At 47.7% G+C, this 142,680-nt stretch overlaps 3 protein-coding genes and 2 long non-coding RNA genes across 5 annotated transcripts in view; 1 reads left to right on the top strand and 4 right to left on the bottom strand.

The window, feature by feature from the left end:
- Positions 1-29,258: 29,258 nt before the first annotated feature.
- LOC116999752 lies at positions 29,259-69,239 on the bottom strand. The gene is made up of 8 exons (XR_004418600.1): positions 68,646-69,239; positions 65,227-67,527; positions 50,812-50,944; positions 45,742-46,344; positions 44,217-44,294; positions 43,449-43,546; positions 36,385-36,468; positions 29,259-29,804 (listed from the first exon to the last, which is right to left on the bottom strand). It is a non-coding gene; the product is annotated as an uncharacterized LOC116999752 (long non-coding RNA).
- A 2,696-nt stretch (positions 69,240-71,935) lies between these two features.
- On the bottom strand, positions 71,936-106,031 carry LOC116999754. The gene is made up of 5 exons (XR_004418601.1): positions 105,963-106,031; positions 88,889-89,017; positions 87,605-87,739; positions 72,123-72,581; positions 71,936-72,024 (listed from the first exon to the last, which is right to left on the bottom strand). It is a non-coding gene; the product is annotated as an uncharacterized LOC116999754 (long non-coding RNA).
- On the top strand, positions 103,950-108,211 carry PCBD1 (pterin-4 alpha-carbinolamine dehydratase 1). Its single transcript, XM_033066719.1, has 4 exons — positions 103,950-104,047; positions 106,895-107,026; positions 107,183-107,263; positions 107,764-108,211. Exons 1-4 carry the CDS (start codon positions 104,045-104,047, stop codon positions 107,860-107,862), a joined length of 315 nt encoding a protein of 104 aa, XP_032922610.1. The 5' UTR covers positions 103,950-104,044; the 3' UTR covers positions 107,863-108,211.
- A 1,048-nt stretch (positions 108,212-109,259) lies between these two features.
- On the bottom strand, positions 109,260-138,135 carry SGPL1 (sphingosine-1-phosphate lyase 1). Its single transcript, XM_033065992.1, has 14 exons — positions 138,038-138,135; positions 130,288-130,453; positions 128,411-128,478; positions 126,751-126,898; positions 125,383-125,462; positions 123,990-124,118; positions 117,698-117,786; positions 116,924-117,029; positions 116,405-116,503; positions 115,519-115,668; positions 114,303-114,541; positions 113,654-113,800; positions 112,649-112,769; positions 109,260-112,569 (listed from the first exon to the last, which is right to left on the bottom strand). Exons 1-14 carry the CDS (start codon positions 138,038-138,040, stop codon positions 112,429-112,431), a joined length of 1,686 nt encoding a protein of 561 aa, XP_032921883.1. The 5' UTR covers positions 138,041-138,135; the 3' UTR covers positions 109,260-112,428.
- A 4,302-nt stretch (positions 138,136-142,437) lies between these two features.
- Positions 142,438-142,680, bottom strand: part of LOC116999582 (killer cell lectin-like receptor subfamily F member 2) — a 1,921-nt gene continuing 1,678 nt past the window's right edge. The window contains exon 6 of the mRNA XM_033066419.1: positions 142,438-142,680. This exon is cut by the window's right edge and continues 22 nt beyond it. Coding sequence (XP_032922310.1) covers positions 142,576-142,680 — 105 coding nt within the window. The 3' untranslated portion in view covers positions 142,438-142,575.

Here is a 142,680-nt window from a genome sequence, read left to right as displayed (position 1 = left end):
TTTTGTTTGTTTCCTTTTTTTATCCTTTGCTCAAGTTTGACTGTTGCTGAGAATTTGCAAATAAATAAAGGAGCGAACAGCCCCATAAAAGCTGATTGTTTCCTCCTCCTGCAAAGATTGTCTTTGTGAAGAAGATTAAAAATCCTTCCGTGCTGCCGAAGATAAAGGTATCCCTGGGCGAGAATAAGACATAAAAGAGGTTACTACACACATCTCTGGGCTGTGTGGACTGCTAATTCTCACTGTTGTCGTCCCTGCTCGTCCACCTTTACTCTTTCTTCCCTTTTTCCACAATCCATAAAGGAAACACAGCTGCTCACAGCTGGACTGGGAGGCAGCAGGGGAGCTGCACGCTCTCTGCTCACTCCATGGCATAGGTTGGTGGCAGAACAGCTTGCACCTGAGCTGGAAATTCTTTGTCACAATGAACTCACCACTTGGTCTCCAAGAGGAGGTGCAACATGGACAGAGATCCCGAGCCTGAAGCTTTCAGGGATAATCCCATGGCAGCATCTTCACCTGGCTCCGACTGCCAAACCAGCAACCCATGGAGGCTGACCTTGGAAAGGCTCACTGAAACCTCAGAAGACCTGCTCTGGGAGTTCAGGAGGTTCCTCCTAAAGCCATGCAGGAAGGAGCAGGGCCACCTCCTCCCAGCCCCCATGGCTGGAGTTAAATCAGGTCCAAGAAGAAGGGAGCTGCCTCGTGCAGTCATTCCATGCCAAAGCGCTCCTAGAACCCACCAGGGTTTCACCCAGGGGTCCCTCCTCGGCTCACACAAAGGAAGGCCACACCACAGAGCAAACTCCACCAAGCCAGTGGTTTTTTCTTTCCCTCCCATCCCGAAGTGCTTTGTCAGGATTCATTAGAAGCACAGCAGGTTTTACTGGTACCTGCGTTATCAGCAGAGCGGCTGCTTTTCTTCTTTGCTGACAGCCTACATTCAGTGGAACAGATTGAAAAGGCCTCCAGATTCAAAGCCTTGTAATGACTCTCCTCTTCCTTCCTTTCTCCTTCCCTCTTTCTCTTTAATGGCTTTCACTAAAGGCAAGAGGTGATTTTTCCCCCCTTGCATGTTGAGCAAAGCGTGGAAGAGATTTTGTGTTCTCATTTTCTCTATTCTTCAAACCCTCCCTGCACCAGCTCCCTGTTGCATCTTATTTCTTCTTCCCCAATATCCAGGGCTACCACCACGAAGAGGCCACCAGAGATGAGGATCATCTGCTTAAATAGATTTCAGTAGATGGGAGCTTGATGGACTTCCTAGGGCTGGGAAAAATTGACCCATTTAGACACAATCAGATCCTCAGCTCTTCCTTTTCAGAGCCAAGATGAAGAGCTTTTTTAGGCTGGCCCCAGGAAAACGTTTATTTCTCTCTTTTGAGCCCTGATGAGTTGAAGTAGATGGACAATGCTTTTGTTTAAAAGATGCCAAGCAGGTTAAAATCCAGCCTGGCACACATTTCTTGCTGTTAAGCAGTTGAGCTCATAGTCTGACTTTAACACAATTTCCCTATTTTTCTGAATGATGGGATTGCTTTATTAATTGCCAACCTACAAATGTGATCTTCTTGAGTAGTTTTGGAGTGTAACAGGGAAGGGGAGGAGAGCTGGAGCTGCAGTCCTCCAGAGACCCCGGGTAAGGCTGATTGATCGAAATCACTTGAATTTCCCCTATTATTAAATACAAGAGTGCTCCTGGTTTGTCTCAGAGATGCAGGGAAAGAAAGAATTGGAAAGGAAAGAGTAGCTCAGAGCAGTGTCCAAGGAAGTGCTCATATGGATATTTCCCTTTTCTGTTCTCACCTGCAACCATTTGTAATGGTTTTTGCATAAAACTCCTTTTTGACAAGCACCGGATCAGTTCTTTATCCTTGCCTTGTATTTGTGCAACACACTTCAGATCAAGGGGACCCCAGTGAGTGATGGAAGGGTCTCTTCCTTGAGCTGAGCACGCTGAAGGTGCTTCCCACAGGAATTGTGCAGGAAATGAGATGTGCTGGCTCCTTATCCCTGCAGGTGTGGGGGGCACAGAGACCAGCCAAGGCTGGGTGTGGTGAAGAAGAGCATTTTAAAAATCTCTGTAGTTCAGGACAGGAGGCTGACATGAAGGAACATGGGAATGATGGAAAAAAATAAGAAAGAAATGCATTGCTTCCCATTTCTGAATGTCTAAACATGTGTTCAAGTCCAGAGTCCAAGAAAGACCTAAATGTCCCCAGAATTACCCTTATCTGACTATATCAATATCCTGTGCTGGGAATGAGAACTAGCCAGGAAACAAGAACTGTGTGAATTGTGAAATCTGGGGATTTCTCTTCCAAGAACTTTTAATTTAATGTTTGATTCTTTTGAGAGGGAGAGGGAACTTAGGCCAGGGTAAGAAATGTAATACGTGGGTTACGAACATTCCCTAAGAAGATGGAGGATTTTCATGTTTGCTCTGCTGATTCCCTCTCTGGCCCTGTGCATATTTAATTAATACCAGCTCTCTCTCCAGCAGAGGTTCTGAGCATGATCTGCTCTATCCTGGATGGATGCCCTTGGAGGAAGCATTTCCTACCTGAAAAAGCTCTGTAAAATGTGTTTGGTCAAGCTCCCTTCCTCCTTTCCTTCACTACAGGTCATCTTGGAATACCAGTGACAGACTAAAGCCCCAGGACAGATGAAAGACCTATCCAAATCCTCTTGCTGGAGCCCTCTGGGCATTCAAAGGCTTTCCCAAACCATTCCTTTGATGAATGGACACGGAAAATGAAGGCAACCATACTCCTTGCTGCCTCTATTCTCCAGCACCCAAAAAGCTGGCATGCCTTTGCCTAAATCCCCATCTTGGGTAAGGTCTCCCCTTCATCCTTCTCTGCCACAAGCACAAACCCATTAGTTCCATTCCCATCATCCTGGAGATGCCCCCTCCACTCCCACAACCCAGATCCAGCACTGAAACCCTTCTAGAAAATTCATCCAAATCTTGCCTCACTCTGAAGAAAAAACCCACAGAGCTGGTGCAAAACCTCACACAGGTCAGCCACAGTTGTTGAAGCCTCTGATTATGTCCTTTCTGGTTACTAAGCCTGGTTTGATTTAAGCAGCTCCCTGGCTCACACTCTGAGATCATTCACACTCTGAATCATCCCTGCCCCATCTGCTCCTGCCTTTGCCCTTCCCCTCACAGGTAGGACAACACACCAAGCTAAATATTTCATGGGAGTGCTAATGGCTTCCTTGAGGGAAGCTGGGGACAGGGGAGGAGCTTTTCCTTGGCTTAGCATGGCTGAGCTGGGTCTGTGCTGGTTTTGTCCTGGATGGGAACACCACGGCCACGGGCAGATGGTGCCAGGCTTGTCCCCAGCACTGAGTCACCGCTGAGCACAGCCTGCAGCAGAGCAGAGTGGAAGGAAGAGCTGTTGGGTGGCTCTTTTCAGGTGGAGGGATGAGGAAAATCCTTCTTGGAACTCTCAACCCAGTCAAGGCAACTGAGCCTGCAGCAAACCCATCCTTGGAGTGCGTGAGCGATCGGGGTTGGAGCAGCAGCTCCGTGGAGCTGTGCCAAAACTTCTCCTTTTCACCTCGCTAGGATTTTCCCAACAGTTTTCAAATCCCAAACTGAAGGCAGATAAAAACACCCACCAGCATTTCCAGGGCCAGATGGTAGTTTGTGTTTATGAAAACTGCGATTTGTTTTCATGGAAACTAGTAAAAGCATAGCGGGCAAACCTGGAAAAACACGGCTCACCCTTTGGGAAAGAGGATATTTTATGGACAGCTTTGGTCCCCACCTCTGTTCTACAGCTGATGGAGCCTGGGAGAGGGGAGATCATCAAAGCTCTGCCCAGCCCTAGAGAGCAGCTGGGAGATGCAGAGGCTGAAATTCAGCCTGAATTAGTGGAAGAGGTACTTCACATGATGTGCCAACTTTCCAGCTCGCCAGGAGGGAGTTCATTGCTGAAGCTTGGTTACCAGAGGATGAAGTCATGGGCTTGCTCCTCAAGAACCACCAGGGCCCATGCAGTGACTGAGACAACAAATAAATACTCGCTATCAGCTTTGTGTCCTGCAGGGATGTAACTGGCTTCACTCTCTGCATCTTTCACCAAGTAACAGGCAAAAATGGACCCTCAGGTGGAGCTTCTCATGCACTGGCCTTCTCCTGGCTGATCGCTCTCTGCAGCTCTGCCCAACAAGTGTCCCTGTGGCACAGTGCTGGTTTAGGCTGGATTAATCCCCGTCTGATCCCCTGGGAGCAGGGCCTGGGGCACAGGCAGCGTAAATCCCATTGGCCCCAGGCCAGGAGTGACATCAGTTCCTAGAGAAGACTCATAAATTCCATCTGAGTTTCCTTCTGCTGAGCTTTCCTTTTGCTTGCAGGGATCTGGAGTACTTCATCTGTCACAGAGGCTCCCAGGGACTTGTGTTCTGATGTCATAAATTTGTCATCACCACGACATCACTGACAGACCAAGGAGGAGGAGGAAGGGCTCCAGGGCTAAGCAAAGGACCTTCCCTCTAACAAATGGCAGTGATTCACACCAAAATGCCCCTGGGAAGCACTCCAAAACAGGATTCACACTCTGCTGCCCAGATTTATCTCTTCTATTTGTTGAGACCTGACCAGTGGGTTTGCACGCACTGCTTCCAAGAGCAGGTGTGTGTCTCCTGATTCTGGAGTTTCCTGACCTCCTGGGTTTATTTTGTTCCCAAGAACTCCCATTCCTTCACCTGACAGCTGAGCAGTTTTATGGGTGAAGAGAGATTTTGGAAGGACCTCCTTTGAGCTTGCTGTGGTGCTGCCCTTCAGCCTGGTGATAACCCCATGGCACAGAGGAAAAGGGAAATGCTCAAAAAACTAAATCCCAGCATTTCTGGGGGCAAGAACCCTGTTATTTGAAGAGGGTGAAGTCAGCCTTGTTGAATTCTTGGAGATCTTCCTCCTTACACCCACTTGGAAATTTTTATTTTGTTCTTTTTGCATCCTTCCATTGCTGCTCTCCCAGCACCAGCAGCAGCTTTGGGGCCAGGTAAATATTTGCTGGCACCATGGAGTGCCATCATCTGGAAGGAAAGCAGGGTGGATTTGGGACTGGTTGAGGATCCATCTAAGAATAGTTCTCCTTGCCATGCATCCCCTGCCCTTGAACAACCTCTTCCATGAATATCCCAACACCTGGGCAGTCCAGCCTGGCACCACACATCCTGCAGACCATCCTGCTGCCTGCCTTATTTCAGTGCTGTCGCTCCAGGATTTCTTGGCAGGCTGTCTAGAAACCAGCAAACAGCCCCACAAGAGAGTAGATCTCAGGACAGGGGAACTAAAAAGAGTTCTACAGCACAGCCTGTGATTTTCTGAGGGATATTTGGCTGCTCTCTCGTGCTGCTGCGTGGAGGAAAGGGCAGGGAGAGGACATAATTCTGCTCCAGCTTGCTACATCATCAGTTTTCATTAAAATATTCTTCTGCCACATCTTTGTAATTTTTCATTTCGGAGGCAAATTTATTAAAGGTGTACTTCAGCCTGATTAAATTAAATAAGTGGCAGTAGCAAATAAAGGGGTTTTTTTTATCTTGGCACACCACAAAAAAAAATAAAGGAGGGGGAGAGAGGGAGAAATTGCTGTGATACAAGCAGCTATTTAATACTATAACTGAAGAGGGGGGAGAAATTCCATTCTTCATAAGCTTCCATTTGTTATCTTCACTCAGCCCCACCAGCACAAACCACTCTGGAGCCTTGCAGCAAAAATACCCCAAATGTAAAGCAATATAATATCCTGTGTTTTCCAAGATAGGTAATAATACATTTTGCACACAAACAAACCTTCCTAGCACTCTACAGCTCCTTTCCTAAGTCTCCCTGTGTGGCTGTTAACTTCTCACACTCATTTCAGGGCTATTTCCTGGTCAGAGATGGCTTTGAAAATGAGCCTGAAAAAGGTTTCTGAGCGTATTTCTGTTTTGATTTCTGCTAGGCAGCAAGAAAGGGCAGGAACTGTGCTCTGAAATTCAGGACTTGCCTTTGCTACCTTGCTTTAATAGGGCCACTTTGCCTGTGGTTTTCCCCTCACAGTCTCTCCCCAAATGCATCTTAGCTAGTTTTAGGTGGAAAAACAGAGTGTTTGGCTGATCTCTTCCCCCTTAGCCCTGCTACAGCGTTTGGGTAATTCTAGGGCTGTGAGCATTTTTTAAGTCGTGTGTCAAACACGGCTCTCCCCTTCCAGGAGCTTTAAAACCAACTGTCCTAGCGGGATGCTCTGGTGAAACCAGGGCTGGGAAAAGGAAAAAGGGTTTCCAGAGGCATCCAGGTTTTCTCTTCCCTTTCCTGGCACAAAGGGGCAGCTTTTGCTTCCCCCCAAACCCAGCCAGCAGCAGCTGTGGTGGTGCCTGGCCTTGGGGCTGAGAGGTCTCCAGGCCTCTGCTGCCAAGAGGAGGCAACACATCCATGAGAAACAGGGAAAACTTGGGGAGTGTATTGGATTGAGAGCTTCCCATCTGTTTCTGCCACTGTCAGCCCTCCACTGCCAGTAGCTGGAGATGATCAAGGAGGAAGCAGACACATCCAGCACCCCTCACCCACCAAGGAAAACCTCTGTGGGCTTCTCCCAGTGGGAAACACAGTCAGAAATGTGTTGTACTCTCCCTTCTCCGTTCAGCTCTAACTTGGTGGAAAACTGCTGAGCCCAAGTCATCCATCCCTCCCAGAGCTTCATTCCCTTGGGCACACAGAGGCAGCAGGTGTCCCCTTCAAATGCCTGTCACCCCCCAAAATTCTCTCTGTTAGGTCTATATTGGGTCTGCATTTCCCCACAAGAAGCAAAACCAGGCTGGGGGGGACACAGCCATCACGGACATGGATTGAGAGCATCCAAAGGGAACTTGGTGCTGAGTCAAAATCAGCCTCAGCAGCTCTGCCAGCCCAGCCCAACACCTTCTCTGCCCAGCAGCAGCAGCAGAGGCAGGGCTGAGGGGGTTGGGATGCCTTGGGAAGCACTAAGCTGGCCTTTGGGGGGTCAGGCACCTCCGCGTTCCTTACGCGGCTTTTCCCAGCTCGAAAAGCTGAACGGGCTTTTGAACAGCACTAATGATCAGCCATCAGCTCCTTGGAAGATTTCCATTGCAGCATTTGACTACTGGATAGCGATCAAGTCACTGAAGCCTTGCCAAGTTCTGGGCACTTGGTTGGCAGAAAAAATGTTTAGTGCTTCAGGGAGGACTCGGCGCAGCTTTTGATCCCTTCTAGTCCCAACATATTTAAACAAAAATAACCCTTTTCTCCCCTCTCCTCCCAGCCACCACTTCCCCACACTGAGCAGCAGAGGAGGAGGCCACACATGTGGGTTTGGCACATTTCAGCAGCACTATTTTTAATGGAGTTAGTCCCCAAATGTCACAAGGCTATTGTTTTCCCTGTTGGTCACACGCCTGCCTGAATTTTAGACTCTTCCCTAAATGTCACAATTGCTCTGCTTCCTGCAGCTCTATGCTGTTACTGGTTATTGTCTTCCTGAGAGATGATTTTTTGTCCCACTTCTCTCCAAAATGTTTAATTTTCTCTCACTTTGGTACCCCCTGAAACAAATGTTCCGTGAGCCTTTGGTGACACTGAGTAGGGGGGAGAAATAATTCAGAAAATAAAATATGTTTTTTTGCTGCCCAGATATTTTCTTTTACCTTCCCCTCCCAACCTCCACTGCCAGAGATCTACTGCAAGAGTCCTGGTGAATTTTGTAATTAAAGCCACAGAATGCTCAGCTATCAGAGCTGATTTTTTTTGCCACTTTGGTCACCTTTGCCAAAATCTCACACGGGGGTTGGACACGTGCCTGGTTGAACCAGCTTCTTTTGGCCCCTGTTTTGTCTCCAGTTTCTTCACACTGATGGGATGGATGCACAGTCTCTCACTTCTTGCCCTGAGCATCCTTTGCTGGCTCCCTCCCTATCCTGCAGTCTGTGGTGCAGGAGGAAGCAGAGCCTGGACCAAAGCTGAGTCTGTCCATCTGGAAGGCACCAGAGGGGCCAGCAGCAGCTCCTGCCTTTTCCTTGGAAAGACTCAGGATCCAGGGCAGAAATATGGAAGAAAGGAAACCTGCCAACAGCAAGAAGACAAGAACTTCAGGAGTGGTGAAAAGCCCTGCTGAGGTCAGTGTCAGGGAGAGAAGGAAGCCAGTGGAGATCTTGGAGCAGCAAGCAATCTCTAGGAACCTTTCCACTGTGGGATCAGGACACTGGATGACTGAAGGCAAAGGAGATGTGACTCATCAGAAGTCACAGGACTGTCCAGGGATGCAGACAAGGAGAGCTGGGGGATGTTTGGATGCTCTGGTAGCAGAGGGTTCACTCAGCTCCAAGGACAGCTCCCCACTGCCAGGGAGCAGGTCCAGCATCTCCCAGCATCCTCCCATCCTGACCTGCCTCTGCCACGACAGCTCTGCCAGCTCTTCCCCAGAGGAGAGAAGTGTTAATTTAAACACCCTCATGTGTTCTTGAGCTCTTCTACACCCTTTGAGACATGAGCTGGTTCTTTGTTCTCACTTCAGGTGCTGGTCAAAGGTCTGAGATTTGTCCCTGTTGGATTATTTCATCTTTTTCCAGCAAGATCTCAGTCCAGAAACACCTGTGCCAGCCTTTTAATGAGATTTGGGCTCTGCAGGGAGAAACAGCTCCCCACCAGCCAGAGTCCTGGAGGAAGACCCCTGCTGCAGCAGGATGAGTGTGGGACAGGAAAAACCCAGGATTGGTACAGCTCTGTGGGAAAATGCTCTAATGCTGCCCCCTCCCCAGCAGGCTGAGCTGTAAGCAGGGCATAAACACCCCTCAGGTGTTGGCAGCATCAGATGTGTCACACGCACCTCTGGGGTGCTTTATTCCCCCGTTGGGAAAACAAAATACTTTTTAGAGCAGTACAAAACTGATTAGATTGAGGCAAGGGAAAGAGTGATGGAAAACAGTGAACAATAAAAACCTGGGAGCGGGCAAGAGTTTCTTGGAGGAAAATAAGAGAAAATAAAGCTGATGCTTTCAAGATTAATGACTAATGACAAATAATTGTGGCTGTGGAACAGCAGTGAGAAGGCAGAATGGGAACAAGAACCAGACAGGAGAACTAGGCATTAGGTCTGATGGTGAATTTAAGGCCATTAATTCATAATTGCAGCCATTACAGCCAGGAGTTTCAAGTGAGTCCAGCAATACTAAGGGCTGGCTGTTATTTGGGGTTCTAAGTGAGGGCTGAAGTGCTGTGAGAAAAGCTGATCCTAATCTCACATTACGGGTGTTCATAGGAATCTCTGCCCCGAAGAAGGAAGGAATGAGGAATGAGAAGATGCCTGCCCTCCACCCTCCTTCTCCAGGCACAAAATAATCCACTTTGCCCACATTTATGAGCTCCTGGGCTTTTCTTTCCCCCCACAAGAGGAGCAGATTCTGTGTCGTTGCTGAGCAAAGAAAGCAAGCAAAGCCCAGCCCCAGCAGCTGAATGTGCCTGGCTTCACTTTTTCAAAGGGGAAATCAAAGTATTTCATGACATCCAAAGGTCTGCTCCCAACAGCATGGGATAAAAGGCAGGGCACGGGGTGAAGGAGGGTGGTTTTGTTGTGGTTTGAACAGTGCCCATCCTTCTGAAGAGGGGGTGAATGTGCTGCCCCCACCACATCCCTGTGAATCACATCTATTTAATTTAATGAGAAAACTGACAGTTGGCTGCGGCCAGCAAAGCCTGTCCTGCTCCGTGCCACCCAGGAGTTACAAAACAGCCAGTTTTGCTCTAATCCTGGAATATTTACAGCTGGAAAGGACAGAAACAGAAAGAACACAGTTAAATCTCAAGCAAGGCGAGTTCCTCTCAGATCTCGTACTCACAATAGACAGAGGCACTCAAACCAGCCTGACAGGGTACACAAGACACTTGGCAGCCTGGCAGAGCTTTGTTCCTCACAGAGATCAATCAAAGCAAGGCAGAGACTTGTCAGGGAAGCCTGGGATCGGCTGTTTTCTCCTCGTCTAGCTGTGGTCTTCTCCTCTCTGCTTGATTCACTTCATCTTTTTGCTGTTTCCCTGGTGGGAAATCCCACCTGAGGTTCTGCAAAGCATTTTAACTTGACATTCTGGCTGGTTTGAAACCAGGAGGTTCTGCCAGAAGTGTCTCCATGGTATGGGAGCCATCCCTTTCTCGATTCCAATAGATGGATGACCAACACCAAAGCCTTTGGCTTCTCCTCCAAACCCTTTCCCTCCCCCTTTAATTGACATCAGACCCCGTTATTTTCCCACATTTAAACCCACAGCTATTAAACTGTATTTGATGCACAGAGAAAACCACTTTGAGTGCAACCTGAGAACCTCTGATGTTGCAGTGAGGAAGAAGAGGAGGGGGATTAAGGCAGGATGATGTCGGTTCTACCCTCACTTTTTTTTTTTTTTTATTTTTGCTGATAATCCTATTTTTACACGTGCCTAGCAGATGTTCCCCATATCACACTCGGTACAGCCAGATGGTTTCAGAATCCCTTCCCCACCGTGTATCGTCAGCTCCTGATCATCTCTGATGTGTAATGGCCCCGTCAGAGGGGAACGAGCTGCTCGGGGTAATTGTCTGCATGTTCCCAAACATCTGTGCACACGTCCCTGCTTCCAGAGCCCGCAATTCCTGGCGGGAGAGGAGCTCTCCCGTTAAACACCCGGTAATTACTGCAGGAGATAAGCAGCCTGTGCCACTAAAACTCAATTGCCACCACGCCCAGAGGTCACCAGGCTCAGCTTTGCACAGCCAGGCTTTAACAGAGTTAGATCCTGCCACAGGGTAAAGGAGGGAGGGAGAAAGGGGATGGAGGGAGAAAGGGGATGGAGGGAGAAAGGGGATGGAGGGAGAAAGGGGATGGAGGGAGAAAGGGGATGACCAAGATGCTTCACGCCCCAGAGTCATTCAATGTTCAGAAAAGAACTGGGACAAGACATTTCAGGCTATGACCAGAATTTGGGAATGCCTGTGCAGGGTCAGACTCCTGTCACCTTGTCCAGCACATCCAGCACCTCCAGGGTGTGATTTGGTGCAGATTTGATTCTCACTGCAGCCTGATCTCACAGCAAAAAGAGCAGCACTTAACAAAAAACTGTAAGAAAGCAAAATTAGGAAGGACTTTAATGAATGGCAAGGGCCAGCGAGTTTAGGACAGGTTTTTGATGCCCCAACAACATGAGGAAGCAGTTTTTGGAAATGCAGCACAGCCCTGAGTGCTGCTGGTGCAGGAGTGGGAGAGGAGGCAATTTTAGGAAGCAAATCCAATAGAAATAGCAAGCAGATCCAAAGGGATTCTCACTGATAGGCAAGTGACAGTATTACGGGCTGGCAGCTCCTCTGGTGTCCCAGTTCCTGAGCCAGCCTCAGAGGAGAACTGACAGGTAGAGCAGCATCCAGAAGCACAAAACAAGGGAAGGGAAGGCTCCTCTCTGCAAACCTCCCCATCCTATTCCTGTCCAGCCCGAATCCAAAGCTCTGCCCCACTCCATTTCCCTCCTGCTCCCTCTGCCAGTGGCAGGGCAGGCCTGGGAGGGCACAAAGCCCCGGTTCAAGTGGAGGTCAGGGATGAGAGGGGACAAATCCTCCAGCCACCACCAGGATCTGGGACAGCTGGGCCCCTCTGGCAGCTCCTCCAGAGGGCTCTGAGCAGGGCCAGGAGCTTTGCCCATGGAGAGAGGGGAGCAAGGGGAGAGGGCAAAGGGTGTCCATTGATATAATTGACTGCTCGACTAATTAAAATTCCTGGGCTGCTAATTGGGGCTGGGATCTGCCTGCTGGATGCTCCTCTCAGCAGCTCAGCCCAGAGAGAGGGCAGCCTGCATGGAAAAGGGGGCAGAAAGGTTTGGAGGCAGCCGGGCCCCTCGTCGGGGCTGGCAGAGCCCAGAGCTGTTTTTGTCTGACCGATAATAAGTGGCCAAATTACTTTTGACAAGTGAAGGGGATTGGAAATAATGGGGGTCTGTGAAAAGCCCAGGGCACAGACGGGGGGAATCCATGAGATAATGAGGAGGCAAAGCCCTGGCATGGCTGGGGGCTTCCCCCCTCCCATCAGGGCAGCAGGATTGGGGTGGGAAGGGACAGGGAGGAGGCTGTCAGGGACATCTGTGCCACACTCCAGTCAGTATTTGGGCTGCAAAGGCTCTGCCTGAGGCACAAAGAAAGCAGGGAATACCTGGAAAGGGTCAGCCTGGAGCTCCCAGCAGCACTTGGCACCCCTGCTCTGCCTCAGCTCCGGGTTTTTGGAGCAGTCTTCAAGAACCTCACGGACAGCAGCAAAGTCTCCATCGCTTTTCCATCTCCCACCCTGGGCTGGGTATTTTCCATGCACTGCCCAGATGTGCCAGCAGCAGCCACAACACCCCAGCTGCTCACCTGCTCCACACAGACCCCACATCCCTGCAGGATCCAGGTGCTCCGGCTGCAGCAGAGTGGGAAATCAGCAATCAGACTGCGATAATTAACGGGTTCATTTCCATACCAATGCCCCAGACATTCTCCACCTCACATCCCTTTCACAATGATGCAGTATCCAAATCTGGAGCGCGTCTGAGTGCACACAGCCAATTTCTTTCTACTCAGAGAAAGAAAATAGCCAATTTTTTTTCATGTCAACATGCTCTGTGTAATACCCAGTGGGTAATTTTAGTGCCTAATGCAGCATCCACAGAATCCTGGGAAATCAGATGGGTGCCCTCTTCGCCTTGATTTGGAGAATAAAAGTCGTTCTGATACTCAGGAGGCATCCAGGAGATGAAAGTTGATTCTTGGGAGCATGAATATTGGGATGCATTTGATCAAAACTGGAAAGAGGAGCCAGGACGAATCATTTTTAAGAGGATCACCAAGCTGACAAAAACGCCATGGAAAGAGAAAAGACACTGGAACCGACGTCAGGTTTCTCACTCCTCCATGGGATTTCACATCTCTTCCATAACCCTGGCTTTCAGGCTGTTTCCTCCAGATAAAAATGCCCAACCAGCACAGGCCTGGCCTTCCTCATGCCCAGATGCAGAGCTGCTGAGCCTTCTCCCCACTCCTTCATTTTCCTTGGGGTAGAGCTCCCAGAAAGGACAGCTGCAGATTCCAGTGGTGCTGCACCCCACAACTTCCCAGGGAACCTGATTCCTCACTCTCCTCCTCCCCAGAGATTCTGCACCAGCAGAGACCAGCACACAGGAGCAAATATGCCCATTTTTCATCATTTCAGTGGGGTTTTTTTGAAAGAGGAAACCATTACTTTAACCCCTGAGTGGCTGCAGGCCAGGGAGCTGTTGGATGCCACAGACATTTCCCAGCCTTTTTTCCAGCTCCATCCAGTTGGTTTCAAAGCAGTTCTCGTGTTTCAGCAGCACAGTGGGGACCTCAGGAGGTGCTGACACACCAGTTTTTTTCCACCTCAAGTAATACAAAAGGATAAAAACTCGTGTTTTAGTGGAGTTTTTTCCCCCCTTTTTCTTCTCTAAACTTGGATTATGGAAGCTCCAGCTGAGCTCTCAAACAGGCACTGTGCAAGTCACATTCTCAGCTTCAAAGTGATGAAGCAGTTCATGGCAGTTCATTTGCTGCCCGGGTATTTTTTAAGCCAGAGATTCCCAAAGGAAAACAGAACCTGACTCCCTCTGCTTCCAGCCCTCCTCTCTCCTGAAGGCCACCCTTCACAGTGCAGTCATAACCCCCAAAATAGCAAAAACATAGCAAAGCTGCTATTTGCATCTATTTCCCCGACAAAACACCACCAATTCAAGTTGGGTGAAGCTCTCCTGGAGCTAATTCTCAGGTCAGCCCCTGATTTTTTTTTTTTTTTTCCTTTTTGGGAGCAAAATTACCAAAATGCTTTGGAAAGGAAGCTTCCTGTAATTGCAATGGCAATGCTTCTTTCCTGGAAAGCCCTAAAAATGATTCTGTATGTCTCAAGGCCTTCACCCCCTCTGCTTTTTGTACAGCAAATCTTCAAAGCCCTGATGGGTAAGCAGAGCTGAGACCTGTAGTGTTCCTGCAAAGGAGGAGAGAGGGCACAGAGGGGCAAGAGGATGGGGCTGAGGGATTGTCTGCATTTTTCCTTAACAGTTTGGGGTCAAGCCTGATCCCTGGTGGGGTCAGCTCTCTTACAGGCTAACACGCTGAAGTCAAAGGAGACTGAGCTCCCCCGTGGGAGCCCTGGCTCTGCAGCTCCCTCAGGAGCACCAGGGTCGGAGGGGGATGCAGAAAAATGTGGGGAGGCCATGGTGGGGGACAGAAAATCCCCAGGGCTGATGCACAGGGCCTGTCCCCTGCCCCATCCCTGGGCACCCCTCAGCACCAAAATCCCTTCCCGTGGAGCACCAGGATGCATCCAGCAGCACGGGATCAGTGGGACACGACTGGTGTAGGAGGGATGTCAGGATTCACAATAATCACCCAATAAATCCCCTTTCATCAGCTACAGGATGCTCCTCAGCAGCAAAACAACCCCGGAAAATTGGAGTCACGGTGACTACAGCACTCTGAAGAGTGTTGACACCTCTGATAAGAAGGAAGGGAAGGAAATGAGGAAATCTGTGCAGCTGGACAATACCTAAACACGCCACGCACCAGAAAGAGACCTGGGCAAAACAGCAGCTGAAAGGGAGATGGAGAGAAAGGGGAGCTGCCCGTGCTGCCTGGCTCACATGGATGGAGCAGGATGCTCGTGCAGCCAAAGGGAAAGAAGAGATAAAATAGGAAGATGTCAAAGTTATTTTTTTTCCGGAATGTAAGCTCCATTACACAAGGCGAAAGGTGCGCATTAAGCGCAATAAAAAAAGAAGCTTTTATAGAGATGAATTCGTCTGCCCCGTCCTCCTTAAACCAGAGGTTATAAATTGTGACAGATCATGTATGTTTTGGGGAAGCAAAGGCAGGAAAGACAAAAGGGAATTGGGGAATAGATCAAAATTCTCTGGGAGGCACATTTACATCAGGCTTTTTCTTCTCATCTCAGAGCTGGTGCCGTTCTGATCCACAGGAGAAGGAAACTTCTCACCCCTGATTCCTCCAGCTCCTTGGATCCATGGACTGCTCACAGACCCACAGAGGCGATGAGCTTGAAGCCTGTTGTTTGTGGACTTCAGATGGTGAGAGTGGGACAAATTATAAGAAGGCAGCTGCTGGAATGTGTTATCTGCTCCCATGCATCCACAAACATCCCAGCGCCCCAATTCCACCAGCAAAGGAATAGCAGAGCCCCGAGCAGCAAGTTGGAACAAAAGAGAATCAATTTTTTTTATCTCTCCTCTTTCAAGTTTCTGCAACAAAAAGCCTGTTCCTGTCTGGCCCGGGAACAGATCCGCCCGCCCCAGCCAATCTTCAAATATTCCTGATTGACCTCAGCGTGTGAAATAGGCACCATTAAAGTGTTCTAAGAATAATTCCCAGAAATCATGAGTCACTGTCTGATTTCGGCAGAAAGGGCTAAAACGATTCAATTATTCACCATGAATTATTCACTGATAATTACGCTGTAGTTAGCGATCTCCACGTAGACAGTTCATTACCGAGCAAACCACTGGTGTGCAGTTAATATTTCACCAAAAAAGCCCCACTTTTGTTATTGCATGTCATATATAATGAAGCAGAAATATTGGTGGCCATCAGAGGAAATCAGAGAGAGATTAAATGCGGAAGGAAAACGCTGCTATTTCTAATTCTCAGACAGCCTTGCCAAGTGCAGCACCAGGACGAGCATCCCTGTCTCTGGTTTCAGAGCCAGCCAGGATTGCATTCCTTGGAGAAACACACAGCTAGGAGAGGAGAAACTGAGAAGGCACCCACGGAGAAAATTCACCTTTTGCACTTCTTTTGCTGATGCCTGCTGGAAATCTCTCTAAATCCAGGCTCTCCAGGACTGCAGACAGTTCAGTTTTGCCTGCTGCTCACACAGAGCTGTTTTGGCAACTGCATTGCCATTTACCTGCCATTGCACTGGCAGGGCTGGCACAAAACCAGGCAGAGAGGAGAGAGCCACCCTGAGAGCTTCTCACCTGCCAGAGAAGTGGGGGAAGAGCTCATTTCTCCCACACTTCCAAGCAGGGATTTTGGGTTTTGTTACAAGGAGCCAGCACCATCCTTCTGCAGAATAACCAAAGCAGCCCTAAAAGCTAGCAGGGGCCCCACCCCAGGACATTGTGCTCCTAGCTCAGAAATATCCCATTTTTTTCTAGCTGTGCTGTTTTCCTATCCTAAACACAGTTAAGAAATCACCAGATTTGGCTTGCATGACATCAGAGAGCTACCCAGGTTGCCCAGTTTCCCCAGTCCTTGCCATGTCTGGGAAGGTTCTTGGGGTGCATTTTCCTGGTGGCAGCCAGATGAAAATAACACCTTTCAAGCACCCCCCAGCTTGGGAAAAAGAGAGCAGAAAGGTCTGTGAGAAGTGTTCCTGTGAGACATTTTGACGTGGGATGAACTGGGAAACACTGGGGTCATTCCCTTGTCTCTGTGGGATTTTAGCACACGGGGCAGGAGGCTCCAAAAACCTCTCCTTTTAAAACATTCTGTGCAAGAACCACTTCCATACCTTCATCATCCTTCTTGCATCTCCCCAAACCTTTCCCCACCCTTCCCTCTCCTGCCAGAGGCAGGCCACGGATGTACCCTCAGTCACAGCAAGATGCAGTTTACTGTTTTGTTTCTCATTTTCCTAGTAATTCCTATCACTTTAGTCACTGCCTCTGACTGGCACTGAGAGCAGAGTTGGTATTTTCATCCAGCCATCCATTATAACCACCAGATCTCATTGGTGAGCAGTAACAGCCAGTACAGAGCCCATTACAGCCTGTATAAAATTAGGAATGTTTCCTCCCAGGTGAAAGCAGCACAGGAAAACAGACTCCCTGCTCAAAAATCACACAGCTGTTGTCCCCATCCTCATCCTGAAATCCTCAATTCTGCCCTTTCAGAAAGGTTCAATAATTTCCATACTTTTTTCACTTAGTTTGGCTTTTTTTTTTTCCTGGCTGAAACTCCTCACATTTCTGGCTCTTTACCTTGAGGAAGTTAAGGGAAAGGGCTTTCAAGGATGGGGTCGTGGATAGTGTTACCTCAGCGCTGTGTTTTAAGGCATTTCTTGAGCTTTTAGGCTCATCCTCACCCTTTTTCCACACCAGCATTGATTACAGAGGGTAATTGTTTTCTAATTGGCCCACAGCTGCCTATCTATCTTGGATAATTAAAGTGAAGAAGAAGTAGAAATAAGGAAAGAAAAGGGAACTTTACTCTTAAGTAGCTGCCTATTGACTGTCTGGATCGATGGGGAGGTCACTTTGGGCACACAGGCAAGTGGGACACGTCCTTGACTGAAGAATCTGACGGACCCAGGGAGGCAATTCCAGCCTCATCCCACCTTTATTCCTTCTGACACCACCCTCTTACACTCTGCAGCCCCACGCCACCACCTTCGAGGACACCACAAACCATCTGTGCTCAAGAGTGACACAAGGAAAGTGCCACAGGCTGATTTATCTGGGCTGGCACAAACTCGGTATCTCCAAGATCTCTCCTCCGTTGTCAAGTTGGATTAAAACCAGACAAGGAAAGTATTGACTGCTCAACCAGGGGCCTAGAAAATCACTGGGAAGGGTGGGGTCAGGTCACAGCATGATGCACACAGAGACCACAGCTCCCCTGCCCAGGCCCTTGGCATCCAAACCTGCTGGATTCCACCCCCAAAACCATCCAGCTGCATTTAACAGCAAGGCACTCCAGCTTCTCACTTGTGCTGGCAGCAGCCACAGCTCTGGCTTCCATGCTGGAAAGTCCAAGGAAATCTCCCAAGAAGTGCAAGAGCTCAGAATCTGGCTCAGCTTTGCAGGAGTTGAAATGAAGTTCCTTGCTAAGCTGAGCAAGGGGTCATGCAGAGGCTTTGAAAGGCAGCTCAAAGCAGCTGGACAGAGATGGCAGCTGGTGTTAGGCCTGACCCAGTGTCTTAGGTTGCAATACAAATTATGACCAAAATATTGACCAAATTATGTATGCTATCACCATTTGCTGAAACCAGGTGCAGCAGTGATCTTGACTTCCAGAGGGGAATATCTTCTGCTAATGGGGCATCTGTTAAAACCAGGTGGGGCAGTGTTCTTTATCTCTTCTACATCCCATTGTTCCTCCAGGAAGATCTCTTCTGTTAATGGCCATTGAGTCCCACTGCATGACTGATAAAATCACATCATCCCACTGGGAGATGCTCTAGCCAGGGTGGGGAGCCAAACATTTCCTATCTAGATAAAATCTGAGATTTGGAACATCAGAGCAGCCTTTTTCCACTGGATTGCAGAGAAAAGCCAGACCTTTCCACATCATCACTGGACATTTGGAGGAAAACTGCACCTTGTACAGGAGCACTGCTCCAACTGAATCACATCTGTCACTGCAGGAGGATGCAGCCACCATTTAATGGACTGCTGCCAACACCCTGACTGATGGGGTGTCAGGTTGTACTCTGACTTTGTCAGTGTTTTGTGTTTGTTCCATTGTAGTACTGTATTTCTATTTTAATTTTCCTAGTAAAGAACTGTTATTCCTAATTCCCATATCTTTGCCTGAGAGCCCCTTGATTTCAAAATTATAATAATTCAGAGAGAGGGGGTTTACATTCTCCATTTCAAGAGAGGCTCCTGCCTTTCTCAGCAGACACCTGTCTTTCAAACCAAGACACCCAGTCTGAGCAGCCAGCACACACCTACACACCTCAGGTGACAGAAGAACAGCACGAGACAAATCCCCATGAAAGGCAGCTCCCACCAACTCAGCAAAACAGTGCAGGTAACTCATGACCAGAGCTGGGGAGAGAAGCTGACAAGGGGCTGTAGATGAACCTGTTACCACAATTTGAATTTTGGTGCAAGTTGTTAAGAGCTTGTTCTTCGAAGAGCAGAAATGCTGATTACCTTCCACCACCCACCTCTCACAGATTCCAGTCTCTGTGTGCATCACCTGAGACCTCAGGGCAGCCACACTGAGATGCCACACACACACAGGCCAGGTGAGAGGTGACTTCCAGAGTGCCACTTCCAAAAATCTCCTGGTAAACTAAGGAGATCTCCCTAAAAATCGCCTGTTCAACCAGCTACTCAGAACCCCCATGGCACATTCTCTTAGCACAAAAATTCAGAACAAATTTCACCAAAAGTGCTTTTTAACTAAACTCTACGGTTTTATTTGCTCTCCCCCCCTGCCACCACCTCCTCTGCAAATCATACTGGAAATGCTCCAAGCAGGAACCTTCTTTGTGTCTGTGCATGTAAAACTTCCAAGTACATGCTAATTCAGTTTAATTACGGATTTACTTCGCTGGCTGCATTGCTAATGCCAGAAACAGCCAATATTTGCAGCCAAGGAAATGAGGAAAAAGGAAAGCAAGGTGTTCCATGCTCGTGTCCCTCTCAAGCCCCATCCCCGCGTCCCCATCCTTTCAGAACTTGGTGTGCAGGAACACTGCAAAGATAACCTGCTCTTTATTTGTACAATTTATTAGATAATCTCCTTCTAATCGAGAACTAATTAAAGGAAGTGAATGCTTGGTTGGAAACGGGGATTAAAACGTGGATAATTATCATAAACGCTACATTTGTTGTTCCAGCCTGCTCTGTTCTCCTCCTCCCCTGTCCCTTTCCCCCCAGTGCCTCTCCCAGGCTGCTCCTGATAATGCTCAGACTGTCTCAGAGGGGGTTTGCTTTCACAATCAATTATTTTCCTTTTTGTCTCCCTGGCTAATGTTTCGTTTGTGTGAGAACATTAACGAGAAGTATTTTCTTTTCCTTGTAAATTCATTTAGACGACAGTGACAGAAGGTGGGGAGGTGGCAGCTGTAAGGAAAAAAAAAGAGGAAACAGGAACATTAAACTGAAGCTTATAAATTATTTCATCTTCTCCAGACAATCCAGATCTGTCACTGCTCTGTGTGCAAGGGGAATTTTTTTTAATTTTTTTTTTTTTTTTGTCCAAGAGTTCCTCACAGGCACGAGACATTGATGTATGTGGGAGGCTGATGAGAGAGTCTCAGCACAGCTTTTTTCTGCCTGCCAGAGCTGCTGCTCCACTCACAAGGACCATGGCCACTGAGGTCTCCTCAGACAGAGTATCTAGGTCACAGCCAGCAAGCAAAGATTTAGTTTAACTAGTCCTTTTGAGCTAAAGCACATTTTTAAGCCTGTGTCTTAGCAGAGCCTATTGCTTTGCTGTAGTGTCCATGCAGGAGCACCTTTTCTCAGGCAAAGATTCTGAGGAGCAGAGGCTCAGGTCAAGCCCCACCATGTTCAAGTGAGGATTTTTAGCCCCTTGCACTGGCTGATGGGAGGCTCCATTCCCACAGTGATGTCCTGCAAGCCCGGGGCTGATGATGGCAAGGACGGATTCTGCAGGATGCAGAGCAGCTCCTCTCTCCCTGGATCAGATGTTAACCATGAGAACATAAATAATTACTCCTTTAAAAGTGCCCTAGCAGGATAAAAGGTGAAAATGAGAGCAGGTCCCTCAACAGCTGGGCACCAGAACAAGACAGGGATGTCAGAACCATGGCCAAGATCAAAATGTGCCGGACAATTTTTGTGCCTGGACTGTTTATTGCTTAACTCCCAACAAAAGTGCTAAAAGCACAGAAGTGACAGGCAGATTTTACTGTACTTCTAAGGAGGAGAAAGGCTTCTCCTGCCTAACCTGTACCTGGCATGTCACAGTCCACCCTGATGGCATTTCACCTTCAGTCAGTCCCGTGAATTTTAATGGGATGGGTGCCTAAGGGATGAGACAGCCCCCAGCTGGAAAACACACAGTCCTTTGAAACACTGGCATTCAGTCAGCTTAAGTGATTTTGCTTTGGGTAATTTTACTGCTTTTCCACCCATCCAAAGGGCTGGGTGAGCACCACAAAGGGCATGGAGGGGTTTCCTGCTCAAGGCCAGCATCTCTCACACCACTGCTGCCACCAGAGATTGTCCCCACTAAATGGGGACAGTAAAACAACCCCTTACAAAGAACACAGGTTTTGATGGCTTTGGAAAAACACCTCTGACTTAAAGCTAGGCTCAGCTTTGGCACAATTCAAGCCAGACCCAGCAGAGATTTTCCCCCATGGATCAGGGAACTCCCGATTTCCACCCAGCCCGGAGAGAAGCACTGCGCACAAACGCGCAGGGCGTTCACAAGTTGTTAGCTCTGAAAAATTGGAACTACTCCATTTCAAAGAGATATGTAATGCATAAGCGTCTGGGCTCATCTATCTTTCTCATCATCCCTCCTGCCTTGAAGTAAGGTCTTGCTCTCTAAGAATCTAGACAAGAAAAACACTCCAACAAAATGAAAAGCAACCTGCCTGGTGATATATATAAAAGATGACATCTCTAGAAATCCCAAATTTCAAAGGGGCAGCTTTCAGCTCATGACTATCCAGCCCTCAAGGCCAGTGTCATAATTCTACAGCCAGGGGAATCATTTGATCTCTGCAAAAGGCAGTCCAGTGGTCTGGCACACTTCTGGATGTCAAAGAAGTCTGCGCTGCCACCAGCAATATTCTGCAGGGATTGGTCTCTGAAAGAACAGATTGAGGTGGAACAATCCAAAGAGTCAGTGGCAGGAGGAGGAGGGAGGGGAAAAGGACTGTCCTTTGAAGGGCAGTCACAGGCTGAGGGACTTTGCAGCCTGGTTTGTGCGGGGTTGATGGCACAGGGGCACATCAGAGGTTCCTGGGGGGTGCTGGCCACTCCAGCGTGGTGAACCCACATTCCCCATCTCACACCACATCCCGTGGCTCATGTCTGCAGGATTAGGGAGAGCACACGGGACTGCTCACAGGAACACAGGTCTTGTCCTTGTGACCCCAGCAGCACAGGGAAATCTCCATCCTCCTCCTCTGGACCACGCTGCAGGTCCCAGCCCTCCCTCACCACACTCAGGCAGTGGCTGAAGGCAAGAGGACACAAGAAGCTGCCAAGATAAGTAATTGGCTGCCTGCTGGTGAGAACTCTTAATTAGAGGCTTTTCAGCAAGGAAATGTTTATATGGAGCTAATGTATTTACTTTGATGCACACACACTGTAATAAACAGGCACCCTTCCTATGCTCTGGCAATTAAAGGAGTGTATTGCAAACAAACAGAGCTCCCACGGATGGGATGGGCTCCCACTGTCCCTTTCCCCATGGCCCAGAGCATCCCTGAGAGATGGGATGGCCCCAGCTTTCCCAGGGCAATGCTGTGCTGCTGGAGCAGGGTCCTTTAGTCCACGTGGGGGAGAAGCTTTCCCCCCATCCAGCCTAGAAAACAATAAATTGAGCCTAGTTTCCATACTGCAGGCTGGGGAAAAGAGCTCCTTCAGAGCAGGGCACTGGATTGTGCACTGGCTGCAGTTTCTGAACAGATTGGAGAAGCTGCGCTGCTGCAGTTTAATAGAGTCAGTGTTTATTCCTGTGTGGGAGAAACACTCCATTATCTGGCTTATTAATTGTTAGTTAAGTAATGGGAAGGTGCCCAGAGCAGGAGATGAGCCCTCATCACTTGTTATTAGCTCAGAAACCAGCAGAAATAAAATAACTGGAGATAAATTATCCCAAGTGCTGCCCCAAGTACCGCAGACTGACAGATCTGCTCAGAGGGGAATTCGCAGAGAGCTCTCGGGGGGGAGTGGGGAAGAGATTGCAACAGGCAGCCCAACTGGAGATTTCTTCCTTTAATGAAAGGATTTCATCATCCTTGGTTCTGAACACCACTTTTCATGGCTGGGATCACATGGATGTTCATGGATGAGAAGGTACCCCTGTAGGAAAACTCAATTTATTAGTCTACCACTGACAGCGAGACAGGTTTTGCATTGGTGGCTTAATGCCGCACAAGAGGGGTCCTTTTTTTATTAGAAAAGCAACATGCAGCTGCAAACAGTCTGGCCTGGTCACTGCAGGGCTGTGATAACCTCAAAAATCACAGGCAACCCCATTATCCACAGTGGAGTCTGGAGCAGGGGTGGGAATCTCCACAAAATGAGTGTAACAAGGACAAGCAGACAAGAAACCAGCAATGAAAAGATGCAAGACTCATCCATGAATCCCAGGCAGGTGAAAACATCCAGCTTTGTCCAACATTATAATAGCTCCCACATCTAAACAAGTCAAAGTCACACATTTCCACATTAATTTCCCCCAAATCCATCCTCCAGTGGTGGCCACAGAGTCATAATTTGCTGGTCCTGGTGCAGGGGATCAGCAGAAGTTACCATTCATTCATCAGACCCACAGTTCCACAGGAAAGCAGAACACCACAACCTGCAGCTTGAAGAAATTTAGCTGAACTAATGCATTTTGTGACATAATTCAGGAGAAGCAGAGATAAAAAGGAAAGAGAGATCCGCTCTTCCTTGCAGTCATTTACCTAGAAAACGCCCCAGCAGCCTTTCTGCAGCACATGGAGTATTTTTACTGCAGTTCTGGAGGAAGATACAGGGGGAAGGGACAGGCCAGGAGCCTGAGCCAGCATCAGCAGCACATTAAGAAACCCTTGGAAAGCAGTGACAACCAAAGCTTGGGTCTAGCCTTGCCCTTGGAGCTGAAACTGAACCAAGGCCATGCCCTGCTTTAGGAGAGCACAGAAGCACCTGGGGCAGCTCTCCACGCTCTGCTCCCCAAGCAGGCAGCCCCTAGCCCCAGAACAGACATTTATGGATACTCCACACTGAGGGTCCAGCCCTAGCACTTCATAGCAGTTAAAAAATTAATCACAAACACAGAAGGGCTTGGCCTGTAAGGTGAATCTCATCCACCCCCTGCCATGGGCAGGGACACCTTCCACTAGAGCAGGTTGCTCCAACCTGGCATTTCAAGTTTTTTTCATGACTGCACTGGATGACCAAACACCAGTGTCCCTGAGACAGCAAATTGTTCTCATTCCAGTCTCCATCTGTGGAGTTTTCCCCCCAGCCAACACTCAGCAGCCTGAAGTCACCCCCTCAGCCCAGAAAAAGCCCTTTCTTTAAAGAAGTTTTCCAAGCCTTGTGCTGCTTTGGGGCCTTATCTCTTCAGATCAGCATCCCTTACTCCATGTTTCGTTTCATCCCTTCTGGAATTACAGTAACAAGCACCGTTTCATCTGCATCCTGCCACAGAGCACCCCAGATCCAAGCTCATTCCCTAAAGCATTTGCTTGTGAGAGAAAAGACTGCCAGCTCCTAGCCCTGGAGAACTCCAAACACATTGCATCTGGCTCAGCCTCTTCACTTGCTTCTGTGTCTCAAGTCAAAACAGCAGAATTCCTTAAGAGCAGCAGCCCCTCTGAGAAACTAATTACCTCCAATCTGCTCACCTCCAAACACTGCCTACCTGCCATCCCAGGTTCTCAAGTTTCCTCCAACTTCAGCTTCCAGAATAAAGCAGAAAACTTGAGGAGTGCCTGGCTCCTGCTTTTATAAGCTCTTGCAGCCACAAAGCTGTTCACAGGTGGGCTAAGCAAGGCAGCCCAATTAGGCCTCCCTAACAAGAGCCTTTCATTTAAGTGGATCCAGGTGTATTTTCCCTTTGCTGAAGGTGCTTCCCTTGCTGCATCTTTCCAGAGAGAGTACTCCACCTCCCAATTGCTTATCACTTGAAGAATGCTTTGCAAATGCTGTGTTTTCCTGCCCCAGTCTCAGAGCTCTGAGGGTCTGTGACTCGTTTGAAAGTGCTGGGGTTTGAAAAGGAGCTCTCTGTTGGTGGGGGTGCCCTGATAACACAGGGGTAGATGAGCTGCAGGTGAGGTGAAAGGAGACAGGCAAGGCATAGAGAATTCTTCCTCCTGCCATCTCTGCATATTGATAATCTGGGCTGTTGCTGCATCACAGAGATAAATTGTGAGGTGGTTTGTATGTGAAAATACAGCACCTGCCATCAATATAAGCATTGCCCAAAAAGGGCTTTTCACCAGAGCATGGAAGGGTAGGATTTAGGACAAATATTAGGAAAAATTCTTCCTGCAAGGGTGGTGAGGCCCTGGCACAGGTGCCCAGAGAAGCTGTGGCTGCCCCATCCCTGGAAGCAGAGCTGGGAGAAGCCTGGTTGAGAGGAAGGTGTCCCTGCCCATGCAGGGAATGGGAACAAGGTGACTTTTCAAGGCCCCTTCCAACTCAGTCTGTTCTGGGATTCTATGATTTTTTTTCCTGGATGTAGGCTGTTCATGAATGCTCTGATCTCAGATGGGAACATCTCCCTGGATGCACATTCACGCCTTGCCTGTGGAAGGTGAATCCATCTCTCCAACTTCTCCCTTCTCAGCCTCTGAACTTCAGACTACTTGTGCTTAATAAAAAGGGTTTTCCATCATTCACAGACATTTAGTGGTGTTCCTGCAGGTTCAGCTGTGTCCCTCTGTAATTCCATCCCTTTGCAAGTCCCTTCTCCACTGTGCTGGCGATGAGAAGAGCTGCACTGCAGCGAGTTTGTGCTGAAACTTTTGCAAGGATGGCTTAATTGGCTGACAGGTAGAGCTGGAGAGCACTAAGGACATGGGGAGGACTTTAGCATTGGAGGTAGAGCAGGATGGATGGCAGGAAAAAAGCTCCACGTCGACAGGAGCTGTCCCAGCTCTTCCTCTCGCTGCCCCAGTCAGTTTTGTCTTGGAGGAACTCTCACGAGCACAGTGATTTTTGTGAGAGGCAGGGACCAGAAAGGTAGGCAGGAGTGAGAATCAATTAAGATTTGTCAAATACACGGGAGAACTCGTTTTTATGAGCTAAGTGCCTTCAGAGGCAGCGTTGGTAGACACCTACCACATGTTCAGCCCGCTTAGTGGCAAAGTGTGCGCCATTAATCACTGTCACTCCAAGGACCTGCTTCCCACTGAGCCATCTCCCAAGTCTCCCCCTCTTCCAGCCATCCTCTGCCCTCCCAGGAAGATGAGCTGCATCCACAGACCTGTGAGCCTGCAAATCAGGCTGATGCTCTTGGCAGCTGCAGTGCCAACCCCTCATTTATTTGGTGCTGAGCCGCCCACTGCGCTCCAGTCCCCTGGATGGACGCTCATTTTATTCAGGATAATCAGCAGTGGGCCAAAACTGTGTTGGAGTGCTGCATCCCAAAAACCTGGGGTTTTCAAGTTTTCTGACCCCCTGGAGAACACTGCTTTTGACCTGAGGCCTTGGAGAAGGCTCCAAATTTGAGTGATGAAGTTAAAAACATGGGTGTGCATTTAAATAGAAGTGTGTGATCCCACATGGTGAAGGGTTTTAAATTTGGGGTTTTTATAGTACAGTAATAGTATGGGACAAGTTGGAAGATTTTGAGTGGTGTCTCAGTGTTCATCTTCCTTTTTCTTCATGGGTTTCAGGCAGTAGTTTGTGGTTAGTCAGTCAGTGTCCCACTGAGGGTCATGGGAATCTAGTTATTGGGTTAAAAGGATAAATAATATAGGTGTTATTTCTTTATGGGACTGTTTGGCTTTAAGAGACTTTGTAACTAGCTAGGTTCACCTCCATTTTGCTCACTTCTAGCAGGTGGCTAGAAGTGCTGCTGAACTTTCTATACTTTTGATAAGATTTAATGAACAACCATGCCCAAACACAGGAAAATTCATTTCCTTCACGTATTTTTTAATCCTGGCTCTGAGTAAAGGCAGAATAGACTAAGACAAGCCACGAATTAACTGATGCAAAACTCCCACCACTGTTACACTGGAGGAGCAGCTGCCTCTGAGCAGGTGAAGTCCATGTGCTGCAGTGGGACCTTGCCCTTGGAAGCAGGGATATTCATGTCCTAAGGGATATTCACAATGGACTCCTCTTTTTCCATGTGTCAACCCATTTCCAGGCTGAGATTTTTATTTTTTTTTTTAGGTTGTACAGCAAATCTTATTCCCACATTTTAATAGCCTGAATGAAGGGTCTCAGCTCTTATTTTCAAGGTATGGCCCCGGGCAGTCACGTTGATAACACCTGCTGGGTTAAATATTGCACCTGGGGAGTGGGGAAAACTGGTTTGTGGCAAGAGCTGTGAAGAGCCCGTGGATTGCAGGAAAAGGAGAGAAAGAAATGGCTTGGAAGGCATAAAAAGATCCTATTTTCAGGTCTTAAGCCAGTTGCCATCTTTAGGGATTAGCTCCATGGAGGGAGCAAATTGCCCTAAGCCCTCCTGCCATGGAGCTCTGCTCTGCACCCCTGAGCTGTCACTGATTAGGGGGAGACAGGACCATGGAGCAATCCCTGCCCCCTTCTCTCCAGGGGCCTGGAGAGGGTACCACAATGCTGGGAATACTTTTATTTTCCATGTAACCCTTGTGTCTCTGTGACAGTTCTGCACCCAACACGAGGGGCAACTGCCAAGGCTGGGGGGTGTTCGAGGCTCTGGGGACTCTGATGCAGGTTATAATTTGGAAAAGGGGGTCCCAGCCAGACTCAGAAATCCCAAGGAGTCTCTGGATCTCCTCTAGAGGAGGGAGGGATTCAGCCTCCAATACACGGATCCCTGTGGCAGCGACTGCTGGTGGCACACACCACAAATGTGAGGGAAATTGGGGTGAGATCCTCTAGACCAGGAAAAGGAAAACTACAAAAATGAGGCCAAGCAAAAACCCTGCTCCATCCCTGCCTCACCCTTTCAGGGCTGTTTCTCAAAGGAATCTGCAGTCACAAGAATCTGAGCTATTTGGGTTTTAAAGGACTCATGTTCCCACACCAGGGATGGCACCCAGCTTTCCAGAAACCCCAGAGTGAGGGCAAGCCAAAATTATATTCAACAGCTTCTAGCAGAGCTTAATTTTATGGGGCTGCTGTCAGCAGATGAATAAAAGCTCATAGCATGACTCCATGCAAGTCCAGGGCACCAAAAATCCCCCCAGAAGATGGATTCTGAGGTTATTGAACAAGGAAAGAAGGAAGCAGGAGAGAAATTAATAAAAAAAAAGGCTGCCAATGCCCCAGACTGCTTTTCTCTCATCCTGAAAAGCACAAGGATTCTGAAAATTGAGTGGCGATAACCAGCATTAAACAAGTCATAGTTTTTAACTTGGGTTTGTCTTTCCTTCTCGATTCCTACAGAACTGAGAAAGCAAAAAGCTTTGAATGCTATATATACAAACATTTTTTATAGCTTCTTGTTTTCCCTTTTGCTTAGCACTGAATGTAGGTTTGACTCCCACATCAAACCCTCCAGAGCCCAGCCAGTGAATCCCCAGCCAAGGTTATCTCATGGCTTATGGACTATGGAAGAAATGGATTGTGGTAGAAATCACAAAGCCTCACTCATTTCTGGGTGCAGGAGTTTCAAGGGGCTGCCTGGAGCTGTGGTGTCTCCTGGCTCTCTGTGGCTCCAGAGAGGCACAAACCAGGATGAGCTGAGCTCTGGTTATCACCCACAGGCACAGGAATATTTCACCTCCCAGCCTGGCTTACTTCCCTCCATCAGAATTTGGTGACCCCCAGCCAGAGCTGGCAAAAGAGAGGGTGAGAACACTCCCAAATGTGTTAAAGCCAAACCACATTGTTAAACCCCAGCAGCTTCTCCCCAGCCCTTCTGCTCAGATTTCAAAAAAGAAAAACCTCAAATCTTTGGATACAAGTATTTATTTGCAGGTGCTAAATGATTTCTTGATTAATTCTGCAACCTGCTGCTCACTCTCTGTTTGGTGTTTCACTGAGAAAGCATTTTAGCTCGACAAAGAACTTCCAGGCTGGAATGTGCCTGGTTGTAGGCAGCAGGGCAGTAATTGGCTTGAAAAACAAAACAGTGAGGAAGAACATGAAACTAATGTGAAACCCTTTAAGCCAGATAAAGGCTTTGCTTTACCATGGGCACATGTCTAAACTTTTCCAAGCCTAATAAAGCAGCATTATCACTGCAGCAGATGTTAAACATGAGCCTTGCTTCAAGGGGAGGAGGGTAAAGAGGAAAGAAATGACCTGCCTATAAATACAGACACCAGAGCTGCCTCTCCAATCCCAGACTTTCACATCCCTCTGCTTTACAGTGGAATACCATCAAAATTGCAATGACAATACGAAGGGAGCCCACCAGAAAGAGGGAGGGAGCCTATTTGCAAGTGACAGGAGAAAGGGGAATGATTTTTGGCTGAAGGAGGGCATGTTAGATGGGATATTAAGAAAAGATTTTTCACTGTGGGGGTGGGCAGGCCCTGGCACAGGGTGCCCAGAGGAGCTGTGGCTGTTCCTGCATCCTTGGAAGTGTCCAAGGCCAGGCTGGACAGGGCTTGGAGCAGCCTGGGATAGTGGAAGGTGTCCCTGACGTGGCAGGGGTGGAATGAGGTGATCTTTAAGGTCCCTTCCTTGCCACCCTATGAATACAGGAAAGGAATGGCTGTCCCAGCCTTATCCTAGCAGCCCAAACAGGAGCTGAACACCAAAAGCCAAAGGAGGCAGCAGATGCAGCATTTCTGGAAACAATACACAGTGTAACCCACAACATCTGCTGGCCAGAGAGAAGCCTGGACATGGGAATTGGTGACATTCTGAAATCCTGGAGTGCTTTTCAGTTTATTCATTAATTACTGCATGCTACAGGATCCCCCTTTCCAGCCTAGGAGAAGCCTTACTCAGAAAAAGAGACCTGTGCAATTTATTACCACTTCCCATCGAAATAAGGCAGTAAAAAGAAGATAATCATGTCTGTGACCATTTAATTATCACCCTCCTAAGGCAGCTGCCCCACCCTGACCCTTTAGGGGAGCCCATGGTGTGCTAAACCCCAGGAACTGGCCAAGACCTGCTGGGGAGTCAGGAGCAAAACATCTCCATCCTCTGGAGACAGCATCCTCTTTCTGAGCATTGCCTTCTTAGTGTGGAATTTGAATTCCAGGCCAGGAATCCAGATAAATACACTAAAAAAAAAAAAAATAATAACAGCATTAAAATTTTTGCAGCGCCCTGCCAGTGATCCATACTTAGAGAAACACATCAAGGATGTGCCTGAGGAATTCCCCCTTTTTGTTCTATCGGGGATGCCAGAGCAGCTCGAAGTACAACTCACAGGTAGCAGGAGTGATGTGTTTTCTAGAAAGGAAGGGGCAGGGAGACTCCTCTGGCAACATAAGTCAGTTCAGATGGTGCTGGCTTACAGGCCTCTTCCTTTAAATTGATTAATAATGACACATTTAAATGGACAACATAAATTAATTTCTGAATTGCACCATTAGTAAGTAATTAATTTCTTTGCTCTGTGAAACTAAGATATCACTGTTATCTAAATCTATAAAGAGAAGAAATGCTGAACGAGGACTCCATTAATGTAAAAATTGATTTTTCCATTTACCCTCTTCTGAGGTTTTTTTTTCCCTCTCCCTCCCTCCAATGCATTTATTTTTCAAGTGGCTGGGGATGGGGAGAGTAACCTAATTTATATTTCCAGTGGTAATCAAAAGATCATGCATGCTCATTTCAACCAAATGATGTCATTATGAAGGCTGTTAAAGCTGGGGTTGCCTTGGAAACACAAAATACTGATGGTTGAGGTTGGACTTTGGACTTCTGGGTAGGCAGCAATGACCTGGGACTTGGGACTTGGCAGCAGCCTCACAAACCAAGACATGTCTGTCCCCTCCTACAGCCCAGGATCCATCAGGCAAGGACACTTTGAGCAATTTTAAAATCAACCAGAAAGGGAGCTGACTTTCTATCCATATTGCTCCAAGAAGAAAAAGCCTTAATTTTTTTCCATGCAGGGAAGAAATTTCCTTGGACCTTGTGCTGAGATGGTTTGAGGTGTTGTTTGCACGGGGGTGCCAAGAAACAGTGCCAGGGGTCGGGCAGCAGGTTTTGGATGAACAACAAAAGGATGAAGACTGATGCTGCAGCTTTGACACAGCTCCTGGGCCCCTTCAGCCAGTTCTGCTCTCCCCAGTTCCAGGTACTGGGAGAGGAAGCTTGGGAATTTGAACTGGAGATGCTTTGGTGCAGCTGATGGAAGGAGCCACTTGGGTCCCTCATCTGTGCCAGGCCGTGATTTCACAGCTCCTTTTTTCCTACCCTCTCCCCAGAAGAACACGATGTCACCTCTGATCACATCATGCTTTAAAGTACACTTCAGAGAGAGGGGGGCACAGCCTGAACCCCATCTCCAAATACCCTCTGCCCTAATCCAGGGAACAGAGCCAGTGGAATTATTTACAGAGAGTATTTTGGCAGCTGCCTCCCCTCCTTCCCCCCCTGCTTTTATTAAAGAGGGCAAAACAAAACATGCATACAAACAAGTCAATGGGATGAAACATTTATTGTCTGTGCAAGGAGTGTTAAATGAACTCATTTCAGCTTCTCAATTAATATCTGGATGTCCCCAGCCACCAGTGGGATTTTTTCCCTTTGGTGAGTCGCTAATGGCATTAATAGCACCATGTGATTCTTCTCTTCCTGAGTCACCTTCCCCTTCCACTCAGGAGCTCCTTTGCAGGTTCATCCATTGAAATCCTTTGAATGCAGCGAGAAAAATAACAAAAAGAACGTTTCCTAACATGGGCAGGAGCGTTTCAGGCACGAGCACTTTGAATATTTATTCGCCCTTTGTGGGAGCGATCTCAGCAAGGAAAAGTCAGCGGGAATAAAAGGAATTGCAAATACCAGCGAAGGAGCTCCGTAGTTTTCATTCATGAGAATGTTTGCACAGGCTCCTGGGAGAATTATCAGCCAAGGTAATACAAAATCCCTTGTAGCATCAACACTTTGGATACTCCATAGTCCTGCTTGTCCAATGGAAAACATCTTTTCCTGAGAGCTGGGGGCCTAAGCTGGTTTGTTGGGGGGTTTTGTTCCTGGGTGGGAAGGCTAGAGAAGGATTGGAAAAGCTTGGAGAGTTATCTTTGCCCCATTTCTGGTCTATATAGAACCTAATATTCCCTCTGCCTCTCCTCTCCCATCCACTCCCTCTCCCTCGAGCTGGAATGAATAAGCTGAGCTTCCTTCAGAAATAAAAAAAAAAAAAACAAGGCGGGGTGAAAGATCTGGCCAAGCAGCCAGAACTGATGGAGCCATGGAAAAGCAGGGGACTCACAGGGAAAAGCCACTCGAGGAGCAATTCATGGCAGAACTTTATACCACAGATCTGGAATAGACAAAATTCCATGTGGGATCAAAATGAGGATGAATCACTGAGGAGCAGAGCCAAAACATCCTTCTGCCTAGGAGAGAAGCAGCAGGACAGTAGCATCCACTGCATTTTGGGGTGTCAGCAATAAAAGCACCGAGGTCTATTTACTCACAGTTAGCCTTTCTGGGCAAAAAAAAAATCCCATGGAAGCTCATTCTTGCCATAGAATTTTATAGGGTGGTTCAGAAACTTATCAGAAGGATATTACCTTGCCCAGGTTTTTAGAGCACTTCTCTAGAACCCTGTTGGTTTCAGCCCTGTTAAATTCAATAACTTCCCTAAGGGAGTGCTTTAAGTGTCAGGCTTGATTCAGTTATATAAAGGGATAAGGGAATAATCGTTAGACAGCACACAGGGATGGGAGAAGTGGTTTTGTGTGGCACCAGTCCTATTTAAGAACAGTCTGAATTTATAGATGAGGCTGATGAGGAAGTTGGAAGCAGCTAACGTAAGTGTAAAAGACAAAAGCCAGGCAGTGCTTTTAGAGAGGGCTGGGATACCACAGAGACATGGGGATGCTTTCAGATGAGGATTCTGAGTGGTTTTAGCTGTGTGCCTTGGTTTCATCAAGATGATGTCCTGTGTATTGTTCTTGCTATTCATAGTGTGGGCACTGGGGCCGCTATCCCAGCCTGTGTTTTTGACTTTGCAGTTAACACATCCTGCAATTACAAGCAATCCAAAACACTGAAGGCTCTAATATTTCTTCTTACTTCTAATACAGAATATTTGACTTCTAAAATACTGTTGTCATTGCACCTTAAATCACTATGACAGTGTGAACCACGACTAATCCTTCTGAGTGCTGAGCAGAGAAGGAAACCCAAATCAGCACCTCTCTGTCCAAATACTCACCCTCATCCTCTCCAGAAAGGGGGGAGGTGGGTGACCATGGCCTTCAGGAGACAGAGGATATGAAAAAGGGTGAATGGCTCCATCTGAGACCTGCTCTGGTCAGCCGATAGCCACCATTTGAAGAGGAGGAAGGGTGTGAGGTCGGCTTTCAGTGTTGAGCTGCAGAGGAGAGGCCATTCCCTGCTACCAGGTTTCTAGGGGTACATGTGAACTGAATGATGGCTTTTCACTTCAAAGATATCAAAAAACCCAACTCAATCAGGCAGGTCCAACTCCATTTCCTTCACTGACAGAACCAAATAACATGGATTTCCCAGGCAGTGGCTAAAACAGCTGAAGCTTTCTGCTGCTAACCAAGGATTTTCACCAGCACTTCTGCTTCATAAACAGGTCACCTGCAACTTCCTCAGCCACACCTGAAACCCTCCAGGAAGAGGCACCTGATGACCTCAGCCTAATCCAAACATGTTCCTGGCATCCTTCTGGCACCACACTGCGTGGTGCTTTCCCAAATCTGCATCCAATAATGTTCATCGTTGAGCAGCACCACCACCACAAGCTCCTGCTTTTCTAAAGGAAAGGACAACTGCAGGAACTCTTCCCAACCACCCAAACACCTCATTTATCTCCAGAGTTACTCAGCTTTTCCCAGTTTGGTGGAGATTTCCTGGTCTGTCATTCCACACCCTTTTTACGGCTTCTTTGGGTCCATCCCTGCCCTGAACGCTCCATTTGTTTTGGCAAGAACGTCCCTGAGATTTATCCCTGTAATTATCCAGGTAACCTTTCCGACAGGGGATTTTAAAATGGCCAATGCTAAAGCAAACTACACATTAAGTGTGATTAATAAGAGACCAAATGAGTGCCAGGCTGCACCTCCCTGCTTGTTAAGCGTGTCAGCCGGAGCATCCCTGACTGATCCCACCACTGTGAGACACCCAAATGTGGCCATTCCCCTTGGATATATCCTCTCCTCCCTGGCAGTGCCCATGGCAGGGTTAGGGTGTGAACAGCCACAGAGGGTGACATCCATCCCCTGAAGGACTGAGACTTCCTCTTGGGTCCTTGCTCATATCTTCTCATGTCTTGGCAGGTTGCACAGTGCTATCCATTACAGCCTGCATGGAGCTGAGGTTTTCCAGAGCTTGCATTTTGCTGCTGGGTTGCCCAAAGACAGTAAAAATCAGTCACAGTCACAGCCTGCATTGACCTCCAGTCAGCAGCTCCAGCACACCGGAATTGCAGGAGAAACGCTGATCGCTGCTTCCCCATTCTCCGGGCAAAGTTATTGCATATAAATTGTGTATTGATTAGAGGCAGAAATTGTAAAGAAGCCTCTCTGGGAAAACTGGAGGGTGGGAAGAAATTCAGGGGCTGACAAAAGAGCTGCTTTAATTAGGAAGGGAAGCAAAGCAGTGGGATGAGAAAACAAACACAGCCTCCCCTCAAGAGCCTCCCACTCCAGAGCTGAAAATCCAAGCAGGAATTGTCTCTCTTATAGGAAAGAATGGGATTATGGAGCTGGGAAATGGCAGCAGGGAAAAGAGCTGGCTTTCCCCCTCCACCCAGCACTGAGGAAGACAGGGAAAAGAGCAGCTACACTTTCTGCAGCTCCCAGATTTCGCCTGTGGAGCAAGGAAAGCGATGGATCACCTAACGAGTGTGCAACAGCCATGCCTAACTCTGCCTTCTAGCTCCAAGTGCTCCGGGGTAATTACACATCTTGGACTTATTAGCTGTAATTACTAGGTTCTGTAATCTGCACATGTCATTACAGCATGGGCAACCTCCAGCGGTCTAAATAGGATCAGGGAAGTTTCTTGTTCATCCTCCAACTTTTCCTGCCTCAGTGTTGGGTGATGTGCTGCATCCCCCAGGACCCCTGCAGCCACCACAGCCCGTGGTCCCTGACCTGGGACACGTGTGGGAACACACACAGCCCTGGCCTGCAGGTCATTAAAGGCTACAGGAGCCTTTTAAAAAGTTTGGCTCTCCCTCACACAGCCAGAATGTGGCGTTGACAGTCCCAGCACTCCTTTGGATAAGCACCATTACACCAGGAGAGGCTGGATCAGCTGCAGGCTTCCAGCCCCTGCCTCATGTCCCTCTGCTGCTGAGCACTGCCAGGACTCTGCCTTCAGCAGCAAAGCTTCTGAACCACACAGCTACCAGCAAGCAGAAAAGAGAGGATTTAATGTCACTTTGCACCTACATGAGCAGCCTGCCAGCTCATCACAGATGGGACTGGCCAGAGCCAGAGCAGGTTCCTGAGAACATCACAGTGTACAGAACTGAACAGGTTTAGGACTTTCCTGCCATCCAGACAGGTTTCTCCCCTCCCCAAATTCTGTGTGAGTCGCTTCTCCTTTCACCCTGACTAATCTCCTGGCTGTGTTTCTCTCCAGCCTGCCCTGATTTTTGGGACACAGACTGGTCCCCCACCTCCAGGTGGTTGCTCCATCCACCCCTGCATGGAGCAGTTCCCCCTGGCAGGTGCCTCACAGCCCAGATCCTACTTTTGCCCCAGAAGTAAACAGAACCTCTCAATTAATGTCCATCTCTGTTTCCAGATGAAAGCAAGCTGGCAGCTTGGCCAGAGCAGTGGGAAAGCCTGGGATTCCCACACCTTGGACAATCAGCTTCTGGGTACAGCAGTTCCCAGGGCAGCTTAGCTTTGTTAGCACAGCTTTTTTTCCCAAAATCCCTTTAATTTCACCCCAGTGCACAAAAGGGAAAAGCCATTCTGCCCATCCATCCCTGCTCAGATGCCTCTCAGATCCAGGCCTTCCTAAAACCCAGGAGGTTGTAGCAAAGGACAAAGCCTAAGGATAAAGACTGCTTCAGAAAATTTGGTGTGATGCTTCCAAAAGAGGTATTCCACCAAATGGGTACAAATCAGACAGTGCCACCAAGCCCAGACTGGCCTGAACAAACTGCATCTGCTGTGCCCAGGTTGTGCCTGACCCATCCTTGAGAGATTTTTCTTTTTCCACAACACAGGTCTTCACAAAAGCTTTGCAATCCATCTTTACGTGAGATAGAGATTTTACTTCCTTTTGGGTCCTGCTTATTGTTTGGGCCAAATAAAATGAAACAAAAAAGCAGAAAAAAATAAATCAAAACCAAAAGGGAGTGTGAGATATCCTGGACTGAAACGTACCCTTCCTTCCATCCAGATTCAAGAAGGAATGTCATGGCAGCAGTATCCTCATCCCTAATGCTCATGCAAGTGCCCCAGAAAGCCAGGCAGGGAGAAGGGGGCATCAGGCTCCCCAGAGGGGTAGGGACTACCTGGGATAATCATTTTTTTCCAGAGGCAGCCTCACTAACAGAGCTAATGCATCTCTCCAGGACAACAAAATGTAACCGAGCACAACATGAGCAGAAATTTCCATGGCAATTTTTGCTGTGAATTATTTGTGACTCCTTTTTAGGAGCCTCTCACACCCCCTGAAAGCAGCACTCACCTGTGGGAGGCCCGTGGCCACCTTGCACTGGGCCAGCCAGGGGAGCTGTGGTGGTTAAAACCAGAATATTGTCCTTGTAACCACCTAGGGAGAGAGAGAAGGATAATAAGGTGTGGCCGTCATTTCCTTTTTGTTTCCTTGGGAACCAGCATCTGTCCCTGATGCAAACAATGGGCTCCCCAAATTGACAAATTTTGGTTTCTCCTCCCTCTGGGGAAGCCTCTGCTGAAGCCAGCAGAGCTCACTGGGGGTTGCAGAGATAGAAGAGAGAGGTGTATGGACCAAAAGCAGTGCCAGAGGTGCCTGTCATGGTAGCTCCAGATTTCTGGAGGTGAGATGGTCAGGTTAACCAAAAGCATCACTTATCTTTTTTGCCTGCTCAGGATTTTGCTCCAAGGAGTGGAGATGAGAGCAGATACAGTGCCAATCATCAGAGGAGCAATCACTTATCTCACAGGAGCTCTGAGAGCCTCAATCAGCTCACATCCGTGAACCACGACGAGCTGAAGGATGCAGCCCATCCAAGGGGAAGGACTGCTCACCACAAAGCCCAAGGCAAGGCTGAGCTCCCCTCCAAGCCTGGCCACTCCTGGAGCACTGAAAGACACCCAAGGGAGCGCTCCCTGCTGCGTGCCAGCCCTCGGAAGGCAGCGGGAATGCGACACTAATGACATCCTTCACAAGTGTAATTAGCCTGCCTTCGTGGCGAGGTGCATTAGGGAGAGCTCAGAGTGGGCTCCAGTGGGTGAGAGCCAAGGCTTGTGCTTTGAAAGCTGCATTAGGGAAATAGAAAAGAAAATGTTCTAATATTACTTAATTACCCCAAGACATCCTGAGATGTAATTGAGCTCGGAGGGCTAAATGAAGGCTGCGCGTGTGAGACCGGCGGAGGTTGATGCATTTATAATGAGACCACTTTGCAAGGCAAACAAGGTCCCCACGGGGGAGAGGGGGGCGAAGAGGAAGGACAAGAAGGGGGCTGGGCAGGTACTGAGGAGCCTCAAGTCCTGCTGGTCTCTACCAGCTCCGTGCAAAGTCCCTTTCCCCTCTGCTCGGGGCTGCAGGTCAGGCTGGACGGAGGCAGGATGGGAAGTGCAGGGTGTGGATGCAGGTACAGCAAACCATGGAATCAACTTGCTCAGAGTTTGGATGCTGAAAACCCCTCAAAAAGCCCTTAGCACCCAATAAAACTGGCTGTCAGAGACATCCCTCCAGCCAGATCCAAACCTGAGGAATCTCGCCAGCATTCCCCTGGGGAAGGCTCCAGGCAGGGAGAGGGATGAGACAGAGAAAAATCCATCCTCAGGGCAGGGCCGGCTGAAGATGGGAGGGAAACCTGCCCCAGAGCAGCCAGTGCTCATCCCCACTGCTGCCATGAACTGCAGTGGAAAGCATTCCAGATGCCAGTCCTGGAAAACATTCCTTCCATCCACAGCACCACAGGCCTGCTGCATGTGCACAAGCCCGTTCCAGCCCTGATTTACATACTGTACAGAAGGAGACATTAAAATCCAAGCGGTTTATGGTAATTAACACTCATTTAAATATTATACTGGTAACCATCACTTCCAATTCTTCTCAGAATGTGTGCATGTTCATATGAACAGGGAGATTTTAAAGGGATACTCCTCTCCTGATCACTGCCTTCCCAGGAAAGGGATATTTAATGACCATTAATTGTTTGATTTGGAGAAAGTGCTGTGGAAAGCCACCACGGGAGAGAGGATTTTTTTTATGATGATTATTATTTTTGGAAAGAAAGGGATAATGGGGAGCCCTGCCTATGGCAGGGATGTATTAGCTGAGCATGGCTCTGTGGCTCTGTGCTGTTAAAGCCCTGTGCTGCTTGTCACCAGAGGAATGAAGACTGTGGACATCAAACAACCTCTGAGTGAGAACAAATGCATTATTTATCACAAATTAATCCTTCTCTCTCCTTTTTCACCCAAGCAGCAAGACTGGGTCACACAGGAGGCCAAGGGATCCTGTCGAGCACCTTTGATTGGCCTTGCACTGATATCAAAATCACCCTTTGTGATATCAAAAATCAATGGGGAGTAAACAGGTGAGGGACAAATCCATAGGATGTGGTACAAAATAACCTTGTGAGAAGCTACAGGTGTTCCAGCCCTGTTTCCAAGAGCTGCTCCAGCAAGGAGTCAGGCAGGGCCCTGCAATCCAGGGAAAGCTGGACCACAGCATCCCTGGAGGCTGAGGAAGAGGAGAAGATGCCCACTGCTGCCTCCTCCAGGCTGCAGTGCAGGCACTGGCAGCTCTGTCTCTTCCCATCACCTGGGGAGTTTCCTCAGGATGCAGCAAGTTTTCCTTGGAGGGATATCAAACAACATCCACTCCAGCATCTCCCGGGTGTCCGGACAACCAGTCCCACTGAGCCATAGAGATGCCAGCTCCATCCTGGGAATGACTCTGGCACAGGAACAGGCTGCTGGGGTTGCTGTGCCCCATATTCACCCCTTTCCCTTCCACAGCTCCCCTCACAGCCCAGAGCAGCACTCCCAGCAAGGGCAAGTGATCCATGTCCACACACCTTAGCAGAAGAAAAACTAGCCAGGATATTTGACAGCTTCCTACTCCAAACCATTGCTGCTCACCCTCCCATCCATGGGAAAGCCTGGGAAGTGGCAGCAGAGCCCAGGAGCTGTTGCAATGCCCCTATTATACTAATGATGTTTTCTGCCCAAACCATCCCAGGTGTGGCTCCTCATAGCCAGGAGAGTCTCCCTGATCCCTTCAGGCTTGGACCTGTCCCTTGAACCACAAATCCCATGAGAAATACTCAGGATTCTCTTGCAGGGGGACCACCAAGTGATGCTGAGAGAACATAAGCGAGAGCCTGAGCCCGTTGCAATCACTTGACAAGGTCTTGCAAGATCCATGTTTGCATTAAAAAGAAATTAAAAGCTTTTCCACTCCACTAGCTTGCCCAAAGCCTGCATACTAAATAGTAAATGCTACCTAAGAGGTTGAATAAAATCTTCATTAGAAAAAAAAATAAAAAGCCAGCAGTCACTGAATACATCATGAACAATGACATTGGGGAGGCATTGTTCTTCTTCTGCCTGATGGACCATGCTGAAACACCTGTTTCTTATCGTGGAACTGTTAATAACTGTCACCACCAAAATCAGGGCTGAAAAAGTGTCATTAAGTCAAGTTAACCCAACCTCCACCTAACTACGAGGGGAAAATTTAAGGAAAAAAAAATCCAGCAAAGAGGAAGAGAGGCAAAGCTATGCTTGAGATAAATGTCAAAGCATAATTGTTCATGTATCCCCCAAAAAACACCAAACAAATCCATCTTAGATGGCTGTTGCTGACATAAAAGACACAGCTGGGTAGCCATAGGCAGTTTTAACTGATTAACCACAGACATTGACCCTTTCAATTAATTCACTGCAGATTTGTTTCATTCTAATCATCTCCTGAAGCTGCAGCCACCCCATAAAGCCAACAGAAAAGCAATTCCTGGTCCTTCCTCTTGCACCAGCTGTTGCAGGGGTAGGAGGGATGGTTACCCAGGGGTGTTTAAGGTAATCCTGGCTCAGGGAGGAATGAACTTTTGGAGAACACAGCTCCTTAGGAACTGCAAGTGCTTTATCTTCTCAAAGAGACCTGGAGAAATGCAAAACTCAAATCCCCTACTTTGCACAGTTCAGGAATGGAAATAGACCTGAGTTTATCAGTGGAGGGGAAAAAAATCTTTCCTTGCCATTTGCTGTGCTGCTCACCAGCTGTATCCACTTGATCTTGCATCACTGTTGAAAGCTTTATGTCACTTTGCTGTAACAAAAATGGTCATTCCTCCCCAAAATCACAACCAATCTGAGCTTTCCCTGTTCCATCCAAGCACCAAGACTGGGTGAGGCCCCTAAGATCACTGACCAGCAGCACCACCATGTTCTCAAGTGCCCTAAACACACTTTTTTCCAACACTTCTAAGGATAGAGACTCCACCACTTCCCTGGGCAGTCTGTTCAAATGCCTGACCACCCTTTGTGTGAAGAAATCTTTACAATCTAAACCTCCCCTGGTGCAACTTTTCCTGGTTTGGTCCCATTTTGGGCAGCCTCTGCCCAGTGGAACCCAGTTGCCACCCAAAGCACAGGAGCTGACATCCACAAGGAGTCATGAGAACTCCCTGCAATGGGTTGACCACCAGAAAAAAAAAAGGAAAAAAAAAGTAAATTGCCCTGATATTTTCTGTCAAAATGAAAAATTAAGTGGAAATTCTGGCAGGAGCAACTCTTTGCCCTCAGCTTGGGAATCCACACAGTGACAGCCTGAAAGCTTCACCCTCCTCGTACCACACAGAGTGTCTCTTTATTTATATTTTCTTGAAACATCAGAGCTCATATCCCCCCACTTCCCCCTTGATCCACAGCCTGGAAGAATTTTAAAAGGATCCACACTTCTCCAGCAGTGCAAGCGCATTCAACAAAAAGATGCACCTGAGATGACCTTGAGACAAGCCCAAATTAATCTCTCCAGCGGGGAGACAAAGCATTCCTTGAGCCGCGGTCGGGGCTTTGGGAAGCGGGATCCAGAGAATGGCATCCTTTATCTTCCTCTCCCTGACAGCCTGAGAAAGGCTGGTTCAGAGGAGCAAAACAAAACACTCACCTGCATGACAGAATAGTTAACTTAATCCCCCAAAGGCAAATCCTGTTAGCATGTAGAACTAGGAGTGATAATTGTAACCAGTTTTCAACCTTTACTGTAGTGGAAATAATCACTTCAGTGCCACAGCCTCGCTTCCCAGAGACTCCTTTCTCTGCAGATTATTTTAAGCTAATCTAGCAAGGGGGAGCAGGAGGGAAGGAGGGTGTAAAACTAAAGATGAGGGAATATTTAAGACTGGGGCGGGAGGGCAGTCACAGGTTGGTCTGAGCAGCAGAAGCAACTCCAAAGCAAAAATTTAAGAAAATGGGTAAAACCAGGAGGATTTCACCCAGATGGATTCAGTCAGGCGAGCCTGGTAAATATATTTTTCTGGGAGATAACAGCTTTTTTTTTTTTTTTTTTCCCAAAACAAAAGCCAATCTTTGTCTTTTGTGAGAGAGCTTGACCATCTGGACTTCAGAAAAGCATCTGATATTGTGCCACATGGGCAAATGATTAGTTAAACTGTAGGAGGAGAACATTACAATAAGAATTATGAATCAAAGAAATGCTTTGCCTTAAAAAAATAAAATATTATAATAGATAATACCAAAAAAGGAGGCAGCCTGGAGAGATTTTGCTGAGCAGGCTGTTCAGTCACCACTCACATTCAACACTTCCTTAACAACAGGGGAACAACACTCATCAAACTCACCACTCTGGAGGCAAAACAAGGCACAACAAGGAGTTTTGGCATTGTTTGGGAGGAAATGATGCCTTTGAAAACCAGACTGACGGATGTGGAATGACATTCAGTGGGACCAAATCCCAGGCCAGGTTTAGAAGGTCAGTGGCAAGGGTGGACAGTCAGTGGAGAAGCCCCACCTGTGTGCCTGAGCTTGTCCTACAACAGGTCAGGGGGCCCTGATGGCAAAAAGGCATCTACAACTCAAAATATTTCCAGGAGAGAGGGAAAAAAACCTATTAACTGCTGCCTCAGAAACCCAAAAAGCTGAGGAACAGCTGGAATATAAATTGGCTTTACTGGGCAGCACAGGAGGTCTCCCAAGGCAGCATCTCCAAACCCAGGTCTTCTCCAACCCTCTTCCAACGTGAGATTGTCTCTGTTGGAACACAGACCCAAGGATTTCCCACCCTCTGACAGCCCTCAAGGCCCTTGGAAAGCAGGGAGGGATGAAGTAAAGGGATTTCAACAGAAATTAAACTGAATTGACTCCGGTGAATTTTCACGACCAAATACTTTGGGCAAACATGATTAAGCCTCCTTAGGTAATGTAATTAGAAGTTCAGCCCCCTTTATCTAAATATTGCACACAGAAAAATATCCATCATCTCATAAAGTGAGAAAAATGGCTTTTCCTTCTATTTTTTGTTAATAAAGGTTTTTTTTCCTTTTAAAGCCTTCTTTAAGCAGGTGAATGTTTCACAAGGAATCCTGGGCTTGTTGTAAGTACATTTGGATCTCTCCTGAGTAAACCAGGAGACAGATTCAGGTTCCACATCAAAATATGTGGCAATAATCCTCTTCAGGTGGCTGCTTGAGGGGAGAGAAGACAGCAGCAAAGGCCTCTGAACAGAGAATTACTCAGCTTTACCCAGCAACTTCTGTCTTTATGGGCGAAACCCACTCACTGTGAGCAGGAATGGCCAGAAATTGAGACAAAATGGTTTTTAGTCAGAGGATGTCAACTTGCCAAGCCCAAGATCTCACACAGAGGGGAGAAAAAAGCCATTTCAAATGACACATTTATTTACCCAGGCCAGAGATTTTTCAGCGTCATCACGGAGTTTAAAAAAAAAAAAACAAAAAAACCCAACAAAATAAAAGGCAGAAAGAAGAAAATAAGAGAAATAAAGCTTCACAGAGCACGAATAACCTGCTAGGTTGGACACTGGCCAGGGATGCAGATGGCTCAGATTCAAGCCCTTCAAAGCATGGATTTGTACCTCTCTCTCTCCAACATTCCCAGTGAGGCCCAAGCCATAATCCTGGGAGTTTCACTCTCACCTTCTGGTTAAAAAAAAAATATATATATATATATATATCTTGGTTTTATCTTGCTGTAGGAAAAGTCCTCCTTCTGAAACCTCAGGGAGGACTGTGGGATGAGAAAGGTCCCTTCCCTCCCTGGTTTTGATTACAGCTTATTAGCATCATTGTTTGGTTTAAGATTTCCCATAAAAATTCCATTCCCAGCAAAGACCTCGGCTAAATAGTGAGCAAGCATTAATAGGAGCTGTCTCTCATTAAGAGCAGTTTCCTAAGAAACAGGAGCTCCTGGGTGTGTGTGTGACCATCTCAGTCAAGCCACCACTTAATAACTTTCACCCAGTTTCGACAAAGGGTAGAAATCACCAACTCTTAGGTTTCTGAATGCTTAAGGGGAAAAGAAAAAATTGCTGGAGAAAGGAGAAGGACCAACCTCACTGCCAGCCACCAGAGGAAACTCATAGGAGCCACGCTGAGGAAAATCATAGGAGATGAAACTCTGCCTTGCCCAGCCAGCAGCAGCACTTGGCTCTTAAAAAAAAAAAGGATAAATTACTGTCAGTGGTGGCCCAGACTGAGAGGCAGGGAGGGAGAAAAGAGAGTTTTGAGTAGAGCTTGTCCTTTTCCCAGGTTGAGGGCTTTGCCACCGCCGGCTCCGAGCAGATGGTGCGGACACGCCTGAGCTGGAGAAACCTTTTGTAATGAAACGCCTCTCCCAGAAATTAACTTTAATTAAGGCCTTAATATCTGTATTTGAGATATTAAGCCTTCAGCAAAGACCGTTCCCAGCCTCTCCTCTCTCACTTTCCCCGGCATCTCCTCCTGTCCCAGCCCCATCCCCTCCTGAGGAAGGTGCCCCAGCTGCTAATTTGCAGGGAAACGTCACGTCTTGGAGCTCTCCATCCCTCCTGGAAAATTTGACAGGGGGTTCAAAACTTGTTAAGAGGAGGCTGGTGGGAGGAAAGGCACTGACAGACAGTACAATCACATAAGCTGCTTTTTCCTCGGGAAACCAGGCTAAAAATAATACCCTGCAATTTGACAGCCTCAACCCAGGAGAGCCACCAGCGTGCCAGTGAGGAAGAGGAGCAGAGCCTGGATGGGGGCTGCTCGAGGAAGGGACAAACCACACCCTCAACCCACAGGGGCACCCACCATGGCCACTCCTGACACCCAGGTCCATCCAAGCAGGCACAGGTACCTGGAATTTCGTGAGCAAAAGGGCTCCTGGGAGATCCCCCACAGCTTGCACAGTCTCACCACACTGCTGATGAATTGTCTATGAAAGAAAAAAAAAAAAAAGCTGTTTTATGGCCCAAAACCACCAATGCAAGTGGGAAATCTTGCTGTCACAGCCACAATTCCACATCCTGCTCCGGTGATGGAGGAGTGAACCCTTTGGTAGTAATTGCTATGCACGGGCAGGGGGAAGAGATTCTGATAGCTTTTATTATCAGGGTATCCAGACGTACAACGAATGCCTGCAATATTTATCCATGTCATCACTTAGAGTAAGTAGGCTGATTTGTCACACGGAGACAGGATTCAGGGATGTCAATTAGGGGGAGATGAAGGGCGAGGCAGGGGAGAAGCAGTGCCCAGGATTCATCAGGGCTGCAGGTGCTCTATCCCAAATGTCAGATCCAAAACCACAAAGCGGTTTTCGGCGGTGAGACGCGGGCAGAAACCCAAAACAAGAGGGTGAGGGCAAGGCAAAGGGTCCTGCTTGGAGGTCAGCCCTGTGGCCCGGGGTGGGTGCAGGGGCTGGCTGGCAGCCTGCAGAGCCTGGGCAGCAGGAGCACCAGGAAGGTTTCCTTTGAGTGCCCTCTAATGCCAGGCAGAGGGAAGAAGGGATGGGTGCTGCAGGACACGGCAGGAACCTGCTGTTAGCAAGGCAGCAGGACCTGGCAGCAATCCTCACAGAGAGGTGAGAAGTGCTGTCCTAAACCTCATGGAGCCCCAGAACACACCAGGCACCAAATTGCTTTTCTGGAGCAAACACTGCACTGTGAGCTGACTGCTCCATGCACCCTCACGGGGTGTTTTAGACCACTGGCAGCCATAAAAATTCCCCTTTTTCCTCAGAAATCATTAGCCCTCTATAGAAATTATGAACAAAAATGTTGCTGAAGGCTGGGGTGGGTGGACCCTCCATCCCAGCTGTTGGAAGCTTGGCCAGGCAAACTCTCCCCGATGTAAGCCAAGACTTCCCAGCAGCAGGACTACAAATGCTGAGGAGTGTAAGAGTTTGGTTAAAAGTTAGCAAGTCCCAACCTCCAAAAACCCCCTAAATATTAACTGTCAGCCTTAAAACCAGCCTCCAGTAATGCCCATCACCAGTGGCACCAGGCAGGAGAAAGTCCCTGATGGAGCAAAGCAGTGGAGGGTGACACTCCACCCTTGAGATCACAGCTCTGGGGAGAACTTTTGGCAAAACTCCCCAGATGTTGACACCCCTGGATTTTTGCAGCCAAGCCTTGCTTCTTCCCCCAGCGTGGCAATAGGTGACAGCAACAACCTGGGAAGCGATGTCACTTCTCAGAAAACATCCAGCACCTTCCAAGATTCCCAAGAATGTCACCCTGTGCCAAAGTCACCACGAGAAGCCCCACGGGGGAAGGAGCAAAGCCCTAAACAAAGCCAAAAGGGAAATGCTGATGCCGGGATTTGTCTTGCTTAACCTAATAACTGCGGACACCAACATGTGAGCTGCTGGTTGCACACACCTGTCTGTGGGTAATGAAGAGAAATAGGCACTACTGGGACACAAATCGATCGTAGGCGTGCGGCACAGCGGATCAAACCCGAGCTGGAAGCGCTTGTGCCGGGAAGTCACCGCCATCAAAGCGTCCGTGGAGCAAATCCCTCCCCAGAACAGTTTGGGGGACAGCAGAGGAAGTGGCCTGGCAGCAAGATGAGTCTTCAAGAGAAGAGAGCTGATATCTGGAGACAGCTGAGGCTGACAACACCCTCTTTTCTCTCCATCAGACACGGAGTGCCCGCCTCCCACCTCTGGGGGCTGGCCAGGAGGGAACAGGGATGACAGACACATTAGCAACTTCTTCTTTTTCTTTTGACAGCTTGTTTTTGTCCCAGCTTTCTATCCTCCATTAATTATCTCCTTTTGATTTGGAGACTTCAGCTGAACCAAGGTGTCCATGGCCTCCAGCTCCTGCCTTGCGGATGAAGAGGAAAAAGTTTCAGAGGATTTGGAGCAGGGAGAGCTCTTGTCTTTGCATCAGGACAGCAGAAGTTTCCCTTTAGAAACATTTGGTGCATGAAGGCGGTGAAAGCAGAGCTCTCCCACAGAGGCAGTGGATGTTCCATCCCTGGGAATATTCAAGATTAGACTGGGTGAGTCTTTAAGCAACCCTGTCTGTAGCAGGGGATTGGACGAGGTGGCCTTTAAAGGTCACTTCCAACCCAAACAATTTTACGATTCTATGAAATTTTCAGGCCAGAGTTATAGAACACTACAGTGGGATTTGGGGCTGCTCAGGGACACCAGAAAGGGTTGAGGTCCCACAGCAAGGAGCACAGAGCCACAAGGTGGATAGCACCTAGAGTTACTCTAAAAGGAGTTTGTTTTCCAACCTGGAAGGCCACTCTACCTGCCTGCGCATGGAGCATAAATCTCTCCTTTAAATTAATCCATGGGAAGAGACTCATGAAGCGGCAGAAGGTCAGCGAGGGTGATGCAGACCAGTGGCTTGGAGAATTCTTATTCTGGCTGATCACCGAAGATTAGAAAGGAAAAGGGCACACAGTCACAGGAGAAGTGAGGAAGGCTGAACACAGCCACAGCCCCTGCAGGCTGTAAAACATTCCTCTGCACCATTCCAGCCCTGCCAGCAGCATTCCTTGAAGCTTTGGGGCACCACAAGCAAGTGGCTTTAAACAAGATTGTCTTAGGTTGCATACAGGATGCGACCAAAAGTATCTATTCTGTCACTATCTATTGAGACCAGGTGGGGCAGTGATCCTTATCCCCATGGGAGATATTCTGCTAATGGGCCATCCATTGAAACCAGGCAGGGCATTGTTCTTTATCTTTTCCACAACCCATCCTTCCTCCATGGAGATATCTTCTGTTAATGGCCATTGAGTCCCACTGTGGGACTGATAAAATTACTGCATCCCATTGGGAGATGCTCCAGCCAGGGGGAAGAGCCGGGCCTTTCCTACACAGGTAAAATCTGAGATTTGGAACATCAGAGCAGCCTTTTTCCACTGGATCCCAGAGGAAAACTGGACCTTTCCATGTCATCACTGGACCTTTAGAGGGAAACTGCACCTTGTACAAGAGCACTACTCCAACTGAATCACATCTGTCACTGCAGGAGGATGCAGCCATCATTTAATGGGACTGCTACCAACACCCTGACAGGGTGTCAGGTTGTATTTTGACTCTGTCAGTGTTCTGGGTTTGTTCTTTGTAATGCTCTATTTTAATTGTTCCTAGTAAGGAAATTATTCCTATTCCCATCTCTTTGCCTGAGAGCCCCTTAATTTCGAAATTACAATAATTTGGAGAGAAGGGGTTTACATTCTCCATTTCAAAGAGCGTCTTAGCAGACACCTGTCTTTCAAACCAAGACAAAGACCAACACCCTGCCCGTTCCCAGACCATCACAGCACACACAAGGCAGCAAGAAAGCATCCCAGGGACACACCAGCATCCCAATGTCCCCGTCCCACGGGACATGAGCCAGGCTGAAAGGCCCCTCTGCTCTGCAGCCTCCCAGCCAGCAGAGCTGCAGTGCCCCAAGGGACCAACTCGGAGTTTTTTCAAGCCCATACATTTGTACTAAACGGTCTGTTAGAGATTTGCTGGTGGTTTTCAGGCTCTGACAGCCCTGTTTTTATTTCAGTTGCCTTTAAGCCACCTCGCTGAATTTTCATATATAAATATGGAAATATGCAAAACCCCGCAGATTTATAGGATCTGACACTGCTGTTTAAATGAATCCCCCATGATCTCCTCTTCTGCTGGGCCCCCTCCCACAGCACCCTTCCCTCTGGTCTGCAGCATGGCCACTCCATAAGAGATAATCCTCCCCAGGCAGCTCTGGCAGCACATCCACAACATCCACACTCTCCTCTGCCTCCCAGCCTACCAATCTCCCATCCTCAGCCCTGCTGCTGCTCCTCTCCCATCCCTGGAAATGCTCAAGGCCAGGTTGGAAGGGGCTCTGAGGAATCTGGTCTAGTGGAAGGTGTCCCCACTCACAGAACAGGGGTTGGAATGAGATTTTCTTTAAAGTCACTTCCAAACCGTTTCATGGTTCTGTTTGGATTTTATGATCCAGTTTTGAGCTGGATGGGGCAAGACAGCCCTGGGGATACAACCACAGTAGTAAAACAGTGGAAAATCCACACTGTGCTGCTGCAGGAAAAGCCTTGGTCAGATCCTGTGTGGCTTCAGAGGAGACAAACCCAAGAAAAAATCTCTTGGACATGCAACTCCCATAGGGGAAAAAACCTCTTCTCCTTACAGCTCCCAGCACAGGAAAGCCCTGCTGTCGCTTCAGGGTCAAATCAAAGACTAAAAGCTCCATCTCTCACCATTTTCCATTCCTGCTCAGCTCTGCCTGAGGATCACAAAGCTTTTGTGATGGGAGCCAAGGGCAAGTCAAGGTTTCGTTCTCCTCTGAGAAGTAGACAGGAAAATGTAGCATGTCCTTGGGGACACCAGGCCCTTGGCACAGGGTGAGCTCCCAGTGATCCTTTTGGACTGAAAACCCCTCAGGGTCTGCTTGGAAAAATGCCTGTCCTGTTTTTCAAACCACTCCTGGAGCAGCTGAGCATGACAAAATCCAACCCTGAGCTCCCAAAGGCAGAAAACCCCCAAAACTTTGCTCCTCCTGGACAGGGATCACCTGGAGAGAGGCAGGGCTAGGGGCTCATCCAAGCTGCACAGCCACTGCCATCCCACAGGTTAAAAACCATGTTAAAAAAAATAAATCAATCAAGGTTAAAGTAGTGGTAGCCTACATGAGGCTGGGTTTAAATGAGTGAGCTTGGAGGACACACAAGGAAAAGCCCAGAAGAGCTGGGGGTGATTTCCTAAGCACAGGCAATGCCTCCTTTGTTTAACAAACCTCAAAACACAAAACATCTTTCCCTGGGAGATGGCAGCACCACCTCCTCACCGAGTTCAGCACTCCACTATTTTGTAGGATTTTTTTTTCCTTTTGGCCTATTTTCTGCATCAAGAGAATTTCAATTTCCCTCCAAAAGCAACTTGATAAAGATGATAAGAAGATAAAAAAAAGTGGGGTGAAAAGTGTTGGCGCAGCTTTTCCTGAAGGAGATGCCTATAAACAGCTGTACTGGAGCATGTAATTCTTTCGGATCAAACGTATTTGTTATTTTCTGAGACACTTTAAATTTAAACCCACAAGTTTGGTGTTAGGCCTGCTCTTGGTTGTCAGATTGACACATCCTGATTAACCAAGGAGAATTAACCTTTCTGAGTGCAGAAAAAGCTGATTATTTAAAATAAATCAAAGATTCTTTTCCAGTTCAGCTCACATGGACAGTCAGTTATTTTAAGTCCATCCACACAAATACATTTTTGGCCGCACACGTCCTGGCATCCGTGGGTTTGCTAAGGTGCTCTGCCAAACCCTGGGCTTTTCCTGCAGCCACCTGGACCCAGAGCCTTTCCCCTTGCCAGAATTCACTGGGGGAGTCTATGGAAGGGCAGAGTCCCCAGCTGTGTGTGCCCAAACCTCTGCCACTCCATCACTCCTTTCTCAACCCCTTCAGCATCTCCCACTTCCTCCCTCGGCACGAATCCTGCCACTACTGATTCCTGACACCATTAGCTTTTGCTGTCACCAGAGCTGACAATTCAAAAGGCCCTCGAGAGCTGTCTGCAGAAACACAATAAATGAGATCTCTTAATTAACGCCTCCCTTAACTAAATAAATTAATTTTATGCAGCTGATGTGTCGCGTCTTCACAGTTTGAGGGTGACTGAGTAGCTGAAAACGTGGCTCTCCTCGGAGCTATTGGAAAGACTTTTTTTGCTTGACAGTGTTTCTATAAACAAGCCTGGCTCTGAGGTGGCTGTGGGTGCTTGTGAAGGGAAGGAGGGAGGGAGGGAAGGAGGCTGGTGGAAGCAGGCCAGCTGGCATCCCTCTGCTCCAGAATCCCTCGGCACCCAGGCTTCCAGGAGAAAGCCCTCACCTGGACCAGGGAGGGGAAGAAACCCCTCTGCAACAGGAGAGACGTGGGATGTGGACTCCTGCATTCTTAAGTGGATGCAGAGACAAGGCAGCACACCTCCTTCCCTTCCCTGGAGGAAAACCAGCTGCAACTATGCCAAAGCATGGAGAAAAACAAGCCAAGAATGCTTCACCTCCCAAGTGAGGGCTCCTGAACAGAGTCTTGCAGTGAGCACTACAAAACCTAATCACAGAGATTAAAACAGAAAGGAGCATGCGAGAGTTGGGATTTCAGCCCTTCTGTTGGACCCTGATGGATCCACTCAACGTGGCATAGCTTAGATTTTACATCCTCCTCTCCAAATCCACCTTTCCTTTCAGGCCAGGTGATACAGTCTCCAAAGGTGGCCTTTTCTTTCACCTCCTCTTTTCCCTTCACTTTTCTCTCCCTTTTAACCCAACAAGCAGGATCCTCCTTGGGAAGGAAGGAAGGAAGGAGAGCTGGGGCTCTGGTCAGGATGCCCAAAATTTGCTCTCTATAAAGCAGCCACATGATGAAAGCCTCCTCTGTAGCCTTTGATGGCTGGAAAAAAAAAACCAAAAACAAAAAATCTGAAAGCTTACCACTAAAAGAGACATTCTCCTCCGGGTCTGAATCACCAGCACAGCTTTTGGTCCTTGAAGAAATGCGATAATCCAAGGGAACAGACTCAAGGCCAAAATCAGATTGTATTATCCAGGTTATCACTGGGGCACCCTGCAGAGATGCAGCCAAGAATCATTTCCTCCTCACTTTCTTTTGCCTGGTGGAGCATGACAGAGAGAAAGACTCTTCCTATTTTCATTTCATTTTTTTTTAAAGGAAAATAATTAGATTTTTTCAAGAGACTTGGATTTAAAATCAATTTCCCAATTAAAAAGCGTAAGGTTTATAGTTGGTGTAGGATTTAAGCTGGGGTTGTTTGTTTGCCTTCTGGGATCGATGCACAACCCCCAAGTGCATTTGTTGTCACTATTTGGACAAGAACTCTTTAAGTAACCTTTGAGGGAAGTGTTTTCCTGCTCAAAAACAGTTTAAAGGATGAATAACAAAAAAAGACGGTGCTCCTGCCAAGTAAAACCACACCGGGCAGATAATATTGAAAGGTATTAAAAAGCAACGTCCACTTTCTTTGCAGGAGCAAGGAAAACAGTCTCCAAAAATGAGAGATGTGAGGAGGTGGATTCTCTGATGTGCATAAAGGGGCTGGTTAACTCCAAATTCCTCCCTTGAGGGGCACCACCAACACCTTCTTTATGCTCCCTCCAAGGTTCAAGGCTAAACTCTCTTATCTCCTACAAGCACAACCTGACCTCTGCCATACTTGCAGCAAGTCCTATTTCTTTGGGGTGGGGTCCTGCTAACTCTGGTGGTTCAGAGCTAGAAGCTGATTACTGCAAGCCAGGGAGGAACATTCTGACTTTGGTGGTGTTTACAGCTTTTATCACAGAAAAATCCACCTGCACCAGCTGTAAAAACAGATAAAATCTCCCAGCAAAGCCTGCTCTCCTCAAGATCCTCTGTCACTAATAAGTCCCTGTACTCTCTGGGAATGTCCCCCCAAAAAGCTGTGAGGTTTTCTACCAGATTAATCTGGCCTGTGATCCTGGCTTAGAGGAGCTCAGGAGACAACCTGAACGCTGACAGCACCAGGGTCAGAGCAAGCTGGATCGATGCTTCCATCCTCCCAGCAAAGACCAAGGGCAGAAGGAAGGAAGACAAGCAGGTTAAAAAGCAATTTTATGTCTTTTTTCGTGTAGCAGGAGAGATATTTTCACACACAGAGCACAGGAAGCTCCTTCACGGCCGTGTTTGCACTTCCTTCCAGGCACCAGGGAGATTCTGTCCCCCGCCACTGCAATGTAAAGTAGATGTGGAGGTGGCCCAAAGACAACTTGGAAGGAGCACAGGGAGTGGAGTCAGAAGCAGTGAGCAGTGCTGGGGGAGCTGCAGGAGCCCGAGGGCGAGGAGATGTTGGAAATCCATCACAACGAAGTGAAGTTTTTGGAGGAGGGATGCTGGGGGTTGGCACCCGAAGGGAATGAGACTGCACACAGCCTCCAAGTCTTTTAGGCTTTCTCAGAGCCCTGGTGCCACCAGAGAGCATTTGATGAGCTGAAAAAAAACCCCTCACCTTGCATTTTAAAAAGTGTCTATCTCCTGCAGCCCAAGAGGGGAGAGTGGTGGAGGAGGAAAAAGTGCAAACAGCCCGTACACACTGTGAGGGAAGGAAAGAATTGGGAGACAGGCAGAACCCCAGGCTGGCCTCACGCCTATTGGTGGAAATTAAGTAAGTTTGCCTGCAACTTCCTCCTTTCCCACACTTTTTCCCCTCCCAACTCATCCTTTGATCCTTCTCATTCAAAGAACCCCTAATTTTAATGGATCTATTTTACCAAAGCTGGGAAAGACACTGGGATCAGCAGGATCTCCAGGAAAGGAGGGGAAATCTCCTTTTATCATCTTTGAGTGAAGGGTTTGGTCCCAAATAAATCCCAGGGCCAGAAGCTGTGACAAAACCTGTGCTCAGCAGCTTTTTGACCAGGATATTCCTCCAAACAAAGAGGGAAGATCCTCTGGGCTGCCAACAAAGGAAGAGTTTCTGGTTCGAAATTTTTACAAATTTCTTGCTTCCACAAGAGAGGGAGATACTCACTGAAGTTCACTTTCCAATGGAAAAAAGCTGTCCCTGGGATAACCTGGAGCTGTGAGGGGAAATAAGCCGAAGGACAAGGCTGTGTGGGAGTGCTGGAGGGGACGAGAGCTCCTGCACACGCTGCCATCCCTGGCAGGGGATGCCCTGAGATGACATTATCACTTCTGTCCTCATCTCTCCCTGCCAGTTCCCAGAAGAAGTTTTGGAGGTGCAGGCAAGCACAAGTGCACTTTGACAGTGCTACTAACACAGTGCCTGCTGCCTGTATTTGTTGGGGCAGCTAAAGCAGCAGGAATAACCTCGGGAGAGGGATGGGAAGACCGTGGGACGTGCAAGACCTGGTGTCCCAACCCTCCTGATGTGGTGCCCCTTGCCCCCTCCACTCAAAGATGGGATGTAACTCCTTATCTGAGGATTTACAAATGCATCTGCATTTGCATTTAAGTAATTTTTTAAAACCTAGTTTTTCGTCCCCCGCTGCCTTCGTGGACACACCTCAGCTAAAACTGTGGCTCCAATGACATATCATTCATCCAGGGCCTGAGAGGGAGCAAAGAAATTGTTCCCTCACTCCCCAGACAAGCACAGGAAAGCCAATATTCCCTCCCGTTCCTGCTGTTCCATTAAACTAATTTTATGCATGAGGTGAGATCGCATCTTTCCTAAAAATAATAAGAAGAATAATAATAATGAATACATTTTTCTCCAGTGACAGCACCAGTGATGAGGTTTTGCTTCACCACAAAGTAGACTTTTCCAGAGAGCACATCTACTAGCTGCCTGCTTGAAAATGCACCAGGAACAGCCAGAATTGGAGGATGAAGGAATCTATGAAGCTTCCTGGGTTATTCTGGAGCAGAAAGGTTAAGGAATCACGCACAAACCTGTTTCCAGAGCAGTGGATCCATAAATGCAGGATCCACACACACAACTGGAATGAGGGAATGAACTAAGACCACTGAAACAGAGATTCACAGCTACCAACTTTGAGAAGAATTAAGCTTTAACAAACCCAAAAGAGGACTCTGGGCACAGATACTAGACAGCACCCCGTGGAAAAAATGCAATATCCAACGTGATCTCCAACCCCTCCCTCACCTGCAGTAACTCCACTCATCCTTCCAGCCCTAAACCCCAGCTGTAATGAAGAAGGGGAGATGGGCAGATAACCAGATAAATCAAATCCTTACAGAGATGCCAAGAAATGCAGAAGTAGCTTTGGGGGGAGAGGTCTCAGGAGAGAGCCTGACTGTGCCGGGCAAGAAGGATGGGGGGGTAAAAGCTTTTAGCACCTGTTTGCTTGCGTTTATGAATAAGAAAAGAGGCGACTGCAGTCGGAGAAGACAGCACCAATCTCTCCTTGGGTGCTGATCGCTGTCCCCTCTGTGAACTCCAAGCTCTGCGATGCTGCAGCTGCAAGGGGAGGGGAAGGAGCAGGGATCGCATCCCTCATCCTGCATCCCGCATCCTGATCCCGCATCCCTCATCCCGCATCCCGCATCCCGCATCCCGCACCCCACATCCTCATCCCGCATCCCGCATCCTCCGAAGGCGGGCACGGGGGAGGCGCAGCTCTGGGCGCACTCACAGACTTCCCAGAAAGGAAAGCCGAGAAGCGCTGCACCTATAACTAGAGGGTAAGAGGCGCAAATACAACGAATTAAAAGCAGGGAGAAGTCCAGAGCAGGAAAGCAGAGCTTCAGTACAGGCAATAATTTGCAGCATTTGTCCAGCCCTTGAACCTGGCCAGAGGAATTCACACGTCCAGGAGGATGAGGAGGGCTAGCCAACAGAGGAACCCTGAGCACACCAGCGGCAGGATATAGGAAAAACCCTTTTCCACAAGCAGGGATGGAGATGCTCCCAGGTCTGACTATGTTTAGCAGTGACTGCAGAGAGCTGTTACAAGCAAGGTTATGGACACTGATGTCCCTGATTAAAGATCTGGACGTGCTGTGCTAAGGAGGGCAGCTCTCTATCTGCACCCCACACACAAGGTCACGGAGCACGGGTCCCTCCAGCCAGAGACCAGAATAAAACAGCTGTTCAACACAAAAGGGTGCCCAGACCTGAGTGCCCTGAGCCCCCAAGGCTTTGTTTTAGGTGGTTGTGACCCAGAGGCAGCTGTGGCCTCCACACCCCCTCTCCAGACAAGCCCAGCTGAATCAGCAGGGTCCATGTCCTCTTTGGACCTGCATCACTTGGCTTTGCACCATCCTGCAGGAAAGGCCACTGAAGAGAGCAAAGTCCTGAATTACAACAAGCTACGCAGACCTGGGAAGGGAGGAATGCAGCAAAGCAATTTGCAAGCCCAGTTCTCTGATCATGAGATGGGCACAGGACCATTGCAGCACGCACAGCAATCTCTTGGATTTCCCACTCCAGAACTCTGTTTTTTTCCTGTAGGAGAAAGTTAAGGCTGTTGGCATCCAGCATCAGAGGGCTGTGCTTTGGACTGAAGATACTGAACACCAGCACTTCACTCCCACTCGAGGGTGAGACAGAGCTGGAAGAGTTTGTTCCCTGTCATGTGCAGTTACACCCATAACCCCTACTCATCCAGAGACTCGAGCAAAGCAAAGATTTCACACCACAAGAGGCAAGGAACAGAAGCAGTGCTGGACGAGCTGACTTCCCTGTCAATGCCTGCACTCAGAGCAGAGGAGGAAAAGCGGCTGTGACAGCCCAGCAAGGGCAGCAGTGAGGCTGTGGAGCCAAGCCAAGGCGCCGTGACCTCCACGTCCTGTTCTGGAGAGCAGCAGGACAGGGGAGCAGTCCTGGCTGCAGCAGCCTCGTGGCTGATTGCACTAGCACACAGACAGAAGCCACACCATCAGCTATTCCCCAGTTATTTTTAGGAGCTGATGACTCTCCTGGAAGCACGCCACGGTGGCGGGTCACAGGGATGACTGCAGGAGGGACAAGCACAGCCCCTCTGCCAGGACTGTGCCAGCAGCAGGAGATGCCAGCCCAGGTTGGAAGGAGCTGATAAAGGTGTCAGGCAAGCTCCAGCTGCCATCCCTCCATCCTCATCCTCTCTTTTTCCTCCCACCTGGGTCTCCCTGCTGCCAGTTCTCACGTGTCCCAGAGGGGATGCTGGGCTGGCATCACTGGCATGGAGACCCCTTCCTCCAAGAACACAGTCCCTAACCATTACTGAAGAGGGAGAGAGGGAATTGCCCCTGCAATGGGCTGAAGGCCACAGGAAAAAGCCCCAGAGGGCACATCCTGGGGTGAGCTGGCAGCTGCTTTGCAAATTGAACCCACCAGCCAACACCAAAGTTGTCTTGGCATCTCTCTGGACTGCTGCTGGCCACCAGGAGAAGGAGTCCAGTACTTCAGTAGGGATTAGGCTGAAAGCTAATGATGTTTTCCTTTATGCTGCCAGATAGATACACCAGAGAGGCACGAAGGAATGCAGCTCCAGCAAGGAACTCAGCCGGGTTTTCCATCTCATTTAACATATTCCCCCAAAACAGTGTCTAGGACAGCATCCCAGAAGCAATGCAGCAGGACAAGGGCAGTGGGAAGAGGAGAAGAGCAGCTGGAGTTGAGCACAGCATTGCCTTTGGGTTTGAGTTACCACAGAATTATGGATTTACTCTCTACCTGCACTCAGGGAAAACCCTCCCATGTCTGGCACAGCAGAACTGGGCTGGTAAAATCTTAATGTTGAAGCACCCCAACTGAGCAGAGCCAAGGTAATGCTAAATAAATAAGGAGAAGGCATGAGAATTTCAATATTCCTTTCACTGCTTTAGAACCAAGACCAACAAAGGCAGGAACTGAGGAAGAAAATGGGATATGCAGTGCTTTGAAGTCATTCTACAGGTGCATGATGCAAAGGGCTTAATCTGGGGGAAAACAAGGCACAGCCAACTGCCTTGTACTTGGCTTATAAAGTTTGACCTGGTTGGGACCAGAACAAAGACAATTGTGACAATGATAAAGCTGCCTCAGAGCCATATCCTGTGGCTCCGTGGGATGGCGGGGAGCTGGAAGGAGCAGGCAGAATTTTCCAAATTAAATTCTTCCCAGTTTGTCCCCTTTCAGGTCTTGCAACATCAAAGAGAAGTTTGCACAGTCCCACCCAGTGCTGTGCCCACAACATCCCTCACCCCACTGCTGGGATTTGGCCCACACAGCCCTGATCCCTTCCTGATGCTGCCAGGGATCCAAAGGGAGCCTCCTGCAGGGCTGGCTCCTCTCAGCCCTTCCTCTGGGACCCATCCATGAGGTCTGAGCACGCGGTTGCTGCCCAGCACAGCCACACTCAGAAATTCCTCATTTTTATCTTTCCATAAATGACTTATTCAACTTCACCTGCAGCCCAATTACACAGCATTAAGGGAATAAAAAACCTTGATGCATGCAAACTGTTGCTTTACTAAACTAGTTTGGTTGGTTGCATTGTTTAGGATTATTATTTTAATGCATTCTGATCTGATACCTGTGCTATTTTGCTTTATGAAGAAAAGGGTTGATAAGAATGAATCTCAAATCCTCAGTAAGGATGGGGTTTAGCAAATAACGGGCATTAAGGGGGTTAGAAACACAAGTTTTTGAGCTGTGGAGCTGTAAGTGAGGAAATGAGGTGAAGCATCCCTCACCCCTCCCTCCCCAACTTTCCAATTGATCCTGATAACTAAATACATAATTGCAATTAACTGCAGGCAGGTTAAAGTTCAAACAGATGCACTTGGCAGTCCCTTGGCAGAGCTGTGTGCATGCAGAATGGCAGCAGCAGCACCAGCCCTGCTCCCTCATCAAGAGGAATTGTCTGGATGTCGGATGGAGCACGCACACAGCTCGGGCTGGCTAAGCTGTGACACTCAGAGAATGTGAATGAAGACATGAGTTTTTAAAGGCCTTACAGGAATTAGGCACCCAAAACACACAGGCTGGCATTTAATTCCCCTGAAAACCCAGTATTTCAACTACCTTGCTGAAAAGATTTCCTTTGATAATCCAGAAAGCTGACATAATACCCGACAAAGACTTCTAATTTTTCTCTTTTTTCTCCGGCACACTTGGGATTCAACATTATGATTCAATTGCAGGAGGAATTTGGTTTTATGCTTCTCCTTGCTAGGCCTCCTGCCTGTTGAGAAGTTTCACAGGGCTTCATTATGGTAATAAATAAAGAAAAGCTCCAGCTTAGGGGAATGGGCACAACCTGCAAGCAGAGAAATCCCTTTTCTTCCTCACACTTGCTCACATCTATCCGCTGCCTGTATTTTTAGCAAAAGGTCAGCCTAAGTGCTGAACTGTTGCTGCACCTAAACCAAACGTAAACACCCAATCTCATGAGCCAAGAGCATCGCTGAAGCCCTCCTGGAAGCATCCCTGCAGACAAGGAGAGCTCAGCCACCTCCCTGCCCCATCCCCTTCACAACCATTCGAGGGAAACGTGAGGAAAGGCACTCAAAAAGCCAATGAAGCTATCCTGAGCCATCTCTCATTTCCCAATCCTAGAAGGATTTGTCCATAGAGGATATCTCCCAGAAAGAGCTGTCCAAATGGGTCAACTCCCAGAGCTTAGACTGCAAACCTCTGCTGCCAGATCCCAAGGCTGCTCAGCATCCATGGCTCCAACACTCCGGATTTCCCCAAAGCCCTTCTCCATCACTGGGACAAGTTATTTGCAGGGCCATGTGATGCAAGGGCTGAAAAGAGGCTCAGATTATCATTTTGTGCCTGTTTAACCCAAACAGGAGCTATCAGAGTCCCCTCCAGGGAGTCTCTTACCTGTGTAGGACTTGGCAGGGACACCCTGGTTGGAGGACACCAACCATCCCCAGTCTGGATGCCTCCATGCAGGAAGGACAAATGGACAAAGAGGGATTGGGCACAGAGATCTTAAAAAAAGAAGAAAATAAAAACATCAAAAAGCACCAAGAATGCTGCAGGCTCCTGACCATGTGGGGAATTTATTGCTGTTAGAAGAAAGCCACCTGCATCAGAAGGGAGCAAAGCCAGCAACTCAGATCCGTATCAGGCGACAGAAAGGAGGGTGGGACGTGATGGGAATCGGCATAAATAGGAGGCTGAGGCAGAAATCACTGAGGAAAATAAGGGAAGGAGGAAGTGTTGGGCTGCACAGCATCCCTGGGTCATCGGATCCCGGCCTCCTGCTAAAAGCAGGAAGGGTTTTATCCCCCTCTATTCCCACAGGAAGGCTGGTCCATAGTCCGATTGCTCTCTAATTGTCAGAAACGATCTTCCAATTTCCAGGCTGAATTTATTCTGGGCCAGTTTACGTACATTTGTTCTGGTGCCAACACTACCCTCGGGCATAAATAGTTCTCCTTCAGCGCTGCTCTGCCCTCCCCATCTTCCGCCAGTGTATTTATAGGCAGCTATCTTCCTCAGCTTTCATTCTGCTAATTTAATTAAGCCAGGCTTTCCTTGTCTCTCCTCTGAACGCACCAGCTCCATTTCTTTTATCGTGTTTGCAGCCCTTTCCCAGCCCTGCTCTCCAGGCTGGCTCCAGCATCCCTCGGAGGAAAACACGAGGCACACAATCGCCAGAGGTGATCTCCCCGGGAAAACAGATGCTTGGGAGCCCAGTGCCTAATTGCAAAGGATCAGAGACAGGCTCCTCTTTTACCCTGTCAGCTATTCTGGATCAGTTAAGGCCCATCAATAGTGCTGTGGAGCACGAGTAGGTCCCGGAGTGCTTTGCAGTGTGTTCAGTTTACATTTCGTCTGAGTTGTCTCGCTGTGATCCCGCACTCGTTCTTCTTTTTCCAATTATGCTACAGCGCTTTGGGAAGCCATACGATGTCCCTCGGATTAAATATTATCCTATTTGGTGCTAGACAGCAGCTCATATTGCAAAAGGAGAAAGCTGTGGCCAGAGGAGGGGGTGACAATAGGAGCTTTCACTCCTGCTTTTCTCGGGAGAAGAGAACTCCGCAGGATGTAAATGTCGCTGTTTCACTGGGCACTGGGGGAAGAAGCCCTAACCCATGGACTTCCTAACAACTAAACACCACAAAAAAGTGGCAACAGGAGGTGATTCTGTGTGGGGTCAGAAGCTGGACTTGGCTGATCCTTGTGGGTCCCTTCCAACTCAGGATATTCTACAATTCAAAAGAATATCCGTCAAACAACACCAATAGTATCAGCTCTTTCACCCCCTTCCTCATTTTCTAGCTAGAAGATGGCATTTCCTTCAATACAGTGAAAAAGGGACAGATTAATAAATCCAGCCTGAGGACTTGATGATCTTTGAGGTCCTTTCCAACCCTAATGGTTCTGTGATTCACCCAGGGTACAGCTCAGACCTGGCTGTGAGGGAATCCCCATCCTCTTCCCATGACGGGGTTTGTGTCTGGATATGATATCTTAAGAAAAGCAGAGACTCAGAATCCTGTCAGAAACTCAGAACGCTGTCTTTGCAGCTGGTAAGGGCTGACAGTCAAAACAGGACTCTGGCAAAGAGCAACTCTGCTTTCCAGCCCATCTGGTAAATGTTTGTTAGCCCAGCAAAAACTGTTCCCTGCCTCGTGTGAGCACCTTCTGTCCCCCTTTCACCAGTGACCCAGCTCTCTGGCTCAACAACTCCACACAGAAACCCAAACTTCTCAGTCTCCTCACAACATCAACCAGCACGAGCCATCCCTGGCACCACCAAAAGCAGAGGTGAAGGGGTACAACACTGTTCCCATGGCCATTAGCCCAGGAGAGGTGCCAGGGCTCCACATGGCAGAGCAGAGGAACAGGGGTTTGCCACCTTGCTGGCCTGGACACCATTTCCTGGGACGATTTTTGATCACCCAGCAAGCCAGACAGGCTCCCTCCAGCCAAAACTGAGGAGAAAAGGTGCAGCTGGAGACCAATTTGCTGTAGCACAACCGCCAGGAATAGCAGAGAAAAATGGAAATATCCTCCAAGAATTCCCAGCTTTTCAATAAATAAAGAAAGCTGCTGTTGAGATGTAAAATAGGCAGGTGTTATTCATAGGAAAGCAAATTGTGGTGGGGTGCAATAGAGCCAGAGGAACAGTTACCCACAGCCTCTCACTCTCATTTTTTTGTGGAAATCACAGTGCTGGCTGGAAAACATGAAAGCCACGACCATTTCCAGCAGCGTTAAAAACTCAACCAGCACATCAACCATTTGTCAGAATGACAAAACTAGCAAGAAAGGAGAAGGGGAAATATGTCCTTTCCAAGCACCTCCATGGGGGATTCGCAGAAATTGGGTGATAAAAATTAAGCAAACACAACTCACTTCATTTGTGATTTTACACCTCTGGCTTGTTGGGGATTTTCTGAGCCAACAGTTTCTGCTCAAAGAGAGAAGTGCCCTCTGCAGAGGCCTCTTGAAACAGGCAGATTTAGAGCCAACACCTCCCAGCTAAGGGAGGCTTTTTAAGATCATTTATACCAAGAAAGCAACTGCAAAGCACCCAGCGCTGTTGAAATATTAACTTTTAATTGCAGCGTGGCAATTCCTATAACCTGTGCCCTTCTCCTGCAAGGAGCTCACAGGGGCCAGGGCTGGCCAGGAGAAGCCTAGCCATTGCTGAGGAAGGAGATGGATGGCCAGCCCCAGGGCAGCATGATTGATTTCCCTCGTTATCCAGAGCAGGAAAGTGGGATGGAAGGGTGGCAGCATCCCTGGGTGTGGGGCTTGTCTTGTTCCAGCTCAATGTGAGTGATAGGTGACAGCAGGCAGGAGGAGGTGTCACAATTCTGACAAGGGTTGTGTGCTGCAGCACAGCTGGGCAGCCAGCTAGGATGAGCCCTTCCTTCCAGAACAAATTGTTTTTTATTGTTGTCCCTCCTCCAGTGAGGAGGAATTAAGGAATTAAGGCTCAGCTGATGCTGCCCAGGTGTGGAAGAAGAAAAGGACTTCTGGATGATGAAGCCTCCAACCATCCTGAGTTAATGCTTGCACAGCCTGACCCAAATGAAAAAGTTCCCAAAAAGTTTCTGACTCATAAAGCTCCGTTTAACTCTTGAGATCGATCCTTAGTTTCCATTTCCATATTGTTATCACTCCCAACTCAATGCCCATAACGTTGAAATCAAATCTTGCAGTGAGGCTGCAAAGGGCGTGAGTAAGAAATCACTAAAAACTTCATCACTTCCCATGGAAAATTCTGCTGCAATCTCAGTTTTAAAGGCAGGTTAACAATGGCCTGGGGCTCGGTGCTTTAAGGTGGTTTAAGGATTTTGGAAGCCGAACAAAGGCACCAACCATGACACTGTGGCACCCACAGCGTGATGGATGTGTGAAGCAATCACTGCCACTGGCCATAACAGAAATGAAATATGGGAAATGGTAAATCAGGGTGGGAAGGAGGAGGAGAGAGCGCTGGAGGGATACCAGAGGCATGGTAATAGGGGCTCAGTGGGCATTAATGGATGCAGAGAGGGTAAAACTGGCTGGATTTTTCATTGCTCCCTCCAAACCAGCTGCATCCCTCACTCCAAAGGAAAATAAACAAAATCTCCTCTAAACACATCACTCCAGCACCCTGAGCCCTCTGCTGACATGCCAGGATCTGGGGGGGTTTGGTTCTCAGGAAAAACTCCACGCTGGCAATTTTTTGTCCTGGCTCAGCCCCTTGCTCCGAGGTGGGAAGAGGGCATCTGCCTGTGTGCATAATTGGGCACGTAAATAGGTCAGCACCGGCTCGTGGGGCTGCTGCAGACACAGATGCATTTTTCTTGCATCCTTAGGCAAGCTGGAAAATGTCACTTCCTCGCTCAGCCATCACTAAACATTTTGCTGCCCTCAGTGCCCACCTGCTCCGCGTCCGCAGTTCTGGGAATCAGCTGCAAGACTAAGAAAAGGTTTCTCTTTTTCATGCAATTTGTTTGATTCTGGTTTCTTTTTTTAAAAGGCACACTGAGGGATTTAGAGCCTGAAACTGGGGGCAATACCCCAACCCACTTCTCATCTCTGTTCTCACCTGGGCCTCTGCAGCATCCTTCTCCTCCCTTTTTATTTTAACTGTGGAAGGGAAACCCCTAAACCAGGAAGTTTTCACTGAAGCTGAAGGCCAAGCAAAGCCCACGGAGCAGAGAAACACCTGCAGAGGGGTGAGAAGCTGTTGCACATCCCAAAGGCAAAGTCCTGAGCAAGGAGATGGAGAGAGCTGCCTGTGCACATCTGCATGCAGGAGGAGTTGTACACATGCCAGAGGGGCTGCTTCCCCTTAGTCCTGACTCCTTGGGGAGGAACATCTGGAACAGGAGTTAAGTTCACAGGCAGGTGTTTGATGCTGAATCCTGTGCTAGTTAAAACAGGAGGGTTTGGGGAGCAGGCTCACAGCAGTGTTTGAAACAAGCACGGACGTGGCAAATCCCTCCTGAGCAGTGTGTGGAGGCCAGGGGAGAAAGATGAAAGGATGAGCCCCAGAGAAGGAAAGGAGCAGGGACACAGAACAAAGCTGAAGCTCTCCAGGAAGGTAGAAGGCAGCTGAAGATGCTTCAAAAAGGACTGTGCTTTCTATCTCCTAGCAACAGATGCCAGCAAAAAGAAAGAAAGAAAAAAAGAAAAAAAGCAAGGGAGATGGTCAGAAGATATTCTTGGTAGAGGAAATGGGGGTTTTGCCAAGTCTCACCCCCTGGACCCTCATCCCTCCCCTCTTACAGACACCACACTAGTGCCCCCATCCCAGCCAGGCTATTTGTGCCCCCAGTGGCTGGGCTAAGAGGTTTGGGTGTTTTCAGTCTACCCAACATCACCTCTTGTCCTCTCTCCCCACCCTCACTTGGGGCAATATGGCCAGAATAACTGAGCTTAAAGGGAGACCCCAAAAATTGCACATAGGATGATGCTCAGCTGAGAGCAAGCGCTCTGGGGTCTTCTGCTGCTCAGTATTTCAGGCTCCATCTGCTTCCCTGCAAGTGTATCCATCTGCAAACAGGGCAATATTTACAGACCCCAAAGCATCTGGCACCAGGATGCTTTAACCCATTAGGAAATGGCTGGAGGACACCCCACTCAGGGCTTTTAAAGACATTTGGAGGGGGGAAAAAAACCTGTGTCTACAGGAAAATCCTCCCTGCCCATCCCTGTATCAATTACAGAAGAGGCATTAAAAGGTTTTAGTAATGATTTCTTGTCAATAACCTGGATCTTCAAGTCCCAGCATTCTTATTCAAACTCTCCTGGGAGCAAGACATCCCAGCAAAAAGGGACACACCACAGACACATCACAGCAAAGGCAGAGGAAAGATAATAGAAAGGAGATATTGGGCAGAGAAAAAAGATCAGAGACAGCAATCTGTAGGAACAGAGACAGATCACGAGTTTAAAGGAAGGTGATTCTTCACTCTACGCCTATACAAATGATTTTCTTCCCTCTGCAGCTCCCTCCTCCCCTCTCCCCTGATGATTTGAAGGCTTTGGGAGCTGCAGTAAGTGTGACTGTTTTTCCGTGAGACTCAGCCAAAGATTTAAGTAGGCAGGAGGAAAGCACTCTCCTTTTCCATCAGCGTTCAATAGAGAGAGAGGGGGGGAAAAAAAGAAACAAATAAAAAAGAGAAGAAAAATCAGGAAAGAGTCCAAGCTGCGAATCATTAAAAGAAAACACAACTAGGAACATAAAAACCAAAGAGATGGAGTGGAAAAATCCATCCAGGCAATCCTTCCTCCCTCCAACGCTTCTCATGTGTGTAAGGTCATAACACAGAGATTAATCTGCAAAGCTGCTGAGCCAGAGCTGGGCAAACTGGCCTGGGAGGAGCCTTCTCCCCCAGATCTTCTGATAATTCTGCCGAGAGACCTATGGGAGGATGTTGGCCTTGGGTTGGCTCAGCCCTGGGGTGATAAAGAGGGGGAGCAGGGGCTGCTGCTGGTTATGACAAGGCTGCTCTGTGAATGCTGGCTATCACCCTGATCATCAGGTATTTTGCTAATCCAGATCTCTGGGTCCAAAATCCTTTTCCTGACCCCCAAAACCCTCGTATGAAGCTGGGGCTGTGTAAGGCAGGCATTTGTGCTATGGAGGTTTTGTGACACATCCCACTTGCTGGCCTGGTTTCCAGAGGAAAAACAGGGAATACGTGGTCACAACATCCATCTCTCCTTCCTTACAGTACACTTTTACTCCATCAAAAAAATAAAAAGCCAGAAAAAAACCAAAAACAACAACAACAAAAAATCAAAACCCCAGAAGAAATTCACAGTGATACCCACGGGGCATCACAGAGGAATTCCTACCAGGAGAAATCACACAGGAACTCCACACAGAGCCCAAGCACCAGCAAAAAGCAGGGTTTTGAGTCTTGCAGATCATGGGATGGCTCATTTTCATCACATCAGGAGAATTCAGTGGAGTGGAACAGAAGAAGCTGTTACTGATGCAATCAGAACTCACCCTCAGACACAGGATGTTGCAGGAATGAATTTTTTCTGTCCTTCCCATGCTCCAATGGTATTCCCAGCTCACAGAAACAGGAATATTGAAGGATGAGGGCTTGGCTGATTATTTCCTCTTCTTTCCAAGACCTTCATCTTTCTTTGCCACCAAACATTGCCTGGAGCCCGTCCAGAACTTTCCAGGAGCACAGCATCTTGAGTGTGCATGCCTTGCAGCTTTTCCATTCTTCTTGATGTTATAAAACTGTCTTGTAAAAGCAAAATTAAAGGCTTGAGTGCTGGCCACAAAGCCCTTCCCATGGCCATGTTTTCTGTTGTGTGCAACTCCAAGACAGAAGGAGGGGGGCAGAAGGGGGGGAGAGAGCTTTATGCATTGAACTTCTTTATAAATCTATTGAAGGTATTTCATCACTTCCCGACATTCCTCTATAAACCCACTCAGCTACGTTTACAAATTATAAAATTAGCTTCATGTGCAGGGTCCAGGCTAATGGCACAGCTAAATCTAGGGAGCAGGAAGATTAGATGCCTCTCCCTTGCCCGTGGTGGGATTTATTTTGCAGTATCCCTTCCTGCAGTAGAAGAATTTCCCTCCCAAGCCAAAGCTTTCAAAAGTCAAAAGAGGTTTGACCACTAAGTGGAAAGTTTTGGAGAAGCCACGTCTGTGGGGAGCACATAGAGCTGGATGGCTCAGGGCAACATTTGTGCTCCACAGAGACAAAAGGTTTCTGGAAAAGGAGAGAATGCAGAACTGTAATCCCAGACAAGATGGATGTATGGATGGATGATGGATGGATGGATGGATGGATGGATGGATGGATGGATGGATGATGGATGGATGGATGGATGGATGGATGGATGGATGGATGGATGGAGAGGGGTGCAATACTGAGAATATTCAGGGCAAAGGGGCAGTTTTCATTAATCTCAGTGTTTCAAACAGCTGCAAGCCTGGCTGCTGGGTTATGTGTACTTGGTGCCCTGCCACACTGTTCAGGGAAACCCTGGGCAGTACCAGCCTGCTTCCCAGTGGTCTGCCAGTCCTTGGCAGTAGGCCAGGGCAGTACCCAGGTCTCTGAAGAGTGCTAAAAAACCCATTACAGAGACAGGAGCAGCATCAGCGTGAGCTCAGCACAGCACAAGTGCCAGGGAGGGAGGGGTGAGACACTCCAGCCTCTCCTGCCCAGCTCACATTCCCTCTCCAGCCCACAGAAAGAAGCTTGGTGCTGCTTACCTGGTCCACAGGGATAAACATCACAGGGCAGCAGGGAACACATTGCACCAGTTCCCTCAAGCTGGAGGAAGAAGCTAAAACTAGTCAGCCTCAAGCACAGGGGGCATGAAGCATCTTCAAGCTTTACTTCTTTGCTTCCTTTTAAATAAAAAAATAATTCCCCTCTGTAGGGTATTAATCACCACAAGGCAGCCTTAGGAAGAGTTATCCATGGAGCTAGGCAGGGACTGCAAGGACACTGTGTTAAAGCAAGATTATTTACTTCTATAACCTTTAGAGAAACAAGAGATAAGTGCATTAGAACAACTTGCTTACATGCAGCAGCAGCAGCAGCAGAGATGCCAGATTCATTCCTGCACTCTCCCCTTTGAGATGCTGCTCTGGATGCCACAGGGAGAGCCTCACAAACAGCACTGAGCCTGCTGGGATGGCTTTGGAAGTGGGATTTGCCTTTGAGTGACAATGAGGGCTCAGGACCAGAGGTCAGCAGCAGCACCCTCAGAGCCTCCCACTGCTCCTGTTGGGTTTTCCTCTCCAGCAGGCACTGGCCACCAGCAGGAAGCCTCCTAAGCTCCCTCAGACACAAGTTTTCCAACAGCTCACATCATCAGGAGCCTGCAAAAAACTGAGAGCCCTCCCTGCAGCTCCAAGGGACGGACACTTATTCCCTGAGACAACAAATTAACATCGCTGCACTGCTCTCCTCCTCTTTTCCCTGCCCTCTAACAAAGAGCTGGAGCTCTGCAGGTGGCATTTGTTTCCCTGGCCATGCTCACAAGCCAAGCACCCTGGGGCAGCTATTGAATTTTGGGGAGGCATTGCAATTTTCCAGCAAATTCACCTTCCCGCTTTGCCAGCTTGGGATTGCTTTAAAACATAAAATTAAAAAAAAAAAATCAAAGGTGCCTGGGAAAAACAAAAGTTACCTCCAGTCTCTGCCAGGATAAGCCAAACCTTAAAGGGGAAATGTTCTTCATCCCTCATTTCCATTTGCCCCTGAACTTGTGTCTTGCACCTCTGGAGCCCTCTCCCATTTCCACAGAGCTTTTTGGGTGACATCCTGATCTACAGACACAGAAAGGAGTCTTTGTTTACAAGATAAGAACCACAAAATGCAAATAAAAGGCCCCAAATAGCTCAACATCAAACAGGGTCCATTATCTACCCTTTCAAAGGCATCCAGGCTGCAAAACACCACAAGCAATGGCTTTGTTTGGAGCATTAAATATGATACTAAAAACATCTCCCGTGCGAAAACATCATGCATATGAGTTTGTTTATGCTAGAACTTTAATCTCTAAAATAACAGGTCTCCAGAGCTTGTTTTAGGCTGAAAAATTAATACCAGGTAATGATTCAAGGTGTGTTGGGCTGGCATGGTGAGGTTTGGGCAGTGTGGGGCTACAGGAGAAGCTGCCAGAAGCTTCTGCTGGGTCCAGCAGAGCTGGTGCAGCCCCTGGTGAGGCAGAGGGACCCCTGCAGCCCATGGAAGTCCTTGGTGGAACAGGGGCTGTGGAGGATGGGGATGCCTGAAGGGGGCTGTGATCCCAAGGGAAGCCTGCAGTGAAGAACTGCAGCCTGTGGGAAGGACTCACTTTGGAATATTTCATGTGGGAGAGAGCCCACCTGGAGCAGGGCAAGGATGAGGAGGAAGAAGTGGCAGAGACAATAAATGTGGGATAAACCTGACCACAACCCCATTCCTCATCCCCTGCACTGCTGGGCAGGAGCAGGGAGAAAATTCAGGACTGAAACCAAGCCTGACTAGAAGGGAGGAGTAGGGGGAAGGTGTTTGTAAGATTTGGGATTTTTTCCTCATTACACTACTCCAATCTGATTTGCAACAAATGAAATCCATTTCCCCAAGCTGAGACCTTTCTGCCCACAATAGTAATTCCTGAGTGATCCTTCCCTGTCCTGATCTCCAGTCCTCCATTAAATTTTCTCTCCCCTGTCCAGCCGAGGAGGGGAGTGAAGGAGCAGCTTTGCTGGCCACGTGGTTTCCAGCCAGGGTCATCCCACCACACAAGGTCTGCAGAGGCTGGGAATGATTCCCTAAAGCAGCAGGGAACTGTTGCAGAGAGCACAGCTCTGATTTAATTAAAGCCTTAAACATACTCCAAGCCACACAATCCATCCACCCATCAATATGATGAAAAGACTGCAAGTTCCCTTACACTCACCCAGCCACCTCATGAATCTCCTGGTTGGGAAAGCGAGGAAAAATGAACTCCCACTTCATTCTTCCATTTCCACACAAGCCTGAGCAGTTTTGCCAAGGGGAGCTATTGCTGTGCAGTGAGCACAGCAAAATCCAGGTTGCTGGGACCCCATCCATGCAGACCATGTGTCACTGCCCCTCCAGATGCTCTTCCTCCAGCAGCACCCAGCTTTTCAGTGTCCCTTGGATGCCCAAAAGGATCTAAGATCCCTCCAGGCTTTGCTATGCTACAGATTTTTCATGCATAAGAGGACAGCCTGGGGACTGCTCAGATCTCTTTCTTTCTTTTTTCCTTTAAAAAGATCACTTTCCTTCCTGTTTCTCTTGGATTGCACCGGTTTATTCTCCATTTTCAGAGCAGTGAAAATCCAAGTCACAGGATGCACATCCCACACCCCTGAGGATGGACAGGGCTCCAGCAGCTGTGCAGGGACCTGAGAGCAGAGGGATGGAGGCCTGAGACAGGAGGATTCTCCCAGCTGGACCTCACCCATGGCTCTGCAGGTACATCCCTGGCTCAGGGGAGAGTGTCTGACCCACCTGGAAGGGGAGAAGCCAAAGGGATTTAAGTCTATGCCCATGGTTACACATGCAAGGAACATTTTCACACAGCAGACCAAATGAAAAAAGCAAATATTTGCCAGAATGAAAGTGTCAAATGCTTGGCAGCTCTCCCTCTGTTTTGTTTCTTTTGTTCATGGGGGCTTCAACTGGTTAATAACCATGTTGTTAAATCCATAGATTTATTCCCTTTTGGCCAGGTAGGTGGGATCATCCTGAGCCAGCTCACGACAAACATGCCTATTTCTTCCTAAACAAAACTAAATCAAGGAGAAAATTTGGGGCTGGGGGCAAGATTCAGTGGGGAAGCACCAAACAGCATCTTTTTAAAGTTAACATTAGTTTCATTTTGGCTCCAAACATCGTTTCAAAAAACAGAAGTAAAAGCATCTAATTTCAAAGATGCACAAAAAAGTGGTTTGATTTTTTCCAAATTGCTACTTTCTGTTGTCATCTTTTTGTTGAGTTCCACACAAATCATTTCAGCTGACCCGAAATGCTATTTTTCAACAAATGAATGCCTTAAAATAAAAAGAAAAGAGAAAGAAGGAAAGGAAGAAATTCTTTAGCCCATGTGTGTGTGCTACACCAGTAATTTTTAGTTGTTGGCTTTCTGCTAAGAGATAATAAATTATTCTTCTCACAGGTGCATCAAAAGGGCTGACAGAAAGAACAGAAAAATTAGATGGTGTGCCCAAAAAAAATAAAAGAAAAATGTAAAGTGTGGCTAGATGGGAACCACTGGAAGCATTAATAGAAACTGAGCAGCATCGGTCCCCTGGGTAAGGCAGCTCCAAGGCCTGGGGGATGGCTGCTCCATTCCCTCATTAAATAATTCTGACTCATGAACACATCAGAAAACTTGCGCTGTGCCCTCTGACAGTTTACCTCCAGAAAGGCAAAGTTTGTCCAAGAAAATCCTTTTGTGCAAATCATTCAGGCAGCATTAGTCATGTTTGTCCCTTCCTCGCCCAGACAGCTCCGGGAATTTGTGTTATTTTCATTGCCTTCCCCTGCACCCTCATCCATCCTGACCAAGTGAACTTGCAACTTTATCTCATCTTCCTGCAGTGCTGCATCAAGACAGAGCTGCTGCTTCTGGCCAAGAGAAATGGCCTCAAATGCAATTTTCATCCTTTATTTTATTTTATAGACAACTCAAATGTCCCTGATACCCCAGTCCTGGCTGGTTTGTGGCCTTCAGAAAGGTCTGACCAACAAGGAATAACGGGCATAAAGACATGACTGGAAGGTCAAACATCACTGATATTATATGTGTATATATTTATACTGTATTATATATATTTATATTGTGAGTATATATATTTATTGTTTGTATATATATATTTATATACATACACCTCCATCGCTTTTTTTATATAGCTCTGACTATTTCTCTTTCCCTCCTGATTTTTTTTTTAGCCAGAAAAACTACAGACACCCCTCATACCCACATGCAAAAAGATGACAAAAGCGCTCCTGAGAGTAATCCTAAAGTTGCTCCACCTTGCACATTTCTGGGCCCAGGAGCACACACCTTCTAGGGTCACGTCCTAGGGGGAGAAACCAGTTTTTCAGGAATTTTTCCAGACAAGAGAGAAATGCCCTAAACATCTGGTATTTTCCTGTCTCCCTTCAAATCCCAGCATATTTCTGGCAGATCTGTACATTTGTATCTGACTGCTTAGCAGGGAAAAGCTCTTTCTGAGCCATGACCGCCTTACAGTTTTTTCTGACATAAATATGAATTGAGGTTATGGCCCAGCACCATCTTCTCAGGAAAAAGTGGAGATTACATCAATGTGACCCATTAAAGCAATCTTAAATACCCACTGATGGTTCATTATTGCAAGTTACTTTCCTTCCTGATGTAGAATTTATTCAATATATTGGAGGGGGGGAAAAGGTCTCCAGGAAGGCACTGCCTGTGCTCAGCATTAATAAAAAGGGACAGCACAAGGGATGGGCTTGACAGGCTGGAAGAGGAGCTTCCATTTACACAACCCCACTGGATGGATCAAAATCCTCCTACTGCAGGGCATGGAGACCTAAAGGAAACCTTTAATTAGGTTGTAGCCAGGTGAGGATCAGGCTCTTCTCCCAGGAAAAAAGAGATTGGGTAGAGGAAATGGCTTCAAGGTGCACCAGAGGATGTTTAGGTTGGACATTAGGAAAAAATTCTTCACTGAAAGGGAGGTCAGGCACTGGAACTCTTTGTCTCTGCAACCTGGATCTGAATTTATAAACATTTTGCTGAGTCAAGTCTAGAGGACTGGTTGTTTTCTTTGCACCTATATAATTCAATTTTTTCAAAATATTTTTGAAGAAGGAGGAGTTTGTGCTGTGGGAGAAAAAGCCTCTCAAACCCAGGGCTGAGAGAATCACAGAATTACAGAATCACAAGCCGGAAAAGGCCTCCAAGATCATCTCCTCCAACCTCAGATCAATCACCACCTTACAGCCAGACCAGAGCACTGAGTGCACATCCAGTTGTATCTTGAACAATTCCAAGGGTGGAGACTCCACCATCTCCCTGGGCAGCCTTTTCCAATGCCTGACAACCCTTTCTGTGAAGAAATTCTTCCTGACGTCCAACCTGAACCTGCCCTGGCACACCTGAGGCTGTCTGCTCCTGTTCTGTCCAGAAAGAACAAGCATTTTCTGGCTTTTCCCCCTTTCCCCCAAACCTGCCCGAGTTTCAGGAGGCTCCTGTGGGTACTTCCCTCTTGAATTCTTCATTTGCTCCAACTCTCCTCCAATTTTCTGTCTTCTTTGTGCACCTAATTAATGAGTCAATTCATTAATATTTTTGCAGCAGAATTCTCTTCCCATCTATAAAGCGGCCGTGCCAAATTTTTGCCTTAATTATAAACAATACCTTTTGTTTAAAGCTTTCTGCAGAGAAAACAGCAAAGACTTCTGTCTCTTCACAAGACAATTATTCAGAATGTTATCAGCAAATCTTCATCTCTGAGGAGGATTTCTCCCAACACAGTCCACCCACCTATAGATGCACTCAGGACTACAATCAATACATGTTAATTAAGCCGTAGCCCACTCCAATTAAAATTATAGGATCTGAAGGACAGACATTTGTTTTTGTCAGTAAATTAATTTAAGCATTCATTAACTTTAATTTTTAAATTCTATATCACTTTAATGATAAATAATTCCTCTCATTACAGGGGAAACATATGGAAGGGAAAGATAAGATGGGAGAGACTTGGACCCAGGGAGGGATGTGTTCTCGGGCGCTTCCTTCTCCTTCGGCACATCAGCAACCCCATTTATGTCAGCAAACTGGGCTCTTCTGAAAATTTGGCTGGCAAGTGCAGTGCTGAAATAAGAACAGAGATTCTTTGAGTATCTCACCTCCTTCTCTCTGCTGGGAACATGAAAGCTCGGCTGTGAAATCTCAGGGTTTTAGAATAGCTGGAACTTTGTGCAGGCTACCAAAATAAACACTTTTCCACGGAAGTCAAAACATCACGGGGTTAACAAGTTTTTTAATTTATGTAGGAAAGGGCAGGTTGTTTTATAGCTTAACCCTTCTTGCACATATCCCAGACAGAGAGGGGTGATTTATAATGTTGTCCCGGTTTGGAGAACAGGTGTCTGCTGAGAAAGGCAGGAGCCTCTCTTTGAAATGGAGAATGTAAACCCCCTCCCTCCAAATTATAATTTTGAAATTAAGGGGCTCTCAGGCAAAGATATGGGAATAGGAATAACGGTTCTTTACTAGGGAAATTAAAATAGAAATACAGTACTACAAAGAAACAAACTCCAAACCCTGACACAGTCAGAGTACAACCTGACACCCCGTCAGGCAGGGTGTTGGCAGCAGTCCCATTAAATGGTGGCTGCATCCTCCTGCAGTGACAGATGTGGCTCAGTTGGAGCAGTGCTCCTGTAGAAGGTGCAGTTTCCCTCTGGAGGTCCAGTGCTGATGTGGAGAAATCCAGTTTTCCTCTGAATGTCCAGTGGAGAAAGGGCCACCTGGTGTCCCAAAATCTCAGTTTTTATCTTGGTAGAAAGGCTTAGCTCTTCCCCCTGGTTGGAGCAACTTCCAATGGGATGCAGTAATTTTATCAGTCACACAGTGGGACTCAATGGTCATGAGCAGAAAATGACTGGCTGGAGGAAGGATGGGTTGTGAAAAGATAAAGAACAATGCCCTGCCTGGTTTCAATGGATGGCCCATTAGCAGAACATCTCCCACAGAGATAAGGATCACTGCCCCCACCCTCAACAGATGGTGATAGAATAGATAATTTTGATCACCTCCTGTATTACAACCCAAGACAAATGTGATGTTTGTGCAGTGTCCTGCACTGTGAGTTAAACCTGCCCTGACTCGCTGTGGTAGCCAATTAAATATGGGGCAGGCCAGCAAAATTTGAGGCCTTCTTTTCCCAGCAGATGCTGTGTGGCATGTGGTCTGGGCTGCTCCACAGGAGGGTTTGAAACCTCAACACCTCTCAAGGGACTCAGAGCTCACCTAGCAGTGCCCAGCACACCCTCACTGTGAATTTTCCCTGCTCCGCCACGGCACAAAACTCAGTGAACATCCCAAAGTCTTTTCCTGCTGCAGGAAGCAGAGTTCACGGGTGTCTGACATTCCCAATGCTCTGAGATCACACTCTCTTCACCCCTTGCAGTGCTTTCCCGAGCCTGGGTGCTGTATAAATAGCAGTGCTGCATTCCCAGCCTCCTCCACACAGACCCTGCCTGGGACCTGTCAAATGACAGACATCAAAATAGATCAACTGAATAAATTCACCCCAGAGCGCCTCTACACCTCAAGCGTTGTGCTGGACTGGTAAGGACTGATCAGCTTCACAGCTGATGGGGCACACAAACAGCAAAACAAAATTATTCAGAGGATAGACTGAGGGGGGGGGAAAAAAAAAAATAAAAAAAGAGTGAGAAAAGCCCCAGGTCTCAACCTCTTGGGAGCTTTAGACCTGCAGTGCAATTACAGACTCTTCTGACCATATTTCTGCCTTTGAAACAGCTGATTATTCCTTTTTCCAGCCTGATTTTGCAGTTATTATCACAAGTCATTCCTGCTGGGTTCTTAGGACACCACATCTGCTACAAATTCCAGGGAGAGTCTCTCTTTGAGCACCCACTGCACCAGCAGTGCTCATCCTGCCTTTAATCCAAGAGCCAAAATTGGAGAGTCAGTGGCCCAGCCAGGACTTCCAGAGATAACCCAGGACTCCCAACAGCCAGACAAGCGACAGCTACTTGTACCCACATTAAGCAGAGCGGAGCATCCCAGCCTTCCCAGAGCCAAAATTCACTTTTTCCATCCCCTCTGCCTGCTGACATCTCCTGTCTCGCACTGTGTCACCCCCTCCACCCCACCATGCCAAAATTAACTGTATTTTCCCTTCTCAGGATCCACACCCTTCCCTAGCCCACGGAGCACCATCCCTAGCAGGGTGGCTCTGCTGAAGGCAGAGGGATTCCTGCTGCCTCACTTTCAGTATAGAAGCCAGCAGGGCATAACCCAGTGCTTTGAGCAGGCTGAGAGTGGACCTGCAGCTTGCAAAACTTCTTTAGGAGGAGCACACAGGACCTATGCAGTGCAGAAGGTTCCATCAAAAGGGAAATGGGGCAGTGAAAGAGAAACTATGCAAAATATCACTTTGTTAGTAATCTGTTTACTTAACTACTGCAGAGATTTAAAAAAAAAAAAAAAAAGCTTTCTCCCCATTTATCCATTAGCTCCTCTTCCATCCAGCTGCGCTGCTGAATTCCCATATTTATGACATCAGTGCATGTTGCTATAGAGATAATTAATTAATGCAACATAATCAAGTCAGCAATTTTACTACTTTACAGCTTAACGCAGGACTGGAAATAGAGTGGGGAGAACACCAAAGCTTAGTTCTGAAAAGCAGGGGTTTTAATGGTCCTTTAAGCACTGGGAGTTGGGTCTGAAAGTCATTTCCACAGCACATGAAATGTGCCACATTTGGTATAATCACTGTCATTAGAAGCCCAGAGAAAAACAGAAAAACCACAATAAAGAGGAATGAAAGTTCTGACAAAAAAAATTACAGGTGGAAAACAGAGTTCTCTGAGCACCCAGCAAAACTCTTCATCTCCACCTGGCAAAAATGTCCCAGCTCAAGAGGCATGTGGCCAAAGAGGTTGCAAGCTGTGATGTCCTAGTGCCTAATCCCAAATACACCAGGCTTTTTTCCAAGAGCCACCCCAAAGATCATCATTCCTGGGGTGCCTGCCTTCTCTAGAAGAGCAGCTCCTTGTGGAGCTCCTCCTGAGCCACCTGGTGATGACAAGGGTGTTGAGACCTCTCTTCATCACAGACAATCGATGTCACGCTCAGCCAGGAGCTGGTGGTTTTCCCAGCTGCCTGTCAGAGCCAGGTTTTCCTGCCTGTCACAGGTGGGACACAAGGAAGCAGGAGGTGAGAGCAGGCACTTTCACCCCTCTCATCCATAGCTGACAGTCAGGTTGACATGTACAGCTGACAAGGACATCAGTGACTTGTCAATGTGTCCAAACAAGACACTCTCTGATGGGAGCTATAACTCCACCACCAGGAGCTTGCCTTCCTACCAAGAACTAGGCCAAAAAAAAAGGATGCTGTGGAATATCCAAGTAGGTGCCACACTTGCTGCATGTAACTCCACCCTTTTGCTAATTTAGAAGATTAGAATCAGTCCCCTTTTTCAAGGGAAGCCTTTTTTTTTTTTTTTTTTTTTTTTTGTCCTGTACTAATTAGAAGCTTTTTATATACTTTTCAGTTCAGGGTCTCTGCCTTCTGAGGTTAGAAAGACGAAAGCAGCACAGATGAAATTAGGTCACTTAACCCTCAGGACGCTCCCACTCCTCAGCAAAAGTTGCTCCACACACAGTGGAGCCAAGGGGGAAAAAGCTTTAAGAGAGACACATGCAGAATAATGGAGCCAAAGGCTGTGTTTTGGGGACAAGAGGGACACCATAAAGCCACATTCGCCTTCCATAACCATGAAGTTTTTCAGGCTGTGCTATTCCCATGGCAAGTTTCACTGCCAAGCTGTAACTGAAGCCACCTACACTTCTCAGAGAACTGCCCAGTGAAGAAACAACCAAGCAAATTATTATTAAAAAAATTTAAAATAGAATTTAGTAGGAGCATCAGCAAATCAGAATACTTCTGCCCAGCTTTATAAGCTGTCTCCACAATACACAAAGCAGCGAGACTTTTCACAAAGGCACAGAGCGATAGAACAAGGGGGAAATGGCCTTAAGCTGAAGAAGTGAAGGTTTAGATGGGATATTGGGAAAAAATTCTTCCCTCTGAAGGTGGGCTCTGGAAAAGGGTGCCCAGAGAAGCTGTGGCTGCCCCTGGATCCCTGTAATTGTCCAAGACCAGGCTGGATGGGGCTTGGAACAAGCTGGAATAGTGGAAGGTTCCCTGCCCATGGCAGGGGGGTGGGACTGGCTGAACTTTAATGTCCTTTCCAACCCAAACCATTCCATGTTTCCACCCACTATTTCAGTCAAAGCACTAAAAAGTGCACAGTTTTTATGTTGCATTCACATACAGCACAGTTGAAGAAAATGAGGACAAAAAGCCACCCAAGTATTAAAACGCATTATGATTTGTTTGGAGATTTCAGCATCAGCTCCCGATTCTCTCCAGGCTCAGCTCCTTTCAATAGGATAAATTGCACAGAGCCACTAAAATCCAGAGCTTATTGCACACCATCTGCAGGCAGAGAGAGTCCTCTATTCCCAAGCCAGCGCTGTTTTCCTGGCAGGCTGCTGCTGTGACCTGTTGCAAGAGTTCTGTGTGTCTGCCTGCAGCAGAGTCCCAGAGGAGACAGCTCCACCTTAAGGGGTCAGCTCAGCTGAGGAAGGAGAGTGGCAGAAACCTGGAGGACAATTTTCCTGCCACAGTTTGCACTGCAATATCCAAGCTTGGAATATTTGCTTGATCTGCACAAAACCCAGAGAAAAAAACCCACTCTTGCAGCCACCAGCTGCTGCTGCTGCAAAGGTTTATAACTGGAATAAAGAGAGAACACATCCTCCCTAAAGCCAGACGACAGCCCAACCCAGAGAGAGGCAAGAAATCATCTCTGGTGAGAGCAACAATGAGCAATTTGGCTTGATTATATCCTTGCAGATCTCCCTATTTATAATGGTTTGCATTATTTTGAATGCAAACTGGTGGGTATTTTTTTTTCCCTGTGCATCAGCTCTCGTGACCAAAACTTGTCATTAGCTCCTGATTAAAAGAGATTTTAAATAAGGAGTGGAAACAAGCCCAAAAAAGTGCTGCTACATCCCTGTGCTCTTGTATCAGACTGACTGCTGCAAATGTCAGCTTTATTTACTGTTTGCAGTCCACTAAGCTTTTTTGTCTTGCAGGAGAGGCAAAATTGGGAATAGGTGGGAGAAAAGAAAAACAGAGGAGAGATTAAAAAAATAAACAACCACAGGGCCCACATGCCCAGGAGGCTCCTGGCAGGTCATACTTGCAACATACATGCAAAGTTTGGCCACAGATGCAGCAAACAAATTAAATAAGCTTCACTAGTGAGAGCCTGACCTTTTCCATCTTCCCCCCAGCAGAAATCAGGCTCCGACAGGGACCAAAAAAAAAAGAGTTAGAAATAGCAAAGATAATAAAGTCAGGCACCAGAAGCACAGGAGGCTGAGGGGAAAAGACAGGCAGGTGAAAGGACAAGCCAGGGAAACAAGAAATACTGCAAGTCATCCTCTATGGCCAAAATAATGGAGATAACCTATCCTGGTAAAATGCTGGCAGTGGAGGATGAGGCCAGGTGAGTCCAGGTGAATCCAGGAGCTCCCTTTCTGTGCTGAGAGGAGGAGCTGGCTCTGCCTCAGCACAGACCTGCTCCTTTTGGCACTCTCAGTGGAACAGAGCTCCCCTCCAGCAAGGTGCAGGCAGACACCAAACAAGATTAGTTTGAATTTTCCAGGCTCAGTGGCATCCAGGGCACAGGAAACATCTCTGATTATTCCAAATGGTGGGTTCCTAACCCCAGTGATGGCCAAGCCTCAGCCTGGAGGGGGTGTCTGTACTCACAGCCACTGATTCCTCCTTGCACAGAGAGCCCAGCGCTGAGCTGGGTGACCTCATCAGCACAGGGTCACTTTTTGGTTGTTTATGGGGTTTATTTCATCTTAAATGCTGTGTGCACTTCTGGGACCATCACAAGAAAGATGCTGAGGGGCCAGAGCGTGGCTAGAGAAGGGAACAACTGGGGAAGGGGCTGGAGCCCCAGCAGGGGCTGAGGGAGCTGGGAAAGGGGCTCAGCCTGGAGAAAAGGAGGCTCAGGGGAAATCTGGCTCTGCACAACTCCCTGCCAGGAGGGGACAGCCAGGGAGGGTCGGGCTGTGCTGCCAGGGAACAGGGACAGGAGGAGATGAAACCGCCTCAAGCTGCACCAGAGAAGGTTCAGGTTGGAAATCAGGAGGAATTTCCTCATGGAAAGGGGTGTCAAGCTTTAGAATGGACTGCCCAGAGAGGTTGGAGTGCCCAAAATTGTCCAGGGAATGACTGGATGTGGCACTCAGTGCCTGGGCTGGCTGACAAGGTGGGCACTGGGCACTCAGTGATCTTGGAGGGCTTTTCCAACCTAAATAATTCTGGAATTTAGCCCCTGCTTAATTAGCCAGGCTGAGCTGCACTGGGAGACAACACAGCAGGACCTGAACATGGGATTCACTGCAGAGATGCACCAGCTTGGTGAGCTCAGTCTGCAGAAGGGTCTGGTTTTACAGACATCTTTTAGCCAAGAGGATGGGAAAGGGGATGAAAAGGAGGGGATCCTCACCCCTGCATCTTCCAGACAGCACTTACAGCACTCTGCCTTCATCAGGCATGCTCAGGGCTTGCTGGTGAGCAAATCCACTGCTCAGAGAGCTCAAAACTCCTCTCAAACCCTCAGCCAAATCCACACTAATGCACTGCTCCCAGCTGCACAGGTACTCAGCCCTCCCTCCAAGCCCTGAGAGCAGGAAAAGCCAATTCCAATAAATGCAAAGCGATTCCATTCGATTCCACCTCTTAAATGCAACACTTAATTAACTCTACTGGGGCTCCTTTCGCTCTCTCTGCCTGTGTTTCCATGCCACCGAGGTTAGGAAAACACCTTGTCCCTGTGCACAGGGGGGCCCTCCCTGCTCCAGGGCTGGTCCTGCTGGCACCACACGAACCACAGAGCCCAGCCCCAAACTGTGAGAGCCTCTCCTGCAGAAATGTGGGAGCAGATGGTGGCTCTTTACTGCTCTGGCTGACCCTGGCTTGGAGTCCAACCCAGCAAGCTCACCAGGCTCTGGTGCTCGAGTGGAACAGCACAAACCAAGCTGTCACCCTGCTAGATCCAACATTTGGAATCAGCAGCGCTGAACTCTCCAGAAGAAAAGGAAAAGAAAGAAAAGCAGAGATGGGGAGTGGAGGGAACAACCCAAACCAGATGTTTTAAGCAGCTGGCATCGCTGTTTCTCCCAAGATGCTGATGAACACAAACTTGACAGACCCCCATCAGCCGCCCTCTTCCTGCGAACAGAGAATTCAAATCAGCCCTGCTGGATTTAATCATCTTCTCCCCTTAAATAATAAACTGGGGGCAGGACAGGAAAAGGATTTATTCGTGTCACTATCTGTCAAAAAAAAATGTTTACTGCGCTAAAATAACCCACAGTAAGGAAAGAAAAAAACATTTAAAAAGAAGAAGAAAGAGAAAAGATCCAGAGGAGGGGGAAGTGTGAGAACATCAGCTCTGCACAAGGGACTTGGACATGCCCAAGTGGACATTGACACACTTTTTTTTTTTTTTTTTTTTTTTTTTTTTTTTTTTTTTTAAGCAGAGTTTGTGGGACTTGCACCAAACCCCAGCACAAACTCAACAGGTTGCACAGCAGCTGCCCCCAGCCCTGGCATGACAGCAGACCACATTCTGAAAAGATCTTCAGAGAGAGGAACAAATGGTATCAGAAGCAGGGCTGCAAGATGCTCCTCCTGCCAGAGAAAGGTCAAGGGATGCCAGAGGCCTGAGAAATAACAGCAAAAATTCAACGTACCAGGAAAAACAAAGACTTTGAAGCATTACTGAAACAGCCTCCAGCTCTGTCACACCAGGCATGAACCCTTTTCAACAGGGCACGCAAAGGGCCCACAACACAAAAGGCTTGAGCAATCTGGCAAAAGTCCTTCAAGGACTATTAAACATGAAGTTACAGATTAACTTTCAGCTCAGGAAGCCCTGAAGCTGCAAAATGCCCCAGACTGGGAGGGAGCAATATGTGGGTGCAGATTCTTTCTCAGCATCCTGCCCCTCGCTGCAGCCCCACTGGGGAACTTTCCAGAGTGGACACACCACAATTTTCCAAGAGCCTGCAGTGAAAATTCCCCAAGCTCCCCTGCAATTCATCTCTGTCATCTCATGCAAAACCAGCCTGTCTTGTTTTCCTCATCCTGTTTTTTTTATACTGGTGCTCACAGCAGGAACCCTGCACAGATCAATTTGTTGATGTTTTGAGCACGTTCCCAACCTTTCAGAGCTCTCCTGTGCTTTAGCAGCTATTTCTCATCCTGGGAGACACTCTGCTGGTGGGATTGAACAGCACAGTGGAGGTGCAGTGGGAGCCAGACCACGGGTTCACACTCCCAGCTTGAGGCTTAAAGGAAACAGCCACCTGCAAAAAACAGTCAGCAGGAAAATTAGGCACCAACAGCATGGAATTTCTGCCCAGCACCTGGGAATGGCCACAGGCCTTTCCAGATAAATCAGTGCAAAGGACAACGTTATCACGGATAATATCAAATAGCTGAGCCCAGAAACAAATTGTTTTCTGCTCTAAGTCTGTGCCTTTCATCACAAGTCCTTAGGGGACAAGCAATGGGATGAGATGCCCTCTTGTCTGAATGAAATCAGGACTGTTAGGAGAAAATGAACCCAACTGCTGCACAGCATCCTTGGACATTGCAGCCTCCTGATCCAGAGGTGGCAAACACAGGCTCCTGGAGAGCAAGGTGAGAGCCCAGAACCACAGGGAAGCAGAGCCCACCCGTGCCCCATAGCTTATTCCAGCAGCAGGACGTCGTTCCAGCTCCACCTGCAGGAATTTCTGTGGCTGAGAAAGCCTTGAAAGGTGTTGCCTTGGGAAGTGAGGGAAGCTGAGGTTGGTGGGGAGGAGCAGGCTGCAGGTGAGAAAAGCAGGGAAGGTGCTGAGCCTGGAGGTTACATAAAAATACCATTAAATAGCTTGGAAAGTCAAGAGGGTTGGGTTTCTTGGCATAATCCCACAGGCAAATTCTGAATGTAGCTTCCCAAGAGTGCCTTCTAGCAACCTCCATGAATTCCCATACTCTCCCTTTTTCCACCTCTCCACATGGCTGAAGTTTCCAGGAGGAACATTTGCTGAAGTTGGATTTTACAGGAATATTAGAGAACAATGGCAAAATGAAAAATCAATTGACAGAAGGGAACATGCATGATACAAAAAAATAAAAGTTAAAATAAAGTTACTCCTCTAGATTGGGGAATCACAATTGCAAAGTTATTCACCCCTTTAATTAGAAGTTTTGGGGGAGTGGGAGGTCAATTAAGTCTCTGTGATGCTTCAAGAAACCTGACTGATTTGGGCATCATGCTCAGGCTAAAAGAAGTAGAAATAAATCCATCTCAAGTAACCCAAGAATCATTAGGGTTGGAAAGAGCTCCTAGACCAAGTTCAACCCCTAAAAAAGGGGAACACCATTAAGAGGTACAAAAAAGTACTTTCACACCTACAGAAAAACCCCTCAAATTTATTAGATTCCAGGGGAAAACATCCCAAACCTTCAAATTAAAAAAAAAACCCAAACTGGTATTTCAATATTATTTATAGAGCACCAATCACAGGCAGAAAATGCATGAGCACGTTATGGCTCACAGGAGAAATCCCTGCAGGGAAAAGAAGTATGGGAGACAGGAGAGTTCCAGCATGGATCACCAGTCCCAGAGCAAGGCACAGAGAGAGCCTCACACAGGAAACAAGGAGATCTGTGCCCTTGAGATGAGAACACATCTGTAATAGTTCCATAAAGATGTCAATCTCCTATTTATATAAAATACCTGTGCAGATAGCCAGCAAGCCATGCATAAAAATCCTGCACCAGGCTTCCAAGGAAACCCCTCATCTGACTTCTCTGCTCCCATCTCCATACCAATCCATGGCAAAGCTGCACTAAATGCCTCTCTTCCTCCCCACAGGTAAGAATACAAGACCTAAATTCTGGGCATTTTAGCTGAATTATCAGCATTTGCTGTGCTGGGCTTTACCTATGCAGACAGCAATCATGAAGGAAAAAAAAGAAGAAAAATCCTGTACAACTCATTCAAAGGCTGGAAATGCCTCACAGCCCTGGCTGTTACAGGGTGATTTTCTTGCATCTCTCTTCAAGCAGAAAAGCAGCACAATGTGGTCTAGAGATCTAAAGTGGCAGCTGGACTGACAAAGAAAAATGTTTGGTGGGGTAGCACACGCTCATCAAACCAACAGCATCCTAAACTGGATTGTTTTCACCAGCTTTAAAATCCAAATTGAGGCTTGTAGGAGACTCCAGAGAATATTGGTGATTCAGAGTTTAAAATGAGCCTTTTTGCCCAGACTGGCTTTGCAGGGGTTTTGGAGAGGAAGAGATGGTAGCAATAACAAACATAACACATACAACATGAACACACAGGGGCAGACTGAGCACCAACAGATTGATATTATCCTGCTGAAATAATGAAGTGCCCTCTACCAAGCCAGGATTAATGCAGTCTCAGTGCAAAAGGCCAAGCAGGCTCTAGACAAAACAGTACCCAGGGAAAATAAGATGGCTTAAATTTCCCCCATGAGCCTGTGCCAAACCATTCCTGTTAGTCAGGCACCTCCAAATGCCATTGAAAAGCCAACAGGGAGAACCCAGCATGGGAACAAGAACAGATTCCAGCAGCTTGTGTTTGATACCTTCCCAGTTTGGAGCTCTGAGCAGCCTGGTTTATAGTGGAAGGTGCCAGGGGTGGGATGAGATGAGCTTTAAAGTCTTTTAAAACCCAAACCATTCCATGAGTCCATGATTTCCTGGTGCTTTCCCTCTCTCCCATTGCAGCATCATTGAGTCTCTGCTCTGGAAAATAACATGAATGATGTTTTGAGAAGGCATCAGCTCAAGTCTCTCATATCTTTTATAACAGATCCACCTTTCAATTGCTGCACTGAGCCATGTCCCACACCCTTCAGTGTTTCAGGACAGGTCACAGGTAACACAAAAAGGACAGAAACAGTTCTGAGAGAGCCACCAGGGGAAAGAAATCCAGCCAAACATCCAAAGAGCTCCCTGTTCCCTGCTCTGCTCCAGCACAGCTTCACCAAGAGCTTGGTTGGGCTGAGGTGGGCATGCCAGCCAGAACAGACTCCTGTCACCCTGCCAGATAAGCACACACCATCAGGAAAGATCAATTAAAACCAGCGGGTGCAGAGGAGAAGGTGCAATTCCACCCAGTGTCCAACTTCTCCATCCCAGTTTTCCTGGGGTTTTTTGGGGATAGGTACCTTTTGCCTGTGAGCAACGATAAAACTACTGATCAAACTTTAAAGGGGGGCTGGCTTTGAACCAGAGGAGAGGCACAGCAGGGAAGGGATGCATTATTTAAAGCAGGGTTGGTGTTTTCTGCCCCGGCAGCCACCTCGAGATTTACCAGGCAAAGCACGGTGCTACTACAGAGTGAAAATCCGAATGCCCAGAGATGAACGTTCCGTGGCAATGCATGCCTGAATAATCCCTTTATTACACCTTCTGATTGTAACTTTAACAAGGAACCAGTTTTACAGCTAATATTTTGGAGAACTGCGACGGGCCTTTTTTATGGCATGCCAAGAATTCACGGGAGAACGAGTCTCACCCTAAGTTTACTTCTTCCATCAGGGGGACTAAATAGATTTTTCACATAAAATTACCCATCACATGCTGCCTGTAAAAAGATGCAGCTGTAAACATCCTGGTTTGAAGCTCGGGGCTGGAAGTGAGCATCACAAGGAGCAAAAAATTCCTGCAGGGAACCTGTCTGGCGAGCTCTTCCCTCCCTGCCTGGTATCCCGGAGCCCCTCTGTCTGTTTGCCTATCATTTAAAGCCAACTTTTCTCGTTTTCTTTGTACCTTCTAAATCAAAGAATAATTAACCTTTGGGGGGAAAAGATAAATAAAAAAACCCACATGGCCCATCTCCTGCAGTGTTGACACAATTGTTTTCATTTGCAAGCAAATGGAAGTTGAACTTAAACGTCAAATATTCATTTATCAGCATTAACCCAGCCGCCCCTCCCCTCTTTGTCCTCCTCCCTCGCTCAGGCCTTTTTCTTGTTTGTCTTTCAGTAGGCTCATGAGTGCAGACTCATTTTTTGTGCTCTGGATTACCCCCTGAACTCCTCTGTGACAGGACTGCCTGTTCTGGGCAGCATTTAAAATATATATTAAAAAAAAAATATATATATAAATATATAAATATATATATATATATATATATATATATATAATCGGACTTTCAAAAAGGCTGCCATCCAGAGAAATCCATCCTCATCAATGGCGAGACTCCCAGAATCTGTTCTCCATTCCTTTTTCATTTGGAAATGTCAATGCGTGTTGTCAGAGCGCAATTGTTTCCCTCCATCATCCGCAGCAGCAGTGAAGTAGAAAGCGCTCATCTTTGCGGTGGGGAAAAGCCTCTCGCTTTATTCACACCCCACTCCATTTCAAGAGGATGCTTTCCAGGCTGGCTTGGCCCTCGGGAATCACGGCTTATGCACTCATTTCTGTAGGAGCGATAAAGATTCTTCCATCGGGAAATTCGGGTTTCATCCGCTGCGCTTGCTGCTGGAGGAAAGGCGCAGACACAAGGACGCGTCCCAAAAAAGTGCCAGAGAAACCTTAAGGAAAAACCATCAAGAAATCTTTTCTTTCAGTGGGGGAGGTAGAAAAAGAAGCGGGGCTTTGTTTGGAATGGTCTCGATTTCGGCCAAAGCCAGGAAGGCGAGCTGTTCCTCAGCACAACAAGCCACTTAGAATCTTTTCAGCTCAGTAATAGCTGGGTTTTGGTGGTTTTCTTGTTTTTTTTTCCGCCAGCAATCACAAAGAAAAGCTGCTGAAAGGTGCAGGCAATAGACTTCTTAAAGAGCTGTTGACAACTCCCAGGAAAGTTTTACATTTCGAATGCATTCTGCCCACATTTCCTGTATTTTCTGTGGTTCTTAAGTTCCTCAATTTAGCACACAAAGCTATTTGCATGAAAATAGCATCTTGAGAGTTTCTTACAGAAGACTTACAATACCTTGCCTTAAAAAAAAAAAAAAAGCACCACGTAATTGTAGAATTATGTGTTGAACATCTCAGGTAGCCGGGGTAAGAGGAGAATGAAGCACAAAACTGATTGCAAACATTTTTCTTTCATTTTAGATCCCATCAAGCTCTCATTCTCCAGCTGCCACTCACAATGGTACCCCTGGATACACTAATCTAGTGCCATTATCAGTCTCTAAAGGCAAGAAGCGTTTTTATTAAAGCAAAGACAAATTAATGTAATGGTTTCACTGTCTGTGTTTCTAAAAACACATGTAGGTTTCCTCTTGACCTGCAGAGAGAAAATTCTGTACCGATACATTCTTGGGGAAAGCCACTCCTAATGAAAGATAAACATCCCATCTGGTAAGTACCTTTTTCCTGAAGTCCCAGAGAAATGGCTGGAACTTGTGATGTACCACCCAGGTCAGCTGAGTGTTAGCTGAGAGATTAAATCTCCTCCTAGAGGAGATAATCCTCAATAAATCCACCAGACTGCAAATTCCACCAAGATAAAATGTTTTGGGGAGCCAGCAACTCTCACCTAAGGATGCTGCACCAACCAGCACCTTAAATTACACCATGGAGAAAACAGGACAGGCAGTTCAACATGCTACAGATTAAAAAAAATAAAAATAAAAAAAGAGGGATGTGTTTACCAAATTTTACTAGGAAGAGAGGTTGCTCCTAATGCTGCAAGGTATTTTTTTTTACTTGCTTAGGTCTTGGAGTCCACATTTCTGCTTCAGAATTCCCAGTAAACAGGAGGTATCCGGCCTCAAACCGTGCCAGGGGAGGTTCAGGCTGGACATCAGGAAGAATTTCTTCACAGAAAGGGTTGTTAAACAGTGGAAGGGGCTGCCCAGAGAGGTGGTGAAAGTGTTCAACAAACAGTTTGTGGCACTCAGTGCTCTGATTGACCAAACAACCCCCCCCTAAAAAAAAAAAAACATCCACAAAGAATAGCAAATCACTGAAAAGAAGCAGCAGTGGACTGGACTTTTCTCGGTGGACTTCCCAGCTTCAACCCTGCTTTTCTTACATAAAACATCTCCTAAAATGGCACATGGGGAGAACTCTCTTTAGTGTGAACAAATGCCAAATCATGTTGATGACTGGCAGTATGCAGCACACAATCACACAAATTCATTTTAAAAAAAAAAGTACAAGGACACCTCCAAACAGCTCTTAAGCAGCTATTCTCATGCAAGTGTTTGTGTGCACAAATGGCAGAAAAAACACAAATAGCAAGAAATATATTGAAAGTAAAAAAAAAAAAAAAAAAAATTAAAAATCATTGCAGGAAGAGGAGCTCTCTCCCACGAGGCAGCAGGAGGTTTTTATTTTTTAACACCTCTGACTGTTATTGCAAAGGCAGGAAGAAAAGACAAATTAGAAAGATGAGAAGGCAGCAAAGCACAAGGTCAGCAATAATGTGACTCTGAGGTATTATTGAATTCAGCCAAGGTTAATCACAGGAGCCACGTTTTTACCTTGGTGCCTTCACCAGGTGGCTTAACATGATGTAAGGATCCAGCTCAAGAAACATGAGATTCTCTCATTTCTGCCTCACCCAGAAGTATTTGCAAGACCCTGGTTAATTAAACTAATAAACCACCAGTGAAAGCCTGGGCTTGTGCCACTTTTTGACAAGCACATGGTGTGGCATTAACAGCCCTTATCCCATCAGCAGGCCATGGGAGCTGGGAGAGAGAAGGAGCACAAGGGGAGAACAAGACAAACCAGCTGATTTTCAATTAAGAGCTGAAATAAAAATGAAGTGCTTTTAGCGCTCGGCCTTCGAACTGCCAATAGTCTTAAATAACACAGATACCTGGCCATCCTACAGCCCTGTTAAATCAGCTTCATTTGTTTAAAGCACTGCTCAGAGGCACTTATTTAACAAGCATGACTCAACACAGGCAGCAAGCCTTTTGGGGAAAAAGGAAAATGGCTCAGAAGGATGCTGGGAGGAAAAAATTCTCTTTGGGCTAGAAATCACTCACCACAGCAGCTTCTGGCCAGGCTGATTTGGAGATGATCTGTCTCTGCTTAGGCTGAGGTAGGTTCTAGTTTGTCCCAGGAAGGAAATGCTGATGTCCCTGGAGGTTAAGCAGGTGTTGAGTTGGGATTGCAGGTTCCTGGACAGAGAATAAAACACCTGAGAAGGTGGCTGTTCAGGACACCCTAAAAATCCTCTTCAGTTACTGCTTTCTCCTTGTTGGCTTTGCTGGAGGAGGTCTAAAGCCTTTAAAGTGTGGTTTTAGCCTGGAGGGTGGAGGTTGAATTTGAAAGATGGATGCTGATGTCCTTTCAAACAACCCATGGCTGAGGGTCTTTAGGAGAAATGGGTGTTAATGTCCTCGAAATGGGGCTTATGTCTATACCTCAAGTCTTTGTTACAGAGCCCAGTGTGACTCCTGAACTTTAGGGTGACAGGAGAAACGGGCCCACACGGTCTGAACTTTCAGTTATGGAGAAAAACAACATGTTCAAGGGAGGGGAGTGTGGTGGGTGGCTCGGGAAGGCTGCACCTTCCTCCTACCTCAGCCAACAGGGAAAGGAAGAGAGCAACGTGAGGCTGGGAGTTTGGGATAAGAGGCTGAGTCCTGTGAAGCTTGGAGAGGCCCACAGGGATGTGCCTCAGCAGACTCTCTCCCCTTATTTAAATAAAGTTGCAGGACTCCTCTGTCTCCTTTGTGGACACTGGCTTTTCTGCACAAACTGGAGCCCTGTTTTGGTGGGCCAGCAGCACCCAAGTGGGATCCATTGATAGTGGATGGCTCCAAAGTACATCTCTGACATTTCACAGCCTGTCCCTTGTAATTCAGCCACCTCTCACCACAGCTCAGCCTGTGCACACTTTGTGCAGATTCCAGCTTTTTCTCCAGGAGTGTTGGGGTGTCCTCTGCAAGCTCCCACCTGTACTGACCTCTCCTTTAGAGTTCCATCTGGTTGGATGTACCTCAGGCACTGCTGCTGCCTGACCATCCTGGTTGTTTAGGGCTGAGGGAAGCTCCTGGACCTTCTTCAGCACATTTTAAATGCCTTGAGCTCCACATTTCATTAGTGGTGACATTTCCCTGTCATTATCTTCCACACTAGTTTCTGTACCTGGATCTCTGATCCACTTGCAATGAGATCCACTTACTCCAATCCTTGACCCCACATCTTTTGATGCAACACACAGCTAATTCTTCATGAGAGCCTCTTCCCTTCTGCCAAAGAGCTCTCTGGGAGCAGCTTTGTGTTACAGCCAAACCCATTCAAAGTCCCCTTCACACACTTACCCTGAAGCTCTTTTTCAATCAGTTCTCCTCATGGAAGTGCTCTTGTCCACACGTGCTCCATACAAAGCCTCTCAGTGCCTCAAAGTGGGATTTATGGACCAATGTGCATTAACCTTTCTTCTAAAAAACCTGAATATGGAGAACCAACGTTACCCCAAAGGCCTAATAACCACTGGAGAGCAGGAGGAGCAGCTGCAGCCTTGCAGAGTTGAACTGCCTTCTTGGGGTGCTTGGCTGAGGGAAATAAGCACAGAAGTGCTTTGAAAGAGTGCTCCTTCATTCCCTCAAAACTACCAATAATCAGGAGCTAATTTTCTCTGTCCTGTTAGAGCTTGTTTGATTTCTTGAGAAATTAATACCCATCCTTAAGGTTAGGATGATACAAGCACTGATGATTTTTCAATGGCTCAGCTTCAGGCTTGTAGAACAGCAAAATTATCATCACGTATCATTAGGTAAAGCAGAAGTTTCATTATTTAAAGCAAAAAGAACAGGCATTAATATTCTCTGTGGTAAATGCAGAAGCACATCTGATAGAATCATAAAATATCCAGAGGTGGGAGGGACCCATAAGGATTATCAAGTCCAACTCCTGGCCCTGAACAGGACACCCCAGGAATCCCACCCTGTGCCTGAGAACATTATCCAAATGCTCCTTGAACTCTGGCAGGTTGGGGGCCATGACCATTCCCTGGGCAGCCTGCTCACTGTCTGACCACCTCAACTCCCACTTCTGGCTACAAACAGCCTGAACTCTTCTGTACTACCAACATAACCCAAAATATGGATCAAACTGGAGCTGTGGCAGAGGAGCAGCACCACAGAAACACACCCAGTTTACTTCTCACCTGCCCCCATGCACCTAAATTTAAATCCTTACAGCCAAAGTGTGGGTAAACGGCAGCATTCAGATCCTGGGTTGAAAACATTTGCTTGTCCAACAGATGTGGCCCTTTCCTTAGGGATGCACCCATGCTTTGGGGAGGGAAAAAAGGTATGAAGGCATTAAGTGCATAGGAGCACTCTACTCCTCCACACACACCAGCCCAAAGCTTAGGACAATGCTCCACCCCATTCCACTGGTGAGCTCCAAACTACAAAAACTCCAAACTACAAAAACTGTGCAAATCACCCCACTGTGCTCACCCTGCCCTGAGCCTGGCAGCCTCTCAGGACACGAACACAGAGCCCTGGGAAGGGGATGCCTCCCACACTCACCCAGCCTGGGGCTGGCGGTGTCTCAGCCCCTCCACTTCAGAAGCAAGAAGTAGAAAAATGGACAAGGCTGTGGTTATTATTCGAGGTTTTGGAGCTGGGAGGGATGGGGGAGGCTGGAAAATGTCACAGACTTCTTGAGGACGTGACACAGGCTGGCTTGTGGGCAAATTAACACAACCGGGAGAACTCGCTCAGGCTCATCAGGGTAATGACATGTGATATCCACTGGAGAAAGCAGGGGCAGGGACAGCTCCACTTTGCTCCAGCAGCGATGCCCTTTAGACAAAAGACTCCCTGGTGAAATGCAAAACAAGTCTGGGACAGAGTGTATTCAGTCAGGGGCCAAGGATAGCAAACCCATAACCTCGTAAGCAGATCCCTTCTGTTTATTTCTGCGCTGCACCAGGATGTGCCTAAGAGTATTTGGGGAGCAGACACAAAAAACACTGCCATTTTCCTGTTCTCCTCCCAGTCCTGCTGCTCAGGGTCCAGACCAAAAGATCTCACCTCAACAATCCTCACTGACCACACACAGACCACATCCAACAGCCACAGGTTCTTTAAGACTGACTTAGAGCAGCTGCTGCACCAGGCAGGGAGGCAAATTCACCTGGCAAACCACTCTGCCCATCCAGACACTTCTTTCCTCCTCCAGATCAACCCAAACCTGCCAGCACTCATTTCCTGCAAGGACAGACAAATCCCAGCTCCTTTTAAACTCTCCTGTCCAAGACCACTGGTTGTTAGGATGGTTGGTGGCATCTCAAAACCAGCAAGGAAATATTCCTTGCTAACAATTGGGACTGCCATGCCCATCTTTCAGAAATGCTTTTTGGGGCTGTCCCTACCTCTGACCCCATGGCACATTCTTCTAAGAGCTCCCAGCCCTTCTGACTCTCCCCAGGCTTGCAGAGGAAGACTTGTCTTTTGAGCTATAACAGGTTTTTTGGTAAATCAACCTTCTTGCAAGGCCCTCTGCCTTGCCCTTACCTCCCCATCTTCTGTCATTACAACCACATTAATTTTTCTGCAAGTGGGACTCCTGGAAAACTCTTTTAGAGGAACTTCAAGGAGATCCTAGGAAAGGTTCTCCAAAACAAGTCTATTCTTGCCCTACCATGGTTTGAGCATTGTACACACATAGGGAGAAGGAAAATTCCTGTTACCCTTTGGATAACACCACCTGAGAGCTCCTCTGCTGTAGCTCTGAGTATAAGGGAGTCACCAGCCCTAGGGAGAGGAAAAATCCAGAGATCACAGCTTTAACTTCACTTTTCACACTTTCCCTCACAGAGGAAATGCTGCATTAAGATGTTGGGTGAAGGATATCACATCCCACACTCCCCCTCTCAGCTCAAAACACGTAGCCCTCTGTTCCAGAATCCCAAATTGCTGTGCTCAGGCAGGTGATTCATTTGTTAAATCATTTCTTGGTGCTGCCTGGACTTGAATTAATTTTAGTGAATCCATATCCAAAGATGCCAACCCTTGTCCCTGAAATCCTGAACTGCTGACATTCTGTTTTCCCAGAGATTGTTGCCTCAAAAGCAACTCCTGGCCTTTGGTACCAGCAACACAGGGATATTTGTTTCTCCACCCAGCTTGTTTGGGGTTTTTTTAGGGCTTTAAATAAGCTGTTGACTTTGCAAACAAAGTTTCCACACGGAGCAATTTGTCTGCTGCGTGGCATCTTAATTTGGATGTGTGTTTTAGGAAGGGTTCAGCAGCAGCCAGGCTTTGGGAAGTCCCATAAATCAGTACATTCACGTTTGCATGTGCTAACAAGGAATGAATGCCTCCTTCCTTTCCTGTTAGCATTTGTGTGTGTCACGGGCTCCTCTCCCTCTCCCCACCTTCCCCACTGTCTTCAGGATGGGACCACAGGAATTGTCACACTGCATTACACTGATAAACCATCCAATTTGGTGGCCTCTCTGCAGTCATACCCCACACCAGCTGCTGCAGATTTAACTCTCCTGCTAATTGACAATGATGGAACAGCACCACCACGAGGGACTGATTTCCTTTGCAAAAGGGGCCCCCCTCCTTTCCTCCCACGTTTGGGCACAGATTTCCATCCTGCCTCACATACCTGGCAGTGCTGTATGTTCAGAAGATCTGCTGTGACTTTTTGGGAGGACATGGCAGTATCAGACACGAAGATGTTCTAAGGGCTGGAGCACCTCTGCCACAAAGACAGGCTGGGAGACCTGAGAGGGTTCAGAACACTCCAGGCAGACCCTTCCTGTGCCTAGATGGGGCTGTATAAAAAGGAGGATGAGTGTTTTTTTACATGGGCAGATAGTGACAGGATGAGGGGCAATGGTTTTAAACTGACAGAGGGGAGGTTAGATGGGATATTAGAAGGAAACTGTTCCCCATGAGGGTGGGCAGGCTCTGGCACAGGGTGCCCAGAGCAGCTGGCCAGGCTGGATGGGGCTTGGAGCACTCTGGGATGGTGAAAAGTGTCCCTGCCCATGGCAGGAGGGTGGAACAAGATGGGCTTTAATGTCCCTTTCAACCCAAGCCATCCTGTGATTCTGGCAAGGAGTTTTGCAGGTTGGGTGCATTAACTGAGTGAACAACTATTGATTCTGTATTCCCCCTCAGCTGCAGGTGGCCATCACTTAAACCTCCCAAAAAGGGCACAGGTGACTTGCCAGTTTCATTCAGTGCCTCCAACATCTCTGTTACCTCTCTGTCTCTTTTGCAAACGGGAAGAGCCCTTGCAGGTACAGCAACCTCAGGAAGTTCAGTGTAAAAATGTGACGCTTGCTGTAGCAGGGAAGCCTTCCCGTGCCTCTAATCACTGTCAGAGCCTATCTCCCCAACCCTTCTGCCGGTGCTGGATCACCCTTCCTGCCCGCTGGAGGGCTCCAGGCAATGTGGCAGCTCCCACAGACACATCCAAGCCCTCCTCTCACCCCAGGGCAAGGAAAGAAGGAGCCAGGCCAGACTCAGCCCAGCTGCAAGTCTTCCTCCTGTGCACCGGGTGTGCACACAGCCCCGGGAACCAGATGAACAAAACCCACGGATAATTGGATGCTGCAGGGATCCCACGGCAAGGAGGGGATGGGGATGGGGCTGGGCTGCCTTGCAGAGTTCAGCTCTCTCCCTCGGCCAGGAAATTTGCAGCGTAATTAAAATGAAATGTTGGTGTCTGTGTTGCACGTTGAAATATTGATGGAGGGAAGCATAAAGCATTTTTTATGAATGCAGGCTTCCATTTTGTGATTTACTGCCCCCAAACACTGCTTTCACAGAACCTACTTGGGAAGAAATGGGGAGAGATGAAAGAGCAATAGGGGTTTTATCACTGCAGAAAATGGGAAGGGAATTGGACAGAGTTAAATACAATGCATTGAGATAGTCTCTGGCGCTGAACTTCATGCAGCAGGAGCTCACTCATACCTGGAAAGGGTCCTGTGAAATCTATGGACATTCTTTTCCCCTTTCCTTGTGCCATAGCGATGCTGGGAAGGGGCTACACCACTTTTAACTGCAGATAAAAAGAGGTCAAGCCCCTGTTTATAATGAGACTTGCAGTGAAGTACTCCCAGCTGTGTGGGAAGGCACAGGAAGGACTCCCCATCTCATTTATTTTAATTCCCATTTCTTCCAAAACCAAAGTTCATTAGACTTCAGCTTTACATTTGCTACCTATTCAAGTTCTATTTCCTCTGCTAAGCTTAAGAACTTGGCTGTCTGAGCCAACTTTAAACCATTAAATTTTGGCCATACCTTTGAATTCAAGTGTTTACAGGTACAGTTTGGAACCCCTGGCACAAGGCAGCTGTTGTCCCACAAGCTGAGGCAGAAGAGGAAGCAAAACCAACCAGGTGGAACATTCAAAGCTGTCTGGGTAGAAGAGCCTTTACTAACTACTCCTCTTGTGAAAATACGTTTCATTTTAAGGTTTGAGCCTGTTTTAACATAGAAATGGGATTCATTCAACAGGGCAACTTCCTTGCAAGATGAATTTTTATATTCCGTGCTCCCTTTACAAGTAATTCACTCAGAGCCATGCAACAAAACACTTTATGAAGCCCCTCGATTTACTGGTTCCTCAGCAGAAAGTATCAGCAAGAGGTCTGTGGAAAATTAAATATATGCACATATTGAGAAAAACAGTAAGTGATAGATACCACTCAGTGAAGTTTTATGTGACCAATTGCTGTTGGTGAATATGTGATTTAAAGGCTGTATTAAATATCTGAAGCTTTAACTAATCACTGTATAAATAACTTACAGTGGTGGCTCCAGGCAAACGACTGATTTTCATCTTCTCAACAGACCCATATCCACAGAGGTGGATTCAAATTAAGATCTACAGGAGGATGGGAAAAAAAAAGACTAATTCCAGGAACTCTATTGGAAAACCAGAGAGCAAGCCTGAGTACAGCAGCCTGCAAGAACAAAAATATCACCTGTTAAAAAGTTTAAAAGTTCATCTCCAACAGCCACGGCGCCGCAGGGAGCAAGGCCCAAAAGGTCTGAGAGAAACAGGGAAATTATCCACTGCACAATCCCTCCCTGGGTCACCATGGGATTGTTAACAGGAGACACATCCACCACCTCCAGGACAGTCGTGGGGGATTGGAGGATCACACTGGATAACCCAAGAGCAGGGGACAAACTTCAACATCTCACTGAATCCTTTCAGCTCTTCAATTTAAATAATTGTAATCTGACAAAAGGAGGAACTGCTTCAGGGCAGATTCACCTGGCAGGAAGGAAATATGACAAGTATTTGCTGTGTTGCAGGAACATTCAGGAAGTAACCTCAGGGATGAGCAAGGACAGCAATATTATTTTGGGGAGCAAAGGTAAGCACACAGCCATGGCTTCCCAGGAAAACACCAGATGTTTGCCTGGGTCAGGAAACACTTCCAAAAAGTGTAACTCCTGCTTCCTGGTTTTGAGGTTGTGCAGCTTTGGATAATTTAGGGTTACCTGAGTGCAGATGTGGCTCCACCACTGGCCAAGTTTATTGTTAGGAGGAGGAAGGTAATTTGGACATTGATAAATATTCATCTTCACTCTCCCTGCTTCGTGGCCCAAGAGACATTCTCTTACAAAACGAGGATAATCATACATTATTTGCCACCTTTAAAGAGCATCCTGTCTCCTTTTTCCCCAAGGATGGTCACTTGGGATAAGGAGAGGAGCTGAAACTCCTGCCCACCTTCTCCTTTAACCAACACACAAGGGGCAGGGAGGGGAAGAAAGCAAAATACCATCAAGGTCAGTTTGCACTGGGATGAGGAAGAAAAGTGCCCTTTCACTGTCCTTTTTGGCTCCTGCTCCTGATGCTGAAATCCAAGAGCTAATGAAGATAGATGGGTTCATCCATACTGTTGGGGTCTGGATACTAATGAATATTATTTAATGGTCAAGAGCTGTCACGGGGCACACTGATTAATTAGCAGAGTTAGGAGGAGAGTGACTCCACCAGCACATCAGCTACTAATAATAGAACCCAAATCAGTCGGGAAGCAGAGCCAAAGGATGAGGCAACTGTAGACTCACAGCTCACCTTCACCACAAGAAACAAAGGCAAAAACTCTTCCAGATGGAGTCTTTGCACCTCCCACCTCGAAGAGCTGTGCTGTCAGAGGGCCAGGTGTCCTCAGGGAGGGCCAGTGGGGGTAGAGGTGACCGATCCGTGATCGTGGCTGTGGCTCAGTGCTGGCAGAGGTCAGTGAAGGGATGCTCATTTCCCAAAGGATCTGCTGTTCCTTTTCTGCAAGGGGATCTACATCCCTCTCAGATCTGACAAGAGACCTCAGCACAGCCCCTCTTTACAAATTCCTATCTTTTGAGGATGCAAACTTTTATTCAGAATTGAGTCTAAAACACTTGGGAGGTCTCGACTTCTCCTTGCTTCAGTTCCCTACCTCTACAAATAAACCCCCTCCACATTCATTTCAAGCATAATCTACTCAAAACATGAAATCTTTCTCCCTGTGTGACTACAAAAAACAAACAGCAACAATAACCCCACAACAAGCAGCTTGTTATACAAGTTTTCTACACTACTGGAAAACAAACCAAAAAAACGAATTAACAAAAGTGACCCCTGGGAGAGGAGAGCTGCACTTAAGATAAGCTTCCCAGGTGTCTGGAGGAGTGCAGGGAATGATGATGAAATAGCTCTATCACACACACACACATTTGTTAGAGCACACACTGACACAGCTGGGAGACACTGACAGCTCTGCAGAGTAAGACTAATTTCTAAGCACTGAAAATCATCTTGGTGGAAGGCTTAGGAGTAGAAATTATCCAGCCAATCTGACAGAGTGGTCATAATTTTGGCGCCTAACATCTCGGTCATGCCTGAGCCACAAATTATCTTTCTGCCTCAGAAGAGAGCAGAAGTCTTCATGTTTTTTTGTTGACATGGCAGGCTTGATGGCATGCTACAGAGGTTTGGAGAGTAAGACACGTGGGTTTTGCACTATGCTTACTGCCAGTGAAGACAGAGGCACAGGGCAAAGAGGGGAAAGAAAGATCCTGGCCTGTTCCCCACTTTGCTAGTTTCTCACAAGCTCTAAATTACCCTTTCTGAAGCTCTGTAAGGAAAAAAACAATTCCATGCACTAAAGCACACCTACATTTCCCAGCAGTGTAAATGGAAGCAAGTGAAATAAAAGCCAATCCAGTATCCCTTAAACTAAACCGGCGGTATAGCTCAGGTTGTGCCTCAAATTCAATCAGAAGATGGTACCACAAAGACAGCAAAAAACCTTCTCCCCAGCTCCTCCCTCCTGGCTGGTGACTTCTGGCAATGAACACACAAAACGTGCCCCAGAACCACAGCACCTACAGTCAGGTTTTCCTGGTTTGTAGCCCAGAAACCAGCAGGTTTGTAGCAGGTATTTTACAGCATTAATTACTGAAAGCTATGCACCACTAATCAAAATGAGAGCCTGATGTTGCAGTCTGCCCCTGAGCTCCAGACACAACAACTCAGATCCCAAATTTTGCTGTGCTGATGAGGTGGCTAAGACACACCAGGTGGGCTCTCACTCCTTCCCTCTCACAACAGCCACATCTGTGCACAGGAGAACGGCAGTGACACCAGCAGGGTGCCCAAACCTACAAGTGCTTTTAAATATCACAGCTCTCCCTAAGCTGAATCTGCCCACAAAAGCAAGGCTGGATTTCCACTGGGGTGAGACACTCTCAAACCCTTCAGCTGATTTAAGGCACCTGTCAGTCATATCAACCCTCAGTTACCTGCTTAGGGAGGCAGAGCAGCTGCAGTCACCAGGCTTGAGTGAGTCAGCCTCACCTGCTCCACTGTGCATCAGAAGAGAGGCTGAGTTATTGCAGAGCTCCCTGTGGCCTCAGGCTCAGGTCTGCAGCACCACCACAGAGCTGTATTTATTTCCATGCTGGGCGTTTGTTGTAAACTGCTGATCAATACCTGGAGAAAAACCCTCCCTTTGCAGAGTGATGCTGCTGCTACTGCCCAGGGGTTGCTTTTTGATCCTGCTGGCTTTAGTCCTTGGTGGGCAATATCACATTTCCCACTTGCCCTGGAGCTGTTCATCCTTTTTCACAAAAGGAATTTGGGGAGAAAAGTTCCTGTTTTGCTCTCCCTCTTCTTCTGCCCTTGGCCAAGGGGTCTGTTCCTTCTTTGCTTTGTTTTGTCCAAAGCCATTGATGAGCTCTCCTGAGCCTGATGATATATTAGAGGAGGATTCCCTGGTACACCCTCACAATGGAACCCTCCCATCCCATGAACAAACATTGTCTGCCCCTGTGGGACACACTCCCACTCGTGTCCTTCACTTTGTGTGACCAGCACAAGGACCAGCCAAGGACAAGGACCTTCTGAGGGGCTCAGGGTGAGAGGAATCCTACAAGACACAGAACCCCAGAATGGTTGGGGTTGGAAAGAGCTTTAAAGATTTACACCCCATGCCATGGGCAGGGACATCTTCCACTAGCCCAGGGTGCTCCAAGCCCTGTCCAACCTGGACTTGGACACCTCTAGGAATGGGACAGCCACAGCTTCTCTGTGGTTGGGCCTCACCACCCTCACAGGGGGAAATTTCTTCCTAATATCCCATCCAAATCTTCCTAACATCTAATCTAAATCTACACCCTTCCAGAAAACAGTCAGGTCTCTTTCCCAGCACTACAACACTGTCACCAACATCTTCACTGCCCACAGTGCCTCGAGCAGGCAGCAGCAGCAGTTCCCAGTGAAAGCTCTCTTGCCACAGGACATTAGCTCTGAGATGATAACACAGGACAGCTGGTGCCACATGTCCCCCAGGAGCTCACAGCACCAGTCATTTTCTACTCTGGGTCACAAACAACCACCTCCCTTTCTCCTTCCTCCCCTCCAGCTCCAACACTTTGCCTTTGCAAGGTCATAAACACAGAGGAGTCATTTCCAAGACACGACTCGGACAAGCTTCAGCAGCACTTCAGAGGGCTGTCAGCACAAGTCCAAGAGCTGAAACAAACCCCTGTGTCCCTCCTTTGAGCCCAAAACCCTTCCAAGCAAGGCACAGCTGTCACAGGGGGCAGCAGAGCTGGCTGGACTCACACATAGCTCCCTTTTGCTGTAGCACATCCATGAAGTGCCCAGCCCAGGCTGTGAATCAATGACACTTTGCAGTATTCCATCCCTCCCCTCCTCATGCCTGCCTCAGGAATTCTTTATCCCTGCACTTTGAAGCGAGCTGCTCTGTTATCTAATTTGCTACCCCCAGCGGGTGAGGCACAGCAGCATTTTGGGTTCTCAGGATTGCCACGTACACAGTTTTCCCATTAATTTTGATCCTGCTTTGAACAAACAGCACAGACAGCATGGTCCAGTGGTCCTTCTCACTAATAGCAAGAACAAGCAGAGCACACGAATTCAGTTTGTGAGAAGCAACACAAAGCTCATTATAGGCTGGGGAGGAAGAGAGGTGGTAATGTAAATAAGAGAGTAACCTCATCAAAAGAGTGTATTTAATGCTAACAAGGAAAAAAATCCAGTGCTGCACCTGACATGAATACCATGAGTTTCCAGTAGCAGGTTCTGCATTAAGAAAAATGTAAAATTTGACAATGTGTCTCCAGCAGCTCCCTGTACACCACACTCCATGCCTGGGGGTGTGCTTCCACTCCCTCCTGGGAGGGCTGCAGATGAAGCTGAGCACCCGAGCACACTCCCACAGACAATCTGTGAGAGACAGGCACACCCCCCAGCCACCAGGCAATCGTTTATCACCCAAAAAACCCCTACTCTGTCTGCTCTCTCAGCCCTGATAGGAGAAAAAAAATACTACTATGAAAACCACCCACAGGCAGATTTATGAAATAAAAATCCACAACTCTACTGGATAGCAAAGCTCCTGGAGTTGGTCCCTGTCCCCTCTAGCACCTCTCATGTGCCATGCCCATAAACTGCTTCTGTCTCCAAGGAAATCGCTGCCTTAGCACAAATTTTTCTCCTCTCACCCTCTCCTGTGTGTTAGTCACATCCCCAGGTGTTAAATACCTCACTAATCTCTGGGCAACTGTTCTCACCTGGTTTTGTAGCCTGATGTTTCCAGTTCTGATCAGAGGGTTTGTTTGCCCAAAAGCTTCCCTACCTTCTCTAATCCTACCCCATAAAACATTGGTACAGACAGACCTCACCTTCACATCCACACCCAGGGCCCTCTCCTGTCCCCTTGCTGCTTTTTCCTGCAATAAAAACCTAGGACTTGCAGGAGTTGAAAACAGAAATGGCAGCCAAATGATTTGGGGACAAGCTTTTAGCAGAGCCTGTTGCAATAGGGATGTACAAGCTGAACTCCAGGAACTGGAGTGATAGGACAAAGGGGAATGGTTTTAAACTGAAAGAGAAGAGATTTAGAAGGGATGTTGGGAAGAAATTCTTCTGTGGAGAGGGACTAGAACAGGTTGCCCAGAGAAGCTGTGGCTGGTCCGTCCCTGGCAGTGTCCAAGGCCAGGTTGGACAGGGCTTGCAGCACCCTGGCATAGTAGAAGGTGTCCCTGCACATGGAAAGTGGTGGCACTGGATGGGCTTTAGGGTCCCTTCCCACCCAAACCATTCCATGATGTCCAGCAATCTGGCTGGAGAGACACCCTCAATGCAAGCCTGTCCCAGCAAGGGCACCCATGCTCCAATGGCTTTGGAACACAACAAAGGGTCTGGAAATGCTTCTCATGGGAAACAACTTGATCCCAAAGTCCAGCAGAAGAGCTGCTCCACAGAGCACAGGGCTGGCAGTGCCAGGAGCCAACCATTCCTGGTTTTGGGGACCAGGTGGGTTTCTGAGAGCCCTCCTGCAAGGAACTGCTGTTTCAGGAACATCTCCGGTTTTCCAGCATTTTCCTGACCCCTAGTGACGAGACGTGGCTGTACAGCAGCCGCTTAGCATGCAGCACCGAGCTCTCCCTGAATAAACAAGGAACAAAACTCTTTAACATGGGAAAACGGTTTCCAGATCTGTCAAGATACCCGCCCTCCACCACCCCTGCAAATTTGCCAGAAAATCCAACCTGCTTAACAAAGAGACTCAGATTTGGACTGAAAGTCGGGAAACAAGCTGAGTGAATGCAAGAAGCCAGGCTCCAGCTGTGCCCAGGGAAGCTGAGTTGCAGGACTAATCCATCAGCAAACCAAACAAAACAAGGAGGGGAGAGGAGGCAGTTTTGATGGATTGCCTTCTCCTGGGGCAAATGCATCCTGTTGAGGGTGACCTTGGCAAGGCCACAGGCTCCATGATCTCACTGCTGTCTGCTATGGACCATGGAGCAAACTCCTGGGAAGCCAGCAGGCAAGATCTGTAACACAGGGGTACATCACTGCCAGGACCCAGCTCCTTGTGTTTGGTTTCAAGGGCAAACACTGAATCCAAACAGGATTATGCTGTCCCAACTCTGAGTTTCCCATTCTGAACCATGCCAGGTTTCTCCATGAATTGGCTTGGAATGGGATGTGTCTTCTTCTGACACAGGAGAAGGGATCCACGGCAAAGTGCTCTTGGATGCCCTGGACTCAGGTTTGCATCAACATCCTTCTCTGGGAAACCTCCCTTCAGTGAAAGACTGCTCACTCCTAGGTGCTCTGATATTCCTGAAAGGCATCACCTCCCACTTTCATTCAGGGGTTCAACATATTAGAAGTGGTTATGCCATTTTATTGCCATTTTTTCCATATTATTTTCCATGCAGGGTACTCTGCCTGAGACTAAAGACCTTAACCTCACACACAGTGTGAGCAGAACAAAGCCCCTGTTCCTGCCAGCCTCCAATTTATTTTGTTCATTGCTCTGAGGGCCTCACTGATTTTGATAAAACACTGCTACAAGAGGAAAACTTGCACATAATAATTAATGATTCATTTCTGTTTATTGGGCCCTTTTGTCAACTTAAACTTGTCACACCTGCCATAAATCCCCTCCAGTGCTAAGCAAACTCTCTAATTAAATCTATTGTGCCATGAGAGCAATGTTTCAGATTGCAGATGATGAAAGTGTTTGGCCCACCCTGGTTTAAAACACCCTTTGGGTCACAGCTTCTCTGGGCAACCTGTGCCAGGACCTCCCCACACTCACAGGGAAGAATTTCTTCCCAATATCCCATCTATCCCTGCAAAAGCAAATTTTGAGATGGCAGACAGAACACTGCTCCCAAGCAAAGCAGCTTTCAGGGCCAGATATATTTTGTTAAAAAGCTATTGATAAAATAAGAATATCAGCAGTGATATGAGACCTCCCTCCAAATACACAGAATCCTGTACACATGTGGGTTTAGCTGCCACCAAAAGCAGCACAGATGTAAAATAGACAAAAAGGAGAGGGGAAAAAGAGCAAAAATCGTTCCCAGTAAACAGGTTCACCCCTTGCACAGGGTGCAAACTGCTCTGAGCAAACACCTTGCCCAACACCCCTCAATTAATCATTAAAAACAAACCTAAAGGGTCCCATTTCACAGAGGGAAATTAAAACTGTGCAGAAAGGGAACTTAGAGGTTCAGGAGTTGGAATCAGCCAAAGGATTCCCCTGAACACAATTCCACACTGTAGAGTGAGGAGAATCCCAACTGTCCTGTTGTTTTTCAGGACCAGTCCCTCCCTCTCCCATGAACCTGGGAGGGCTCTTAGGGCTGGATTTATCACCCAGGAGAGAAAATGCCATTACAAAGGAGCTGAGCAATCAGAAGGCAGTGTAAGGAATCCCTTTTCTCCTGTTGTACTCCACCTCTAGGGAGCTGAGGTGGCCATCAGCTGCTCTGCCCTGGCAGCACAGATGTTGCCAAGGGAAATAGAATCAGCCCATCTGCCCTCAGTTCACCTGCTCAAACTGTTATTTACAGGGGCTCTTCTGCTGGGCTGTGATGAAACTGCCAATCCTGCACTTCCACCCTAGGCCAAGAAAACATTCTGCTGGCCTTTCCCAACCCTAGGAGCAACCCCACCTCCTGATTTCATTGCTGGAAACCTCAGAGCACACCTCCTCCTGCCATCCACAGCAAAGCTTCCGGCCCCTCATCTATACACAACTATTTTCTTCTGAGGTGCCTCATTGCTCTCCAAGTCTTTTCTCCCCGGACAGACACTCAGGATCTCCCAGGACATGAAAGATGCTCATTTTTCCTTTTCATTACCCTGGCAAAGAAACAGAGGGAAAGAAAAAAGGGAAAGGGTAAAAGGATTTGCTTCCCCCTTTAACTTGCCTCCTGGAATAACAAAATCATTTCTGTAGTACCCACAATCTCTTACAGCAGAAAATAAAATGGGCACAAGCACATATACAAGGGATATGTGTCACACTGCATTTAAAAAAAAATCTTGAATTAGTTGCTTCAGAAGAAGAAAGCCATGAGGGAATAGCAGGGGGCTGAATTTCTGTCTGCCACGTACACCAGCAGAGGAAAAAATTGTTGTCAGCACTGGCAAACTGCCCATCATGTGAGTGGGTTTAGCAGACGACGAGCTGCAGGACATGGGCACAAATCCATCTGGCCTGGAGGGGGAAAATGCCAGGGAGCAGCACGCAGCATCCATGAACACACTGTGAAAACCACGTTTTACTGCTATGGTAAAATGTAAAAGGTTTAATAAAAAGACAATAGGAGACACAGATAAAGGGTTAAAATGGCCGGGTGCTGGGTAAGTTGTTAGGAGCACACGGCTGCTTTGGGAACGCCCCTTTAAATACGTTTTACAATACATTAATTTGTTGTCTATTTATAGTCTTTTACATACAGTTAAACTTTTTTTGGGAACTGTTTAGCACAGCTACTTTTTCGGGTTTGCTTTTTTAGACCGTGCGTGTTTTTTTGGCTTGTGGTTTTAATTTTTTTCTGATTACTTTTTAATTTGGGTGGTGGTTTTGGCTTTTTGCAGCCGGTGAGTGTTGATAATTGTTGTGTTAGTTGGAGGGTTTTTATTATTAGTTTATTTATTATTAGGGTTTTTATTTTTTATTATGGGTTGTTATTTTAACTAAGCGGGTAGTTTAAGCATACTATTTTTTAAAAAAACTTACGTCTAACTTTTGTTATTAGAAGAAAAAAGCTTATATTCATACAGAAAAGCTATTTTAACGTTATATAGCATTTATCCCAATATTTGCAATAATATGTTATGTACTTATAACAGTGCCTTCCTCGCGCAGGGTTTCCAAGAAACCCTTGCTGGGCATCCCCCAGCCCCGCCGGCAGTGGTCAGTGTCGGGAGGGCTCGGCCGGCCGGGGGTGGGCTCGGCTCGGCTCGGCTCGGCCGGGGGTGGGCTCGGCTGCCCGGGGGTGGGCTCGGCTCGGCTCGGCCGGCCGGGGGTGGGCTCGGCTCGGCTGCCCGGGGGTGGACCCGGTGGCCTCGCCACGCCTCCCGCAGCCCGGCCGAGCCCCGGCCGCAGCGATCCGGCAGGGCGAGCATCCCCCGAGCCGCGCCGGGCACCCCGGGCACCCAGAGCCATGGTAAGTCGCTGCTGCTGTTCCTTCTGCCTTTGGGAAGGCTGGAAGGGTTTGGGCCGCAGCTGGAGGCTCCGAGGAGAGGCAGGAGGGAAGGGAGAAAGGAGCAGAGCGCTGTGGTTAATCAGTAACGCGGGAGCTGCGCTGGCTGCGGCTGCATTTCCAAAGGCAGGAAGGATTTCCAAAGGCAGCGCTCTCCAGGCTCGTTCCTCTGCTAGGGGGAGGGAAGGGATCTGCCTGAAACGACCCCTCCTCTCATTCTGTAAGGCAAGGACGACCCCCAGGTGTGCTCCATCTGCAGCACACCCGGGCCGGCTGGAAATCGGCTTTTCCACAGCACCAACAGACACCGTGGGCCCTGTGGAATACACCATTCCATCCCTGACCCCTCACCCAGGGCTGTCCCCTGTGCCTTCTCCTAGGTGGAAATTCTACCTTTCATTGGGAAAAAATTCTTCCCAGTGAGAGTGGCACAGGGTGGCCAGAGGAGCTGTGGCTGCCTCTGGATCCCTGGAAGTGTCCAAGGCCAGGTTGGACAAGGCTGGGAGCAGCCTGGAATAGTGGAAGGTGTCCCTGACTGGATGGGCTTTAAGGTCCCTTTCCAGCCCAAACCATTCCATGATTTTATAAAAGGGAAGATTTTAGTTAGAGCAAAGAGGGTTCAAATTCTCCCAATTTCCCATGCTGGTCCCTTTCCCTCAGCTGCAAAATGCATCTACTTGGTTTCCTGCCGGCAAAAAAACCCAAAATATTAAAACTTTTTGGCAGTTGAGAACCAGCGGAAGAAAACAGAATAATTTCATTTCCCTAATGAGAAGAGTGTGTTTTAAAGGAGTGAGAGCACATGAAGGCATTGTCAGCATGCCATCCTGACAAAACCAGCAGGCTGACCGATGTCCTGGGCTGGAGAAGGATGGATTGGAGCAGGATGGAGGGCAGGGGGGTGCTCCAGGCACTGGGTTTGCCCTCTGACACAGCCAAAAAAGTTGGCTCTATGTGCCAAACCTCAGCCTGCCCATGGAGGAGCTGGGCTGGAAAAAGCCCCGGGGCCATCCTCCCACAGAGTCACAACGGAGAAAAAGAACAATGACACCACGTCCCTCTGTTGCTCTGCCCAGGGGAGGCTGTTTTGGAACCCAGCCCCCTGCATCCAAACCCCTCTGCTCTAAGCAACAACTCCATCTTTTACCTTTCCCCTCTTTATCCCAAATTTCAGCCCCTGGTCCCAAATCCTGCCCTACCCCCCATGAGAGCCCCCCTGCCAGCGCCCTGTGCAGAGCCATCCTCTGTCCCCACGTTATCCAGTTGCTAAGCTACCTGTGCCCGGCTTATCACACCATCAGCAGGGAAGGGCAACGGCTGAGGGTTTATTGAGCTAAGTCGTGTTTACTCACTGCCTTCCCTCCCAGCCCAGCACACCGTGACGTTTGGGAGGTGGGGAGGGGTCATCCAAAATGCACTGAGGCCAAAATATGCAGAGGCAAGGAGGGCCTTCCCCAAAAATCCTGCAGCTGCAATGCCAGGGGGACAGGAAACATCCCACCCTGGCACTCTCCACTCCATGCAGTCAAAGGGTCCTGGCTACACAGACAGGGAGCCATGGGAATGGGGTATCATCTTTCCAGTCTTCCCCAAAACATGCAAGAACCACCCACAAAAACATCAGTGTCACAGCTGGTTCTTTGGTTTTGTACAGCCTGTGAGCAGGAAAACCACAGGAGAGGATTGTTTGCCTCAGTTGCTCAATGCTACTTCTGAGCATTGATGCTCAGGCAAAGCACCTCAAGGGGCTGCTGATAAAATACTCACAAAAAACTGGGCCAGATTTGTCAAGAATCATCCAGTTTGCCCCACTTGGCTCTACAGCACATAAAGGAAAAGAAATTGCAAAGAGGTCTTTATCATCATCAGATCAACTCACCCAAACCTGCCAGAGCTCAAGGAGTGTTTGGACAATGCTCTCAGGCACATGGTGAGATTCTTGGGGCTGTCCTGTGCAGGGCCAGGAGTTCGAGTTTGATGATCCTTGTGGGTCCCTTCCAACTCAGAACAATCTGTGATTCTGTGGAAGAATTTTAATTGCCAGAACATAACATTTCAGAGAGCAGAGCCCCTCTGCACTGGCTCCTGCCTTCCCCACTGAGCCAGAGCAGAGCTGGCTCGGGCAGCCCCCATCCCCAAGAGCTTCATTTTAGTTTCATCTCTGCCTATAAACACTCCTCAAAGCCAAGAACTGCTGCTTCCCCACCACCACCCCTTAAAAACTAAATACCAGCAGCTTTGCCCAAGGCAGAGCTCAACCACAATCCCTCCCTCTGCCCTTTGTTCCTCACAGGCAGAAACAGCCTCTTAAAATCCATTGTAATATAAAGGACATGGGAAAAGGAGCTGTACTGCAGCTTAGTGTGACTCATCCCTGACCCACACCACTTCTTTCTCTTCAAAAGCAGGCTCCAAATAAATGAATAAATAAATAAATAAATACATAAATAAGCCCTTCTGGCTTTGGGAACCCTAAAGCAACTCTCAGAACTAGAAATGATCACAAAAGCTTCAGCTTCTTAAGCTTTTTTTTCCCCCTCCCAGACGATTATGTGTAAAAGAAAATGAATTCTGGAGTTTAACTTCACACAGGTATCATTTCTTAGTACCTCAGGCACTGTAGGAAGCGTTGCAGGTGAGAGGACAGAAGGGACCAGCTGGATTTCCTTGGTACATGCAGGATGCATTCCAGTCAGGGAGCACAGGACATTGGTATCTCATAACTCCACGAGCCATGGGATGCCTCACTGCTCTGAACACCCCACTTCTGCCACACTGACCTGCTGCTCTTCACTCTCCTTTCCTTGCCAGGCAGGAAAAGCCCACAGGCTGAGCACAGAGGAGAGGGAGCAGCTGCTGCCAAACCTGCGAGCCGTGGGGTGGAACGAGGTGGAAGGCAGAGATGCCATCTTCAAAGAGTTCCACTTCAAGGACTTCAACCGGGTATGAGCACCCATAGAAAACACCCAGAATATGCCAGGCCTTAAATTTGGTTGGGTCATGTGGATAGTGATAGGGTGAAATTGATAGTGATGTGGTGAAAAATCAATATAGTTCAGGGTAAATGGTTCAGAGTTAACTTTCCCTCTCACCCTGCAGGCCTTTGGCTTCATGACCAGAGTGGCTCTACAGGCAGAAAAACTGGACCATCATCCTGAATGGTTCAATGTGTACAATAAGGTAAGGAACACAGATGGTGGGGACAAAGCAGAGCACTTCAGGGAGCAGCTCCCTTTTTTGAGGGATAAAACAGGAGCAGCAAGTCCTGTTCTCAGCAGCAGGACCTCTTCCCTCAGATGCTATTCCCATATCACAGCCAGCCTACAGCTATCACAGACCCTTTCTTCCTCCTTTTTCCCTGTCCAGCTGAGCAGTAGCTGCTGAAGGCTGGCACCAGGATTGCTTTTTAAAATCTGTTATCAGGGAGCAGCCACAGGAAAAGCTTCTGGGGAAAGGGAGAGTTGAAAATGGGCACAGGTGGCTGCTGTGACCAAGGCAGGGGTGGCAGTGACAGCTTGTGGCCAGGATGAGCTGTAGGAAGAAGAAAAACCAGGCAAAGTGCCAGAGCACCTCTAGAATTTTGCTAACAATTTTGAAGCTTCTCTGCCTCATCAGATGCAGCACTGGGGAAACCAGCCCTGCTGTTTCTGGCCAACACTCTGCCTGTCTGTCTGCCTTAGGTGCACATCACCTTGAGCACCCACGACTGCGGGGGTTTATCAGAGCGAGACATCAACCTGGCCAGCTTCATCGAGCAGGTGGCAGCTTCCCTCTCCTGACCAGGGATCCACGCAGCCAAAACCCCACTGTGCCACTGTGTCCTGCCTAGCTGGCTCCACCCAGAGCCTTTTCCCACTTCCCAGCTAGATCCTGGAGTCAGACAGCCCAGCCTCCCCAGTGCAGCTCAGATGGATGGAGGCACTTGTCAGGGTGCATGTACCCATCTCTGATCCTGCAAATTCCAGCCTTCAACCCTTCCTTGGCTATGTGATCCCACACCCCCAGCTGCTGAGCCTCTTACCAGGAGTCTAACTGAAATCTTCCCTTTTATAAAACCACAGAATGGTTTGGGTGGGAAGGGACCTAAAGATCACCTTGTTCCACCCCCTGCCATGGGCAGGGACACCTTCCATATCCCAGGTTGCTCCCAGCCCCATCCAACTTAGCCTGGAACACTGCCAGGGATCCAGGGGCAGCCACAGCTCCTCTGGCCACCCTGTGCCAGGACCCACTCTCACAGGGGAGAATTTCTTCCCAATATCCCATCCAAACCTATTCTGTGTGAATCCATTCCCCCTCATCCTCTTACTACACGCTCTTGTAAAAAGGCCTTCTCCATGTTTCTTGTCAGTGCTTTCAGGTACTGGAAGGCTGCACTTAGGTCACCCCAAAGCTTCTCTTCTCTGAGCTGAACAATCCCAATTCTCTCAGCCTCTCCTCACAGCCCCTTCTGATCATCTTGGTGCCTCCCCTGGACTCACTCCAACAGGTTGATGTCCTTCCAGAGTCAAGTTACACCACCGCACCAGTAAATCTGTCCAGAGCCTGCCCCCATCCAGCCCCTGCTGTTCCTCCTTACCTCCTGGAATGTGCTTTCTGCCTACAACACGTTTTGTGAACCCTCTGGCTTCTCTGTAACGTGCTGTGCAGTGTGTCATTGCTGTAACCCCCTCTAGCAGTATTACATCAGGAACGTGGTCTCACCCCGACTGGAGCCAGCCTTTAGCAGGACACCAAGTGAAAATGTTTACAATAAACATCTCATTTAACCTAATGGCTCTTTGGAAAGAGGCCTCACTGATCAAATGACACCAACAGGGGCAGGTACTGCCCTGACTGCCCTCAAGAAGGTGCTTCTGCCACAGAAAAACTTCACACAGAAATGGTGGGTGCCTTCACCTCAGAGTGATTGGGGTCTGAAAGACACAGAGATTATCAAAGCCAGGGCAGGTAAAACCTGCTTGTGCCACAGCCAAGGCACCAACACAGGCAAAGTACAACCAAAAGGCACAAAAGCAGCACAGCATGAGGGCTGTAGGGTGGAATACTTCCCAAAAAGAGGTTGTGCGTGGATTTGGTGGGACAAGATCTTCACTGGTACAATGAACAATCTCATGTGAAACCAGCAGCATTTGCTTTCAGCACAAGTCTAGGAAAAAACACTACAAACACCCAGTTGAGGTCTTTTTTTCTTCTCCTTTTTTTAACCATTTAAAGTTCTACAAAGTATTAATAGAAAATCCATAGCTCTTAACTTCCAGCATCCTTGAACATCACACAAGATGCAGACATGGACACCACCTTCATTTTGACAGAAGGACAGAGCAGCCCTCAGGCAGAGTTAGTAAGATTCATAAACCATCCTCCCTGCCACAGACCAGGCTGTGCATGGGCAAATTCCAGGAACAACAGGTCCCCATTCATTCAAACAAGCACTGAAGCAGAAAAACAAGAGCTCAGTGAGCATAGATAGCTAAACGCACCATTTTAATACAAACCAGGCCCATTTTCACCAGCTCTCCAGCTATTTCAGCCTCCAGTTTGACAGTCAGAGCAAAGCAGAAAACTGCCATCAGATCAACTCGTCCTATTTGTCCATTAAAAAGTCCTTGTGGATTTATTGGGCAAGGTATTATTGTGTTGTACGCAACCCTTTGGCTCCCCTCTCCCCCAAGTCATCAGAAAAGTGCAGATGAAATCCATGGCATGAAGACACACATCTCTTCTTGGTCCATCCCATTGGATATTCTTCATTCTAGTACCTAAGAACAGGTGAATCCCTTGGGAGTGCTTTGTACAAGCAACAGATTGAGTGTCCCGCTTGGAAAACCTGAAAATCCCGCAGGAATTAACAGAGGCAAGGATCTCTCCAGGTCTAAAAGTACCATCCAGTTTCAGATCATAATCCAGTTCATCAAATTCTTCTCTTTTTTTGTCTTTGAAACAATCATACAGCCTGCAAATCTGTGTTTCCAAGACCATTTGGCATGATAAAGTAGATGCAGATTACATGTTAGGTGACAAGGATGAATAAAAACTACACAGGGAATTACAGTGGCCTGTTCCTGACCACAGGATTACCTTTACAGTATAGGACAAATACACATGGAACAATTAAACCCACAAATATTATTAATAAGCAAAGCCCAGAATAGAATACATTGACTTACAAATAACATCTTCAAATACATCCAAAAATGTGAAATGGAGCACTGATCTGTTAGATCCACCTACTTCCTGGGAGGAAAATGCAACCAGGGAAGGAAGAGAAGGGAGTTTTGCTCTCCTTCAGCCCACCCCAATCCACCCCTTCTTTCTTTTAAAGCAGAAACAAAAAGAGTACCTCCCTTTTTTTCTTTTTTGTTTTGTTAAATCTCGGTTCCAAAGAGAACCATCACAGTAGCCAGACACTGAAGACTGTCTCCAAAGTACTGCAAACTCAGAGATACAGTAATGATCATATTGGCAAGACCTTGAGGGAACAAATAGGTCCAATACAAACTGCCAGAGATGAGAGTCCCTCTCTGTCATCAAGAGACTCTTGGGCAATTCAATGATCTCAAAAGGGCTCAGGGACTTGCATAAAGTCATCAAGCTCAGGGCAGATGGCTCAAATGCTTGTGTCTCCTAGCACAGGGAATAAAGCTGTTGGAAAGCCAAGATCCTTCCCACAGTGGCTGGGCCCAAGGCTGCGCTGGTTTGTGCAGGAGCTGGTCAGTGACCTTCTCATTCCTTAAAATTCCTGTGCTTCAGCCAGGGCCAGCTTCAGGCTAACAGGCTACAGCAGAGAGATGCCTTCAGATGCCCTGCACAGCACTGTGCAGACACTGCATGAAGTCTTCGCCCACATGTGGGATTTTGCCTGGGAAACTCTCTGCTCCATGCAAAAAACTGAGCTGAAACATGGGAAAGCCCTGCAGGAGTAACTCCAACACTACTTGAGAGATTCTGGCTTGTCCTCGAGGCCACAACTGCCTCACAAGGCTGCTCTGGGAAAACTCTCTCACCCTCAAAACAGCAGGGAAAAATAGGAAGGCTGAGCCACATGCCCAAGGCTGGAACACCTCTGACTTGCTGCATCCTTTCCTCAGCTTCTCCCAGCATCTCTGTAATACTGTGAAGGGACTTGGCTCATTACAACTACTATCCTACCTAACAGCCAAGGGTGCTTCCTCTGAGGTCAGCCTGCCTTTGAGGTCTGTTTTCAGAATTAGTACCATAAAGAAACGACCACAACCAAGGTCACAGTCAAACTGCTGAACCCTCCAACCGTCCCTGGCGTGCCACAAAAAAAAAAGCCAGAGAAGCATCAAGGCACAATGGTGAATGCCCTTTTGAGAATGTGCCTTAAAAGAATCAGTGCAAAGAGCTGAGATTACTGCTATTACAAAAGTCACCTTTTTGATACTAAAAGACCGTGGTTAAAAAAACCGTCTGCGCGCGACGTCCCTGGCTGTGACACGGGCCAGGGCCTGGCTGGCTCTGCTACAGCATCGTGAGGGGACAGTGTAAAACCTTCAAGTTCTGAACAGTGAAATGAGCTTTGCACCTCCCTCCAGATTTGTGCAAGGGCAAACAGCACTCCTGGGTGGTCAATGCATGTCTTCTACAAGAGGCAGGGGAGCGAAACAGCCACGATGTACCAGGGTTTTCAGTACCATCCAGTTCCTTTTCCTAAACCACGTGCTTGGTTTCTATTTCTGCTGTTGTTCAAGAGATTCCAGAAAACGATTTTGTGTTGTTCTTTTTCCTCCCCCTCGGCAGATATTGATTGCAGTCTCACTGAGATCTCCAGAGGGGATTTCAAAAGGAGGCAGTGACTGCCTTCCCTCTGCCAATTTGTCAGCTCTGCATTACACAGATATAAGGCTCCCAGCACGGTCTGTTAAATGCAGCAGCTTACAGGAATACTCAAGAGAACACAAAATTTCCCATTTGCTGTCTACCATTAACTTCCGGGAAGATTGGAGCCGTGGAACACAATGTGAGAACTCAAATTTAACACTTGGCTGGACACTGGCTGAATACCAGGTCTGAGGAGAAACAACAGCTGAGGAATGAAGTGACACGCAGAATACCTGAGGAATTTGGAGCTGTGGAATGGACATTCAATTCACCACCAATAGCCATGATGAAAACAGGCAGGGGGGATGGAGGGTAAGCCCTAAAACTGAAATTGGGCATGAAAACAATGCAGATTTCACAACAGACTAAGACAGGGGAGGAATTTTTCCAGATCAAGCCACCCTCAGACCTGCAGTTGTAGCAACTGCAATCTCTTTGCCTAGGAAACCTTTGGAAGCACCCCAGTGCTGGCTGGCAAGGCACCGATTGTTGCACTGCAGTCAGTGGTGGCCGGGAGAGCCGTTCATGTGCTTTTCACTGCTGGGAACATCCGTGCTGTAGAGGCCATCCAGGTACGCCTGGGAAATCTCTGCCACCAGACTCCTGTCCGGGACAGACTGTGCCATTCCATAGATGGCTCCCTAAGCAGAGAAGAGCAGCTGTTACACAGGAGAAACACCCTCAGCCCAAACAGTGCTCACAGAGTGCTGGCCTCCTCACCATGCCGGTGGTCTTGGCGTTGAGGTCCTTCATGATGTCCTGGATGCTGTCCCTGACATCCTTCAGGAACTGTTCAGCAACGCCGGGCTTCGTGTGCAGCTGCGTGATGCAGAGATGGATGCTGGGCAGGCAGGGCAGAGGGCACAGATTAACCACCTCCAGTACACACAGCTCCACGTTTTCTGAGCACCCAGCAGCAGCTGAGCCCTTCTGAGCCTGTGGTAACTGTGGATCTCCTTAAAACAGCATTCCCACTAAGGGTAATCCCTGCAAAATGCTTGCTAGAACCAGCTCCTTCTTCCTTCCTTACTTCACAATTAGGTTAAAGTTTCTCAGTTCATCCCAGGCACCTCTGCTGAGAAAAATGCAGTTGCCTGCAAGCATGGTGACCCCTGCCATCCTTTCCCTCTCCCTCCTCTGCAGCTTCTAAGCCATCACCAGAAGGAAGCATGCACCTCAGGCTCTCTGGACTTTGCTTCACACGGCCACTCAAAAGTTTTTTCAGTGCAGCTGCATCTGGGAGCACTAGCCCCCCTCCGCCAACAAAAGCCCAATTTCCCACTTAAAGTCTCTGACAAAGATTAATTTTACATTGAAAATGATCAGCCCTTCACTGTTGTTTACTGTTGTTTTAATTTCCTTCATCTTCAGTGGGCAGGAGGAAGACAGTAAAAATAAATAATCAATCTACAAACCTTCAGTTAACTAAACATGAGATAGAGCCTTGGTTATTTATATTTTTCTGCTTGTATTAGATAGAGGTAAATAGAAAGAGAGCCTCAGATATGTCCTCTGCCAGGCTCATTAAAATTACCAGTACTTTATCTTCACTGCTGTATAATGGCAATTACAAAAGTGATTCCTGCTCTGCAGAGGAAAATTCTACGTACAATTTATCAGCTATGGACAACAGCACTCAGCAAATCATGAGAGCTACGTGGCCTGCAGTTGACCATCCTGCATACCCTGGCTAAATACATCACTCCCTGGTCTCCACACACTCACCTTGGTGGGAACTGTAGGACATTCAAGTTCCATCCTTTTGCAGCTAGAAAATTAGATAATCGATAGATGTCAAAAATGTCCGAGCCAATGGAAAGGACAGACACCTCTGGCTTCCCAAAAATGAAGATGCTGTCAATTTTTCTCAACCTTGAAAAGAAGGAGGAGAAAAGAAATGACTCATCAGGGTTACAGGGTTCAGACATTCTGTCCACACAGCTGGAGCCTTAAAGGAAAAGCTTAAAGAAGGGAACAGACAGCAGTACATTCCCACCCAAAAATCACACACCCAGCCTGGGCCATTGGGACTTGACAGAGGACCTGGGTCATTACAAACCCTGAAGTCAAGTAAACTCAGGAAGAAATGGAAAGCAGGGAAGACAAAAAAGCAGAGAAAATCAGCCTTTTACACCCTAACAAGGAAGAGTATAACCCTTATTTTGTCCTCCCTCCAGATTCCCCCTCAGCCACAGCTGAGGCAGAAGGACCTCTCAAAGCCAAACTGAATATCTGAGGCACAAACAAATGTTCTCCCAGAACTGCCCAGCAGCTTCCCCCCAGCAGGTACCAGGGAAAAACAAAACAAAAGCAGTTTGGGAAGAGGGGTCCAGCCCAGGGGTGAAGAGCAGCATCCAAACACTGAGGCACGTACTCGGATTCGAGGAAACGAGCTGTTTTAATGATCCTCTTCGTAGCCTCAACGTAGCCTGACTCTCCAATGTGCAGCAGGGTTGCCCAACATGCAGCTATGATCCCACCAGGCCTGGAGCCTGCCACGGAGGGGGAGGCATAAATTCCCCCTTGCCAGTCTGGGGCTACGAAGAACTGGTACTTCCTGTACTCCTTGTCACTGTAGAGCACCACCGAGGAGCCCTTGGGAGCGTAGCCATACTGCAAGGGGCACAGAAAGGGTTAGAAAGCAGCAAGAGGGCACAGGAATGCATCCAGGTCCTCACCAAGATCCCATTTGTTGGTCTGCTGGAGAGCAGAAAGCTCTGCAGAGGGCTTGGGACAGGCTGGATCCATGGGCAGAGGTTCAGCATGGCAAAGTACCGGGTCCTGCCCTTGGGTCACAGCAACCCGCTGCAGCTCCAGGCTGGGGCAGAGGAGCTGGAAAGGGCCTTGGAGTGCTGGTGACAGTGGCTGTGCATGAGCCACCATGGGCCCATGTGGCAATGACAGCTGGCCTGGATCAGGAATGGTGTGATCAGCAGGACCAGGGCAGTGATTATCCCTGTGTGCTAGGGGCCCTTGAGGGCTGTGTCCAGCCAGAGAGCCCTGGAGGGGCTGGAGCGTGTCCAGGGAAGGGAACTGAACTGAAAAAGGGGCTGAAGTGGCTGAGGGAGCTGGGAAAGGGGCTCAGCCCAGAGAAAAGGAGGCTCAGGGGGAACCTTCTGGCTCTGCACAACTCCCTGACCCGAGGGTGGAACCAAGTGGGGGTCAGGTTCTGCTCAGAGAAAACAAGTGACAAGACAAGAAGAAACAGCTTCAAGTTATGCCAGGGGAGGCTCGAGTTGGAAATCAGGAGAAATTTCTTTGTGGAAGGGGGTCAAAGGGGCTGCCCAGCAAGGTGGTGGAGTCTCCATGCCTGGAGGTGTTCACGGAATGACTGGATGTGGCACTCAGTGCTCTGGTCTGGTTGATAAGGTGGGAACTGGTCACAGGTTGGACTCAAGTCTTGGAGCTTTTCCAGCCCGAGGGGTTCTGTACTTTGGCACATTGCACAAAGCACCTGAACAGAGCAGCCCCTACCCCTGCACCTCAGTGCCCCTCCACAGAGTAGGAAAGAAATGCCTGAAGGCCAGGATGGCAACAGGAGTCACACCCCAGAAATGAAAGCACTGAAGACCCTTCTCCCCTGTCCTTACCTTGTGGGTGTCAGCAGAAATGCTGGTCACACCTTCCACACGGAAGTCAAAGGGATGCTTCAGGGGGAACCCTGCCTTGTCCATGAAAGCAATGAGGAATCCACCCAGGCAGGCATCCACATGGAAGGGGATTTTGTACTTCACTGCAAGCTGTGTGTGAACAAGAGATCAGGGAACAAAATTACGTGGCTGGGGCACCCAAACTCCAGTCACCAAAATGTATTTGGCATTTCACAGTTAAATGTCCACTGAACCCTTTGAGAACATCACACCACTCTCAAGTGAGGCAATGTGGAAGGGCTGGTTGTTTGTAGGATGCCTTTTCCTGCCTTCCACACAGAGGAAAAACAACCTGGCATTTTGGTAGTTTGCTGTGTTTGCCAAAGGAATGTGGCAACATTATCTGAAAGGAGTATCCATAATAAAGTAAAAGGGTGTGAGCCAAATGAACAGAAGGTCAGAGGCCCTGGCTGGTCACATACAAAATAAATAACTGGAGCACAGCGAGGAAAGAAATCAAGAGGTGTGTTCAAAAAATAAGATCCCAGCCTTTTGACTCCTACTCCCTCCACACATTCCTCAGACTTCCACACCAACTTTGCTACAACCAGCAGGCCCTAAATCAAAGCCTTTTCACCAGGTGAGCCATTTGGGTGTTCTTTCCTTTGAAGTGGCAAAGAATGAGCACTTCTGGTTGGTCTCACAGCCACACATTCCCCTTCACTCTCAAGCTGCATCCTACATTTGAGCTCATTTGAGGACAGTAATACCCTCACAGCCAGTGGGATGCCCCCACCAAATTCACTGCATCCTGGAACCCCTGTACCCTTCTTGTGTCCTGTAGCAATAAAGCCAGCACAGATTCCTACAGGTAGGGGTGTCCTACCTCTGCCACCTCTTCAATGGGGTCCATAATTCCATGTGGGAACTGGGGAGCAGAACAGACCAGCATGGCTGTGTTCCTCGAGATAGCTCTCCTCATTGCCTGAAGATTAAAAGAGAGAAGATGCTCACATTCCATTTACCAAGTGCCATCCTGCCAAAAAAGATAAAGAGTGAGAAAGTGCAGAGTCTGGTCTTAAAAACCAATGCATAAAAGTGTACAGAGAGGAAAGCAACGATCTACAACGACTCATCCATTTGGAAATATCATAATATTTTTGTTCACACTATTTATGAAATACATTAATTACCTGAGTCTAAATTAAATCCAAGGGACAAAGGGATAACATCCAGTTAATTCAAATACTGTTTCATCTGCAGTGACAGCACTTGTGCTGTTTTTCATTGTTTCCAGAAAACATTCCTCCCTCTTTATCTACTGACTCACTATCTGGACAGGTAGATTTCTTGCCTAGTTGCTATGCAATATTAATTTCCTCACAGAGAGAGACTGAAGTGATACCTGAACATCCACTTCCATAGCCTTGGTCAGTGGTATCTGGATCAGCTTCATCCCAAAGTAGTGTGCTGCCTTGTCAAAGGCCGCGTGGGCACTCACTGGGACCAGCCTGGAACAGGAACAGATGAAATGAATGGAACATTTGCTGTCTCCCATCTCGAGTGGCAGTGGCAGAATAGCCTTAATTAACCCTGTTTTCTGAGGCCTCATATCAATATCAGAGCCTTAAATGTCAGAGAGGGAAGAAAAGAACCACCAGTGTTTCTTCTTACATTTTCCCCCTCAAAGCAATTAACCAGAGAAATATTTTCCATGCACCATCTAGACAAGAGGCAGCACATTAGAGACAGCAAATCCTCTATTAGCAGTGTAATAATTAGCACAATTCCCCATTTGAGTTCCAATCAGCCCAACTCCAGCCTCAGAGCTGGCTAAGAAGAAGGCTAAGCCTTCTTTGATCTGAATAAATCAAACCCCTTGAATACTTCAAAGGGGCTGACAATCTCTGCTCAAGAGCAAGATCAGAGCAGGCTGTCTAGAGCAGCAGACAGGTATTGCCAAAATACAGCTGCTCAGCACAGCCCCCAGCAACATCTGTGCTCCCCAGGCTGCTGTAAAACTTCCTGTGCTTTTGAACTCTCCTTTCCACACAGGTTTCTCTCCTCCAGACAGAGATGGACAAGGAATAGGTGGTAATGAGCTATGAAATGAAGGATTATTGAGGTCCAGCAAATCCCACAAGCCGCCAAAGGAAGAAGCTGTGGTAGCACCACTCACATTTCTGGCTGTTTGATGCCTCTCTCATAAGCCAGGTCTCTGTATGCCTTGCAGGCCATCAGGATGCTCTCAGTCCCCCCAGATGTCATCTGTCACCAGAAAAAAGCAAACAAGGAAAAATAACAATGGGTGTTGCAGGAGGGAAAAGCAGAACAGGGATGTAAGCATGGCATCTCTTGTCTCTGCTGCAGAGGTGCATGGGACAACTCAGGGTTTAAAGGGCAGCAGAAGTTACTGAACAGCACAAGGCAGCTTTCTGACACTCAGCTTGAAAATGCACATTTAAATGATGAATATTTAAATGGGATGGGGGGAAGGGAAAACAAACAAAAAGTACAGATAGAATTCCAGAGCCCAAGAGGAGGGGACCACATTGCACAGTCACCTCACATAACTACTCATACTTAAGCTCTTGATTACCTGGGGATTGTTTATCTGCATTGCAGATTAATTATGCCATGTATATGGAAACAATGAAGTTGGTTCTGTGTTAAGTCAGCTAAAGTCCAGCAGGGTTTATTAGGTCTGCAGCAGTGCCACACCAAGGCACAGAGTCAGCTCAGCTGAGCTACAAAACCTTCCCAGAACTTAGAATGCTGCAGGACTTGGAGCTCTCTCCCACCTCCTCTTTGCTGAGACCAGCCCAGGTCTGCTCAGCACCAGAGCTTCTAAGCCCTCAGGGACACAAGAAATTTTACACCAGGAGGAATCTGTGCATTGCTCTCCCCAGCCAGTCCCTCAGCATCCACACCACCCACTCACCCTGCTGTCCCAGCCCTCTTCACCCTGACCACTGGGTTTGCATCAGGAGGTGGAATAGAGCAAGGCACACACAGGTTTACTATGGCATACTTGAACTCAAGAGCTGGTGCAAATACACAAATTAAACTCTTTACAGGAAGGACTTCCTCAAGTGAGAGGTCTCTTGTAGTCAGCTTTTATGAGTTCTGGCACGCAGAGGACACTGGGTACGACCTCCCCCAGTAAAAGTTTAACCTGGGAAAATGTGAGGTTGTTTTGTCAAGCAGCCTGCAGGACTGACTGACTGGGTGAGCCATAACCTGAGGATATGGGGTAGCTGGGACACTTATACAGAGGTTCAGGTAAATGAAGAACCAAAATCTACTTCTATTGCTTACAGGGAACTAATTTTGCTCCTCAGATCTGCTGAACCAACTTCAACTTCCCCTTTTAACCTCTTCCCCCTCAAAAATGAACATAAAAAAAGACCATATCACATTTGTATGCCTTATGACATCTCTAAGTTTGGGTTTTCCTTTGTTTTTTCCCTGCTGACATGGCTGCAAACCCTGAAAATGCCAAGCAGTGTGACAATGACTAAACATGAAGTACAGAGATAAGGAACAAAGTTCACAGCCTGCCAGGATTTGCTCCTAACACAATCCAAGCCAGTAGCAGCTGCTGCCACAGGCAGTGTGGAAGCAACTGTCACACCACAGACAATTCCTGCTTTTTGGGGGATGTTTAAAAGCAACAGCTGTCAGAGACAAAACCTAACAGAGCTTCACACTGGATAAAGACATCACTGCATTAACTGTGAAGCAAATGGATGGCAGGAGGGACTCAGTGTTTTAAGGGTTTTATGGGCTGTGCCACTCACCTCCCAATGCCCTTTATGAAAAGATCTGTCAGGTTGTGATTACCTTTGGGGAAAAAAAAAAACCCAGCTGGTGACAGACTGCCTTCTTACTGGGTGGGAGAAGAGGAATGGGATTATTGCATACCTGTGCCTATCCTTGCAACACTGCTTAGGGTAATGATTGTGAAAACCTTGCTAGGAGATCTTGGGATTCCTATCACTGAACACCAGACTGCTCCTTGTTGGGCAGCATTCCCTATGCTCACCTTGATAATCTGCTCTTGAAAAAGCAGCCTCTGTACAGTCTTATTCCCATTTCAATCCTAACAGGAAAACACCAACATCTTGCCTTCATATGTAACAAGCCTTTCCTCAAAGTCTGGCTTTATCCCCTGCATGGAAATGCTGAGCCACACACAGTTTGTGGTAGGTCAGAGCCAACACTTGTCAGCAGTCAGTCACATGCAGGATAAAGAGGAGGCATCCAGGAGGGATCCTTTTCCCAGGCACCCAGACATGCATGCAGACAGCCACACAGACAGCTGAAAATCCATCCAAAAAGCCAAATTTCAGCCAGCTCATCTTCCTAAGTCAGCACATCCTGAGTCTCCACCACAGAGAAGTGCCCGAGTCTGGAGCATCACCTTCAGCCCAGCACAGCTCCAACAGCAAAATGCTCTTGGTCCACATGGATTGTACCTGTGGATGGAGCCCTGCTCCTCTATAGGAGGCTTTGTCAGCTTAGCCACTGACAGCAAACTCGTTCTGCTGCAGCCAGAGCCTGAATCAGTGTCACAGGATCCAACTTCCCCAGTGCCTGCGGTGCCGGCACCCGGCCAAGGCTCAGTGATTCAGCACCCGCCCAGGGCTCACACACATTCTTCTCTCCCCTCAATCTAAGTCCACAGGCTCAGGACATGCCATGGGGAAAAGGGGCTGGAAACAGGCATTGCTTTAAGCAGCTCTGCAACCCAGCACTAGCTTCAAAGCATGGGGAGAAAGAAAAAGTAAACAGACATTTTGTGTTCTTGATTTATTTGTTGTTTTGCAAATGGGAGGGGAGAGGAGAGCACAGGGAATAAATATCCCTCCTGCTTTCCAAACTCAGTATATCACTTCCATTGCTCCCTCCCTCAAAATCCCAGTGCTCTGGAACCTCAACATTATAACAGCAGTAAGAGATATGGTCGCTATTCCAGGATTCCTTTGGGCTGGAATCCTGGAATATTCCACTGTCCAACTGTCAACATTGAAGAAACACTTGATTCGTGGTCTCTAAAGTTTTGCTTCCATTTTCACCAAGAAACATGTCCATTTAGACCCTGGAGACAAAGCTGACCAAAAGTTTCACTGAGCTGAACCACCCCATGAATAACAAAAATAAAAGCAAACTACAATTTATTTCTAGGGCACAGTGAAAAACCACACCACAATCCACTGCACTGTCATAACATTGTGGCAGCCTCCCATAAAACCCCTGGAAACCTGCAGGTTGTAAATTCCACACCTTGTGTCTCTCAAGGTGATCTGCTCATCACTACAGATAAAATCTGACAGCTCTGCACAGTTTAAGCCCCCCTCAAGACACATCACTCACATCTCTCTCCTTCAAAAGAGCAGCCAAAGTTTGGAAGCCACAGAATTTGGGGAGAAGAGACAAAATGGGTTTCTACAGGAGGTTTAGGCTTGCATCTGGTAATTTTGCCTTTTCTCTCCTGTCCTCAGCTGTAGAATAAGTGGAAGAAGAATTCACAGAGAGATCCACATCAAATACTCACAAGTCACACAGGATTTTTCCCTACACTTCAAAGCTGCCCCTTCCTTTCAAAGTTCAAAAAGCTACTTAGAAAAAAAACCAAAAAACTGCAGTTTGCATAAAAGTGGTGATTTCTCCCCAAATTACAGGGGAAATCCACACAGCCAACACTGCAAAGCAAAGCACCTTGTGAACATGAACACATCAGACAAGAACAAACTCCCCTGCTCCTATGTGCTGAGCTTAATTAGTCCTTCCAAATCATTGCAAGAACGTGATTAGAATCTTCCAGGCACCCAAACTCACCAATTCCTGTCTCTTTGCTCTTGCATAACACAATTAAAGTAAGAACAATAGTAGTAATTAGTGAGAAATAGGAAGCATCCATCCACTGCTGAAAATTATTACTTTTTAAACTGTTTAAAAACTTGAAACATGTCTCAGAGCAATTTAAAGCAAAGGCATGTCTGAATCCCCCCAAACCACCAGGGCATTGTTAGAGCTTTTATGCCCATGTCAACAAAGGAGGATTACAGCCCACATGGCTCAGCTAAAGGCAGCTCCTGTAAATAATGCCAGCTGCTCATCTGATTTAACATCCAGAAATGTAAAAAAAAGACAGGTTTCATTTTGGCATTTACAAAACACACCAAAAACCTTCAAAGAGGAAGCTCCCCAGAGATGCTGCTGAGGGAGTGTCCACATGACACAGGGCAGGACCACACAGAGATCCCAGGCTGCTGAAAACCTTGGGAACAGCATGGATGTGTCACTGGGCTGCTTTCCCCAGACTGAGCAGCAGAATATTACTCCCACAAAGTGCTGCTCTGCAATGTGCTATGGAAATCAGAGCACAAAGGAAGTGAAACTGCCTCACTGAGTAGTCCAGGCAGAAACTTTTCGGTGCTTTCCATGCAGCACAGACACAGACACCCTCTCCAGAAACACCAACAAGTTCCATGTGCCTTCAGGAACCACCAACACCAACAAATTGCCCAAGTAGTCCCTGCTGCTTAAATCAGGTTAGTAAATCCAGTGGACACTCTGCCTCTCAGAGCTGGCAGTGAGGAAGTTCGGGAGGGGGAAAGCAGTTGTTCTAAATTTCAACACTGCAAAAGTTGAATTGAGCAAACCATTCTCAGTAGAATGAGCCAGCAGCCCTTCTTAAACAGATTAAAGAAAACTCAGAGCATTGCACCTTCCTTGGTTTAACATTAAAACCTGTTTGCTCTGCAGTCTCACCAGTTACAGAAGTGTAACTGCAGCACTGAGCCACCAGCTGCAGCAGGGCCTTCCCAAGACAGGAAGCAAATCATCAGTTTGACAAAGTGCTCTTTTTAATTGAGTTTGTAACTGTCCAAGCCTCCAGAAATTATTCTGAAATGTTAATTCAATGCTGGGGAGAACAAAAGAAAATAAGAGAAGTCTTTGAGCCCAACTTCTTAAAGAGCATGTGAACTCCATGTACCCACCCATATCCCTCCACCAGTGATCAGCAATTCTGGGCACTTCACAGTCAGGAAGAGCAGTGGGAACAAGACAAGAAGTCCACTGGAAACACTCACTCAGACATGATAATTACAGGGATGTAATTAATCTTCCATTTCCGGCCCATCAACTTTCCAGCCCTCCCCTTCTCCCTGCAAATGGGGCTGTGCTCAAGCAGCCAGGACACAATTCCACAGCAAGTTGTGGCACCATCCTCAGGAGAGAGAGGGACAGAAGGAAAAGCAGGATTCCCCAGAGTATATTTGTGCAGGTCTCACTTTGGCTGCAGCACTTTTTTACCTGTTCTGACTTTCTCTTAGGCAATTCCACTTCTCCATTTCAGTGGGAGAGCACCCAAGGCTGACACTTTCACATCGTGGTTTATGTAACACACCCTGAAGGTCCCCTGTGCAGGCTTCAGCAAGCAAAATTCCCCAGGCACCCACCAGAGGCACACAGCTCTCTGGATCAGCTGTGTCCCAACTGCTGATAGGAATGAGTTCCAACAGCTTCATGCCCCACTCCAGGGATGATCTCCCCAGTGTTCTGAGCTGGGAAGGAGCTGAGGTGAGGTGAAATGGTTTTTATAAGCAAAGAGGCACATTCCTCCTCTAAACCTGAAGGTGGTACAAGGAATACAGTCCTGAGAAGAAAAGTCAGGTCAGAGGGTGTCACCCTCTCCTCTCAAATGCAATCACATCTTGCACTCCCATACAATTGAGTTCATCTTCAATCCCTCTAGGAGTCTGATCCCAACTACACCTTCTACAAAGCTACTCCACAGGTAAGCCTCCAGCTGACAGGGAAAGCCCACTCAAGGCCAGCTCAGCTCCTAAGCTCTTGTGTCAACACTGCCTTCCAACACTGAAAGCATCAGTTTAAGAACACACATTTGGACTCTTGCTGGGAATTTTATCAAGGCTGTAAGACTGGTTTGCACTGGAAGGCCACAGGAGCCTGGAAATGCAGCTTTCCAGCTGGACAGCTGACAATCCATGCCATGCCTGCTTGTTGGTGAGTAGCCAGCCAGCCAGCTGGCCTTGTCCTCGAGCTCAGCAATCTGGCAGGCTCACAGATTTCCAGCTCAGAGACTAAAACTGAAGGGAGCTTCTCAGAGTGACACTTCTCTGTTCACAATTCCCCACTGACATCCAGCCAGGCTGCATTACACCAGTTCTCTTTTCCAACTGTCATCAAGCCTGTGTCACTTAAGAGTGGAGGAAAAAAGCTGATGTAAACGATCTTGTTTAGAGAACTGTTTCTCTGATGAAATTGCCTCTCAAAGCTTCACCAAGAAGAGGAATTAAGCAACTTCCACACAGTTGGCACAGAATATACCAGAATGAACTTACCCTCGTGCTCATCTGGAGAGCACAAGGTGCATTTGTAGTTATCAAAGTCAAAAATACCCAAAATGTTCAGGAGGCAGCTGAAGACAGGCTACTTACAGCACCACAAGAGTTGGGGCCCCCGTGGAACAGCGTACAGGCAATCCTCACTACTTCTGCTTCCATCTTCCTCAGACCAGGGAATATATCTGGGTGGAGAGGATTACTCCAGGCAAACTCTTCATACACCTTCAGAAAACAGAAAGTTAGACATGCAGATGAGGTTTAGAGAACTCCCCATGTGCACTGTAGAAGCAAATTAGCTGCATATTACAGTAAGAATATTACAGGATTTTACTGTTTCTGCAAGTAAATGCCACAAGCTGGGAAGCTGAGGAGTAAAATAAAGAAAAAGAAATGTTTTCTAAGGCATTCAGATCTCTGGAGTAATTCTACAGCACAGCAATATCTCTTGTTTAAGGACAGAACTAATAATTTTGCTGTTTTTAAAGAAGAACACAAAATATATCCTTCAATTGCTTTACACAAATCAGGCAAAAAAATGACTGTGTAGAACTTGTTCTCGAGTTTACTACTAAGAGGGGGCTCTGGAGCAGGCAGTAAAGCACAAATGCCCACCCACATCACAAGAAAAGTGGCTGTGGAAACCAGTATTTCAGCTCATTCCACAAATGTGGACTCACAGGATACAAGGCTGGAACAGGCCAATCCCAACCTCCTGCAGTCCAGATCAAAAAGCAACTGCAGGGATGTTAAATAAAATACAGCAAAACAAACCAGTGAACAATCAGCACAAACAAAGGGAATGTTTCCACAGAGTGATCCAAGACAGGCCCTTCCAGAAAGGCTGCTCTGAGCTTTGTTTCCCCAAAAGTGGCACAGAAAATGTCAACATGAGGAAGAAAACTGCAATAGCAGCCACCAAAAAGAGCCCATTACAGTTGCTACAAAAGCTGTTCCCAGGAGCAAGAAGGCCAGACTTCCCTTTCTAGCAAAACAACTCTGGAAGGAGATGTACTTGAAAACAAACCTTTAGGCTGTTTAGATTATTTTGCAGCCTTCTCAAAGGGAGAAGTTCCTGAGCAGGTAAACAGACCTCACAAAACACCACTGAAGCGTGCCAGTGCTCCATTGTCTCAGATTTGGACCACACAGCCACACCAAAAACCACTTCCCAAAGCTTCTCTTTTGCTCTGAGAGGAGTTCAGTTTTGCTCAGTGGAAGTTGTTCCAGTACCAGTCTCTGGTTCACTTGTAATTACTAATTACCTTCTCACTCAAAAGAGCACCTCATCTGATTAGATCCCAGTTATCTCTATGAGGTGTTTCCACAGGGACAGTTACATGGTCAGAGTTACACTGCCCAATTTGCCACTAATTCCCCTTCCCAGATTTCAGTATTAGATCTTCCCTATTTCCTCTGGGATGCTGGAACAGCTCTGAGGGGTTTCTGGTCACCCTGAAGATGCAAAGTTGGCCAGCTTGCACTTTACCTTCACCAGCAGGTGGGTGAGTTTCTCTTCACCACTGTACACAGTCCCAGAGACTTTCCCATCCTGCCAGCGCACATCCCCTGGAAGAGAGGGAAGAGCACACTGCTCACAAACACAGCCATTCCCAGCCAGGGTGGAAGAGCACATGGAAAATCCCCTCAGTTCCACAGAGCAGGACTCAGCTTCTGAGATCTCCCTGAGTTTTGTGGCCCAGGGAGAGCTGTGTGTGTGTGGCACTGTGTGAACTTAGCAAACAGCAAGCAAATGATGACTAAAGAGTCAGCACATAACCAACATGTAGCTGGAGCAAGCAGTTATATTAATAAATAATCCACTTAATCCCCAGCAGTCTCCCCAAACTGCTGTTCAACCAACTGGACACTAAATTAAAGCCACTTTCAAAGAGCACCCACCACCACTGTAAGCTGAGAAGAGATGGAAAAGCCAAGTTTGTATTGCTAAAATCCACAATGCTGGCACCTCGAATGAATTTCACCCTGACTGGTACCTCCAGGCAACTTCCAAAGGGGAGTTTGGGGAGGAGGGGAGGCAGAAATGAGGGGGACTTTAGAGAAAAGAACCCAGTGAAGGAAGAAAACAAGAAATTAAGAGAACACACAGACAGAAGCAACATTAGCAATAGACAGAAGTAGAAAAGAAGTTGTTCCAGGATACTCCATCATGAAACTGTTTGTTTCTGAGTTTGGAGCAGATGCACTGTTCTAGCAGAAAATTCAAGGCTTTTCTCAAATTTGGGATAGCAGCAGGGTAGTCGTATCCTGTCCTCTGGAAGTCACCCAGATTTGCTCATTAGGAATAACAGGCACACAAATCAGGGGGAACATGTTTACATGAGAGGGGCAACTCAAATGAAGTGTCAGACACTGCTTGTGTGGACTCAAGCCAGGAGAACATCATCAGCACTCTTCCTTAAAAGGCTTTTTCAAGGCACAAACCATTGTCTCTCTTCATTGAGGTCACAGTCTTGGAAATTCCCTTAAAATCCCACTTGGAAGTTGCTTTTTTTGATTGTGAGTATTTTCTGGAACTTCACATTTCTGGTAAAAGCCAAGCATCAAGGCAACAGTTCAGAAATGTAATCCAGAAAGAGAACTTCCTCCATATTTCTCCTCTCCTCAGCTCTCCCATCTCTCCATCAGCCTAGAATTCTTGTGGAAGGAACAGAATTTCAACTTCAATACCTGAATGCAGCATTAGAACTCATGAATCTTAATCACATCCAGAAGAAGAACAGACAAAAATTTGCAAGGGGACAAAATATTTAAGCTGAAACCATGAGCAGGAGTCGCTGGGACTCATTTAAGAGAGGAAGTGTCATGTTTGCTGTCTGCTGCAGCACAGACTCACCTTTTGAGCTGTACTCTTTCATCTTCTGCAGCACTTCAGGCTGGCTCATGCCTTGTTCTGGCAGGGCTTTGATATAATCCTTTTCATCTTTCAGGAAGGATAAACTGGAAGTGACATCATTCAAGGCTTCATCAATCTTCTTTTGAATCTAAAAAGAAAGAAAAAAGCCTATCAAACAATGGCACTGGTCAAATTCTGAGTGATTGTTGAGTGTGTGTGCAGGACAGGACCTGCTGCCTACATCTGTGATGATGATGGAACAGAAAGGAACTGCTCCACTGGGAGCTCTGACCCCTTCCCTTAGTGCTTGAGGAAATAGAACACAAGATTAAAAACCTGCATTTTTATCCAGCAAACTTTTCAAGTCACAGTTTTTAATTTGTAGAGGTCTTCAGATGCATTTGTACTTTGCCTCCTCCACCACCACACACACGGTTTAGAAACTCATGAAAACAGAAACACAATAAAGAAATCTCCACCACAGGCACAGTTCAGAGATTTCTTTCTTCCCAACCACACCCTGCACTCAGGAAACCCCAGACTTCTCACAACACATTCCAAAGTAAAGATTCTTCTTCCAGGCAAAGCAGGTGTTGGGATATTGACTTTTGGACATTGGAATGTCTCAAAGTCAAGGCCTCTTGTAAGCACCTGATAAGTTATCAGATATCAATTTACCCAAGAGCAGAAAGAGGACACAGATAGGACACAGCAGAGTGCTCTGACACAGAGCAGCTGTGTTAGCCCTGAGAAGGGAAGTCTGGACAAGGATTGTATAAAATATCCTTTTCTAACAGGCAGGCAAGAAACATAAGCAGAAGAGAATTTGTCTCATCAAGGGCTACTCAGGTTAGGAGGTGAAAGCTGGGACACTTAACAGGCCAGGGAGGGGATTTAGCCTCTTCCACAACTCCTTCTGCCTCCACAGCAAAAGGAAAAAAATTCCTCTGTGCTACTCCCTTTGGAGAAATTTGCCTGGAACAGCTCTGACCTCTGGAATCAGTGTGCAAACACACCAGCACAGCAAGCAGCAGGAAGTGCAATCAAGTGTGATACCACCGTTTATGAGGTAAAATAAACCCAGCTGTTTTCTTCCATCCTGGGTAGTTAACGTGCTAAAACATGCTGACAGTTGTGGTTTCAAGTTTTTATGAAAAACAACAACAACAAAACACCCCACATCAGCTTCCAAACACTACAGTTAGTGTGCCATTTTAATGATTACACAAAGTGCTGATATCTTTCTGCTAACTTTTGCTAATAGTTATCAGAGCCCTGAACTAATCATGGCCAGTTGCTTGATTAAAATAAATACCCTTCCACACTGCACACCAAACCCTTGTCTCACACTTCACACTGCTTCAGAAGAACAACAATCCTGTCTCTTCTTCCAGAATTAAAAATCATTTTCTTGGTTAATATATATAGCTCAAAAGTGAAAAAGAGGTGTCACTCCTTTTATGGGAGGGACACTATGACAAAAAGTTTGGGTAGAAATGAGTCATTAAACCAGGAGGCAGCAGAAAACATTCCAGATCTATATCCTGGGTCATTAGGATCACAGAGAGATGACAACAAAGATGCACAGAGCTGTGTATTCTCCAGGAGAGCTGAAACAAGGACCTGGAATAACCCTGTAAATACTTGTTGAAATACTTACCATAGCACCCACAAATGGCATTTTTCTCAGCAGCTTGAAGAACTGTTTTTTAGTTCGGGATGTCAAACCTGAAAGACAAAAGGCAGAAAGGAACCTAAGAAATGAGATTAAAAAATAATAAATTTCTGATGCAGCTCATGATCCAGGCTCAGCCTTCCTGATCCAAGCTGAAATAACACAGTGACCCAGGGGACATGGGGAGACAGATGAGTGAATCCAAGAGCAAAGTTTTCAGGGATGGACCATGCCATGGAAACATCTGGACTGCAGAACAGCAGCCACCTACAGGAATCAGTTATTTGTTTCTTACTTACATGGGAATTCACACCCACGTGTGGAATTTTACAGGAAAAAGAGGGATTTCAGGGTTTGCTAAAGGCAAGGAATTATTATCATTTCCTGCCTCTTCAAACCAAAATAGTTAGTTGAAAACAAAACCAGTGAGCAGAGTGAAACAGGCTCCCAGACCAAAGGAGGGAACAGGGATGTCTGTGACAATGTCAGCCACCAAACAACATGGATTTGCCCTTTCTGATGCATTGGGAGGTGACTCAGGGAAAGGGGATGGACAGAGGCAAGAGCAGAAATTCCACCACAGACTCAAATGACAGAAGCCACTGATGACAAGCACTGGGAAACTCCTCAGGAAGCTCTAAAGGCAGGAATGAAATCAGGATGACACAGATGCTTTACAGCCACCAAAAATGCCTTCTCAGTCCTACCTGTACCCCAGCAATTTCAGGACAAACCAAAAACTAACTAAATAAAGTTTAAAAATCAGCCATTTTAAGACTTAGCATTTTTATTTACACTTCATATATATTTCACTTCATATATACAATTTGAAAAGCTACCAAGGACACTAATTGACACATTCAGTGCCCTGATAATAACATTTCCATTGCACATCTCAGTGTGCACACTCTTTCATTAACAACCTTCACAGTGAGAAAACACTGCAAACTCCTGAAAAATTCTGACAGTCTAGACAGATCTAAGTGCCAGTCCATACTTAAATAAAATATATTTTGCAACAGTACAAAAATTAGCTGGGAAGGTAACAGTCCTGAACAAAAGTTTCATAACAATTTGCTCTTTACAATTTTGCACTGTTCAGCTGCCCTCATCTCTACAGAGAGAAAGGGCTGCTTGAGAAACAGAGACACAGAAGGAGACATCAAGTTAAAAACTTGGCTGTTTTTAACCAGCTGCCACCAGAGCGCAACCCTAAGGCTTGTGGGAACTGAAATGCACCTCTGAGGCCATCACAGGACCAGAGAGAACTGCAGGTTCTGCAGAATTCAGCTCCACTGAAGAGCTGCCAGTTTCAAAAACCACTCAAAACAGGAAGATACTCCGGAAATACAAAAAAAAAATTTTACAAGAAGAAAATGCCCTCACACTATTCACATAAAATTATCTTCAGCATTCTGAGGATGAAAGGTGCCCCCAACATGAAATCAAGACTACATCTCCTCCCCCAGCAGGAAGGGAAACAACCAAAGAGTTATCCAGACACTTTGCAGCAGTGACTAAACTCACAGGAACCCAGCTCTTCATGAATCTCCCCGGGGTTTGGGCAAGAGGAGAGTCTTAAGACAAGCAAATTGTTTAGCCAAAGGAAAAAGGGAGACAAGGGAAAGGGAAAGAGACAGAAGCACATTCCATGTACCCTCTGACAGAATGGGGGAGCTTCATTTACCAGACAGGCCTTGACCTTAATTCAGAAGTGAGTTTGGTAAGTATTAGGTGACAGCAGAGTCTGTTTTAACAAGTGTTTGGCCTTGTTCCACCCTTTCCTTCCACTGCCCAGGAACAACTCGGGGCCACCTCCCCTCCCTGCAAAGGTCAGAAAATCCCCCAAGCCAAATACTTACTCTCAGGCTGGCAGAGGAAGCCATGCAGCCACACACTTGCAAGTGTGGAAGAAAATGTCAACCCAATGAGCTGCCAGGGTTCGAGCCCATCACACCGGGCGTTCACAAAGCTTGTCACTTTGTCCCAGTACATCTGGAGGATTTCCTTGTAGGGAGTAATGGCATCCTGTACAAAGGAGAACCAGGACATTAAGGAAAGTGCAAATGAAAACAAGCAGGGCATCAAAAAGCCAACTGTTGATTGAAAAAGTGCTTTCCAGTATGCAGACAAGCATTCCTTAATTCCTACAACAGGTAGGAGATTGTTTTTATTCACTTCCACTCAAAAGTCACAGATAAAAATGCACACCTTGAGAGACTTCAAATACTGAGAGAGAAGCACCAAGAGCAGATGAGCAATCTGAGGTTCCAGATTTCACCCCTGCCCAAGAGAAGCAATCTTTTTTCCAAGGAATTCTCAGGTGATGAGCGGAAGGTACCACCAAAACAGGTCTATGAAGTACCTCGGGCTGGAATTTTCAAGGAAGATGGAAGCACTCAGCAAGTCCTTAATTTAAAGATCTAATTAGCATGTTACACACCAAAGGGGGATGGGAGAGGAAAACACTGCTGCTGCCAAAATAACCCCCAGAAAATGGTGATGCAAGCACAATTACAATGTCAAAGCAGGAATTACTGTCGGGACACAGCCCAAGTTCCTAATCAATAGCTTCAAACAGATGGTCTTCAAGAGCATCAGAACAGGGTGAGGAAAAGGGGATGTGCACAGGAGAAGAAAGACATTTCCCCCTAAACTGAGGTCTTCCATCCAATCCTCTGGGAAAAGGTTTCTAGAGATAAGAAGAATAAGCAAAAACAGAACTCTTCTTCCAAATGGCTCCTCCTTTTTGGGGACCAGCCCAGTTCTGCCCAGTTTTACTGGAGAAATCTCCAGCACTTCAGAGTTTCACCCTCCAAACAACAGGGAAAGAAAATACGTGGGGACTTTCAAAAGATTTGTAACTAAACTTGGAAGGAATAAATCCCTGCTTCCTGTGCTGTTGGACTTCGAGTGGGAATAGAGCAGTTTTTCAGTAAACCTTTCACTAAATTAAAAACTGCCAAAGCTTTGCTTCTCAGGATCCCTCACAGGTCTCACTTCTGGGTCAAGCCAACAAAAGAAGTAGCATTTCATTAATTTTTTAGGGGGTAACATACCATTCCAATCCAATGGAGAGGCTACTAACAGTCTAAAAACAGCCAAGTTTTCCCAAATAATCAAAGCAGGAAGCTTTCATTACCAGAAGGCAACACTACTGAATACTCTCTGCTTTGGAAAAGCAGTAAAATGCATGCAACATGGCAGAGTTCGAAAGAATTTAAGCAACCCAAACATGAATTCCAGCAGAATTAGCAGTGGAGGGTTCTCACCCATGTCCCAGCACAGGCTGAAGGGACACGGACTGAATTCGGCAAAAGCAGGCAACGCTCAGTTCAGAGAAGGAAAATTAGCACCTATTTACTTGGCAAAGGGCAATTTAAAAATACATCAGAGGCACTTCAGCCTCCAAAACAAGGCGGCCAGCACAAACCGCTGCAATTGGGCAATGTCCCAGCTAATGAATGCCCCGTCCTCCAAGCCACTCACCACAAAGCCGATCTAACCCCTCAATTTCAGGGAAGAGCCACCTTTTCCAGCTAACCAGAGGTAGTGCTTAAGTTTCAGCGAGTTTGCACAATCTTCAGTGGCAAATCCCTGGAAATGAGCGTTTAACCAGCAACAATGACTTCTGGTTCTTGGCCTCGGGTGAAATGCCAGGATATCATTCTGTTTTGGAACTGCACTTAAAGGATGGAAATGGAGCCACTAATGGGCTGGTGTGTCAATAGCTGTTCTCAACTCATGGCAAGAAAATGCTGCAGCATCAAATATAAAGAGGGCTGTGCTTTATTTCTTTTTTTTTCCCCTGCAGATGGAGGACACTGTAAGCCCTGAATCAAAATGGAACACGACCTTCTTGTCAGAAGTCACTCCAGTCAATGGCCAGGTTAAAATAAATAAAACTGGCAAGAGATTGACCTGTGGACAGAAGGTTCCAGCTGTCTGCACATTTTGTTGTCACTGAAACCCCTGAGAACTGGCATACAGGAACTCAACAGTATATCCAAGTTTTGAACAAATGATAGACGATTTTCATTATGTTCACTGTAAGAAGAATTTCTTCAATCCACAAGTGTTACAGTTTGACCAGGTAAAGTTTTCTCGGTATTTCTCACTTTCCTCCTTCACTCATTTCATATTTAGATGAATTTGAAGGATGAGGTTGATCCATTTAGGAGGATATTAAAAACTGGGATTAAAAAACCCAGGGAAAATCGGCACGGAAGATGAGTTAGCAGTGAATTCAAATTTCTCAGCTCCCTGGCTAACCGCGCACTCAGTTTTTCCCAAATGCTCCTTTCCCTGAAAGTATCCAGCAAGACATGAGAGACCTTTACTTTCTGAACTACCCACTTAATCCCACAGAAACCAGAGGGCATTTAGAAAGTTGCATTTGAATGTTTTTATTACACCCAGGAACATGCTGGGTTCAACTTTCCATGTAGGACAATAACCTGCTTATTTGTGAATGCATCAAAAAATAAAGATTCCCCTTCCCATTACAAAAGAGTAGATAAGCTGTTTTTAGTTCTGTAACAGAACCTTCCCCACACAAAAGCTTCACAAGCTACAGGATTATTTCAGAAGCAGTTTAAAAACCTGAGTTATGAGCACAATAAAGAGCAGGGAGAGAAAAGAAACACTCCACTGGAGGATTTGTTTTTAATTCTCAGAGCAGTGAGACAGACCCAGGTATCAGATAAAATACTAATTGCTATCATTAGAACTTGCAGTGCTCATTTGTACTGATATTAATGCACTCAGCTACCTAAGCAGTTTACATATTGAATTTTTAGCTGCACAGATTAGGAATACATCCTGACTACTTTATTTCTAAAAGCCATTAGCTGGCTGAGCTGGTTCCAGGGATAGCACTTAGGCCACTACAAAAGAGCACAAATTAACTGCGGTAATGCCTTTCTGTCCCAGATGATAGAAAAAGGAGGGGGGAGGAATGCCAAAGCTAATGAGAGCACATTTTGCATTTTTGCCAGAACAGCATTTCCTCAGCTGCGAGTGTTAGGATGAAAAAAAAAGCTTAAAAGAAAAAAAAGAGAGAAACAGAAAGGCAATAAACTGGAGAAGCTCAGACTTTTTTTTTTACAAGTGCCTTCTGTTTCTGTGGAAATGGAAACACTGTCTGAATTTACCTGTGGGAAAAACGGGAAGAAAGAATTTGCCAGCTGAACTTTCCTTCCTCCAAAAGAACATTTAAAGTGGGCTTAAAATGGGGCCACAGAATAAAAGCAGCTTTTAAAGGCAAGTTTATGTAATGCAATACCATGAGGCTGACTGTGCAAGGAAGAAGTGCTAAGATCAAAGAATGACACAAAGGCTTAGGTTGGAAAACACTTTAAAGACCAGCTGGTTCTAAACCCCTGCTATGGGCAGGGACACCTTCCACTATCCCAGGTTGCTCCAAGCCCCATCCAGCCTGGCCTTGGGATGGGGCAGCCACAGCTTCTCTGGGCACCCTGTGCCAGGGCCTCCCTCAAAGGGAAGAATTTTTTTGCAATATCCAATTTAAACCTACTCTCTGTCAGTTTAGACCACATCCTCAGCTTTCACCTGAATCCACACACACTCCCAAACTAGGGACCCTGTGAGCACTTACCCACACCCTAATCCAAATGTCTGTGTCTGCCATCAGGTCCCCAGAGCTGTCCCACAGCAAATCCAGGCCAAGGGAGATGGCTCCAAACACGAGTTAGGCCAGCTCTGATTACGGGAGCACGGGAATACCGGTACTGCCACTGCAATTAAAGCCTCTGCTCCAACACAACGAGTTCTCCTGAGGAGAAGCTTCCTGAATTACAGCCAGCAAGGACACGGAAGCCTCACTCATTTATTCTGCTCCTAAGCAGGAGGAAGGCTTCAATTAGCCCTGCCTTCGCTGACACCTCGCTGCCCGCACGTGCTGTGGCCACAAAAGGCACATCTGACCGGAGTAACCAGCGCTGGACTCACAGCCTGCAGGATTCCTACCGGGAAGAGAGCAGGGAATGGGATTGAGCAACAGCAGCCCAGCCTCCTCGGAGCACACCGTGCTGCCTGCGGTGTTCTGACTCGCACCCCAGTAATGACTCTGCTCCTCCATCCCTCCCTGCCAGCCCCAGCCTGACAAATACCTTTGCATAAGCACCAGGCAGGGAGTATTTGTTAGTCAGCTCCTGATTACAGCTCCAGGTTTGGACCACGTGCTGCCCCAGCCTGACCAAAGGATGTGGGCAGACAGAGACACGCCGGATGTGTGATCTCTCAGAAATCAAAAATCACCAAGTTTTGGGTGTGTGAGATGAAGTAAGTGAAATTAAAAGCACATTATCATCTTACCACAGCTCCCCAATACCACCAGTTTTGTCTGCATTGCATTTATTTCCACCACTGCCATACTGAAACCTTTTCTTTTTCCAGAATGACAGCAGCCTGGGGAGGGTGGTGTTTGCCACGTACAGTGTCTGCAAAATGAATGTATGCATACTGTACCACCGGCCCTGAGAGTTCAAGAGGAGTGGCTAAACAATGGCTAATTATAGCTTCAGCACAAAAACAAACAAGGCAGCAAGTCAGAGTAAGAGCGGCAGCATTCCAGCTTCCACTGGGGAGATGGAATGCAAAACTACCACAACAAAATGGGAAAAGACTCAAAAAAGGTACGATTTTACAGGAGCCCAAAGGACTCAAAAAATCAAGTTCGAGTTTTATTGAACCCAAAACACACACAAGGTGTCATGCTCAGTTTGCTCACTTAGGCAAACCAATTTACAAAAGTTTCTGCAAACATCTAGGCAAGCTCCAGGCAGCACAGAGACAGGATTCACCCAAGGGATGCTGCATGTGAGCTCATCGTGGATTCCTGTGGGCCACCAGCTCCTAGAATGTGCAAGGAAACCTCTCTGGTGACACTCATGATAATTAGGGTAAAAGTGCCCAGTTCCCTGCATGCTGGGGCTCATCTGGACATATTTCATTCCTCCATTTGGCCTCTCAGCCTCAGATCCCTGCATGCCCTCCAGAGAATAAAATGGGTATTTCTCTGAACTGTTTTGCGAGCACCTGGGTGCCACCCAGAGGTACCCGCAGCACAAAGTCTTGGCAGGAGCTGTCTGGAAGCAGAGCCTGGCATGGCAATTGTTCTGGGAGCAGGCATCCATGAACAAAGGCAGCCCGGAGCCCTGGCACAGCTTCCCAGCAGGGTTATGCAAGCCTGGGACAAAGCCCCCAGTATCAGCACTAACTGAATGCTGCTATTATAGATTAAGGGCAACTCTGACCATAGGGCAGAATCCTCAAACATTATCTTATCAGTACCAACATGCAAAACCCTTTGACCCCTGCATTATCTTGTCATAAGCTCCTCCTGATATGGTATGGATAAATTTTGATGAGCAGACAGGGGCAAAGGAAACACTCAGAACACAAAGGACTCTGAGTGACTTTTACATGCAAATTTCAAGGTAACACAAATATTTCCAAAACAGAAAACCGTATCACAATCACCACAGCAAACCGAGTAGAACACCTGCTGCTACATCAGCTGCTAGAATCCTAAATCTCACTTCATGCTCTAAGGGTAGGACTAAAGCACATACTAGGCCTGCTAGGACTTGAAAGGGAATGTCTTTCTTTGTGTGGGATGCAAAGAACAGGAACAGTAGAATTGTAGAATTACAGACTCATTGGAAGAGACCTTAAAGATCATCTCATTCCACCCCCCTGCCATGGGCAGGGACATCTTCCATATCCCAGGTGGCTCCAAGCCCCATCCAGCCTGGCCTTGGACACTTCCAGGGATCCAGGGGCAGCCACAGCTTCTCTGGGCACCCTGTGCCAGGGCCTGCCACCCTCACAGGGAGAAATTACTTCCTAATACCTAATCTAAACCTAGCATTTTGTCAGTGTGGAACCATTCCCCCTCATCTCTTCTGAGGAGTCTCTCTCTGTCTGTCTCCAGATACTGGAGGCCACAATGAGGTCACTCCAAAGCCTCTCTTCTCCAGGCTGAACAATCCCATCTCTCCCAGCCTTTCCTCCCAGCAGAGCTGCTCCATTCCTTTAATCATCCTGTTGCCTCCTCCAGACTCACTCCAACAGCTCCAGGTCCCTCCTGTGTTGGGCCTCCCCAGGCTGGAGGCAGCAGATCAGACAGAGACATCTTTTTTATTGCCAAAGTTGTGCATTTGGGAAAAAAAGACAAAGCAGAACCCCAAAGTCCTTACTCAGAAAGGGGCTCTACAGAATCACTTTGAGCACAGGAGTCACAGCAAGGCTGTGACTGCTGCCACAGCAGGCAGACAACACACAATAAATGCTGTGATTAGGTTTATCTCCACACCACCAAGCACTGCTGGAGAAATCCAAGGCAGGAAGTGAGTGAGGCATAACCTCAGCAATTCTTCAGACACAACTTCTAAGGGTTAGAAGAGAGTGGGAAACTCTGAGTAGGCTGGACATCAGCACAACATGGAAAAAGAAAGATTTTCCTCTGTCAAGGTAAGAAAATTTCCAGTGCTTCCAGCTGCCTTTTGCTAAGGTCACAGGAAGGATGGCAGAGTGAAACTACAGTTCAGGAAAAACATTGTGTATCAGTGTGTCTCCAGAGGAAGCCTCATTCCCCGAGTACAAAGCCAACTTCCTAAGCTTTCCAGAAGCCAGGAATCCTGTGCAATAGCTACTGTCTAATCGAGTGAATAAAAGAGCAGAACCTGAGCAGGTCTTTCAGGTGCAATAAGCAGCAATTTTCCCCGCAAAGCTTTGGCACAGAAGGCACCGAGGTGAGAACAGCCTGACCACACAGCACGGCCCCAGCAACCCCAGGCCAGTCTAGACCTTCCCCCGCACAACACGCCAAGTATTTACCCAGTGCCAAATTCTGGCAGCTGAAAACAACCCCAGCACAAGCTGTGCAGGCTCTCGGTGCTGTCCCAGGCTACGCCAAAGCAAGAAGGAGCAGCAGCACTTGGATGCTTGGGAATGGAGTAACCAAGCGGGACAAAGGAGTGGGACAAAGATAATGCTGCTTCATTTATCACTCAGCAGCTGTGATTTCAATTTCCCTCGCTGACAGGGGGAAATAAGCCAAGCAAACAATCAAACCCCCAGCACCCCGTTCCAGGTCTGAGGAATTGCAAAAGAGTCATGCGGTGCCAATGTGGGCTAGGGCCAGCTGTACTCCAAGCAATGCCAAAGTTTGCTTCTAGCTAAAATAATAACAGCCAATTAGCAAACAGCGCCTCTAAAAAACAACAATCAATCATTTCTCTGAGTTCTCGGAGCCTGATCAGCACCTTCACCAAAATTCTGAGGAAAACATCGTTCTGCCCCACCCATGTGCAATTAAGCAGAGACGGGCGACAACACCGCTGCTAATCCTCCCTCTGCCCCGAAACTAGGCGATCGTGGGGAATAAGGAAAGGAATGTGTGAATAAGAGGCGGAATAAGAAGGGTATCGGGCTCGGAGAGGAGCTGACCGCACATCCCGCCGGGGCCGAGCTCGGCCGGGCATCCCCTGCGGCCCGCCCGGGACCCCCAGCCCGCGCCGGGCCTCGCTGCCTCGCAGGCCTCACAGCTCCCTCCCCGCCCCGCACCGGCCTCACGCTCCCGCTCACCATCGCTCTGCCGCCGCCAGCTCTTTCCTTCCTTCCTCCCTTCTTTTTTCCCCCTTCTCCTCCTCCTCCTCCCGCTGCCCGCGGGGTCCCGGCGCGCCCGCGCCCCGCCCCGAGCTCGCCCTGCCCGCTGGCCCCGCCCACTGGGCGGGGAGGCCACGCCCCCCCGGCGAGCAGCGCCCCCTAGCGGCGGAAGAAAGGGCGGGAAAGCCGCGCCCCCTCAGGGAGGGGCGGTGGGAGAGCAGCGCCCCCTAGCGGCCGGAGAGCAGCGCCCTCACCTGGAGGTGAGGGGGGAAAACCCCCAAAAACACCACAAACAAACAAACGACAGCAGCAACAACAACAAAACAGCTTGTAAGCTCGCCCTGGTTATTAATTATCTAGGGCTGGAGCCTCTCTCCTTTGGATGCAGGCTGGGGGAGCTGAGGGTGCTGGAGAAGGCCTCAGGGAGATGAGACGGACTTGGGACACGCAGGAATGGCTTCACACTGACAGAGCACAAGGTTGGGATATTGTCCCCTGGGAGGGTGGGCAGGCCCTGGCACAGGTGCCCAGAGAAGCTGTGGCTGCCCCTGGATCCCTGGAAGTGTTCAAGGCCAGGCTGGAGCACCCTGGGTTAGTGAAAGGCAGTGGGGACAGGACAAGCCTTAAGGTCCATTCTAACCCAAAACATCCTGTGGTATATTTTGAGGAGACTTTTTTTTCTGTGCAAAATATAAGGCAGGACCTACTGGCTATTAAAGCATTATCAGTCTGTTCATTCTGCTAATCCATGGATTAAAATCTATTCTGGGTGGATGAGGAAGGACCCCTCATCACCCTCACTGCCCACCCCTGTGGCTGGCAACCACTCACACCACCAGCATCCCAAAAAGAGTTTGACAGAAGAAGGATTTGAAGGCTGCTGACTCTGAGGCTATTCCATAAAATTTAAGAAGAACATGGGAGCAGTGCCAACAGCCAGCCAAAATGCCCCGGTGCTCAGGAGAGTTTTAAGAGCTTAAAGGTCTCTGTGTCCCCTGACATTAATTGTGACCTCATGAAATAAATACAGCAAGCTGAATATTGTCTGGGACCAACCTTGTACCAGCCTTTTAGACACCCAGGGCAAACCTGACAATCACCCCAAGATTATGCAAAGGAACATTTTGAAGCAAATATGTTGCAGAACGCTTGCAGGGGATAAGAGGCAGAGATGGGCAGCAGCAAAAGGAACAGTGCTCATAACCTCTTTTGTCTCCACACTCCTGGCATTTGTAGTTTGCTGCGTTCCAGGCAGTGACTGTTTGCCTGCTGTCACCGTGCCACCCGAGCTGTCTCCTCACAGAAGATGACACCTGGCGTAAGGCAGCAGACAGTGCTTTGATCTCGAGCAAACTGCCCTCGTGGGATGGCTTTCAGAACTGTGCCTAGACATCAGATGCTCTTTTTAGCAGAAAAAGGAACAGACAGGTCTGTTAGTAACCCGGTACCAGCCTCACAAAGTAGGTCTCCTTCCCACATGCTTGCCAAGACAGAAAGCATCTACTCAAGAGAACCCCAGAGGAGCTCTGTTTATTCACTATAAAAACCTCTACAAACACCAGTGACCCCAGCCTTCAAGAAAAACATTGCTCTTTGCCTTAAAACCCACATTTACAAATTCTAAGTAACATCTTGCTCTCAAGGGGGTGAGAGGAAGTCTTGTTTGTTCCTTCAGCCCTGAAAAGAATTTCTTTGGATGCATCATTGCATCTTCACACACCTCCACGTAACACCAGGACACAAAGGGCTTGGATTGTTTAATATGGCTAAAAGCACAGGTAGAAGGGAATTTCTTGCTGTGACTATCTGGGTGAGAAGGAAAAGCCACACCAGGGAGGGAGAGGAGCCATTTGAGTGAGGGGACAGTGGTGGCACAAGAGCACATGGGTGCAGGGTAGCCCCGAACCCATTTCCATTTTTCTTTGGTCTATCACACAACCTGGGTAAAAACTGTTTTTCCTACCACTCAAATGAATTTTTAAAATATCAGAGCAGCTTGGCTTTCTCCTCACAGGTGGCAGGATTAATGCTGAGGCTGTGCCAAAGTGACTGCTCTCCCAGAGAAGGGAGTTGATTTTCCCAGGAAAGGCCAAGCATCCCAACACTGCCCATGCTAAAACAGAGGTCTCACACCTCCTTTAAAGAAAGGCTTGGAAGGGGGCTGGAGAGAGAAAAATCCAAACAATCCATGGTTTTGCAGCGCTCCAGGATCCTGTGGGAGGTTGGCATTACCCTGTGCATTGGTATTACAGGTTACATGTTTATGAGTGAAAAACTGTCACAGAAACCAATGAGTTCATGCTCTGGTGCAAAAATCGAGTCTGAAAGCAGTTGAGTTTGAAAAAAAGGAGGGCTTTTTCCGCTTTCCGCAGAGAAGTGGAAGGAGGAATTATAAATACTTTCTGAATGGAACAAACCCCTGTTTCTTCCTTGGCCTTGCTTCAGCCAAATCCCACTTTGAGCCAGGGGTGCCTGTCTGTGAAGGATGGCTTTGTTCCAGGGGATGGGAAAGGTGTCACTCAAAAGGCCTGGGAAGCAGCCTGAGGTGCCCCTGAAAGGCCAAGGCCAGCCAGAGCTGTCTTTCCTTTTGTCTGGGAGCAATCCTCCAGCGTTCCTGGGCTCCCTGGGAGGGTCCTAAAGCATCCCAGGATGTTCCAAAGGGATGCAGGGGCAGTACCATGAGGGTCCTAGGGCTGTCACAGGTCCTGAGAGGTCCAAGAAGGGTCCTGGAATTTTCTGGGGGTTCCCAGAGAGGGTTCCATGGGGACCTTCCAGCACCCAGCCCCAGAACCTCCCATGGAACGTGCCCAGAGACCATCTGGGAGTACCCAGGGAGGAGGGCTGTGTCCTGGAGGAGGTGACTTTGGGATGGAGAGGGAGTGTTAATATTATAGTTAGGGTTAAATGAAGCGAGTCCATCCAAGGAGAGGGATCCCGCCCCAGTCCCTGGACACCTCCTCTGCCCTGGTTTACCAGCGGCAAAAGCGCCAGCGGCTTCCCTGCTCCGTGCCTGGATTCCTGCCCCATCCTGTGTTCCTTCCCCCTGGGCAGGTGCGTGTGAATGGGAGTCACGCCGGGATGGGTTCCAGGATGTGCCATTCCCGCATTCCATCTGGGAAGCAGGTGCAGTTGTAGCGTTCCCGACCCACCGTAACTCCTGTGCAGGTGCCCATACAACTCCTCGCTTCCCTCGGATTGTACTCCCCGTTTCTTGTCCCCAGACACGTCCCCATCCGCCCAGTGACCTCAGGGATCCTGTTGGGCCCCCCAGCCCGCACGGCGACACTCCTGGACTCTTCCAGGACCGCTCCCCTTTGTGACCCCCACCCATCTCAGAGCACTCCCGCATCCACACGATGTGCGGGGGCCCAGCGGACACGACCCCGGTACCTGCACCCTGCCGGGGTGGCGAGCTCCCCGCACACCCCCCTCGCCCCGTCGGTCTAAAAGCGTCCTTGTCCTCCGTGTGCACAGGCTGGGGACACGGGTGTGGTGACACTGGGCTGGGGACACGGGGACAGGAAGCCGAAGCATCTGTGCCCGCTGGCGCTGGCCCGGTGTGGTGCGAGCTGGCGGCGGGAGCGGAGTTTCCTGCCACCACCACAGCCCATTGCTGCTGGGGGGACCCTCCTGACACCCCGGGGAGGGGCTGGGGGCAGCGGGAGTTTGTCTCCAGTCGGAGGAAAACCTGCTCCCTACGGGGGAAAGGACAAGGAACTACTGCAACAGAAACCCCCCCACCTCAGCCCCCCAAAACAACAAAAGATCGGAACGTTCGTCCTGATCTCTGAGAGATGAGAGTCAATAAATTGCCACTGAAAGAGGCGTAAAAACGTCGGGGATCGATCCGTGAAGTGCCGGATGTGTCTGAAAATGTACACATGGTTTTGCAGAGCTCACGGCCCGGCTTTCCCAGCCCTGTGCGTGGAGTGGCACCACCTCGGAGGGAAGCCCTGGGGCCTCTCTTCTCCTACCCGCTAATTAGAAGCCGTTTATTAAGCTAATTAATCGCTGTTTCATTGTCCTTGAGCTGCCGTGGTGCTCTGCCACAGGCCAGCACGGGCTCTGAGGCTGCCGAAGGTGTGGGATTCCGCCTGCTAAAACTGCGAATATCCGAGGATTGCTCCCAGAAAAAAGCTCCCAGGACCGACGGCTGTGGCTGGCCTTGGACTCCCGGGGACACGAGAGGGACACGGGGAGACATGGGAGGACACGGCGGGGAGCACAGGGGACGTGGGCAGGGGCACTGTGGACCTTCAGTCTCAAGTTCCCCCCCGTCTGGCTGAATCTCGGATCATCCTGGCACCAAAACACCCCTTAAAATGCCACATTTCTCCCTCCCTCTTCCCAGTGTTCGCCCCAAAAGTTCAATCCTCGAGTTAGTTTTAGGTTTTATTCGGTTTTTTAGATCGATTTCACCGGTTGCGACTCTGCCCATCCCCGCGGGAGCTGCCGGAACCGCGGAAATTGGGATTTTCCCTGCATTAATAACGCTGGTTTTGGCGTGCAATGCAGGCTCAGATCTCGGCAGATTCTCTCTTGCAGATCCACTGCAGCCTTGTGTTGCAGTCCTGAGAGACGATCCCACTCCCCTTGAGCGTTCCACAGGCTCCAGGTCCTCG

This window comes from Catharus ustulatus, chromosome 8, assembly GCF_009819885.2.
Source record: "Catharus ustulatus isolate bCatUst1 chromosome 8, bCatUst1.pri.v2, whole genome shotgun sequence".
Classification (NCBI taxonomy): Eukaryota; Metazoa; Chordata; class Aves; order Passeriformes; family Turdidae; genus Catharus; species Catharus ustulatus.
The sequence above is the reverse complement of the archived record's forward strand: the minus strand, read 5'-3'. Positions and strand labels throughout refer to the sequence as shown.

Bases quoted from the DNA above. Each gene is read 5' to 3' on its own strand.
- PCBD1 (XM_033066719.1), top strand. The intron at 107,027-107,182 runs GTATGAGCACCC...CTCACCCTGCAG, and splicing joins ACTTCAAGGACTTCAACCGG to GCCTTTGGCTTCATGACCAG. The intron at 107,264-107,763 runs GTAAGGAACACA...TGTCTGCCTTAG, and splicing joins GGTTCAATGTGTACAATAAG to GTGCACATCACCTTGAGCAC.
- SGPL1 (XM_033065992.1), bottom strand. The intron at 128,479-130,287 runs GTAAGTATTTGG...TTTGTCTTTCAG, and splicing joins CTTCCTCTGCCAGCCTGAGA to GTTTGACATCCCGAACTAAA. The intron at 126,899-128,410 runs GTAAGTATTTCA...CTTTCTTTTTAG, and splicing joins TGCCATTTGTGGGTGCTATG to ATTCAAAAGAAGATTGATGA.